The sequence below is a fragment of the Balaenoptera ricei genome, chromosome 20, assembly GCF_028023285.1.
Source record: "Balaenoptera ricei isolate mBalRic1 chromosome 20, mBalRic1.hap2, whole genome shotgun sequence".
NCBI classification, from domain to species: Eukaryota; Metazoa; Chordata; class Mammalia; order Artiodactyla; family Balaenopteridae; genus Balaenoptera; species Balaenoptera ricei.
In genome coordinates this window covers 2,327,981-2,472,159 of record NC_082658.1, presented here as the reverse complement: position 1 = coordinate 2,472,159, position 144,179 = coordinate 2,327,981, and the positions used below count along the sequence as shown (strand labels likewise).

The window sequence follows — 144,179 nt, the reverse complement described above, 5'->3', positions numbered from 1 at the left end:
CTAAAGGCTTCAGCTGGCACCTACAAAAATTAAGGGCATATTCTCCTTCGTGACGGCTAGGACGTGTTATAAAGTTAGCAATAATTGCATAACATCATCGGATTCCGTGTCCAAATTCAATGTCCTAGAATTGCCCCCAAATGCCTCTTAAAGTTGGTTTGTTCAAGCCAGGCACCAACCAGACCAAAACTGTTCTCTTGTTGAATACCCACGTTCTGTATTTACCTGATTGCTTCTGCATTCTGTGATTTAACTCATTCCTTTCCCATCTACGTTTCTTTTTTATTTTTTTAATTTATTTTTTATTAAAACAATTTTTTTTTTATTGAGGTATAGTTGATTTACAACCACCTACGTTTCTTGCAAACAGAATTTAGATCAAAAAATTGGATTTTGACTTCAGGTTAAACCCTTTGGATAAGAATATCTCCTATGGGATGCTATGTAATTATATTACATCAATATGAGGGCATATAATCAACAGTGGTTCTACTATTAGGGGTGCTGTATTTCTAGGTTAAGATCAATAGACATTTTTGGTATTATCTCAAAGTTGTATGTTTTTTAAAATGGTGTTGTTTTTAAAGGATAGATAGTAACTGGGAAAGGAAGACAGTTGGAGGGTGAAATGACACCGTGCTCAGTGACAACACTTTCTGTCTTAAAGTGTGTTTGACTGTTTCCCACTGTTCTGGACCACATGAGAACTTGGCTCACTTTTCTTCTTTTGTGTGCTGGAGGAGTGGACCACAGCGTCGCTTCTGGGGCTCTCTTGGTGCTTCTTTTCGGCGCTCTTCAGAGCTACTCGTTTTCATGAACAGCTGCCTCAAGTCCTGGGCCGTGTGGATAAGTTTAATGACTTTGATCTGGTGGTGGTGGCCTACACCGAGGATAATGGATAAGATGGCTTTGGCTTCCTTTATGAAAGGCGTGTTGTTCAGTGACCCGCGCTTCACTCTCATGCAACGTATTCATGTTTAAATTGAAGTTTGTTTTGCAAATTGAGTTTATTTACCCAGCCTGTGGGTTAGTGGTTTTCAGCTGGGGCAGGATCCTCATTTCATATGTGGTGGAGGGGTTGATGTGGACCTCCAAGTAAGGGCGCCTCTCGAAGGGAAATAGATTTAACGGGGGGCCTTTTAAAGAGCATCCACACCTTGCACCCTCTCGTCCTGGAAATCTGTGGTGTTGTGAGTCATTATTATTGTGCGTATGTTGCATGCTCCAAAAAGTAAGGTTGGAGCAGGAAAACAAGGTTGGACCCCATGCTAGATGACTGCACACTTTACCCCTGGCCACTTTGCACCGTTCTTTTTTTCTTCATTGCAGCTTCTGGAACTCTGACTTCTGCACGCCTCGCTTACCCACGCTGGGCACGGGCTCTCCTGCCCAGACCTGGCGCTCGGTGCATTCTCCGTGTGGTCCCTGACCTCATCTCTTTGTAACTCCGGAAGCAGTTACACGAGCCTCGGGAACTGGTCTCTGCTGCACGCAGCAAGCCGTCTGCTGCTTCCAGCCCTGCGTCTCAGGGCTCATCGGATTCTCTCCTTTTCTTATAGAAACACCCAATGCCAGCTACCAGCCCGGCCCCGCCTGGTCACAGCGCCTCTTTCACCGTCTCGTTCTGTATTCTTCTAACTCTTGCTGTTCTGACCTTGACATCATTTGTATAACCTCTAGAGAAAAATCAGTGAAATTTGCATTGTCCTCCTAAAAGTTTCACGGCCTTACTCTATGTTGGGAAGGATGAGTAGTTTTGAAAGATGTAGCCACCCTGTGAAAATGAGTATCTTTTTCTTCTTCATGTAGACATCACCCTGCATGAGATTTAAACACTGTGCTAAAAGGAATAAAAATGTTAGGACATAAAACATGCAAATATAAAAAAGTATTAAAAAGGAGGCCATAAATTGGACTTCGTAAGTTATTAGCGGACTTGTTAACCACCTGTTGGGCGGATTGCTTCTGCAGATTGTAAACCCGTTCATTATAAACGTTGTGTGAGCTTAATTCTTAAGTTAGTGTCCTTGACTCCAAAAAAATCTCTGTGGGTTCTAACTTTACTTCTGATGTTTGTACTCTGGTTCTTTGCATGCAATTTATTTCTACTGGCATACTATTTTCACATGATAGAAATCAGTTTCTAATCTTGGCAGGGAAAAACCCCACCAAATTCTCAAGTATTTTTACTGGTTATTTAACATACTTTTTCTTTCTAATTTTAAAATTATTTTAGTTACCAAAGTAATAGCCAGCCTAAAAAAGTTAAGCAATATAAACTTGTATGAAGCAAAAAATGAGAGCTTTTACCTTCACCCTAGCCGCCATTTCCTTCCCTATGAACTTGTGTGTATCTTTTTTGGATAGTATGTGCACAAACGTACACATGGTCACATATATAGACATATATTACTCTATGCACATAGGCACACAAACTCAGTTTTTATCTACTTAAGTGGGGATTACGATTACGCTAAAGAATATGCTGCCAGTTGGTTCTTTAAAAACAATACAGTTGACCCTTGAACAACAGGGGGTTTAGGGGAGCCCACCCTCCAGGAAGTCGAAAATCCAAGCAGTTTATAGTCGGCCCCCGGTATCTGTGTTTCCTCAGCATCTGAGGTTTCTCCACCCACCGTTCTGCCTCCTCAGATGCAACCGATTCCTGGGTAGTGTAGTAATGCAGTTACTTTTGAAAAAAATGCACGTATAAGGGGACCCGCGCAGTTGAAACCTCCACTGTTGCGGGTCAGTGGTGTATCATTCACATCTTCTCACGTATTCACACTGAACTTAAAACAATAGTCATTCACATCTTCTCACGTATTCACACTGAACTTAAAACAATAGGAAGGACTTTCAGCCCTTCACTTAGAGGCACCTCTTTGGGATAGTATATAACACCAATAATTTTATGGGAAACCTAAACAATTGCAACTTGGTTTTGTGTCCTCTAGTAATAAGTTTATATGATTAATTATATTTTTTTACACATGGCGGGAAGAACAATCGTTGGGGCTCCTGATGAAGAAACCATGGACATAGTACTTGCAAGAAACTACTCTGAAATGGTGGGAATTGTGTTCAATGATACTTACTCATATTGGCCGAAGTTTAGTTGGGGACATAGGATCCCAGTTATGAGAGAACACTTTGAATACTCAGGTAACTACATGAGAATTGATTCCAGTCTTTTTTGCTACTTCATCGAATTCCCTATTGGGAATGACTGATAGAAACATTAATAAAATCAAGAAAAGAAGTAATATACTTTTTGTTCCTGAACTTCATGGTAAGTTTTTATTACAGAATGAGTCTCACTACTGTGGCAGCCATTTACTAATATTCTTCTTTCTTCCAGTTTTGCGGCGCGCTTTAGGAATGCTCTAGGTTGTGTAACCGTGGACTTTGAGCAGACGTTCAGATGTTTCACTTTGCAGCCGAAGTTAATGTTTTAATTCCATTAATTGATTCCACTGCATAATGCTGGGAATGTTTTTCTTCCTCTTGAAAGAACATTGTTGGGCTGTGCATGATGAAATTGTTTGTTCATTGACAACATACTGGCAAAGAGGGTTTGTGGCTTTTCAAACCGCAATTAATGCTGCAATTATAGAAGTAACTGCCTATTTTAAATCTTCTGTATCCTTTGCCTCACTTGTAGTCTCTCCCTCCTCTTGCACCCTACCCCTACACTCTTAGGAGATGACGCTTTGCCTCTCATTCTCAGAGGAAATAGAACCTGCAGTGTGGGAACACTCCCGAACTTCCCAACACAAACCCTGACAAGCTATGGACGTACTCTCTACACCCACCCTTTTCCTCAGTTCAGAGGCTGGAAACATTATCCCTTCAACATTATCAGGAAAGTTGCACAACGGATTTTCCCTTCTTTGTCATCTTTCTTCAATTTCCCCCTTTCAACTAAATACTGCTCTTCAGTATTTAAAATTATCAGTTTCTTGCCTTATTATCAAAACCTTCTCTCATCCATGTTTCCTCCTCAAGCAAATGCTCTCCTTCCCTGTAACATCTCCACTTCTTGAAAGGGTTGCTTTCACTTAAGGCTCGACTCAGCTCATTATAATTTCTATTCCCACCATACCACCAAAGTGAATTTTTCTGAGGTCAGTAACAACTCTCATGTCAATCAACAAGTGACATTTTCCTTCCTTGTCTTACTTGATCTTTTAACTAAATATCAGCATTCACCTGGCTTTCTTTCACTTTTCTAGCCATTCCTTCTCAGTCTTCTTGCAATCTTATCCATCGTTACACTCCCACCTCTATCAATCTGCAGTTCCACAAGGTTCTATCCAAGGCAGATTTCTCCACCCTATATACTTTCTCTACACAATGTCATCCATTTACATAAATTTAATTACAGTTTACATGCTGGTAACTCCAAGAACCCTGCTTCAACTTGTTTACCAACAAACTTTTCCTGTAAAGGACCAGATAGCAAATATTCTAGGCTCTGGGCGCCAGACGGTCTCTGTTGCAAATACTCAGCTCTGCTGTTGTAATGTGAAAGCAGCCATAAACCAATGTGTGTGACTGGTTCCAATAAAACTTTATCTGCAAACACGGGTGGTGGACGAGGTTTGTTCTACTGTAGTCCTAAGTAGCTGACTGTTTACTTTGATGCCCCATAAGCAATTCAAACTAGTCTGTTCCAAACTGAATGTGGGTGTTTTTCTCTAAATGTGACTGAGTCTTTAAAATTTTTTTCTCTATCTCAGTGAATGCCAAAGCCATGCACTTAACTGGGGAATTATCAGAGATCACTTCCTCTGCTTCACCCATCACATCCCATCTCTCATCCAGCCCTGTTAATTCTAAGCTCAAATCTACATACTTCTCTTCAACTCTGCCACCAGCACTTGTCCAAGACATTAGCATCTCTTGCCTGAACTGTGAGAGTAGTTTATTCCTCCGGCCTCATCTATCTATCTATCTATCTATCTATCTATCTATCATCTATCTATCATCTGTCTATCATCTATCTATCTATCTATCTAACACACCATATTTAAATATTTTTTTAAACATTTTAAATTAATTTTTTATTGGAGTCTAGTTACTTTACAATGTTGTGTTACTTTCTGCTATACAGCAAAGTGAATCAGCTATACGTATACATATATCCCCTCTTTTTTGGATTTCCTTCCCATTTAGGTCACCACAGAGCACTGAGTAGAGCTCCCTGTGCTATACAGTAGGTTCTCGTTAGTTATCTATTTTATATATAGTAGTGGATATATTTCAATCCCAACCTCCCAATTTGTCCCGCCTCTCCTTCCCCCCTTGGTAACCATAAGTTTGTTCTCTACATCTGTGACTCTATTTCTGCTTTGCAAATAAGTTCATCTGTACCATTTTTCTAGACTCCACATGTAAGCAATATTATATGATATTTGTTTTTCTCTTTCTGACTTACTTCACTGTGTATGACTATCTCTAGGTCCATCCACATCTCTGCAAATGTCACCATTTCATTCCTTTTTATGAATCTCACCATATTTTTTAAAAGCTGATAGAAATATGTAAATGCTTCTATATGAAAATGGAAAGAAACAAAATATGGTTTTCTTGTGTATTTCTTCTATAGTTAACATAATGCATTTGTTTGTTAACATCCCAATTTAGGTCACAACAAATCATTCTGTGATGGAAGAGTTGACATCAGTCATTGGAATAAATATGAGGACACCCCCTTTCATTTCTAAGGAAGAAACTGTAAATGAATGGTTTATTTTTATGTGTGTAGTTTATTTCTCCCCTTTTGTATACATCATTAAACATTACAAAGGAATGAAAAAAATTTAAGACGACAGTGATGGGTCTCCCAGAGTCGGCCTTCTGGTAAGTTACCTGTGTATTATACATTAATACATTGGGAAACTCATTGGGTTATAAAGAAATGAGATGCATTCACGAGTTGTTTTTGCATGCGTTCAATTTAATGACCTCACTTGTTTAAGATTTTATTTCATTTTTTAAAAATTTATTTATTTGTTTATCTTGGCTGCACCACGTGGCACGTGGGATCTTAGCTCCCTGACCAGGGATCGAACCTGTGCCCCCTGCAGTGGAGGCGTGGAGTCTTAACCACTGGACCACCATGGAAGTCCCTGTATTAGATTTTAATAGCAGTAGAAAGTAAGTAAGGATTGCGCTTATGCTTCCCTGAGTTGAAGAGAAAGAAAATGTGATGCGTGTATCAGTTAGCAGCAGAAAGTCTTCCTGATGCAGAACTGTCCAAGGTAGCAGGGTTTGCACTGGCTAGAGATTTTAAAAATTCAGTGAATATTGCATTAGTTACTGGGGAGGCTGTTTGCATAAACATGCTCTTTACCCCTCTTTCTCTTCAAAGACAAGAAATAGAGATTTTAAAAATAAGCAATATGCATAAAAAGTGTGGCTTTGACAATTTAACTTCCAAGAGAACCCCATTACCAGATGCAGGCATCCTAGGTATTAAGGTAAAACTGATATATTTCTTTCTTTTGTGTGTGTGTGTGTGTATATATATATATATATATATATATATATATATATATATATATTTACTTATTTACTTATTTTTGGTTGCGTTGGGTCTTTGTTGCTGTGCACAGGCTTTCTCTAGTTGCGGCGAGCGGGGGCTACTCTTCGTTGTGGTGCGTGGGCTTCTCATTACGGTGGCTTCTCTTGTTGTAGAGCACAGGCTCTAGGTGCGTGGGCTCAGTAGTTGTGGCTCACGGGCTCAGTAGTTGTGGCTCACGGGCTCTAGAGCGCAGGCTCAGTAGTTGTGGTGCACAGGCTTAGTTGCTCCGCAGCATGTGGGATCTTCCCGGACCAGGGCTCGAACCCGTGTCCGCTGCGTTGGCAGGCGGATTCTTATCCACTGCACCACCAGGGAAGTCCCGTGATATATTTCTTATAAAATTCTTATACGTTTTACCTTCTTCCACATTCTTCCTGATCAGGCATAAATTTTGCTATAATATATTTAACCCAAAGAATGCAGTACTCCCAAAGAAACTTGAGAGTAATTTCTTGTATAAAACATTGTGAATAGATCATGAAAATTATTTATAATAATCCCTTTCCAGCTGTACATTTCTCTTATATGAAATTCTAGTACTTTCAGTTCTATGAACCTTAACAATTGAGAGAATTTGGTTTGAATATACATGAATTAAGATTAGCTCCTATTGGGGCTAGTATTTTTTAAAAGAGGGTGGAATAGGGAAAAAAATGATAAAGCAAGGGTTAAAAACAAATTTTTTGCTCCATTTTTCCCTGTATTAGTTTTTAAGATAATTAACTGTTTCCCTAAAATCCTTGGAAGATGAACAAGTTTTAAACATTAGGTTTCAATCCACTGTAATTATTCTTATTGAAACTCCAGTTGTTCCATCTTTGGCCAAAGGGAGCTACTTCAGGTTGGTTTCTGAGTTTTTTTGTTTGTTTGGTTGGTTGGTTTATTTGTTTTATTTTGATAGGTTCCTTGCTATTTTGTGTGACAAGATGCCCCAGCTTCTTATAGTTGCAAAATATTTCAAGACCATTGTGTGAATGAAATATTCTTTGCTGTGAGACTGGTCATTGTTTCTAGGCTTCTCAGCAGACAGACAGAGACTAACTGTGTATTCTAAATTTTATATATAGAATAACACACACACATTAAAGATGTCTTATGAATTCATACTGACACAGTTCAAACATAGTACTATAGGGCTGTTACTTCACCTCCTCCATATTAGAAATGTGCATTAATTTTGTATCCTGCTACTTTACCAAATTCATTGATTAGTAGTTTTCTGGTGGCATCTTTAGGATTTTCTATGTATAGTATCATGTCATCTGCAAACAGTTAACCTTGGCTTTAAAGGCAATTATACGAGATGAAAATGTGCTGCTTTTTGACTGTGCGTAGTTATTCCACAATTCCAAAGGGAATTTGTATTTTTTAGTATGAAGTATAAGATATATCACATTTCCAAACTTTTAACTATGCTTTTGTAAATTGGGTTTTAAAAACTTATGATATAGTCATTTTAATCTATCTACACCAAAGGGTAAATCAGCTTTTACAAACAGGTCAGACTTTTCCTATTAAGCCAATGGCCATACCTTCCCATATTGGACATTAGATTCTTTGCAGGATGGTATTTTCTGGTCACAGAGACACTATTTTCTTTGGGATAGAATTAGTGTCTTAGTTTCCTGTGGCCTGCTTCCTAAACCCAGGCTAGAAAATTACTGAAGGTCGGATTCACTATATAAAATAACATAGACTAAAAAAAAGTAGCTGCTGCTACAGCTACTGTTTCTAAAATTTACTAAAAATTAATATTTTCATGGAAACAAAATACCTTTTCTGCCCAAGATTTCAACCTCTTCTGTATCCCTTCTGTTTCTTTATCAGCAAAAAGCTCAGTCTCAGTTGTGGATTTCAGGCCTCTCTCCTTCAGCCTACCGGTGTGGACAGGCTCTGGGAGACATTCCATTTTATTTCGGGATTCTTCTTTTGATACATTTAATTTACTGCTTCATGTTTTCTGAATTCACAGTTTCATTAGGACTCATGTTTGCTCTGGTAAGTGATAACTTTCCCTCCAGGCCAAATATAATAATAAAAGTTCATTTTCATAAACATTTTGTCCTTAACACAAGGCATATGCAAGAAAATTGCCTTTGACAGCTTTATGACCTGACTCTCTCCTTGCCCCGCCCCATACATGACCCACCGTCTCTAATCTTGCTGTTAATCCTATTGTTTTCAGGTGGTTTGCATAGCTGGCTGTGCAGCTTGTCTTATGCTCCTCACATATGTGATTTCATTTCTCTTTCCCACGGGGAGAAAAAATAATGGCTTTTGGTCTCTTGGCTTTCTTATTTTAAGTATCTGGATGTGTACACAAATGCATACTTATATTAAATTTTCTTAAAGTTCCTTCCTAAAAATGCAAAGTTAAGTGTAAATACTTTACCTAGAAGAGAATGGAACTACTTCTTTTGCACTTCTGTTATTGTTGGACTATGTTCATGGTTTCAGGTTTTTGTTCATTTTCTTTTTCCTATTTTCCATCTGTTCTTTGAGGTTTCTGTTTTACACTTCTGTTTCTTTGGAAAGAGGCAAAATATCTGTAGGAATCCTGACATGTCCTAGCTGAAAGACTAGATCGTTTGGATCAATTCCCTCATTTTTACAGAATGGAAAAAATTTAAAAGGATTAGACCTGAGCCCAAGCTTCTCAACTCAGTGAGGTTTCCTCCCGAATAATTCTCTTTATTTAAAAAAAATCGTGATAGGTGGCCACATTGACTAATAACATAAGCAAACAAATAAACATGGAAACGTTTTATTAAGAAATAAATTATTTATTACTTTAGGCACAGTCCGCTGTATCCCCTTCTCCAAGCTTTGTTGACATCTTGAGCAGATTACCACAGCTTTCTGACCATTTCGGATGTTAAACTAGTCTCGTTTTGTTACTTAAGATTTGCTTTAAGTACTAAGAAAAGTCCAGTCAAGTCCAAACCGTAACTTTAATCTCATAAACAATGAAACTCTCTCTCTCCAGCTCCATTTCAGGCAGGCCCTTAGTTTGAGCACGAACGGTGAGAAGGGGAGCAAGTTCTACCCTTTTACTCTTTCTTCTGGACTTTTCTTTCTCCTGTATGTTATGGGGACAGGTTGGAGGGATTAGGGTCAAGAGACCAAGGTCTTACTTCTTTAAGGCTATTAGAGTTACACTGGCTGGTCATTGTGGGTACTATTCGAAGGTTGGATTTAGTGTGGATAGGAATGTCACAAATACAACCCGTTGGAGAATTCAGTATGGCAGTAGACATCCTAAAGGCTATTAAGCTGCTTCTTACCTTCTAAGCCTCATCCCTGTATTCCCAATCGTATCATTTTGAGCCAATGTTGTTGGCGGTTGTGATACAATGGTTAAATGTCACAACAAGGTAATGTCTCCTTCACCATTGGAATTAGTCCTTGATCTAATTGGGGTTTTTTTCCTCATACATCCCAATATAAAGGTAGAATTGTCAGTTTCACCCTTTAATTAATTTTGCTTTATATATTTTGAGACTGTGTTATTGGGTGTGTTTAAGTCTGGAAACTTTACGTAGTGATCCTATTTATTCTAATAATGGCTTTATGACCAAAAGCCATTCAGCTGTGTCTAAATTATCTTTAATCTTTGGCTGATTTTAAAAACCTCGATTTTGTTTTCCAAAGCTCTATTTGGTTCTGTTTCAAATATGCCGACCTGTTCCTCACAGCCTTTTGTTACTAGCTTGTGTTCTTTAATTCCACATTTAATTTACTTATACATTTAATTGAAAATAATATTTGTTATTTGACAATTCTAATACCTAAAGTCTTCAAATAGTTTTAATCTGTTGTTTTTCCCCTTCCTGATTCACAGTTACTGTGGATTGTTACCTTATATGTTTGATAATATATTTTTTTAACATCTTTATTGGAGTATAATTGCTTTACAATGGTGTTAGTTTCTGCTTTATAACAAAGTGAATCAGTTATACATATACATATGTTCCCATATCTCTTCCCTTTTGCGTCTCCCTCCCTCCCACCCTCCCTATCCCACCCCTCTAGGTGGTCACAAAGCACCGAGCTGATCTCCCTGTGCTATGCGGCTGCTTCCCACTAGCTATCTATTTTACATTTGGTAGTGTATATATGTTCATGCCACTCTCTCACTTTGTCACAGGTTACCCTTCCCCTCCCCTTGTCCTCAAGTCCATTCTCTAGTAGGTCTGTGTCTTTATTCCCGTCTTGCCCCTAGGTTCTTCATGACCTTTTTTTTTTTTTCTTAGATTCCATATATATGTGTTAGCATACGGTATTTGTTTTTCTCTTTCTGACTTACTTCACTCTGTAGGACAGACTCTAGGTCCATCCACCTCACTACAAATAACTCAATTTCGTTTCTTTTTATGGCTGAGTAATATTCCATTGTATATATGTGCCACATCTTTATCCATTCATCTGTTGATGGACACTTAGGTTGCTTCCATGTCCTGGCTATTTCAGAGCTGCAATGAACATTTTGGTACATGACTCTTTTTGAATTATGGTTTTCTCAGGGTATATGCCCAGTAGTGGGATTGCTGGGTCGTATGGTAGTTCTATTTTTAGTTTTTTAAGGAACCTCCATACTGTTCTCCATAGTGGCTGTATCAATTTACATTCCCACCAACAGTGCAAGAGGGTTCCCTTTTCTCCACACCCTCTCCAGCATTTATTGTTTCTAGATTTTTTGATGATGGCCATTCTGACTGGTGTGAGATGATATCTCATTGTAGTTTTGATTTGCATTTCTCTAATGATTAATGATGTTGAGCATTCTTTCACGTGTTTGTGGTGTTTGTATATTGAATGTGTGTTCTTCCTATTTTGTCAATATATGCAAAGACGTTCCATATGTCGTCATTTTTTACTGACCATTAATAAATGCTAAAGTTATACAGTTGTTTGATTGGGACAGATATTCGTTAAAATGTAAAACTCTGGCTAACACAACAGACAAACTCCTTGCTGTTCATGATTGTGTGATTTCCATTATTCTATCTTCCAGATCATTTATTCTTTCTCTGTGTCATTTAGTTGGCTATTCGTTGCTTCTAGATTGCTTTTTGTCTCAGAAATTGAATTATCTGTTTTTTGATTGCGTCACCCTTATAGTTTCTAGTTCCTGGTTACAGAGGTTTCTGTTTCTATAGAGAATCGTTCTTAATGCAGTTAGCACTTTTATTACCACCTTCTCGAACCCAGGGTCTGGCAGACTGGGGAGCTGCGTTTCATCATGTGTTCTTTCAGGCGACTTCTCTTGCTCTTTTCATTGGGAGTAGCTCCTCTGCCTTCCTGTGTCTCTATGAATTTAGGGGAGCCCCTGGCCTGTTGGGGTCCTGAAGGGCTGCTTCGCCGTGGGAGCGTCCCCGTGTAGGCCGCGTGCCCGGCGCCTCTGGTGCGAGGGCTGTTTTCGCCCCGGACACGAGCCGCGTCTTCCTGGGGTGTCCGGGCCTCTGCCCCCTTCGCGGGGGCTGTGCTTGGAGTCAGGGGCTCTGCCGGCGCAGGACGTGAGGCGGGACCTCCTCTCTGCTCGGCGGCTCTTGCCCCGCTGCCCGGGGAGGGGTCTGCCCGCGGCCGCGGCGGCTGCAGGCCTGAGGGTGGGCTCAGGCGGGCCCCGCTCCCCTTCGGCGCGCCCGCTGCCCCGGAGCCGGGCCCGCCGCGGCAGGGGAGGCTCCCGCGCTCGCGGAGGGCAGGTGGGCCGCGGCGCTGCTCGGAGGCGGCCCGGGGCTGCGTCCTGCCCCCGCACCCCGCACCCCGCACCCCGCACCCCGGTCCGGGGCCAGGCTGGGCCGTGGAGCGGCTGGGCCCGGGGCGTCCCTGGGCTGCGGCTGCCGGGTCCGCGCCTGCCCGCCGGAGTGCGCGCTGCTGCGCCGCCCGGGCGCCCGGCTGGCTGTGCGCCGGCAGCCGCGGGGCGGTCCGAGGGCCCGGCTGGCCGAGCTGGGGTGTGGAGCGCCGGGGGCCGCGGGAGTGAGGGCGGCGGGGAGGCGGCGGCTGCCGGCGCGAAGCCCCCTCGGCCCCGCTGTGCGCAGGCCCGCGCGGCGCTGCTCGGGAGCGGAGTCAGGCGTCCCCGCGCCTCCGTCCGTGCCTGCGGTTCCCCCAGCAGCCGAGGGGCCTGTCTCCTCTGCGGAGGACCCCCGCCTGGGGCTTGCCCCGCTCGCCCCCCCGGGCCCCGGGCCCCGGTGCGAAGCTTCTCCGCCTACCTCGCCCTCCGGGGCGGAGGTGCCGACCCTGCGCCTGTCCTCGGTCCCGCTCCGCTGCGTGGACGTCCTCCCCGCAGCTCTGGTTGTACGCGAGTTCCTCTTCCGGTTTCCAGGTGGTTTTGCGTGAGAGTCGCTCCCCAGGTAGATGCGTCTGTGATGCGTTTGTGCGGCAGGGGAGCTCCGCATGCTCATGCTCTGCCGCTGTGAACTCACGTTTTCTTCACGAGTCTGGCTAGAGAGTTCTCAAGTTCATCTGTCTGTTCTAAGAACCAGCTCTTACTCTCACTGATCTTTTTCTATTTTTAGCAGTCTCTATTTCATTTATGTCTACTCTGATCTTTATCATTTGTCTCCTTCTACTAATTTTGGGTTTTGTTTGTGCTTTCTGTAGCTCCTTTTGGTGTACGACTAAGTTTTTTATTTGAGAGTTTTCTTGTTCCCTTAGGTAAGCTTGTATCCCTATCACCTTACCTCCTAGAACTGGTTTTGCTGTGTCCCATAGATTTTGGATCGTTGTGTTTTTGTTTTCGTTGTTTTGATTTTCTCCAGGTATTTTTTCATCTTGTCTTCGATTTCTTCAGTGACCCATTGGTTGTTTACTAGCATTTTGTTTAGCCTCCACGTGTTTGTGCTTTTTGCAGTTTTTTTCTTATAGCTGATTTCTAGTCTCATAGAGTTGTGGCTGGAAAAGATGCTTGATACGATTTTCTTAAATTTACCAAGGCTTAGTTTTTTGGCCTGACATGAGCTCTATTCTGAGAATGTTCCATGTGCACTTGAAAAGAATGTATTCTGCTGCTTTAGGATGGAATTGTTTTACACATACCTATTACGTCCATCTGGTCTAATATGTCATTTAAGACCGGTGTTTCCTTATTGATTTTCTGCCTGGATGATCTGTCCATTGATATAAGTGTGACATTAAATTCCACTACTATTATTTTTATTTATTTTTTAATTAATTAATTTATTTATTTTTGGCTGTGTTGGGTCTTCATTGCTGCGCGCAGGCTCTCCCTAGTTGCAGCGAGCGGGCTTTCCCTAGTTGCAGCGAGCGTGGTCTACTCTTTGTTGCGGTGCATGGGCTTCTCATTGCAGTGGCTTCTCTTGTTGCGGAGCACGGGCTGGGCACATGGGCTTCAGTAGTTGTAGCACTCGGGCTCAATAGTTGTGGCTCGCGGGCTCTAGAACTCAAGCTCAGTAGTTGTGGTGCACGGGCTTAGTTGCTCCGCGGCATGTGGGATCTTCCCGGACCAGGGCTCGAACCCGTGTCCCCTGCATTGGCAGACGGAGTCTTAACCACTGTGCCACCAGGGAAGTCTCCCCCCGCCCCAACTATTATTGTATCACTGTCAATTTCTCCTTTTACGTCTGTTAATATTTACTTTATGTATTGAGGTGCTCCTATGTTGGGTGCATATATATTTACAATTGTTATATCTTCTTATTGGATCAGTCCGTTTATCATGATGTAATGTCCTTCTTTGTCTCCTATTACAGTCTTTGTTTTAAAGTCTATTTTGTCTGATATAAGTAGTGCTACCCCAGCTTCCTTTTCATTTCCATTTGCATGGAATACCTTTTTCCATCCTCTTACTTACGGTCTGTGTGTGTCTTTAGATCTGAAGTGAGTCTCTTGTAGGCAGCACATATATGGGTTGGTTTGAATAAATGTCTCCATGTGAGAAGTATTTTATAAGATTTGTATCAAATTTATAAGAAAATGATAAAATCTTCTATGGCAGAAGGCATATATTACCCATGGAGTTTGAGTCCCATAACGACGCTAATTCTATTTTTTTCTTTGCCTTTAGCCATACCTTCAGAGTTTCAGTTTCCTTTTTGTTATAAGGTGTCTGGAAATGAAGTATGGAAAAGAAACAATGAGGAAAGATCCAGTTTTCAGGTTGGGAGAACATTAACATCTGAATATAATTTAAATATTTAATGTTTACAGCAGTACATTTAACATCATTTTATTAGGATGGATTTACTATCCACCTCTTGGCTAAGCCCACTGGACAGTGTTATTCTGAAAAAACAAAACAAAAATAAAAACAAAAAAGTGAGGATTACACTGAATGCAGTGATGCATAGTTTCTAAGTCTTGGATCTTAACTGGTTTTAGGCAAGTTGCGTATTTATCTTGTGAGCTGTATATGCAGTGGTTAAGCATCAAAGCTTGTTTTTCTCCTGCTTATGGCAAGTATGGGTCTCTGAGTAGAAGACACAGTAATGAAAAATGAGTTTGTTGTGAAATGTTTTGAAAAGGCAAGAGAAGCCAGTTATGGTGATCATTTATGATGTAGTGTGATGATGCTCTGGATGGAAACAGACTAAAAAGACTGATAAGTCTGTATTTGAGAGAATTTAGAGAGCTGGTTGACCGATGGGATAAAAGGTTTTTAAAGAGAATAAATGGTCAAAGAGTATTTCATGGGACTTGGCTACTTGAGTGGGTTATTACTGTCAAGGGGAATCTTGTAGGCAATAAATTAATCATTTGTATTCTCTTAAAACAAAGAATAATGATGTAATAATTGAAGCAACATTCTCTTGGTAGTTGCTGTACAGACAAAATTTCATTTTAATGTTATTTGATTTTCTCTGTAGAATCTCTCCAAGAAGAAGCGAAAATTATCCAAATCCAGAAGAGCCAGAAGAAGGTGAAGATGTGCAAACTGAACGAGTGAAAACTGCAAGTGGACTCACTACTTCCAGCTTGCATGAGGTGAAAACAAGTGACTCAACCCCTGATGAAGTAATGGGATAGTTAGCTTGTCCTGTAGAGTGGATAAACTGTTGGTTTTTAGTGTGAAAACTTGCTTTTGTTTCTGTAATACTTCCATGTGTAGGTCATATTCAAATCATTATCTTTTGGAGTACTTATCCTGTCATCACTCTTTTAATTTTCTCTTGTTCCATTACTTTGTGGGTTTTAATCCTCATTCATCAGTACAATTCAAGAATTCTGATTTTTTTAAATCAACTTTTAACAAAATCCCACATCTTTTTCAAGAGTTTCAATTTCATTTTGCAATATATTGAAATTGTAATGTCAACAACTCTAAATAGTATATGAAAAAGAACAAGTGAATTTACACTGTATGAAAATCAATAAGAAATGGGCTAGACATGGAATGAATGCAAAAGGAAAGGTTAGCATAACAAAAAGGGAATATATTTGATTAGGAATTACTTTTAGAAGGAGTTGACAAAGAAGTTCTCGTTCGTAAACATACACTTGGGTTTTTATTTGAAAAAAGAGGCTGAATTACTATTAGCACACAATCTGGTTAAATTCATAGCCTAGGAAATGAAAGGTAAAACATGAGTGCACAAAATATGTGACATTTAACAGGAAAATCATGCTTTCTCATGTTTTTCAGAAACCAGTAATAATGGCAAGCTGTTTACACAAGGAATATAAAGAGCAAAAGAAAAGTTGCTTTTCAACAAGAAAGAAGAAAAGAGCCGTTTGGAATGTTTCCTTCTGTGTTGACAAAGGTTTAGATAACGTTTCCTCTATTAGAATGTTCTTTATTCTCTTTATTTAGGACTATAAAGGAAATAATTTTCCATTCTTTGAGTCTGTTCATATATCTTGGTTAACATGTGATTAGAAAACCACTTGACATGTCAGCAGAGAAACGTTTTTACTTCCAAATCCTGTCTCAAATCAAATGGCAAGAAAACCAACCGATTTTGGATCCAGAAGACCAAATTCTTCTGGTGTAAATCCAAAGTCTTTCCATTAATGTTGTAATATAGAAAATGACGAAGGTGCAGTTTGAAATGTTATTTTGTTTCAAAACGTTCCTGAGCTAAGTGATTTTAGGTTAGTTGACCTCTACAGTACAAATAGTGATGGGGAACCTTTCCCCACGTGAAGCGTTGGGCTTGCTGGCACACAGTGGAGCTGGGAAAAGTACATCTATTGAAATGATAACTGGAGACACAAAGCCAACTGCGGGAGTGGTAGTGGTACGTGGCATGGGAGGGGGCCAAGCTCATGGCCAGGGGAGATGTCCTCTTAGATATCAGTGTTCCCATCAGTCAATCAAATGATTTTCTTTTACTGAAGTATAGTTGATGTACAATGTTGTGCCGGTCTCTGCTGTACAGCAGTGACTCAGTTTTACACCTACAGACGTTCTTTTTTAAATATTCTTCTCCATTATGGTTTATCCCAGGAGGCTGGATATAGTTCCCTGTGCTCTACAGTAGGACCTTGTTGTTTATCCATCCTAAATGTAATAGTTTGCATCTACCAACCCCAAACTCCCAGCCCACCCCGCTCCATGCCCCGGTACCCCTTGGCAGCTACATGTCTGTTCTCTATGTCTATGAGTCTGTTTCTATTTTGTAGATAAGTTCATTTGTAGCCTTTTTGTAGATTCCACATATAAGCAGTATCATACGATATTTATCTTTCTCTGTCTGACTGCACTCAGTATGAGAATCTCTAGGTCCATCCATGTTGCTGCAGATAGCATTAGTTCATTCTTTTTATGGCTGAGTAATATTCCTTTGTATAAATATGCCACACCTTCTTTATCCATTCAGCTGTCAATGGACATTTAGGCTGCTTCCATGACCTGGCTATTGTAAATAGTGCTGCAGTGAACACTGGGATACATGTATCTTTTTGAATTAGAGTTTTCTCCAGATATACGCCCAGGAGTGGGATTGCTGGATCATATGGTCGTTCTATTTTTAGTTTTCTGAGGAACCTCCAAACTGTTTTCCACAGTGGCTGCACCAACTTGCATCCCCACAAACAGTGCGGGAGGGTTCCCTTTTCTCCACACCCTCTCCAGCATCAAATGATTTTTTTAAAAATAAGAATAAACAGATGAAAGAATTTATAAAATATCTCTTGCATGCTCAAAAAAGATTGCAGCCGAGTGGCCATTTTTATCTCCTTTAGAAGGAGGAGGAGGATTGGAGTGAAAGCCAGATGTGAATCTGGCATTCAGTGTTCGATGTAGGTGGTTTTCAATGGCAGCAGAACACCTCGGAAGCAACAGGAAGATGATGTCGTCAGGTGTTTGGGGTGCTGTCCCCAGGAGAACTCCTTGTGGCCCCACCTTACGGTCAAAGAACACCGGGAGTTGTATTCGGCAGTGAAAGGACTGGGCGAGAGGATGCTGCTCTTAGTATTTCAAGGTGCAGAGCGGAGCCTCCTTCACGCTATTTGTAGCTGGAGGAAGGGAGGATATAGCACTCGCTCATTAAATGTGGAAAGGAGCTGATGAACAATGTCTTTACTTTTCATGCAAATAAAGTGGTTGAAAATCTGAATAAGAACCAAATCATGAGATTTATTATTTGGGACAATGTGAATGGGGCTTAGTGTACTCTTTTCAGATTGAAAATGCTAGGGTTACGTACAGTGTTTTAGGTAGGGACGTATCAGTGTTTCCTGCAGGTTGGTGGACGCACTGAAGCCGCAGGGCTAGCTGAAGCTCCCCGCGAGGCCTTTCCGAGGGAGTGAAGAGACAGGTAGGGCGGGGCTCGGGGTCCTCTCCGCACCCCCAGGGCGCTGCCAGACGCGGTTCCTCTCGTTGCAGCTGTGCTTGGCGCTGAGCGTCCTGGAGAGCCCAGCGGTGGTGCTTCAGGACGAGCCATCCACAGGGAAGGACCCCGAGGGGCCGCTGCACGTGTGGTGAAGTGCCCGAGTCAATAGCGTAAGTCTACAGTGATGGCTCCTTTAGTGTTTACTCTTGCCCCGTTAACCTCTGAGGCCCACGCCCTCTCTTACTCGATTCAGTGAAAGTTGATACCGTATTCAGAATTCCTCAGGGGAGGAAAAGTAGACATTTCAAGAATCACACAGACTCTTGAATGTATTCGATTGAATTTTCTTTCTCTTGCTGCGCTTCCCCCGCCTCTTTTCGTCTTCTGCTTTACTTTTCAGTTATTGAAAATCCTACAATGTGGTGTTTCTCTGTACTTCGACTTTATTTTTTAAACAAACACTATTTTACTCAATTTTCAGGCGTCTACTTTTCATTCCGTGAAGCCTATTGATGTGGTGGTATAATTACGTAATGTGGTACAATTTTTCTTCTTTCCCTCTAGAGCAAAGGTTTCTTTTTTCCTGTAACCAAATCGAACATTTTCTGTTTAGGCTTCATTTTCATTCCCATTCATCTATTCTTCCCAAACTACTTTCAAACAATCCCTTACTTCATCTTCAGGCTGGCGATTCAGGCCATTGTTAAAAACACCGAGAGGGGGACGCCCTCCTGACCACCCACTACGCAGCCGAGGCCGCGGCCGTGTGGGACTGCGTGGCCGTCATGGTATCCGGAAGGCTGAGGCGGGTGCCCGTCCAGAGCCGGCGCTCGACCCCCAAGTTCCCGCAGAGAGAGAGTCTGTTCGCTGTGAACAGCTGGTGCTCCTTAGCTCCTTCATCTGTGATCAGACACCTTCCTCTGCACCTGCGATTGAGGGAGAAATGAAGAGACACATATTTTTTTCTTTCAGCTCTTCTTTCTCTTCCCTGGACTAGTTGTATTGGTTCCATTCAACATCTGAAAAGCGAGTTTGGTAAAGATTATTTACTGGAAGTAAAAGTAAAGGAACTCACCCAGGTGGGGCCTCTCCACACAGAGATTCTGAAGCTTTTTCCACAGGCTGCTCGGCAGGAAAGGAGAGGGATGCTTTTGGCTTGGGTGGCAGGTATAAGGACCTTCCGGCACGCACAGCTTAGTCTTACACTGGTCCAGACAGGAAGAAAGCCTCAGCTGCTTGTTTATTACAAAACAAGTTGTTTGGGGGTCACTAGGAAGTACAGAAGAAAGACAGCAATTGAAAAGTTATTTTCAGTGAGTGTTTCATACTGAGAATAGGTGGATGGAGTATGTGTGTGTGTGTGTGTGTGTGTGTGTGTGTGTAAATGGTGGAATGACAGAGTTAGGAAGTACAAACAAATATAACCATCAATTTAATGGTGTTTTAAATAGACAATGAAAATTCTGTATCAGCCTATAGCATTTTATCAAATATAAAATTGCACCAAGAGTTCAAACAAGCATGCTCGCATGCTTCAGAAAGATTGACTCTATCCTAAATTAATTGATTATAAATCATTTGATCCTCCCAATGGTTCCTTTAAAGTTGTATGAGGTCAGCTATGAGTTACAAGTAAGGATAACCAAATCCACGTGAATAGCAGAATAAGGTTGAATTTAATTGAAAGAGGTACAGTTTTCCTATATACTACTTCTACTCATTTTTGAAAACAATATTTATCGAGCACCTACCATGTGCTGGAGACTGTGTATAGAGTAGTCAGTAAATAGACAAGGTTCTTCTGGTGCTTGCTTTCTTTTTGAGGCAAGGGTGTTAAGCAAATGAAGATGCAAATGAGGAAATGACATTAAGGTAGGACTTTAAGACTGAGCAGGGTTTGGCCAGTCGAAGAATGGGGATAAGAGTCACTCCTTTGAGAAAACGTCACGTGTAAAGAATCTAAGTCAAGAATGAGCTCTGTGTGCTTAGGATGGAAAGAAAGCTTATATCCATGATGTATAAAGAGATATCCAAATGGAGATGCCAATATACAAAGATGTAGACCTATGGCTCAGAAGAGAAGGGAAAGGTCATTGAGAGATCAGGTCTGTCAATAAACAAAGTGGGGCATTTTTAACATACAGATATAAGCCCATTCAGCTAGGAGAATGGATGAGGTCAAGAAGAGATGGAAAGGGGAGAGGGTCTCGCATGGACCCCAGGAACTCTCAGTATTGAGAGTGGATTGAGGGGGAAACTGCCACCACCTCAGCAGCAGCCATAAGGAGAAATACCAAAGTGTGCAAAGCATGCCTGGAACAGCCCTGAACAAGAGAATTTCTGCGATGATGGAAATGTCCTGTATCTGTGCTGTCCAGTGTGGCAGCCAATACCCTCATGTGGCTACTGAGCACTTCAGATTTTAAATTTTATTTATTTTAGCTAGTTTAGATGTAAATCACCATGTGTAGCTAGTAGCTAACATATTAAACAGAGCTGGTCTAGAGAGTTAGAAGGAAAATTATGAAAGAAGCTCTGAGAGAGAGAGAGAGACGAAGAGAGAGAGTTTTAAGGAGGGTGTGTACAATTTTATTTAATTCTTTTGAGAAGTCTAAAAAATAAGGACCAAAGAATGTTCATTGAATTGTGCAACATGGAGGTCCTGGATGAGCTTATTTGGAGTGGGGAGGGCTAGAGGTCAAGAAAGAATTTTTTTAATGGGAGAGAGTTCGACAGGTTTTAATTCTTGTATAAGAAATTGAAAATTAAATGCAGAGAAAATAATTTGATAAAACTGTCCCAGGGAGCTCGGAAAGACTGGCTTTTGAGAGTAAGAACTATAACACAAAAGAAAGATACCACAGGCTGAGTAAGAAAGATTATCAGAGCTATTTTTAAGAATTTATCTTGAACATTAAATTTGGGACAACCAGATTTTTGTTGTAATCAAATTTTTATGGCTAAAGACAAATATTTTGGCTCAGATTCATGCTTTATCAGATTTAAACTATTTACCTTTTTATTTAAAGGAAACTTTTTTATTTATTTGGCTGTGCTGGGTCTTAGTTGCAGCATGTAGGATCTTCGTATTGACGTTCGGGATCTTCAGTTGCAGCATGCGAACTCTCAGTTGAAGCATGTGGGATCTAGTTCCCTGACCGGGGATCGAACTCGGGCCCCCTGCATCGGGACCGTGGAGTCTTAGCCACTGGACCTCCAGGGAAGTCCCTAAAGGAAACTTTTTGAAAAATTCTTTGGTTATTTTCGCTGTCAAGTTCTTTCCAATGTTGTAACATTAAAGCACAGTAACCCTCACTCTCTCCTCCTCCCAGGTATTCCTCCGTGATGGCATATAAATTACCTGTGGAGAATGTTCACCCTCTATCTCAGGCCTTTTCCAAATTAGATGCAGGTAAGTTTAGACATATTAAGACTTCACGTATGGTGCCTATTTTCACATGGAATACATATTAGATAACTTCAAGTAGAAAAATTATATCATCAATCAAACCTTGGAAAATTTCCACTGGAATAGTCTTAAAAATTTTGAAGGGAATGTATTGGTGCCCCTTGACTTGGCTTTCCTCTAACTGATTTTCCCTCTGCTAATGAGGAAACCCAGCAGCAAATAAGTCAGAATATTCTGTCCTGCTTCCACTGCATACTGTTGGAGCATAATTATCAGCGTGATAGCCCAAAGAACACCAAGGTGAGCTTCTGGCATCTCCATGTTTGTCAAAGCCAGAGGCTCAAGGAGCAAGACTGTGGACCATGGCCTCAATCTGTCAGTACTCTCTTTTACCCCATTGATCCATGTGTTTATATGAGTGCTGGAACTGCATGGAAAATACAGAGGGACGAGAAGTCAGGATTGACGAGGGGCTTCTGAACTAGTTCCAGAGGCATTGACTAGAGCGCACACTAGATACTTATGAGGTCTTGACATGTAAGAAGCATGGGATTCATTAAAAGGGGACCAGCGTGGAGTATATACTCCGTGGTTTTATAAATGTAGACTAAAGCAATACCCAACAATTGATCTGGAGTCCAGAACATACACGTGCAGAGAATCAAAAGGCTAAATAGGACACAAGGTACTCCTTAACGAGAAAGTTTACAGGTCATTTATACATGAATGCATTGCTATCTTTTGATTATCCGTATCAGCACTCTAATTTATCCTTCAAGAAAATTTAATTACTTGGCCTATATCTTAAAGTACCTCATGGATTTGAAGTTGCTGTTTATGTTGCCTACTTTGAGAATACTTTTGGTGAAAAATTTGTGAGCCACTAATGTCAGTCCCATTAAATGCAGTGAAACGGACCTTTGACCTGGAAGAATACAGCCTCTCTCAGGCTACTTTGGAACAGGTGAGTTTTTAAACCAGAGAGCATCAATCCAGGTAAACTTTGTGTGAACCTCTGGGTGCATCCATCTTTCGGAGACACCTTGACATTTTCGTTTCCTTATTTATTTTCTCCTGCTTAGGTGTTCTTAGAACTCTCCAAAGAGCAATAGCTGGGAAGTTTTGATGATGAAGTTGACACAAGAGTTAGATGGAAACTCCTCCTGCAGGAAGAGCCTTAAGACCCTGAATCTCCTAATACTAGATTTTAGGTCTTACTACATTCTTAGTTCCCATAATTCTAGAAAAATCTTTCGTTATTACTGCAATGAACAAAACATTCAGTAGTTTAAACATCCCATAGTGATTAAGGTTTTAAGTGGTTTTTTAAATTTTAGAATGGAGGGAAGAGGCAAAGATAGGAAAAGGTAGCAGACAAAATTAACGTAACCAGACATTATATTAATCACTAATATAGGCCTATTTTGTGCTTAACATTCATTCAAAAATCGCATAATGTTAGACAAGTTTTTTTGTTATCATCAGTAAGACTGACCGCCGAGCACATTTTACAAATAAAACACTGTAGGCTTTTTTAAACCTCAACTTTAAGTATGTCATCTTTTTAAAGCATGATTTGCTTAAAGACCAACTTAATGTGACATGGACTGTCACAGAAGATCGAATGAGCTGATAGATGAAATTACACAGTGTAACCTTTAGATACAATTATTCTGTATTCTGATGGTAAAACAGATCTTTGCTAATTTCAGGATATATAGAAATTATACGGATGAAGATAGCAGTAATCTGTAGTAAAACACCACAGTAAATATTTTGGCTGACCTATATTCAACGTGCTTTTTGTGAGTACTTTTTCAAAGTTGACATCAGTGAGCACAGTAGTTTTTTTACACTTTTTCACTTAATAGTTCATGAACATTTCCCTTGTCATTACAGCCCTTTGGTGTTCTGTAACAGCTCCATGGCGTTCCTCTGATGTACTACTGTGGTTTTTGCTTCACCTTTTTACTGTTGCCTGACACTTGGTTACATGCACATTTATCCCTTATAAACAAAGCGGTGATGAGCCTCTCCTATGTCTTCTTTGTTATAGTCTTAGGGTAAGTAGCTCGGATATCAACTATTGGCTCGCTGCTCTATGAAGTTTTGCTAACTTTGTTCTCTGACCCATAGAAAAATTCAGTGTCCATCCTAAGCTTCTCAATCCCCCCAGGAACTTTTCATCTCAGGCTCGTTCTTGGCTCTGACTTTGCTCATCAGCTGAACTCTGTTATCTGCTCTGTGGTCAGTTCCTTTACCTCCACCTTGGCATTGATTTAAAGGTAAGACTTGGCCCCTTAACCTTGATTCTTACAAATGACTCTTTCCACAGGTATCAGGGAGAGGGTTTGTTTCATAGTTGTGATGGATTATCACCGTCAGTCAAAAAGAGGAGCTCAGTGAAAAGTAACACCTTCCACTTGTCTTTTTTAATACTTTATTATTTATTTATTTGTTTGTTTGTTTTTGGCTGTGTTGGGTCTTTGCTGCTGTGCGTGGGCTTTCTCTGGTTGTGGCGAGCAGGGGCTACTCGTCGTTGAGGTGCTGGCTTTTCATTGCGGTGGCTTCTCTTGTTGCAGAGCACGGGCTCTAGGCACACAGGCTTCAGTAGTTGTGGCACATGGGCTCAGTCGTTGTGGCTCACGGGCTCAGTAGTTGTGGCTCGCGGGCTCTAGAGCGCAGGCTCAGTAGTTGCGGCGCACGGGCTTAGTTGCTCCGCGGCATGTGGGATCTTCCCGGACCAGGGCTCAAACCCGTGTCCCCTGCATTGGCAGGCGGATTCTTAACCACTCCTCTACCAGGGAAGTCCCAACACCTTCCATGTTAAAAACGCAAGTCCTCCTAATTTGTAAGAATGCTTAAAATGTGCATAAAAATTTGACTTATATTTCAAACCACATATTATTTCATATACATTGTATGTTTTCTCATGGATAGAATATGTCCTTGAAGATACAAAGAGCGAAGACATTGTCCTTAGTAGCCCTTGAAATACGGGACAAAGTCATATACCGAGAACATCAATGAACAGAAATGAAAATAAAACGTTTAGCATTTACAATTAACTCCACATTAACACAGATTAATGTGGATGGGGGCAGAGGTGGGTGGGAGGACACCAGGGGGAGGATTTGCTTCATACTTGTGATGGATTCTTGTAAGTGGTTAAAATGAGGAGCTCAGTGAAAAGTAACACCTTCCACTCTCCGCAAATGTTCTCATTCCATTTCAAACAGGAAATGGCCAAGAAAGGTGCAGCAGGTTTCGTGATTTCTTCTGATGGCAGCTATTTGCCAGTGAACACCGTCGGCTGCCGGATAAAAGCACTTCCTTTAACAGATTCCTTTAGCTGCTTTGAGTGGGGCACCCTGGACTTTAACTTTGTAAATTTCCCACTGCTGTAGATGAAAAGCACGTAACTCTGCTCGGCTTCTTTCCTTACACCCTTAAAATTGTCGCTTTGCAGCTTTTGCCCATGGCCACAAAGAAGTCATGGTATGACTACCAAGAAGACACAGTTTTGGAATAGGTAGAACATTCTCAGTGCTTTCAGCCATTATGTCTTAACTAATGACAAAATCTCCACATTCTTGGTGATTTCATATTTCACAAATCTCTATTCCTGGTAGTATTTTCTGGGCTCCCAGGGTGTCTCCGGTTGCAAGGAATAGACTCACACATGTTAACTCAGGGAAGGAGGGGCTTGTTGTAATCCCAGGCGTATCTAAGAATAAGAACAGGACTGAAAGAGCCAGCTTGAAGGTCCTTGTAGATTCAAGATGCACCAGGAATGTCCATGACCCGGACTTTGTGAAACCTCACTGGTGGCCTCAGCCCAGGCTGTGCTTTGTGACAGGCTTACTTCTTCTCCCAGTTCACTGGCTACGGCATGCATTGCTCAGTACGTCTTTTCTCAGCCTCCTCCTCCGGCTTACTTAAAGTTTTTGTTTACTTCGAGTATTAACTTACCCCATGGCCTCCTTTGTCCCTCCCACCTCCTTGCCTCTCTCCGGGCATCTTTAATCTTCCTCTGCATTTCCCAGTTCAAATCCCAGAGAGCCAAAGTTTGTGACTGCCTTTGCCTCTATTTGAACTGAGATTTTTACAACGAACAACATAGAGGCTAAACGCGCTGTGGTCTTGGGCCCATGATACAAATGACGGTCAGCCTTCCATTAAGAACAACCCTGGCCTCATCCGTCAGGAGGGCAGGTCCCCATGAAGCAGCTGTGCAGCTGGGAAGCACCATGCTTGTCATATTCAATAAAACCCATGTGGAGTTTAAATCCTACATAGAATTTTAGCCTTTCTCACAGACCTTCCTCCCATTGCAAATGCATGAAATTCCGGGTAAGATAAGACAAAGCCACTTTAATACCATGAGAGCAAAAAGCTTCAGCTTGCGTTGCGGTGGCCCAGTATTGTGTTGTACCTGGATATCAACCACTAAGCGTGAGGCTGGGATTTGTGTGCCCACGTGAGGAGCCGTGGTTTAGCGTTGAGGACTTAGAACAATGAGTGCTGCATGAAACCAGCTTCTACGAAAGGCTGCCCAGGCTGGGACAGGGGATATGAGAGGCAGTGCCTACCGCCTGGAGAAGCTGTTCCAGACACCGGCTGTAAAAAAGAAAAGTCTGAGCTATGCTTAAGCAGCAGGGCAAGGATTTATACTATCCATGTGGTCCAGGAATCCCAACTGAAAAAGTCAGCCTATATCATCAGAAAGACAAGAGGTAACAAGTTTTGGCTAGGATGTGGAGAGAAGGGAACACTTGTGCACTGCTGGTGGGAGTGTAAATTGGTGCAGCCACTGTGGAAAACAGTATGGAGGTTGCTTAAAAAGTTAAAAACAGAATAATCATATGATCCGGCAACCCTACTAGGGGATATATATCCAAAGAAACTGAAAACAGGATATTGAAGAGATATCTGCCCTTCCACGTTCACTGCAGCATTATTCACAATAGCCAAGATGTGGAAACCACCTAAGCGTCCTTTGGCAAGTGAATGGATAAAGAAGGTCATGCACACACACACACACACATGCACACATACTCACTTACACAGGAATATTTTTCAACCACGAAAAAGCAGGAAATCCTGCCATTTGTGACAACATAGATGGACCTTGAGGGCATTATCCTAAGTGAAATAAGTCAGAGAGAGACAGACAAAAACTGCATGATCTCACTTAAATGTAGAGTCGAAAAAAGCTGAACTCATAGAAACAGAGTAGAGTGGTGGTTTCCAGGGGGTGGGAGAAATGTGGAGATATTGGCCAAGAGGTATACACTTCAAGTTATAGGATGAATAGTTCTGGGGATGTAATATACAGCACAATGATCATAGTTAACAGTACTGTATTATATACTTGAAAGTTGCTAGGAGAGTAGATCCTAAATCTTCTCACCACAGAGAAGAAATGGTTACGTGACGTGGTGGAGGTGTCAGCTAACACACAGTAATCATTTTGCCATATAGGAGTGTATCAGATCAACACTTTGTATACCTTAAAACTTACAATGAAGCTGGGAAAAAAGTCAGCCTGAACGCGATCCGTGGAGCACCTAGGAGGAACAGGAGCTCAGGCAAACAACAAGATCTTTGCAAAATGTGGTTTGTTCCCGACGTGGCAGGAGAACCAACTGATGCAGAAGCCACCCTGAAAGGAGTGAGAAGCAGCAGTGAGAATGCGGGGCTGGAAGCAGAGCCCGAAGGCAGTTCCTGATGCCCGAATGCCTGCAACATGCGGGTGTTTGAAGCACAGCAGTGCAGGATGCAGATGGGACGAATACAGAAGCCAGTGCCTCGGAAGACCTAGCGGGATGGCTCTGGATGGGATTAAAAATACTCACGGTGACAAATAAAACCAATGGGCATTTATTGCCCAGAAATTCTCAATGTCTCAATCTATTCGATTTTTAAAAATTGTTGTAAATATACATATAACATGATTTTCTTGAAATAAACTACACACAGGTGTTGTCTGAATAGGGACACTTCTATGAAATATCTAGAATAGGCAAATTCATGGAAGTGGAAAGAACAATAGAGGCTATAATGGGCTGGGGGAGGGGAGAATGGGGAGTTATTGCTTAATAGTCAACAGATTTCCTGTTTTGGATAATGAAAAAGTTTTGGAACCCGACAGCGATGATGGTTGCACAATATTGGGAATGTAATTAATGTCACTGAATTGTACACTTAAAAATAGTTACAATGGCAAATTTAATCCTTTTGAGTTTTAAAAATATAATTTAAAATAATTCTGACATAATGCATGATTGCTGTAAAACATCATACAAAGTAAACCGGTCTAAAGTATGAAAATTCTCTTGCTTAGCTAATACATTTTTCTATCCTGTACACGCAGGATAATAGCATATCTACTGTTTCGTAACTGTCTTATTTAACAGCATACTGTGAACATCACACCTTACCAGCTGATTATATATCTATGTCATTTTTTGTGATGCTTGTGTATTATTTCAGTGTTTGGATGTACCCAAAATTTTTTAGTTGAAAATTGATTGAAAGATAATGTAGGTTCTTTCTAAACATCCCTTCTGTAAACAATGCTGCAACTAAGAATGTTGTACGTAGGTCTTTGGCAATCATCTACCTACTCACTTGGAGTACACTCCTGGAATGCCCGGGTCAGAGGTTGTGTACGTGCCTAGGCTTTCAACACTGGAATCTCCGAGGAGTTTCCCGGTACACTGCAACCAGGTTCCTGACTCCACGTGAAAGTCAGCTCCTCTAAAGCAGGAATCTCCCAAGAAAGGAAGGAGTTAGAGACTGTTGGACATCAGTACCAGTCAAGTGCCCATTTCCAGAGTACCCTTACTCTATTTACTAAAATGAAAAAAGCAAAAAAACCCAAAAAAGATGGCAGAAATATACATCTATAATGGGACTACAAAAGGTCCCAGACTCTCATTATAACCCCCAGATAATTTTGTTAGCAACCCAAACATCGTTTACTGAACTAAAAGGAAGATACCAGGAGTCAACACACACACACTTCTCCAATGGATGAGCAAGGTGATCAATAAAAAGTGAAGCAGAATTTGAAAGCCCCTATTCTGTTCCCCCTCCTCGGTGGGGGGAGTCCTGGAAGCACGATCAAGCTAAAGGAAAGTCTCATCTAGCACTGAAGAGATGGCAGAGGTTAGTCTGAGGAAGAAAATGCTCGTTCTACCAGGGACCACCGTATTGTTGTATTCTTCCCTCCTCAGAGCCAGCTTGGGGATCACATGGAGTGAAAAAAAAATACTAGGAAGGACTTTGGATACTCAGCTAAAGCCATCCCCAGGCTGTGGTTGCAATTTAAGTGAAGTGCAATTTAATTCTATTTTGAGGAATCTTGCATCTACTCATTTTACAGAGAGAAAGGGAGGGGAAGGCAAAGAGAGGGGTTAGCTTACCAACCTCCGAAAAAAGGAAGAAAGGAAAAACAAAAAGGAAAAATGTTTTTAAAAAAAATAACATTGGCCTTTGCTACTAGACTTTATGAGAGGCGTAAAGGATGACCTCAGATCTGAAACAATTATGCTCCCATATTAATGATAAGATTGGCAATATTTTTAAAAAAAACTATCATTAAGAAACTGTAGCCAAGAACCTACCTTAAAGACTATATGAAATAATATGGAGATGAGATCATTGTAGCAAATGAACTTCTAAATAAATTAGAATTGGAAATTCAGTATGAAAAACTAACAGTTCACTCAAGGACCACTATGAATCTCTTGCAGAAGATTATAAAGATGTGGAACATCTCAAAGAAAAGAGTCCTCCCTGTTTGCCTCAAGTAAGAGTAACCTAAAGCTTTATTAGGGACATGATCTTGACACAGAAGAACCAAAATGGAAGAATCTACACTCACAAAGAAGTTCCCCAAAGAACAAAGGAGTACTGTGAATACCATGTTAAAGAATGCCATTGATATCTTCTGCAGTGGTATTCCTTCATATATGAAATCTCGCTTATCCTGTTATCAAATTAATGCTGTTAGTAAAGAAATCAACAAGGCAGTAGTTAGTAAATATAAGAGCCTACATCAACCAACAAAGTCTATGAGTTCTGTGGCCAGAAATCTCTATCACAGATTTACTGATAAAGAAAGGATACCAAAGGTCATTATTTTATAGTGGAAGCTGACATACAGGACTTCACCGCTTTGAAAATTGACAAGAGGTTTCATCTGATAGTGAACATTTTATGACACTGAAAGAGGCTATCAGAGATCTGAGGGGGGTAGGGGGGACTTACCTATTATGTTATAACCTAAAGCCCTTGTGAGCTTTTGAACTGATCAGCAATAGAGTTTAGAGGCTGTTCCTATAATTTCCTTTTTTATACAATTTTTAAGATTTTTTTCCTGTTTCTTATAAAAATAAAATACTTTCTGATGAAGCAGATATATTTTAAAATTTACTTCATTTCACCATATATTTAACCACCTACCCTATGAGCCTCTGTGCTAGGCACATGATGCAGCTAGAAATGTTCATGTGTAGTTTTTGTGCTTAGTGGGCAATGCCGCAGACTTCAGTAAGATGAGTACGGCGGTAGTACTGGAAGAAAAAGATCAAAAAGTTAAGGTCAGGGCTTCCCTGGTGGCACAGTGGTTGAGGGTCTGCCTGCTAATGCAGGGGACACGGGTTCGAGCCCTGGTCTGGGAGGATCCCACATGCCGCGGAGCAACTGGGCCCGTGAGCCACAACTGCTGAGCCTGCGCGTCTGGGGCCTGTGCTCCGCAACAAGAGAGGCCGCGGTAGTGAGAGGCCCGCGCACCGCGATGAAGAGTGGCCCCCACTTGCCGCAGCTAGAGGAAGCCCTCGCACAGAAACGAAGACCCAACACAGCCATAAATAAATAAATAAATAAATAAATAATAATTTAAAACGTGCTAATAATTAAAAAAAAAAGTTATGTTAAAAAAAAAAAAAAAAAAGTTAAGGTCAAGGATACCCAGGCACTTTGGAATTAAAGGTCATTAGTGTCTAACTTCCATCAATGACATTTCAGTCCGCAGGCCAGCCCTAGAAGTTGGATCTGGAAGCAGCTTATCCATCTGATTATTCTGCTTTTCCATACGTCATTAGGGAAGAACTTACCTGAAATGCATTCAGTATAAACCAGACTGTAAACTTCAACCTATAAAGAATTGTAATGGAAGTACTAGGTTTCTCTTCTGTGCCTCGGGAGACTGGTCTGTCTGCGGTCTATCTGTGCTACATCATTGGCTTGGCAGGGCTTATCCCTGTAGCAGAGAAAAAAAGTATCTCACCAGATAACACCACCACGGTGATGACCACGTAGTACATTACGAACGCTGCAAAAAAAAGAGAAAGAAAAAAGAAAAGTAACATTGACCTAATCAGTTGCCAAGAGTGTCCACAACAACTGACCATCGTGCTGGGCAATCTAGACCTCTGTGATATGGGCCATTAATGGAAAAAATTATTGCCCAGGTGAGGAGAATTCAACTATAGAAAGATTGAACCTTAGTAGAATAATCAGCAAGGTGCTCTAAAAAAGTAACACAGTTAACTCCAGAAACAGGGAAATTCTTAAAAAGTACTACTATTTAGAATTCGGTATGAGTCACATTTGGAAGTGCTTGCCAAGCTCACAACAATTTCCCCTTTTCTGGGGACAGCTTTATCTCTTTTTGGCAGACTCACGGGGTGGGCCTCTAACAGCTGCACCTACATCATGTGCCTCCAAACTAAGGATAACAACAGATTGGAGCCAGAGCAGTGCCAAACCCAATCGAGCTCGTTCGCGCTCTGTCCCAGAGGTCTGAGTGAGCACTGACGTGCTGGCAGCTGGGGCAGCTCTATAGAGACATCTACAAACCCCTGGTGCTGACATTTTGTCCTAGGGCAATGCTGGTATAATCCTGATATCTAAGCCTGGTCATTCTGGACACAGATGGATGTCTGTATATGTTCTTCATAAAGCAGATAAGCAAAATATAGAAGCTTGTAAGAGAAAAACATGCAAAAGGAGAAGAAATAGACGGCTAAAATTCCTGCTGCAGCTAAAATTCCGGGAAACTTGTGGCTAGCTCTGATATGCTGCTAAACTGCTAAGTTCTAGTTTACTTGGAAGTTTCATTATTTAGAAGGTGAATCATGACCACATATTTTGTTTCACCTCATTAAAGCTTGCATATAACCTTGGACAGCTAAGCCACCCAAAGTTCACCATCTTTCCAGACACAGTGATAACGTACTCTAACATGGACTTGAAAGCGTAATCTACGAGCCAGTGGACCAAATCAAGTTGGCAAGAAAGAAGAGGTATCTACCATCTCCACTTAGGGGTCCTCAGCCAGGAGCCCCTCCATCATGTGTACGTTCAATGCTTGACCCTCTCACCCTTCATCGTAATTGCCTGGGAAGACCCCAACTTTCATTATACCTGTATTAGGGAGATCAACACTGGTAGAAGACACACATGAACAAAATGAATGGAAAGTCTCACTTTACATGAATGAACACTGGCTTCAAGTGGAGCCATGGTTTTCTGTCTGCCAACTCCACTATGTCCCCCTAATGTATTCACTCTTTCACTGGATTGGATAACTAATTAAATGACAGTCAAGTATATTGCTTCTCACACTTGAACACCTCATTCTTTTCTTTCACTCTCAGGAGAAGACATTGCTTTCCACTTGACTGTGAAATTGAAGGAATTAAAAGAGAATGTCTTCATAAGCTTTCACAACCTCAGCAACCAGCCAGGTTTCATTGGACCCATTTCATTGGACTCTGACTTTCTTCCCATTAATGTGAATTTCATTCCCGTTAGTGTGAATGAATAACATTCTTCTCTATAAGGCCAAAATCCACACCTGTGCTCCTGATTCTACCACCATCCCCCCACCCCATTCAAGAATATTCTCTGTCAAACGCCTGCTCTCCCACAAGAGCTCACAAGGGCTGCTTTTTAGGTGAAATTGGAGATTTCTACTGACAAATAGATGAAGACAGTAATCCAGATAACTTTGAGCTCCTTACAACAAACTCTGAGGAAAACAGTGGCATAATACACATGTGAAAACCCTAATATTATCCATTCCCATGCCAAGTCCATCTGTGTTCTCAACTAGCAATTAAAGCTCTACAAGATCATAGAAATCTCTAAGATTCCATCAGCAGAGACAGAAGAAATGTGTAGGATGACGGGAAGTTCTGCTTCCTCTTCCACAAAATTGTTTACAGTAAATGAATACCTAGTTTTGGCAACTTATCTGTCAAAGCCTCTGACACTCAGCTTTTTCTGTCTGAGTTTAATTTACTTTTAAAAAACTATGATTTTATTTTAAACTACAGTATCTCCTTTAGTATTCTTTCAGCCTGCTGCACAGGATAAATGAGCTATAAAGATATCTTTATTTCATGCACATTTAGCTGGGTATAGAATTTGAGGTTAATGGTTCATTTTCTCTCAGCTCTTTGAGGGTATTAGTCCATTGTTTTATGACATCTTTTGGCTGTTGATCCTGGGTTGATAATCTGTCTTTTTATATTTTATTATTTTTTAATATTTCCCCTTCTCGTTCTTTCTATCCCATGTTTTGAAAGCTTACTGCAACACAGTTGTTGGATTTTTGTTTGTTTTTAACTCTGCACAGGATACATTGATTTTCTAATCTGAGGACTCATGTCTTCAATTCCTCAAAAATCTCATACATTTTATCTTTGAACAATTCCTCTTATTTATTCCCTTTATTTTCCTTATTATAAAATGCCTATTAGATGTGCTGGACACCCTCATTCTGTCTTTCATGTCTTTTAATCTCTCTTCAATATTTTTCCATCTCGTCCTGTCTTTGCACTAAATTTCATATGATTTCTTCAGAGGTATTTCTGGTTTATTAATTTTCTGTTTAGATGTTTCTAATCTGCTATAAAACTTATCCATAAGTTTTTCATCTTAACTGTTATTAATCACTGTGTCTTTAAATTATAATGGGTTATTTTCCTATTAGTCTTCCTTTTTATTGTCTCCTATTTTAACTAACCTATATTACTTCTTTGACCTTTTAGTTATATATTTTATAATCTCTATCATAATTTTTATTATCTTCAGTACTTGAGATTGCTAATAGTCCCTTTTTTTTTTTTTTTTTTTTTTTTGGTCTGCTGATTCTCTTTCATGGTGGACTTTTGATGGTGAGTTTAGCTTCCAGGAGGAATATTTACTTTTACCTCTCTTGCTTTGTGCCCTGAATTCTGGACATATTTCTATAGAATTATTCGTGTCTTCTCTGTGGGGCTCCAGGATAATAGGAGGAGGAGGAAGAGAAAGAATATCAGCAACAACAAGTAACATTTTTGAGATTTTATGATTTTCCAGGCATTCTTCTTTTTTTTAAATTTGTTTTACTTTTTAGATTCTACATACAAGTGATAACATACAGTATTTGTCTTTCTCTGTTTGACTTATTTCACAAAGCATAATATCCTTCAGGTCCATCCATGTTGTTGCAGATGGCAAAATTTCGTTCATTTTTATGGCTGAGTAATATTCCATTGAATATATATACCACATCTTCTATAACCATTTATCTGTTGATGGACACTTCGATTGCTTCTATGTCTTGGCTATTGTAAATAATGCTGCTACAAACACTGGGGTGCATGTATCTTTTTGAATTAGTGTTTTTGTTTTCTTCAGACGTATACCCAGGAGTTGAATTGTTGGATCAGGCCTTGTTCTATAAACTTTACTTATACTAATGAGTTTAATCCCCCCAAAACTATATATATGTATGTAATATGAATTATATGTAATATTAACTATATATATTATTAACTATATTACTAACTATATACATTATTAACTATATATATAATTAACTATATAATTAACTGTATATATACACACACACGTACATACTGTACACACACACACACACACGCACGCACACACACACAGTGTTATCTCCATTTTTATGGATGAGAAAACCTGAGGGGGCATTGTTAAATAGATTATGCAAGGTCACACAGCTATGGCAGAGCCAGAATTCAACTGCTATGATATTGTTCTCAGACACATTGCTGTGCAGGGACAGTAAATTCAGATTTCTTTTCCATACCTGACATGTGCGACGTATACTCAGGATTCTCATTTTCTATGGAGGAAACTTGTTTTTTTTAACCCAGAGATTGGGCAAAGAATACATATCCTTACTTTTCCTTTGGGTAGTGGGTGAGGTTTTTCTAGTTTCTCTTTCTAGCACTGAACGGTCCTGTGAAGCTTCTGGATTCATGCAGAGATATGAAGCCCAGCTTTACAACCTGTCAAGGACCGAGTCCTGGTCACGGGGTATTGAAATACCTCTTTGGACTATTGTATTTCTGACGTAGCACTCATAGTTCTGGCTTTAATTTCTCTTTTCAGTTTTAGCCTCTGGCAATGTGCCTTCATTTCTCTCTGTTTCTTCCATTGATTCTTCCTTTTTTTCCTTTCTTTTTTCTTCTTCCTTTTTAAAGTTGGTTATACATCTGAACATCTGTGTTAGATGTATTTTACTCAGTATTCCAATGTGCTTCTAGCTGGAGGGCGGGCATTTCCTCATCATATTCGGTCATATTTGTGGGGAAATCCCTGGGTTTAAGTAAGGAAAATAGTCCCCAAAATAAAAATAAATCAGAGTAAAGGAGTCAAGAAAGAGGAATAGAAAGAATACACAAGAAACAATGACAAGAAGTGAAACTAGTAAAATATATTTAACTAATTATTGATTTTGTAGTTGTGAATCTTAATGCAATTATAAGAAAGGCAAAGTGAAAATGATTCCTAAAATAGAGTCTATAGGGTCTAAAACAAGTGTAACAACAAAATGAATAAAAACCTGAACTATATTTCAGGTGATTTAAAAGAAACTTAGAATCTTTGTTTGGGCCATTGACCTTTTATTGATATAAAATTTTATCAGTGTTTATGACTGTCCACCCCACCCCCCTTCCAAGAGGCATTTAGAACATCTTTTTACTTTGTTTTTGCCAATTTTTAATGTAAAAGACATGTACTATTTCACTGTTAACTATTTTTAAAAACAGAACTAATTACCAAGGAGAGAAATGTCTCTACAAAATACCATGACTTTAAACGTTTGTTTTAAAATTATACCTCTTTTCTCCAGAACATCTCTCAGCTTTATGATTATTAACATCTGTGGACTGGGAGCCATGTCAAATATTTGAGATTTCCCAATTCATGGACTTTGGTTTCTTGTTTTGCGATTTACTTTGGCAGGTCAAGAAGTTTGTAACTCTTTACAGAGATAGACGGTGCAATGGGAATTGAAATACATTTCATTTTTTTCCTAGTCTTCACGTATAAAAATTGACCTGAATCTTTTCTTATTTTTTTTTTAAGTCCTTAGCGATCTGCTTACTTTTATTTTGTTCAGATGCCTTATGAAATCTTACATCCACGATGAACGGAGCCGGAGAAGGGCACTTGTTCGTAATTCTTCACTTGTCCGATGTAGGTGTTTCTCCAAGGCAAGCTATGGATTCCTTAACTTTTTTAGGCAAAAACAAAAACAAAAACACAAAACAAAACAAAAAACTCAGCTCCAGTGCATTCTAGGGTGTGCCTAAGTTAGTCAGAGATGTCAGTGGCAGTTGTGTTTAGGCATTAGTAGTGAAAAAAAAAAAAAACAGCTTAAGATTTCTCATACAAATTTAACTACTTTGTTTGGTTAGTTACTCATTTATTGCCCTTTACCCCCTCTTAGTCTCATCATGTCTGAAGAGCTAATTCCATTTTCCTTGTTTACTATTTCCCCCCCTTATCCCTGGGGTTGAAAGGCCAAGGGAACAAACACAGGGTTTGTTTTATTCCTAACCAACCCCGGAACAGTCATTTCCCTGCAGAATAATTGGCTTAGGGAAGAAAAGACAGAAAACAAAACAAGTTCATCATGTGCAGATTGCTCTGGCTACACCCCTTCTCAGAAACCAGCCTGGGTAAGAACTGCTGGGAGTAAGCATTCATTTAAAGAATATATGAAGAAGTGGCAATAAAGAAATTTTAATTGTTGCCTTAGACAAAAAGACGTGTGCTTTGACAGTGTTTCCAGCGTGCTTTTTTTCTCATTATCCTGACAGTAAGTAAAGCTCTGTTTTGTTGTGCTATATGCCAAACATAGGGGTGAACACTGCTAAAATCAATCTATTTTTCAGATGTTTCCAAATACTTATGTGTTTTGTATTGAAGACCTGAAGACAAAATGTTTCTGATTTTTCCTAACCAACTTTTATTGTGTAGATACAACAGTAGAATATAGGAAGATAGTAAAATTTGCTTCTGTACTAGCTGAGGGAGAATTGTCTGAATATTTTGATATGCAAATCTAAAAGAATTTAATTTTGAGATTATAAAAACTGAAAAAAATTTTCTCTGTTCATTTGCAAACATTTGGGCAAAATTACTTTCCTGTATGATCTTCCTTTGTTTCCTTCTTTCTTTCTCTCTTTCTCTCTCTTTCTTTCTTTCTCTCTCTCTCTTTCTTTCTCTCTCTCTCTCTCTCTCTCTCTCTCTCTTTCTTTCTTTCCTTACTTTGTAGTTTGTTTCCTCAGTTATTCAGGGACTTCTGAGTTCAGAAAATTGACATAAATTGTTTTATTCTTCCTGCGTATCAGAATCAAGTTTCAAGTCCTTTGAGTCTGGATCGTTATCTGATGGCCTAACTCTTTTGATGAAAGTTGTTCAATTCAATCTGGAAGGTAAATACCAAAAGAAAGTACTTCCTTGGGATTGTTTCTAATGGACATAATTAATTATTTAGATGAGTTTAAATAATCAGAATTTTTATGTTAATTTGATTAGCTCTGGGATATCTATTCAAATGTAAAGAATGCAAGATTATTATTATTCAGATGAGATACAATTCAACTGCTCTGTTTATATAGTTGAATTTCTGGTATAAAATGTCAAAAATGGGAAGTATCTTACAGTTTCTGAATCAAAGTATCTTTTCCATTCTAATTGTAATTGTTGTAAAATTGTGATAATAGTTCACTCTACTTCCCTATCATTACTCTTCTCCCAAATAGTTTACAGTGAGCATATTTGATGTCAAATTTTACAGTCATGATTATTGAAATAATATTTTAAATCCTTTTTTTTTTTGCAGCTCTTAAAGGTAGGAAATATTTTCCCCCAAAATATGATCAAGGTTTTTCTTATTACACTTATTTTTCTAGTTGATACTCCACCATGTTTACTTTCTCTTTGTTTAATGAACAGGCTAAATGCATATGAAACAGAAGAGTGTGTACCAGCAAACTCAAGCACTTCTGTGCAAGAATCTTCTTAAGAAATGGAGGATGAAAAGACAGAGCTTATTGGTATGTTTGACCATTTACCTCTTTCCACAGTTAGCATTATGCTTTTATTTCATTGCCTCATGATTCTCTTATTCTATATTTTAAGTAACAGACTGCATCTATTTTATTTTATGTTTTTTAAGGAGCTGTAAGGATGTACATTTTTTTTATTGAATGAAAGACTCTTTAAATTCTGTAATGCTTTACAATTTTCAAAAGTTTCCCACACATGATTTCGTATAATCCTATAATAACCCTTTTTTTCTCCTACCGCTATATTGTCCCTCCTGCTTTCCCTCTCCCCACTGGAAACCACCAGTTTATTCTCTGTATCTGTGCAGACTGCATCTATTGACTTTGAATTTGTCTCTAGTTATACTTGTCAACCTGAGAGACTCACAGCAGTCTCTGAAAAATAATGTAGAATTAGAAAGACCAACTATTACTCATATTGTTTTCAAAAGGAGAATAACTGAAAATCTAATTGTATGGTAAGTTATAGCAACTATTAAAGCTGCTGTCATGGATAATAAATTTAGAGTCAAGAAATATTAAAAAATAGTGTCTAGCAGAAATAGAGGAATTAATTGTAAATTGAGTGGACCTATTTTCAAGGCCATGAATTTTCTACACAGGGATTATTTCCAAGAATTATGACCAAGTAACACCACTGATTGCCAGTGTGCCTTAAAGCCCCAAATTTCAATGCTAAACACAGCAAAGGTTTATTTTTCACTCTTTTCACAGTCTAAATAAGGGTGGCAGTGAAAGTGACGTGGGTTGGGTAGGTTGAGGAATCTTCTCCCACAGTCACTCAGAGACCCAGGCTCCTTCGTCACGCGAGTCTGCCATCGCCCTAGACCTTGGAGACATTCACTGGATCCTGTGCGGCCAGTCAGATCCGGAAGCAGAAGGACTGAGACAGAGAGAATAGGGAAGGTTGTGCAGGGTTCCATTAGCCGGGCCTGGCAACAGTGCAGGTCATCTCTGCCCACATTCCACTGGCGAGGACTCAAGCATTTGGTCCCACTTCATCGCCGGAGGCTGGGGATGTGGCTCAGCGTTGCGCCAAGCAGGGGGAGGTGACTAATACTGATGGACCACTAGACAGTCTCTTCCACTCTGTCCCTTCTCATTCTCTTCGACTTCCAATACAAGGATATGACGGTTGACAAAAATGTTTCTCGTTGCCATCATGAGCTCTATGTGGGATACTCTGTGTCTTACAGACCCTAGAATCACCTGCCCATGCATGTAAGGATTGCAGTCCTGTTAGTCATCCTGTTAGGCTCTAGGCTGGCTTCTGCAGTAGTTCATGACTTAATGCAAAAGTTTTGTTCTAGTATTGGAGAATGATACATGTGACAACTCTCTCGGTATAGATCTTTCATTGGGTTCCCTTCGCTCTGAAGAGTGAGAGCAAAGAGAAGCCAACTATATGGTGAAACTGGAATTTGTCTTCCATTGTCCTCTGGTGTTGACTGAGCTCCTTCAGAGAATACAATCTAAATGTGTTCTCTTTTTTTTTTTATATAGGAATGGGGGTTCCCAATACTTTTAGGATTTTATATGGGCATATTTTCATATTTAAAAGAAAATGTGCATTTTCCTGAAATGCCCCCTCAGGATCTGGGAAGGGTAGATAAATTTAATAGCTCTTCTATGGATGTTGTGTACACACCGATCTCCAACATAACCCAGCAGATAATGAATAAGACGGCATGTGCTCCCTTTTTGAAAGGTAGGTGTGCTGACGGCAAAAAAGTAGTACTGATTTTGTTTTAGATCTTTTTGAAAAAATGTGTACCTTTTTAATTTGAAGTCACAGTTATCCATTATGCTAATGATCTAGGTATCAGTATAGCACACAAATTTGGTCAGTTTTTTCTTTCTCTCATAACAATTAGCCTTTTAAACCCTTTCAGCTTGATGAGGGTCCACTTTAGGTAGACCTACATTTCTACTGGAATCTAAATAAAACAATAGATTTGTAATTTCAGATTTTCAGAATAATACCTAAGAGGAATAGGCTATTGGGGAGTGTGGGTGTTTTAACATGGAAATATAATGATTAAGATTTATAATTGAGGAAAAAACAAATAAATAAAAGAAATTAGGTCATGGTTATTATATACTAATTTCAGAACTATGAAGATTAAGGATGGATAATCTAAAGATACTCTGTCTGCATATGGTATAATTTGTAAGCATCTTTAAAGGTCTTCATTCTAAATGAGGTTTCTGTGTAACTGATATAAGCAGAATGTGCGTTTCACTCATGGGCAGGTTGGGTGCAGTCTGGTGAGCTACTCTTTAGTCCTCGATTTCCAGCAGGTACAATTGCTGGCTGTTACAAATAGAGTCACTTTGTGGCCTTGGTTCCTGCATAAGGCAAAGACCATATGAAGTGCCTTTGCTTTAGTAAATCTAAAACCTGGAGTCCTCTGACCACATAATAACTGCTACGGTTACCTCTGTTTCTGTATCCCAATTCCCTTATGCATACTACCTTGGCAAAATAGTTTTATATACCTAAAACTTGCTCTAATACCTGTCATTATTAAAAGAAAACACTTAATTCTCATGCATGTCTCCTGATTCTAGAATCTAAAACAACAAAAAATTTCCCTTTTTGCCTTTTGGGATAAGTTTAATTTAAAGGGAAAATGATTTTAGTTAATTCCAATGGAAATATGTGATGACAAAGTTGGATATCACAGTCTATTTTGGTGAAACTCTAACAGTCCTCTGTGTCTATTTTTCACCGTGCAATTCACAGGAAGAAGAGTCATCGGGGCACCAGATCAAAACTATATGGATAAAATACTTCTAGACAATTTCCCATACACCGTGGGAGTCATCTTTAATGACACTTTTTCTTATAAGTTAAAATTTTATCAGGGATATTATATACCGATTTTGAAGGAAGATCTTTTCACAGGTGACTTTCCATATAAAATATCACTGTGGCATTTTTCATGTTTTTAACACATGGAGTAGGATGGGATGGGCAACAAAGATTCTTTTGATGGCACAAGAGAAAATACACAAAACACATTTTATTGCTGAGCTTATTCCAAAGTCAATCATATCTTCCCCCTCGAGGAAGGCTTTCAAAAAACCATTGAGTCATCCAGCAGATACATAGTGAATTCCCAAGTGCATGTTGGAAAGGGTGCACAGGTGCCCAAAACTGATAGGCCCCCGACTCAGTTGAGCGTCCAGGTTAGCAGGAAAGGCAGCCAGTGAACAATTAATGACCAGTGCAAGAAAAGGTGCTTGGGGGACTTAGACCAGGGCTTCCTAAGAAGCTGTGCGACTAGAGAAGTTCTGCCTGGAGAAGTGACGGTTACAGGAACACCAGAGGAAATGGCATGTGTGGGGTGTGGAGGACATTGCGTTCCAGATAGAAGAGGAAGCTGCGGGGGCCCAGGGGTGGGAGAGAGCCTCTGTTAGTTGGTATGGGAGAGCAGCAGTCCTGTACAGCTGGACAGAGCATGCAAAAAGGAATGGGATGGGAGAAGGAGGCCGAAGTTACTCGAGGGCTAGACCCTGTGCCGTCTTGAAAACCTAAGGCAATGGAGAGCCATCGAGGTACTTTAATCAGGGCAGAGACATGATTAGGTTTCCAAGCCTAAGGGAGTGCTCTGGATTTAGCCCAGAGAATGGATTGCAGAGAATGCGGTGAAACATACTAGTGGGCTGATGATGGCTTAGACCAGAATGGAGATTTTTTAAATTGTGGCGGCCAGGAAAGACCTCTGTGAGGAGTTAACTTTTGAAAAGAGATCAGGATGGAGGGAAGGAGTGAGCCATGGATCTGTCTGGAGGGAGAGCCTTTGAACACAAAAGAAGTTCTAGTACTGCTGTGCGTTTGGCGTTCTGAGGCACAGCAAGGAGTCCAGGATGGTTCAAGCAGAGTGTTTGCTTTCATCTTCTTTTTATTTTCTAAGACTTTCTGTGCATACCATGTTTTCCATGAATCAAATTGCCACATTAGACACTTCATTTGCTCCTTTTATCTATGTGGTGAAGTCTCCTCTAGATCGTTCTCTCTTGGATTCTTGTTTCTTATTTTCCAATTGCCTTCATCCCATAATGTTGGTTCTGCTTTTTTCTTTGTGCTTATAGCTCATTGTTGGGGTGCAGATAATGAGTTTTCCTGTTCACTGGCTAAATACTGGAGTAGAGGATTCGTGACTTTACAAACTGCCATTAATGCTGCTATTATACAAGTAAGAAGAGTTCTAATAACTAATGTGAACTTATTCCAGAGGCATCAAGGTTTTGATCAAAGATGGTGTCTACTCACGTTTTCATGTATTTATATAATGAAGCAGGCATCCATCCAAATGGTGAAATTGAATTTTAGGCAAAGGAGCACATTACTTTTTTTCTTAACCTTAAATTTTCAACTAGTTATAGAATGGCAGGAAATTTCAACAACAATGTACAAGGAGGCCCATGTGCCGTTCATCTAGTGTCTCCTGAAAGTAACATCTTGCATAACCACAAAACAGTATTAAAACCAGGAAATGCACATTGGTACAATCCCCATAGCTTATTCAGATTTCACCAGTTTCTATACTTTAAGTAACAATTTTGTTCATTTGAACCCTTCTTTAGATCACGACGAATCACTATGTGATGGAGGAGTTGATGTCAGTTACTGCTATAAATATGAAGACATTACCCTTTATTTTTAAAGAGAACCTTCAAAATGAGATGTTCATTTTTTACTGCTTGCTTTACTTCTCCCCATTTATATATTTTTTATCACTCAATGTTACAAAAGAGAGAAAAAAGTATAAGGATTTGATGAAAATGATGGGTCTACAAGATTCAGCGTTCTGGTGAGTGACTGACTCAAGTAGTGCAAATGAGTAAACAGAGAAATTCGGAAGCAGTGAAAATGTGTTACTGTTCCAGAACACAATGATTTCAACTTGACACATTGCCTACTTTGCTGTTGGCGTTGTTCCGAATTTTCAGTTTAGTCTTTGTTAAGTTTTGCTCTGCAAGATCGTGATTATAATTTGCCCGGCACTTTTTCTGTGCCATAAGCATGTTAAGCCAATGCTATGATAGAGGTACCAGTAAGATCACAGAGAATGAAAAAGAGCTGCCCATTGTCAAATGGATGTTGTGTGCAGGGACTCAAACCCAGGAGCCCTAATTTTTTTAAAAATTTTTATTGGAGTGTAGTTGATTTACAGTGCTGTGTTAGTTTCAGGTGTGCAACAAAGTGAATCAGTTATACAGATACGGGTATCCACTCTTTTTTAGATTCTTTTCCCATATAGGTCATTACAGAGTACTGAGTAGAGTTCCCTGCACTCTACAGTAGGTCCTTATGAGTTACCTATTTTATATATAGTAGTGTGTGTATGTCAATCCCAGTCTCACAGGTTATACCCCCCCGCCCCCGCTTTTCCCCCTGGTAACCATAAGTTTGTTTTCTACGTCTGTGACTTTATTTCTGTTTTGTAAATAAGTTCATTTGTACCATTTTTCTAGATTCCACATATAAGCAATATCATATGATATTTGTCTTTCTCTTTCTGACTTACTTCACTCAGTATGACAATCTCTAGGTCCATCCATGTTGCTGCAAATGGCATTATTTCATTCTTTTTTATGGCTGAGTAATATTCCATTGTACCTACGTACCACATCTTCTTTATCCATTCCTCTGTCGATGGACATTTAGGTTGCTTCCATGACCTGGCTATTGTAACTAGTGCTACTGTGAACATTGGGGTGCATGTGTCTTTTTGAATTATGATTTTCTCTGGATATATGCCCAGGAGTGGGATTGCGGGATCATATGGCAACTCTATTTTTAGTTTTTTAAGGAACCTCCATACTGTTCTCCATAGTGGCTGTATCAATTTACATTCCCACCAACAGTGCAAGAGGGTTCCCTTGTCTCCACACCCTCTCCAGCATTTATTGTTTGTAGATTGTTTGGTGATGGCCATTCTGACTGGTGTCAGGTGATACCTCATTGTAGTTTTCATTTGCATTTCTCTAATAATTAGTGATGTGGAACATATTTTCATGTGCCCAGTGCCCTAATGTCAACTCTCCTGCTTGGTCTACCCATAGTTATCACTTGATTTCTCTACACTTCCTCTTGTTGAAGAAAGTATGATCCTATAATGGCAATCCTCTGTTCCGAGATTGGGTAACTTGGGGTATATTTTTTGGAGCAACTAAATACCATATGTTGGAGTTGAGATAACCTATAAAGGTGCCCAGCACATAGGCTGGCATATAAGAAGCACTTAATAAGAGCATTTGCTTCATATATTGATATATTTATATCATATCTTGCTCCATTTTACAAATGATTTAAAGTGATTTTAAAACATGTATTTCAACATAGTTATCATGTATGTATGTATCTATGCATGTATTTGTATTATAATAAAAATAAATGATGAGTAGAAACAAAGATTTAGCAAAATAATAAATAGGTAATATTAACAGATAAATATGCAAATCATACAAGTTCTAAGCTTCTAAGAGGCCAAGGCAGAGAATTCTGCAATACCATCAGTCACAAAATTCATACTGTCTAGGAAAAGAAAAAAAGAAAAACAATCTGTTTGCTTTACCCTAAAAGAAACCTAGCATTTTCCAATGTTGAATCCTGGGAGATATTTCTTGTATACTCCCCATATCAAGAAAATACTCTTTATGGATGTGGTACTATCTGGAATGGATGAGGGACTATTTATTGAACAATCCTTTGCAAGATACATGTTCCCTGAAATAAAATTAAGGTCTAGGAAATTTAAAAATTTCTATGAAGTATATTTTATTAACAGAGAGAGTTTTAATTCTAATATAACTGAACTGTGAAATAGGAAAAGAGGAAACTGGGTCTTGAAATAAAACAAGAGAGGAGAGGAGTGATTTTGCGGTGGAAGCTTGGGGAATACAAAGGAATGGTTGGCGTTTGTTAGGAGGGAAGAGAGAGCGGAACGATGGAAAAATGACCCTCTTTCAGCCCAGGGCTTGTCCTGTGGGACAGCATCCCTGCAGCCACCTTAGAACAGGTAGGCACAAGCCAACTCTAGATTAAAATCAGAAAGTACTGGTTATTTAGATGTGGATTCCTTCTCAGGATAAATGCTTCTTAGTATGCATGTAACCTAAAATTTAGCAAAATGAATATATGTCCTTAAAACTAAGAAGGAAAAAAATTCTGAAACGTTTTTATTAAGTACAGAGTGTCTACTGGAAATAAGTTTTGCAGCACACCACCCCCAGTTTTGTTTCGTTTTGTTTTTTACTAATGCCATAAATGTGAAATGTAGTCAATATTTATTCTATAAATGTGATATCTGAAATTGTTTTATCCTGAAGATTTTCATAGATTTATTAACATCCCCTCAACTCTCTGCAATAAGTTCCTTTTTCTAGGTAATGTTTTAACTTCCTTCATTTGTAGTTCCCTTACCCTATGGTTTTTCAGTTCCTACCTATGGCAGTTCCCTTCTTTACTCAGAAAGTGAATTCTGCAGACTGCGGCGTGCTTTTCCAAGAACGCCGATGTTCTAACACAGTCTGAATCATTGTAATGACGTGAAATTTTAAAAAGAAGTCAAATAAGGAATAATTAAACATGTTCTATTGGAACATATTAATGCAAGTTCCTGGTTTAATACTTTTGTGGTTTTTTCCAGCAGTTGAATTATTATTAGGCAATTTTATGTAGAAGAAAGAGCTCTGGGCTGAACGAAAACCTACAGCTGCTATCTTAGCTTTGTTATTGATTTACGTTGTTGACCTTGAGTATGCCCATTAACTAGGAATACAAACTGCAGTTTACTCATCTGTAAAATGAGAAGCTTGGACTAAAACACCCTGTAGGCCTCTTAGATTGACTGCTATTTCTAATAACCACTTCATAAAAATGTGAACACTAGCACATTTAAAGCAAAACAGTGTGAACACTTAAGGGTGTGCCATAAGCTATATTGGTTTAAATAAAGCAGTCATGAATAGGAATAGCAAGACTGGAATGGGCTTAGTACAGTTATGAAATTTCAATTTTCTGCAGCTAGGGAGGGTGGAGGTGCTGCTGGCTGAGGTCGTCAAGAATGGTCAAGTGATCATCTGCCCCCAGTACATCCATGGTTACTTGATTGATCAGAAGTTGTTAAGTTTCCTTCCAATTTTATAATTAGAACGCTTTGGTAATATATAATAAAGCTGAAGGTACAAAAATGCTAATCTCCTTTATTTCAGCAATTTCACCTTACAGAAATTATTTTGTGTACTTTCCCCAAAAAGGCAAATACAAGAATATTTTTAGCAACATTGCATTAGAAATAAAAATTGGAAACAACCTAAATGTCCATGGGCAGGAGAACACTGAGATATATTTATACAATGAAATGTTACACTGCAGTGTGTAATATTGTACATGTTGTGGATAAAGGCAAGTTGCAGGAGAATACAGACAAGATGATACTGTTTATGTATGTTCACATTATTTATATAATACTTGAATAGAGAGCTGATACCTAGCCATGGCACCAGCACAGTCATTGTAATATTAGTAATATTCTAGTTATTAATCTAGGTGGCAGGTACCATGGTAATCATTGTATTATTCTTTAGATATTTTTGTATGTTTTAAATATTTCATAATAAAGTTAAAACAACTGAAATAATATTTGTCTTTATTTAGGCTCTCCTGGGGTTTAATCTATGCTGGTTTCATCTTCATTACTTCTATAATCATTACAGTTATCATAATATCTACCCAAATTATCGTCATGACGGGCTTCGTGGTTATATTTACCCTCTTTTTCTTATATGGCTTATCTTTGGTAAGTTCATACATTTATTACCATTTTCTCTGCTTTAGGTCTTAGTTATATATAGCAAAAATTAATGTCTCAGCAGGCAACTATAGCAGCTTCTTTCATGTGTGTGCATGTGTGTGCATGTGTGTGTGTGTGTGTTTGCTTGAGAAAGTCTTTATGAGTATGAGAAAATGATGTAACCTAAATAAAATTGGACCTATTTTTTGCATCAAGGTCTGAATTAATGAAATTATGCATCTAAAAATTATTTTGACTGTAAAACTATCTAGGACTTTTCTAGATGGTTAATAAGGATGCTTTTAACGGCTGGACCCATCTTTTTTCCCAGTGGTTCCCCATCATGTGGTAGTTTTTCACACCTCTTTGCCCTGTTCACCCTGCTCTGACTTCCCATGTAACCCCCTCTTCCTTCTCTGAACAAGAGCCTCTAATTTCTCCCACCCTCCAGGGTGTTTTCTGCAGAGCGTATGTAGACGCTCTTTGTTAACATATTAATTTAGTTTCTGTCTGTCTTTCCAAGTCTGCATTTCTAACCTTTCCTCAGCTCTTCCTGCAGCTTTCCCCGCTCTTTCCTTGGCAACAAAAACCCAGCGTTTGAGTAGGGCAAATAAGGATTCTCTTTACAAAGAGGTTGAGAGAAGGACTGAGCATAATTATACCTTAATATTGTTCATCGCTGTCTCCGTGATAAATACTTATGTTACGATATGAAGATCCTTTTTTTAAGGTGCTACCAATGACTGTCAGTCTATGTAATGCCTTCTCTCTCTTTCAGATAGCTTTGGCATTCCTGATGACTGTGCTGTTAAAGAAAACTATCCTCACCAGTTTGCTTGTGTTTGTCCTCACTCTCTTTTGGGGGGGTGTGGGATTCACTGCATTTTATAGACAACTGCCGTCACCTTTGGAATGGATTTTCAGTATTTGTAGCCCCTTTGCCTTCACTGCTGGAATTAACCAGGTGAGATCATAGTTAATTGGTTTATTATTGAATTTTCAAAAGAACTGGACACTTCATGATCTTCATAATCAGTACTTTCAGATTAAGAGCTTTTATTCTAAACAATTCTACTCTAAAGCTAAATTTGAAAATGTTATTATTACATTGCAGAAAAATTGTCATCTCACAAGGAAACTTGAAGAAAAAATTCTTTCAGATAATTCTTCCAGATTTTCCTTTCTCAGATGTATTTTCACTTTGAAGTACTTTCTTCTAGCGTTTTTTCCTATATGTAAATATTGACCTTTCTTCTCTTATCACATAATGAAAGCATTCTGCTAGTTTGTTAATAATTGTTGTTTAAGCCTCTTTTTGAAACCTCAAATATGAAAAACTTTCAAGACATAAATTTACAGTTTAATAAATAATTTAAGTGAATCAAAGTACTCATGAACTCGATCAAGAAATAGAATGTGGACAAAACCCCAGAAGCATTTCTAAACACTCCTTCCTCCTAAATGGTAGAAGGTTTATGATAATCACCACCTTGTTTTTCATTATCATCTAAGTATGTGTTCCTAAATACAATTTTTTAGTTTTGCCTATTTTTAACTTTATATAGGTGATATTGTACAAAGTGATTTTTGAAGATCTGGCTTTTTTCACTCAACATTATGTTTTTACATATACAATTTATGTGTAGCTGTAGTATGGTTTTTATAGTATTCTATTGTGTGAATATACTATTTTCTTTTGATGGACAAAAATATTTTCCAGCTTCTGACTGTTATTAATAACTTGCCAATAAATTCTCACACATATTTCCTAGTAAATATGTGTATTCAATTCTGTTTGGTATATGTTTGGGAGTTGAACAGTGTATGTATATCTAGCGCTAGAGTATGAATCTCTTAATCTTCATAGTTACTATCAAATATTTTTCCAAAGTGATTGCAGTTCTTTACTTTTGCACCAACAGTGTTTCAGAGTTTCATTTGCTCCAAATCTTCACCAACATTTGGTATTGTTAGTCTTTGAAATTTTAGCCATTCTGGCGGATAAGTAATGATATATCATTGTGGTGTTAATTTGCATTTTCCTGATTGTTGATGAAGTTGCGTGAACTGCAGTATTTCCTTTGTCACAACTGAACCAATCATGTCCTGACCCATCTGTCTATCCTTGCACTGATACCACATTGTCTCAATTGTTTTGCTTTATAATATGTCTTGATATCTGGTGGTAACAATTTTACTTTCTTTTCTTTTTAAAAGAAAATCTTATTTTCTTTTTCAAGAGAGTGTCTTCTAGGTTCTTAGAAATGATGAAAATTTTAGAATTAACTTAACAAGTTATATATATATATATATATATATATATATATATATATATATATATACACACACACACACACACATACACACAGTAGATGTGCTCAAAGCTGTTGGGATTTTGGTGCAGTTGAATTTTTCAATCGCTTTGGGGAAACTGACACTTGTTTTTGGTCATGAACACATTTTATCTTCACATTCATTTCTCCTTAGCAACTGTTTCAGTTTTCTGTATAGATCCTTGCCCTTTTTTGCTTGATTTATTCCAAAGGTTGTTTTTTGATACTTCTAATGCCATTATAGATAGCTTTTATGTTTAAATTCTTACTTTTAAATGTTTGTTGCTAATGTAGAGAGATGCAATTGATTTCTGTACATTGGTATTGTGTCCACTATCATTGCTATATTCTTTTTTTTTTTAACATCTTTATTGGAGTATAATTGCTTTACAATGGTGTGTTAGTTTCTGCTGTATAACGTAGTTCTTTTGTTAAATCTAGTATTTTTCTGGGTTTTATCTTGGGATTTCCTTATTTTTAGTCATGATGTCTACAAATAATGATGGTTTATTTTGTCCTTATGCCATTTATTTATTTTTCTTGCCTTACTGCACAGGTTGGGACCTTTAGTATATACAACATTGAATAGAAATGCAGGGGGGAAAAAAGATTTCAACATTTCACAGTTAAGCATGGTTTTTGGTGTTGGTCTTCCTACATTGAATTCACCAGATTAAAGAAGACCTCCTATCTTCTTAGTTTGTAAAGAGACTTTATTATAAGTGGACACTGAATTTTGTCAGTTGCTTTTTCTGCCGTTATTAGATTAATTACATTATTTCTGCTTCAGTCTGTTTTATTTTGAATTACATTGATTGATCTTCAAATGTTGATCCACCCTTGCATTCCTAGAATAAACTCAATTTTGTCATGAAATGTTAACAATCTTAACATAAACTGAGAAGTTGTAGAGTATCTAGGGTGAGGAACTAGGCTTGGGAGCTGGACTTCCTGTATTCTGAGTCCAGCTTTATCAGTCTTCACTATGTGATTTTGACCTCATCTGGCTAATCTACCCAACTTCTCTGTGCCTCAGTTTCATCATATGTAAAATGCAGATGAGAAATAATAAGTCCTATCTTATATGATTATAATGAAGATTAAATGGGATAATATAAAAAGCACTTAGAACAGTGCCTAGAACATGGTACTATTATTACATGGCAAAATTATAAATACAAATCTTTATTTATAGTAATAACTAGAAAAAGAGATAGATCTCTTATCATCCTAATAAGAAACTTCAAAGAATTCTTCATATTCTTTCTAAAATTTATATTTCTTTGTTGCATGGAGTAGATAGTTTGCAATACTGTGATGACTTTATGAAAAAAACAAAGGTATTATAAATTAAATTCCTGTTACTAAAACACTGTACTTTTAAAAATCGGTATTTCCTTCTAATATTCCTTTGATTACTGTAAAATAGAAATAGTTTCACTAATAGCTTCATTATGAGGGCTTCTTGAAAAAGCTACTTAATAAAATGATAATTCTTGCTGCTACACTGAATTATTTTTATTTAATTTAAATATTTATTATTATTCTGTTTGAATCTTAGATTATCCACCTGGATTATAATATGAATGGTGTAATTTTTCCTGACACTTCAGGGGACTCATATATAATGATAGCAACTTTTTCCATATTGGCTTTTGATGCTCTTTTGTACTTGGTGTTGGCGTTATACTTTGACAAAATCTTACCCTGTAAGTAATAATGGGTTTTACTCTGACATCCTCAGATATTGAGCACATTGAAGATTTTTTTGTTAAGGTTATATAAATATATTTTAAGAAATGAAGAATGACAAATATTTCCCATCACAGGCTGAATGAGTTCTTTCTACTTCTTAGTTTTAATGGTCTGAAGGAACTGTTATATAAAAATAATTATTCTTCTGAATGTAATATAGTGGTATACAGTAGTGATAATTTTAATGCATATTATAATTATATAGTGTTAAATAATGTTAATCTTTTCAAGGATCCCTGAAAGTGTTTTCAAAGAATGATATTTAGGATTTGTATCAGAACGAGTGGAAATAAATTAGTTCTTAAGATGATTTTGATTAGCGTAGGGCCATTGTATGGTGAAATTGCTTCCTAATAAGAATTTGTTCCTCTTACAAGAAGAAGGGTAGATTGTAAACTAAGTGCAGCTGGACAGGACCTAAGGTGGAAAATAATCAGTGTTTTCCTCACTCGCCTCTGTTTATGGGAGGGCCATTTGTGCATCATTTAAGGAGATAACAAATGAAAATTACAGAGGATGATTTCATCATTATTCTTTAAACTTTCCATATATTGCTCATATTTACAGAAGTATATTACCCAGTTAGATTTTCTTTATCTTGTAAACAACTAAAAATTTCACATAAGCCTAGAATTCCTGCACATATACTAGAATCAGAATGCTTTTTCCTTGCAAAATCTTACTTATATATCTTATTTTTTATGTTCCTTCCACTTTGACTGTATTTAAGTTTGTCGTATACGTTCCTATGTATTTATTTGTATGTATTTCTGTCTTTTTATCACTTCTGGTTAATATCTGAAAACCCTTAATAATAAATACTATTTCATTTTTTAAAATCTAGAGCATGACCATATATTCATCCTGAACAAATTAATTTCCCCACGTACTTTTTATTCATATACCATATAGATTTCCGTATTATGTTCAATCATATTGTTGGGTCAAGTGATTTCTTAAGTTCACAAACATATTTAAAATTATTTTTATGTGCCATATTAAGGCTTTTCCCGGCCAATGTTTGATTTAATCATAATTCTAAACACCTTTTAGAACACATTTTATTCAAACCTTTGATTTATACTTCATCAAAAGTTCTATTATATTGTTTAACTTTTGTAATAATTTTAATTTTCATTGTTTTCTTCACTCTCAAGCTTTCTTCTCAATAATAGGAAGTTAGAAAGCAAAGAATTTCTTTATGATGCTTAAACATCCAAGACATTCTATACTGTTCTGAATAAGGCTTCCTTGCTCATTGTTTTCATGTTACTGAACAAACATTTTATTGCCTCTTGATTAATTAGATGGAAATGAGCACCGTTACTCTCCATTATTTTTCCTGAACTCATCATCTTGTTTCCAACACCAAAGGACTGATAGTAAGGTCATTCAGAAAGAAGTAGATCCTGAGTTCCCCTCTGATGATTATTTTGAACCAGTAGCTCCAGAATTCCAAGGAAAAGAAGCCATCAGGTAATCACACATACACTAATATACGGGCACAAGGTGAATGAATTTTTCAAAAATTTTATTGAAATCTAGTTAATTTACAATGTTGTGTTAATTTCTGCTGTACAGCAAAGTGATTCACTTCTACGTATATATACCCTCTTTTTCACGTTCCCTTCCGTTTTGGTTTATCCCAGGATATTGAACATAGTTCCCTATTACCACTTCACCCTCCGTCTTGTCTCCTCCCTGCTTCTGTCTCTTGTCCCCCACCTCTGTTTTATTGCTGCTCTTTTCTTTCTCTGAATCCCTTCCTTCATAGTTTTGTCTGGCTTATATGGTCTACTGCAAGAAGTAAGAAATTTGGAGTCAACATTTCTTAGATCTTAATACCACGCTCCCCTCTCATTTGATGTGGAATCTTGTAGAAATGAGTTAGTTTCTCTGAGTCTCTGTGTCCTTTATGAAACAAGAGTAACATCTACTTTATAGGGTTGTTTGTAACAGACTTATATGAGGAGCTTTTCACGTATCTCTGCTGTCAGACCCTACCTCCAGGGATTCTAATTCAGGGACAGTGGGCTTGAACCCAAGTATCTGTGGATTTTAAAGAGCCCTGTATATCTTCCTAATGTGCACTGAAGTTAAAGAATGAGAACGTTTTAAACATTAAGCATTTATTTAGCAGATATTCACATAGTGCTTACTATGTACTGGACATGCATTTAATTCTCACAAAAAGCTTATAAGGCAGGCACTTCTATTTTGCCCATTTTACAAATGAGAGAAGTGAAGTACTGAGAGGTTGACTCTTGCCCAATGTCACACACTCTGTCAACCTAACAGAGGAGCTGAGGTTGGAATCCAGTCAGGCTCCAGAGTCTATACTCGCAAGCTCTAGCTACTGAGGAGATGTCCGGAGGCAAAGGAAGATGAAGAAAAGGGACTATAGCTGGGAAGTGAAGTGTTTCTAGGAGCGTGGTTGAACCTATGTATCTAAGCTTCATCCTTCTAATTCTGAGCCTATTGTTTGTTAAGTGTTCTGCGGGGCTACAGCCCCTTCCAATCCGGGCTTGATGGAAAGCATCCATCCAAGAGAAGAGCCAAGTGAGGGACATTCTCCCCAGACGCAGTGTCATCAGTCCCTCTCTACCAGTAGAGAACACTAAATATAAAATTATATTACTATTCAAATGACAATAACTTTCAGATTCAGTCTCCTAAGAGAGCCTTAAGGTTAGTTTACATAGATCAAAAAATGCTTGTTCTTTGACTTCTTTGAAGGAGAGCAAAGCAAAATGTCCTCACCCTTACCCCGCAACCCTGACCAATCTGTGTGGTGTTGATTCTGGACATCCTGTCTGTTTGCTGGATTCTTCGCTAACATGGAGGTCTGGGGCAGGAAGGGAAAGTCATCTGATCCAAAGCCTGTTCACTCAAGCTTTTGGCTCCGTTGTGCAGCTGCTCACCCCAGATCCACACCAAAGCAGCAAAGTCGGCTTCGGTGCCCCACAGGATAGCTCTTCCGTGACCAATGCTGCATCTTCAGTCACTGCTGAAGCAGGTTCTGGGACTGCAAGACGGCCTGCAATTGACCTTCCCAATCCACAAGTCTTACCACGTCTTTCTTCACAGAGACCTTTTCTTAGGAAAATCATTGCCCTTCCCCTCTGCTAGACAAGTGTCAAGTCTACTGCAATCTATCCCAACACGTGAATTTGATTTTGCACGGATATAGAAGGTACTAAGATACTGATTCCCTTTTTCCCAGGCGTCCCTGCTTTATATACTAAGGACCTCTTCCTCTTTCCTGAGTAGCCCTTCAGCTCTGTGTATCTGTAAGTGTGGAGGAAAGCTTGCAGAGTTCTAACCAGAATCAAGATCTTCATTCTGTAAAAAAAAATCTATTTTTCATTCACAACTTGCTCCCTCTCACCCACAACCCCCACCCAGTCCTTCTTCTCTGGGGGCATTTGTTTGCACATCTGTCCATTTCTGTAACTATACCATTCATGCAACATGCCCAGAACACAGGCAGGATGTCTGCTCCAAACATGAATGGCTACCGTCATCTCTGAAATCCAAAAAGAGCCAGCCGCTCCCAGGTAGAAGTTTATTATTTAAAATAAAATATGAAAGCCTCACTTCAATGGCGTCCCACTACACAAAGAAAGGCAGAAATAAAATACCCTGTCGGATTTAGCAGTTTTGAAGCCTTTTTCTTTTAAATCTCCAGACTCTTGGCTGTAACCCTGCCCATCACCTGCATCCTGATTGAATAAATGTCCTTACCTTTATTCTGATTCAGGCTCAGAAAAGAGGGTGACTAAACTCTGTTTCCCTTTGACCTCGAAGATTCATCGTATATGATCTTATATGGTTGTGACATCGCTAATCTGTCTGAGCCTGGTTCCTGCTTCATCCTGTATCAGTTTCTTTTGAAATTCCAATGTGCATTCAACTTTGGTAGTCATTGATTTAGAGGGGTGTGTATGTGTGTGTGTGTGTGTGTGTGTGTGTGTATTTGGATGAAGCAATCCAGCAAACCTTTAGATGTGTGAGCCTAAAGCCCAGGGAAAAGGATGGTGTCAGTTTTAGGTTGGTGTTGAAACCGTGAGAACCAATGAAATAGACCATCGACAGAGTCTAGAAGGAGAAGACCTATAATATACACAGAGAACCCCGTGGAACAGCAAGGTGCTGTCTGGTGAAAGAAGAGTACTCTACAAGGAAACAGAGAAGGAACTTTTGGAAAAATAGGAAGAAAAAAATTAAAGTTGAACGTTACCTTGAAAGTAGACACTTTCAACAAGGAAAATTAGGAGTCCTCAATAGCGACCCCTACTCCAATAAGTAAGGATGGAAAAGTATTTGTTGCATTTGGCCATCAGGAGGACATGAATGTTTTCAGTAGGAAGAGGTTGCTTCCCACTGAAGCAACCAGGGGAGTGGGGTCAGAAGCCAGCGTGACCGAGGAGGAAGTGACACGTGAGGGAGAGGAGATGGCAAGTTTATATTTTAGCTTGAAAAATTGTCTTAAGGGGAGGCGGGAGATTTGACTGTATCTAAAGCAGAGTTTGAAGCCAAAGAGAAGCTCTCAGGGAGGAAACTATGGAAAATGCAGGTGACAGAGGGTCTGATTAATGACCAAGATTGAAGGGAATGGGAGATGATGCTTAAAGAGTGCAGATAAATGAGTGCCTCTTGCACAGGGGAACAAACACCAAATGTTCTAAGACTCGGGGAAGAAAGTGAGGGTAATTACAGAGCATTCTACTTTTCCAAGTGAAACACTAGTAATTTAATTGTAACTTTCTAGAGGGACTCTTAATTTTCTCCCCCAGGGGAAACGTTTAATTAGAAATGAGTCTTGGTCTTTCTAAGTGGGCTGTTATATGTCATCCCTTATTTCACGTAAAGTTGGCTGCATCTCTCTCACTCGGGGTGTTCACGAGCTGTACTATTCTTACTTTCCTGTTGTCTAAGTAAGTGCCCATTTTGTTATTTCAGAATCAGAAATGTTAAAAAAGAATATAAAGAAAAAACTGGAAAAGTGGAAGTATTGAAAGGTAAAGAAAAACATTTCATTGACTTCTTTATTACAAAAAATGGAGAAAATTCAATGTGAATAATTAGAGAATATGGATAAGCAAAACAGAAAAAAACACAAACAGCCTAACTCCACCACCTGGAAATTAACCATGATTAAGAACTGGATGTAAAATCCTTCCAGATGTTTCATGGATCTATTAATCTACAAAAATGGAATCATACAGTGAAAAATGCCTCTTCATTTTTAAAGAAGAATTTGCTATAAGCAATATTTTGTTGTATTTGCACTATGAGGAACTAATGTCTAGACTTAAAATGGATACATGTTTTTTATACTAGCCAGGGAATTTACATAGTTTACGTGTACTGGTGAGATTAACACAAAGATGTGTAACACCTTTGACCATAAATTAAATTTCACAAGTCAATACCCTACGACAAACATGGTTTATAATTTCTAGTGAACCAACATATTTGAAACTGAGTGTTCTCACAAATGTAGTTTTTTTACTTAAAAACATTTTAAGCAAGCATCAGAGTTAGTGGTTATATTTCATAGAGGACAGCTTGCTCTTATGAATAATGATTTTTAGAAGGAATGTAATGTATTTTTAGAAGAGACAGAAACCTTAAAATTTAGAAAAGGAGGAGCCATAGACCCTCTCAAAGGTTGAGAGTTCTTTGGTCCATTTTGCTTACATTGCAATTATTTTCTAACAAGTGCAGATCCCTTAACTCAATTTTACTTATTCCTTTGAGATTACGTCTTTCCTTTGGGAATTTAATGTCCTTGTGTAAGCAAGTTGGTTTTTGGGGTTTTTTCCTAGTTGATAAAATTTTATTATTATTCACATTCCCTTCTGCATCTTTTAAAAATGTCACCTTATATTATGTATTTAACATGGATAAGTGGAAAGACTCCCATATGTATTTCTTTCTGACAGTTTAAATTTAAGTTTATTCTTATCAAATACTATCTAGGTCTGTGGTTTCATTTTTTAAATTTTAGCCAAAGATACGTTAAATATTTTAAAATATATCATTTCAGTTTCCAGAGCGCGTTATGAACTACTTTTGCCCTCATCAATATGTCTAAATAGTTTCAACTTCTGCAGGATTTCTTATATTTTTAAAAGTAACAGAACCTTAAAAACTTTAAAAACATTGAGCATCGGTAGATGTGAAAACATGTGAAACAACCAGCTGGAGTTACTCTTTGGAAAGTAAGGATGGGAGCTGCCCCCTCACCCCGTGAAGCTGGTGCCTGTGGCCACTTGGAACATTCTTGAAAATGTGCCTTTGAGTCCCTTGTCTGCAGCCTGTTAGCTAAACAGGGCTAAATAGCACTACATTGTATGGACCCCGTGATTTAGTTAACTAACACGCTGGTATAGGAAATTCCGTTTGTTTCCAATTTTTTCACTCTCATAAAATGAGCTATAATGCACCTTCTTGCTCAATCTTTGTAAAGATCATTAATTATTTGCTGAATAAAAATTTCTAGAAGCAGAATTATTCAAATGGGGCTATATTCTTAAGATTCTTGGTTCATATATCAAATTATTTCCTTCCAAGGTTATAAAAATTCATACTCCCATAAGCAGTAATTAACAACAGCAGTAAGAATAGCAACAAACGTTTAACGTTTATTGAGTACTTAGTGTATGCTGGGAACTATGCTAAATGACATACATGGACTTTTTTTCCTTTTTTCCCTTTAATCCTATGAGATCCATAATGTCTCTCCCACTTTGCATATGAGGAAACTGAGGCTTATATTTCTTTTTTCAGTTAATACATGTCATTTCCAAGATAGCTAGTGTCACTTTTCTCTCATCCTTGAAAACATTTTTGTTTCCAATTTAAAAACAAACATAAAAGTCGTTAATGTAACTTGTTTAGTTGTCCCAATATTGTTTATTAATTAACTCATCTTTTTGATGAATTTGAAAGGTTGTTTCATTAATCTTTATTTCTTATCTTTACTTTGGTTCCTTTTAGGTTTCTATTCTTGTTCTATTGGTCAGTGTATCCTGGACCAGTAATATATTATTTTAATTATTATATTTGCTCCACTGCTATGACTGTTACTAATATTTTAATTATCATGGTTTTCCAATATATTTTAATATCTTGTAGCCAAGACTGATTTCATACTGTTCTTTAAATTTTCTTAATTATTTGAGTTTATTCTTCCAATGATCTTTAGAATCTTTTAGTCCAATTGTAAACGAGGGTTTTAATGGATTGGATTACAACAGGAAGAATTTTCCCTTTACTTATAATTATTTTTACTAGCACATTTAATAGCTGAGTAAACCAAACCTTATAGAATTTCATTTATCCAAGATCATTCAGATAGAAAATAGATGAACTGAAATTTCAGCCCAGTCATTAATTTCAATAACATTAGAAAGTAGGTTACTTAATTTAATTGAAAGGATTTGATCGTTTAGATATAATGTATTATAAGATTCTTAAGAATTTCATCTTACTCTGTTCAACAACTTTCCATAACAAAGTTTGATTTTTCACTTGGTGGTAAGACAAACGAACAAAAAATAATACCTCAAAGGATTCTTAGCTAAATGATTTTTCTATTGACATGTAAATGCAAAACATTTATAACAAAAGCATAGAAAAATGGGCTCAGGGAGAAATATAAATTTTTGGTGAATATATTTTAGAAGGTAATTAATGCCATGGAAAATGTTTATGATTTAATATTTGAAAAGGCAGGCTAGGAAAAAATAGAGTATGATCAAAGTTTATGAATATATATTTACATATCCATATATGCAAATGCAAGGATGTAAGTTTATTACAATGTTAATATTTGGAATTATCCTTGATTTTATCTTCCAAAGTGATTGTATTTATTTCTCAAATATTCTACAGTAAGCATGTTTTTTTAGCAACCAGGAGAATACCGAATATTATATATTTTAAACTATTGAAGTGCTTCAGAATACACAATTAAAATAAATTGTCTTATTCTGTTTTTAGAAACAGCCCTGTCTATTGCCCTCTTGTTTATAATGTTAATATTTTATTCTAAAAACAGGCTTGTTCTTTGACATATACGAAGGTCAAATCACAGCAATTCTGGGTCACAGTGGAGCTGGCAAATCTTCCTTGCTAAACATCCTTAATGGATTGTCTGTTCCAACAGAAGGTGGGCAAAAAGATATTTCCCAAAGGCAAGATGTCTGATAATAGAATGAGGGCATATGTATGCCTTTCTCATTTTAAGGTTTAAATTTAACTGCTTAAGAGGAAATAATGTTTGTTTATCTAAAGCTGTTTATCAGATCTGTAAGGTTTTATATATATTTTGTATTTCCCAAATTTTTGTGGAAATCGTTATCTTTATTCCATTGCTGTGTGATACTCCAGGGAAATATACACTATTCTGAGCATCTATTTATGTTAAGACTAATTAGTAGTTGTTAATAAATTACAAAGTCATTATTTTAGATATTTCTGAATATATGCCAATATATTCCTGAATAAGATCTCCAAACATTAATAAATCGTGTTATCTTGCCAATGTTAAATTATTTTTAACTTCCATTCTTAGGATCAGTTACCATCTATAATAAAAATCTCTCTGAAATGCAAGACTTGGAGGAAATCCAAAAGATAACTGGTGTTTGTCCTCAATTCAATGTTCAGTTTGACATGCTCACTGTGAAGGAAAACCTCAGGCTGTTTGCTAAAATAAAAGGGATTCCGCCACAGGAAGTGGAACAAGAGGTAGACGGGTGTGCTCGGGGTTCACTGAACTGCCAACCATTTGCCATGTTAAATCAGTGATTTACTGCCCTGTTATGAATAAAATTTAGGCAATGAGGTCCTTTAAAATGTACATACTACTTTAACAGATGGTTAAAATTGCGTAATATGCATCATCTTGGATTACAAGGTTTGTATCTTTCTGGTCTAGGTACAAAGAATTTTATTGGAGTTGGACATACAGAACATTCAGAATAATATTGCTACACATTTAAGTGAAGGTCAGAAAAGAAAGCTGACCATTGGGATTGCCATTTTAGGAGACCCTCAAGTAAGTGCGATTATACATATGGAGGAATGCAGACTGAGTATCAGGAAAAAGTCCAGCTCTGTGTGTGTGTGTGTTGTGTGTGTGTGTGTGTGTGTGTGTGTGTGTGTGGTGTGATAAAAACATTTTATTGTATACACAGGTGATGAAATTACGTGCCCATTTATTATTATTATTATTATTATTGAAATCCAATTGACCTACAACACTGTGTGAGTTCTAGGTGCACAACATACTAATTCAATATTTTTGTGCATTACAAAAGATCACCATGGTAAATCTAGTTACTGTCTTTGTACAAAGTAATTACACTATCATTGACTATATTCCCCAAGCTGTACATTTCATCCCCGTGACTCATTTATTTTGTAACTGGAGGTTTGTCCCTCTTAATCTCCCTCACCTATTTCTCTTGTCCTCCCACCCCCTCCCTTCTGGCAACCACTGGTTTGTTCTCTGTATCTGAGTCTGTTTCCATTTTGTTCTGTTTGTTCGTTTGTTTTCTTTTTTAGATTCCACGCGTAAATGAGATCATATAGTATTTGTCTTTCTCTGTCTTATTTCACTTAGCATAATACCCTCTAGGTCTATCCCTGTTGTCACAAATGGCAAGAGTTCATTCTTTTTTATGGCTGAGTGGTAGTCCATTGTATATATACACCACATCTTCTTTATCCATTCATCTATCGATGGACACTTAGGTGGCTTCCATGTCCTGGCTCTTGTAAATAGTGCTGCTCCGATCATAGGGGTGCATGCATCTTTTTGAATTAGTGTTTTGGGGGTTTTTTGGAAAAATATCCAGAAGTAAAATTGCTGGATTGTGTGGTAGTTCTATTTTTAATTTAAGTTTTTGAGGAACCTCCACACTGTTCTCCACAGCGGCTGCACCAATTTACATTCCCACCAACAGTGCACGAGGGCTCCCTTTTCTCCACATCCTCACTGACACTTGCTATTTGTTGTCTTTTGGATAAGAGCCATTCTGACAAGTGTGAGGTAATATCTCATTGTGGTTTTGATGTGCATTTCCCTGATGATTAGTGATGTTGAGTATCTGTTCATGTGTCTGTTGGCCATAAGTATGTCTTCTTTTAAAAATGTCTGGGGTTTCCCTGGTGGCGCAGTGGTTGAGAGTCTGCCTGCCAATGCAGGGGACACGGGTTCAAGCCCTGGTCTGGGAAGATCCCACATGCTGCAGAGCAGCTGGGCCCGTGAGCCACAATTACTGAGCCTGCGCGTCTGGAGCCTGTGCTCCGCAACAAGAGAGGCCGCGATAGTGAGAGGCCCGCGCACCACGATGAAGAGTGGCCCCCGCTTGCCACAACTGAAGAAAGCCCTCACACAGAAACAAAGACCCAACACAGCCATAAATTTAAAAAAAAAAAAAAAAAAAAGTCTATTCAGATTCCTTGACCATTTTGTAATCAGGTTTTTTTTTTGATGTTGAGTCGTGTGAGTTCTTTGTTTATTTTGGATATTAACTCATCGGTCATATCATTTGCAAATATCTTCTCCCATTCAGTAGGCAGCCTTTGGTTTTGTTGATAGTCTCCTTCCCTCTGCAAAAGCTTTTTAGTTTGATGTAGTCCCATTTGTTTATTTTTGCTTTTGTTTCCCTTGCGTGAGGAGACATATCCAAAAAATATTGCTAAGACTAATGTCAAAGAAGTGAAGCTCTTCTTTTACCACTAAAAGTAGTAGAGTTTTCATTATAATATATCAAGAGAGAACCTCCTATGTTTAACCATGAGTGTAAGTATATTGGATATACATGCTTGGATAGTTACTGTTTTGCTTGGTTTTGATTGTTTCCCATGCTCTAGTGTGGAAACAATTAACATGGAAGAGAGGCACAGCTTATGTATCTTCATCGTCTGTAGGTTTTGCTATTAGATGAGCCAACTGTGGGATTGGATCCCTTCTCAAGGCATCGAGTGTGGAGCTTCCTCAAGGAGCACAAAGCAGACCGCGTGATCCTCTTGAGTACCAACTTCATGGATGAAGCCGACATCCTGGCTGGTAATTGTTGGTTTTATCTCAGTAGGACAATGAAGAATGTGCGAAGTATTTACTCCCAGAGCAAGACCCCTGCTCTCGTTACCTTGGTGTGTCTGTACTGCGTAGGAATCTGGGGGTGACCTTGGTGTGTCTGTACTGCGTAGGAATCTGGGGGTGACCTTGGTGTGTCTGTACTGCGTAGGAATCTGGGGGTGACCTTGGTGTATCTGTACTGCGTAGGAATCTGGGGGTGACCTTGGTGTGTCTGTACTGCGTAGGAATCTGGGGGTGACCTTGGTGTGTCTGTACTGCGTAGGAATCTGGGGGTGGCAGGCCTCTAGTCTCACTGTAGAATTCCTCACCAGCGGGACATATGTTGGACTCTGAGTGCTAATAAAAAACTGATGTTTTTTCACATCAGCTTTTGATTAATGTCAACATCCCAATCTTCCTTCATGTACACTTGGTTGAAAAATATCCACTCGTCCTTTAGCATCCAGAGTAGAAAATATGCCCGTGGAATTTATGGTGTGTTTGTTTGTTTTTTCGAGTGTCGGAGGGCACGGAAGTGACTGGGATGCAGAAGCTCATTAAAAAAAAATTTTTGGCCACACCACATGGCTTGTGGGATCTTAGTTCCCCAGCTAAGGGTTGAACCCCTGCAGTGGAAGCGTGGGGTCTTAACCACTGGACCGCCAGGGAAGTCTCGCCTAAGCTCATTTTAAATGCATCCATTTTAATGCATGTTTCAAATGTGTGAATGCCCATTAGATGGAGTTATGTCCCCATAGGACACGTCTCGTCTGGAAATCTGAGCTCTGGCGCCTCCTCCGTATTTTCTAGAGAGGGAAGAAGTGACTCCTCTCATCTTTCCTCTCTCGCTTCTTTCTCCTCAGATAGAAAAGTGATCCTGTCCAGCGGGAGGGTGAAGTGTGCGGGCTCCTCTGTCTTTCTGAAGAGAAGATGGGGTCTTGGGTATCACTTAAGGTAAAGCCTTCAGGCACAGATGGGGTACCTTGCTGTATCTTCAGTACTGGTGTATCATAACGGTAGAGCATTCTGAGAGAGGACTGGCCTTCTGCTTCATCTCCGCTCAGCTGGATTGGTCTGTTTCCCAGTGCTGTCCCTGCACCTTCACTAACTCTAGGGATCGGCCAGACTCCAAAAAGAGAAGCCCGGGCTGACTAATGACAGCAGGGCTGCTTCGTGGGCCACTTTCCAGGCAGCTGCCCGTGCCACCTACGCCTCGACCTTCTTCCCACCGTCCATCGCCTCAGGTGGTCCATGCAATCCTGCAGTAGACTTTCATCCTTTCAGAGGGCACAAAGTCAAATACCCTCAGAAGCTACTATCCACAGGAAGTAAATCTGGTGGCAAAGAGTGAAGAGGACCATGTCTAACAAGAAAGTGTGTCCAGGGGCTTCCATGGCGGCGCAGTCGTTAAGAATCCGCCTGCCAATGCAGGGGACACGGGTTCGAGCCCTGGTCCGGGAAGATCCCACATGCCGCGGAGCAACTAAGCCCGTGCTGCGCCACAATGACTGAGCCTGTGCTCTAGAGCCCGCGAGCCACAACTACTGAGCCCACGTGCCACAACTACTGAAGCCTGTGCGCCTAGAGCCCATGCTCTGCAACAAGAGAAGCGACCACAATGAGAAGCCCATGCACCGCGACGAAGAGTAGACTCCAGTCGCTGCAACTAGAGAAAGCCCGTGCACAGCAATGAAGATCCAACACAGCCAAAAATAAAAATAAATAAAATTTAAAAAAGGAAAGTGTCCAGGCTAAAAGAATTTTATGAAAAAACCTTGATGGCCACACAAAACATGCATGAAGGGCAGATTTCCCGATTAGACACATTTTCTGGTATCTACACAGTCTGGTGTAATAATTATTTTCCCTGAGAAATCTCTTCTGCCTAATATTCTCAACTCCCTCTGTTTATCTTCATACTTGATATATAGTTTTAATTACGTTATATATTTATTTGTGTATTTGTAGTTGTTTTGAGCTGATATACCTTCTCTATATAGATCCTAAGATTGTTCAAACTGATGACATTATTATTCTTATTCTTATTATTTACTCATTTTGTTTGTTCCCTAAAGCCGGGTAAAGTAATACACAAAGGCTAGAAATCCAATAAAAACTCTATTTTTGTGGTAGCAGTAGAGAAAATACAAATGAATTGTCTTTCCTTTTATGTATTAGTTTGTACAGAAATGAAACATGTGATCCAGAAAAAATAACATCCCTCATTAATCATCACATCCCTGATGCCAAACTGAAAACAGAAAGCAAAGAAAAGCTTGTGTATACTTTGCCTGTGGAAAGGACGAATAAATTTCCAGGTAATTTAAATATGAATACGATGGAATGAAATTTGGGAAAGTGTTCACGTTCTTATTACAGTTTTCATTGTTTAATGGATTTGGATCTTGCTCTGGGGTTGGGTTTTTTAAAAAGCTGAACTTGAGATGAGGCGTTCAGTGCAGCTAATCTGTTTGGTAATTCATGCCTAGAAGCGTCAGTGGGGAAAGGGGACATGAGACGGGGGAGGGGAGGAAGCCAGGAAAGGCTGTGTGACCATCATCAGGCAGGTTATTGCAATAGGCAGTTGCGGTGTGAAACCACTGAGAGAAATAAATCAATAAGTAAGAAGGGTTTAGAGTTGTCACCGGAGGGTGAGAAAGCTGGGGTATTTATCCACCACTCCTTATCCGTCATTGGTTGAGAGATGCTTCCAGGAGCATTAATGTTCTGACCCTTCTGGCTTGTGCTCCTTGTGGACTTAGCAGAGCCCAGAAAAAATGCCTTCAGGCAGGTGTTCTCTTTTTTTCTCTCTCTCTCTCTTTTTTTACTGAAGTATAGTTGATTTACAGTGTTGTGTTAATTTCTGCTGTACAGCAAGGTGATTCAGTTGTACATATATAAACATTCTTTTTAATATATTCTTTTCCATTATGGTTTATCACATGATATTGAATATAGTTCCCTGTGCTCTACAGTAGGACCTTGTTGTTTATCCATTCTCTATATGATAGCTTACGTCTGCCAACACCAACCTCCCACTCCATCCCTCCCCCATCCCCCTCCCCCTTGGCAACCACAAGTCTGTTCTCTATGTCTGTGAGTCTGTTTCTGTTTCGTAAGTAGGTTCATTTGTGTCATAGTTTAGATTCCACAGTTAAGTGATATCATATGGTGTTTGTCTTTCTCTTTCTGACTTACTTCACTTAGTATGATCATCTCTAGGTCCTCTATGTTGCTGTAAATGGCATTACGTCGTTCTTTTTTTATGGCTGAGTACTATTCCATTGCATATATGTACCACCTCTTCTTTATCCAGTCATCTGCCGATGGACATCTAGGTGGCTTCCATGTCCTGGCTGTTGTGCATAGTGCTGCTGTGAACATAGGGGTGCATGTATCGTTTTGAATTAGAGTTTTGTCTGGATATATCAGGCAGGTGTTCTTCATAAGCAGATTTGCTGTGTACAGGTGAGCGCAGACAAGACGGGCGTGGGGCATCGAGGCATCTGCTACACATTCCCTTTTTTATTTTAGTTTAATTGTGTCTGTAATTATTTTGCAGAGAAAACCATGATTTCTTTCTTCTGCAGAAGTACTAGCCATGTGTTCGCAGTCTGCTGGGTAGCACTGCCCGCCTCGGATGTGTTTGATAATCATTCTAACCATCACCACTCTTCATACGGTGCTTACCACGAGTCAGGTGCTGTTCTGGTGGTTTCCGATGTGTATAACTCATTTATCCCTCGCAGCCGTTCTGTGAGGTTGATGCTGTAATTTTCCCTGTCTTACAAATGAGGAAATGAATCTCAGTCTTTTCTGATTTAAACAGCTTTCTTTTTGTTAAAACATTTAGGTTATTAAAGGTTTAACTCCCTACAGGCCTGATTAAACAGGCTCATTTGGATGATTCCGTCTCTTTAGGCGAATACTCAGGAATTCAGATTTAGTCCCACTGTGCAAATGCGACAGCTCTCTACGTCCTTGTGGTAGCAGGGAAGATGGTGCCCTCAGGTCCATGGGCTGTATGGTGCTCTTCTGTTCCTGGACTAATGTCCAATGAGGTGCAACTAGCTTACCTTCTTTTTCGGTTGGGTAAGGGGAGTAGTGAGGTATATGCTGATACCGCCGCTAGAATGTGTCCCTTAGCCAGATTCCCTGGTGTAGGTGTGTCAGCCCATGGCAGCCTTGAATGCACACGCCAGGCCTCTGCCAGCCCAATGATGTACTTATGTCCTGTAGGACCTAAGGGGACTCCCAGGTCCCCCGCATGCCGCCTGCAGGCCATGGGGAAATGCAGTGCCTCTCCAACCTCAGGGCTCCTCTAGCTCGTCTCAGTAATGCTGCTGGCCTGTCACCCACCCACTGTAGAACGTGGCAGGTGAGAGGCTTCTCAGCAAAGCTTGCTTCCTCATCCAAGTGCCCACCGTGAAAGAGATGCACCATCAGTGTTTATCAGGGACTTGTTATATAAAAGGCACTGCTCTACGTGCAAGGGATTAAATAAGACATATGTATCCCTACCCTCAAGGGATTAAATAAGACATATGTATCCCTACCCTACAGGCCGTTGGGTGAGGAGAGGTGGACATACACAATAAACCAGACTGTATTACAGTTGTATCATAAAGTAATAAACATATGGGTTTGACTGGTGTCGGGCTGGGGTTTATGTAGAGTGGACACCGACAGGCACAAGAAGGAAATGGTCAAAGCATTCCAAGCAGAGGGGAAAAGGGGTGTCTGGGCTGTGGTGGGCGGGGGCAGGGAGTGGCTGGCGGACATGGGTGCTGTCATAAGGGTAGAGACGTGCTCACATGGAGCTTCGGGGGCTGCCGCCGCGTGGTGTGTGAATTTTATTTTAAATGCATTGAGAAACCACTGACTGTCATGAAACGGGGCATTGATGTGATGTGACTTATAATTTCATTCTCTGGATATAAAAGAGCACACAGGGTAGAGAGGAACAAGAGTGGACCCTAGGAGACCAGTCATGGCGCTGTATCAGAGGTAAAGGTGATTGGTTGCCATGGTGCCAGCTGAAAGGTGAATGGAAGTGGTTGGACTTGAAATATATTTGGAGATAAAGCCAAAGAATCTGGCTGATGGCCAGTCTGAGGAGCACAAGAAGTGAAAAATCAAGCGGGACTTCTGGCTTAAATCACTGGGTGGAAAGGGTGGCATTTAGTGTAAAATGATGACCGGTACAGTTGGGTAGGATGGAGCAAAGGGAATTAAAGTTCTATTTTGGAAATGTTTACCTTGAGATGCTTTTAGACTCCCAAGTGGAGATGTCAAACGGCCAAGTATGTAGTTGGATTATAAGATACTGGCAATCAGAGAACAAAGTGACAATTGAGTTTGGGAATCATTGGCATATAGATGGATTTAATGCAAAGGGATTGGGTTAATGAGAAGGACCAATGAGAAAGAGTCAGAGGGGGGTGGAAATCAGGAGTCCCCGAGGAACCTGAAGGAAAAACAGGAGGATGTGTTCTTATCAACTCAAGGGAGAAAACGTTTCTACAATAAGGGGCTAGTCCGCAGCTTTGAATGTCACTGAGTTGAAAAAAAAAAAAAAAAGAAGAGACAGACAGACATACCGAGTTAAAAGAATAAAAAACAAACAAAAACCCCCCAACCTATTCATTGAATTAAGAAATCTGGAATCGCTGATTACCTTGAAGAGAGTACCTTCTGTGGAGGCATAAGGGTAGCATTTGGATTTGTGTAGGTTAAGTGTGAATAGGATGCGACTAATGAAAGAGAACGAAAGAGACAAATCTTTGGAGCAATGTGTGTATGTGTGTGGGAAAGGAGTAGATTTGTTTTGTTTTGTTTTTGCTTTTGCTGTTGCTTGTCTTTTTTAAAAATTCATTTGTATTTTATTTATTTATTTTTGGCTGCATTGGGTCTTCGTTGCTGCGTGCAGGCTTTCTCTAGTTGCAGCGAGCAGAGGCTCAGTAGTTGTGGCACATGGGCTTAGTTGCTCCGCGGCATGTGGGATCTTCCCAGATCAGGGATCAAACCCGTGTCCCCTGCACTGGCAGGCGGATTCTTAACCACTGCGCCACCAGGGAAGTCCCTGCTGTTGCTTGTCTTTGTTCAGTGGGTGATCTTACAGCATTTTTGCCTCTGGTTTGGGATGACCCAGTACATGTAGGAGAAGTTGATGATGCAGGAGAGAAAAAGAAGAGACTATTTTGGGAAGTCCTTAAGATGCCCAAAGGGATGGAATTCAGGACACAAGTCAAAGAGGTGGGCTTTGGTGGGAGCAGCTACAAATCACACAGAAGGGAAACCAGGAATAGGGGTAGGCATATACATTGATTTGTGGTGTGAGAAAAGGATGCTCTTTCTGACTGCTCATCTTTCCTCAAAGAAGTTTGCAGGCAGTTCATGAGCTGTGGACAGAAGATGGAGTGCAGAGGGTTTGAGGACAGAGGGAGAAGCCTGATATGTTCAGTTCAGAGAGGGAGAACATTCTAGTGAAATTTTGCTTTTGCTTACTGTGATATTCCAAAGACATAAACTTTTTGCACAATACTCTGCATCATCTTTTAGATAAGTATTTACTTACTAGGTTTAGTTGTCGATGTGGTATTTCAAATGTATCTATTCCCCTCTGTTGCCCTAGACCTTTTCAGTGATCTCGATAAGGGTTCTGGCCTGGGCGTGATGGGCTATGACGTTTCCACGTCAACTCTGAATGAAGTCTTCATGAAACTGGAAGGAACATCAACTGCTGAGCAAGGTAAATCCATCTGTATACTTCATGGAAGATCAATTTCCAAATGGTCATGTATCAACTTAGTATTTATAATGTCTTGTGCATGATTCACACTAAGGAATGTGACAACTTCCAAATCTGACTCTGCCGTTTGGGAAAGGCTGTCACTGTTTCTTAGCATTGTTATGAGGACCGAACACAGATCCCTTCTTGGAGTATCCCAGATTTCCCTTTGGAAATGATTTGCTTCCTATTTCAGCAGCTTTCTCCTACCCCCAGATGCTCACTGCTTCTTGGATACTTTGAGGATGTCACAGCCTCTCAAACAGGGTCATAAAGTCTGAGCAGATGTTTCTTATAAAAATCGCCCTTAGCTTGTTCATATAAGATTTCCATTAAGGTCTTAATGAGGAAAATGATTAAATAATCTCCTAAGGCGTATTTTATTTTATTTCATTTCATTTTACTGTATTTTTACTGATTCTTTTTTTTTTTTTGACCGCACCATGCGGCATGCGAGATCTTACTTCTCTGACCAAGGATTGAACCTGCACCCCCTGCAGTGGAAGTGCAGAGTCTTAACCACTGGACCGCCAGGGAAGTCCCTCCTAAGGTGTACTTTAATGGGTGATAATAATAAGAACTGTCATTTTGCAGCCTCTGTGCCAGACACTTTGATCGATGTGTGGCTATATTGCAATTACCTTCTTATAATAACCTTTATAACAAATGCCATTGGCACGCTTTTACGTATAAGAAAATCGGACAAACCACAGTTAAGTGATTTGCCCCAAGTCATGCTGCTTATAAGGCATATATTTGGGAATCAGGTACAGATCTGATGGTTTCAGAGCTGATAATCTTTCACATATACTTCTAAATTATTGATAGCTCAACAGTAGATATTTAGGCATCCATGATTGGCTGTTCCTATGGAGAAGATTTCTTGAAATCCCTCAGAATATTTTCACTTATGGGACCTTCTCTGCCTTCTCAAAGACTGGGCATAGTGAGACCATCCTTTCCTGAATTCCACTTTTGGTATGAATTCAGCATATTTTCCCCACTGAGTTTATTGAATGTGGACATCATACACATAATTCTTTTCTTATGTTCTTTGCTTTGTAACCACGAACATTCTAAGACAATTTATAATATTGCTAAAAAGAGAAAACTGTGATGCCCATGGTGGCATTAATAATGTGTGTGTATTTGTGTGTGTGTGTGTGTGTGTGCAAATTTTGAACAAGCAGAGATGATGGGGGACACAGGACGCCTACCCGAAATGGATCCACCTTGCTCTTCTCTCCCTGAGATGCAGACGGCTGTGAGTGCCATGGGCCTCTGGAGACTGCAGTTCTGTGCAATGGCACGGCTCCGTTTCTTAAAGTTAAAACATGGGAAGAAAGCATTTTTGACCCTGTGAGTATCAGAGCACGTGGTTTGTTAGATAGCGAGTGACAAGAGAGGGTTAAACCAGGAGAAAAGTAAAAACTAGAATACAGTGGAATATTACTCAGCCATAAAAAAGAACGAAATAATGACGTTTGCAGCAACATGGATGGACCTAAAGATTGTCATACTGAGTGAAGTAAGTCAGACACAGAAAGACAAATATATGATATCGCTATATATATATGGAACCTTAAAAAATGGTACAAATGAACTTATTTATAAAACAGAAGTAGAATCACAGATGTAGGAAACTATCTTATGGTTACCAAGGGGGGAAAGAGGCAGGAGGGATAAATTGGGAGATTGGGATTGACATATACACACTACTATATATAAAATAGATAACTAATAAGGACCTATTGTATAGCACAGAGAGCTCTACTCAACACTCTGCAATGACCTGTATGGGAAGATAATTTAAAAAAGAAAAAAAGAAAAGAAAATTGTTATCTTGGATCTAAAAAAAAAAGCAAAAAAAAACAACAACAAAAAACTAGAACACGATACCCAACCAACATTCCTGCCAGAGTTGGATAAATGTAGCATTTGATCTTTACCAAGGGTGGGAACACCTGTACGTTAGGTCTGTTTAATTCTCATAGTTTGATAGCCGTGTGTTTTATTGCAATGCCTTTTAGTACTGTGTGGCGGGCAAAGGTGTGACTTTCAAAATTTTAGCGTCTATTATAGATGCCACTCAGCAAATATTTGTGAAACGTCTGGCTGAATAAATAACATTGTTATAGATTCATATGGTAATTTTTCTTTATTGGTAGATTATTTGTATTTGGAATTGCAATGTTCCCTCTGATTGTGGAAAGCATACTCTATGCTGTATTAAATCAAAAGACTGATTGGGACTTTAAACCCGAACTGTATTTCCTCTCTCCTGGACAACTTCCCCAAGACCCTCGTACCAGCTTACTGATCATCAACAACACAGGTAAACTTTTAAACAAAATTTGAATCCAGAAATAAGTTAGTTTTATTGTTAAATAGCACACGTAGAGTGGGGGAAAGCAAATTATAAGGGAATAAAATGTGTATTTAAACCTCACTTATAGAAAACAACTATGAGGAATGATGCCCGTTTGCTGTGACTTTGGAGATGGTGGGACAAGGCAGATGAGGCTGAGTCACTATATAACCTACCTCCCTGTCAGCCTGTCTGCCTGACTATCCTAAGCTCTTACGTGAGAGGGAAATAGAGTCCTATATTTATGGAACCACTCTATTTTTACATCTCTTTGTTACAGCTGCCTAACCTATGCTATAAATGTTATACATACTGATTGATATGTAAAGATGTCATTTTTATACCCTGTGCCCCTCCAACAAGATCTAGGAAGATTCCTTAAGACCATTTGGAACCCGTGACCTTGTTCTCCTAAATGATGGGCAGTTGGTTTTGCCTAATTGCTTATTTCACTGTAAAGAAGAAGCTTTTATGTTTCTCTCTAAGATGTTAAAAAATAGATTCAGAGTACGAGTCCTCTCTTGATGACGTCCCCCATGCGTTCCAATTTTTGTATCAATTCATGGCTCAGAGGTCTAGATGCCTCCTCTTTAAACCAAGGTGGTCTTTTCGTTCCTGTTTCTCATTCTTCTTCTTGTTTTCCATTTGGGTTTTAGAAAGCAATTTTATTCACTCTGCTACCTTAAAACTGAAAGTCTTGCTAATTGCATATTGGATTTCCAAGATCTAGAATTGTTCTTTACCTTTCAGTTTGTTGTTGTCTCATGTATGTGTTTTCCTCTCCAGTTACTCTGAGATCCATGTACTTGTGTTGACCTCCTCATTTTTTTCTTCTCTGTGCTCAGCTGTTAGCTATTTTGTGATCTAAGTGTGGAGCTTCTGTGCCATCTTCTTCCCCTTTTCTCGGAGTCTGACGGTTATTGGTTAGATGTTCCTCTTGCACTGAAGCATCCCTGTTTGCCGAGGTGAATGTGGGTCACCACGAAGGTGTGCTACTCCAGCGACTGTGGAGATGGAGTGGGATGTGTGGCTGCCCCAGGATGCACGGAAAGGTTACGTTGTGTGTGTGCGTCCCTTTCCCACCCGGTGAGAATCCTGTCATCCAGGGCTTGGCCCTATTTTTCCAATCCTAGTATGAATTCCCATTTCAAAGTTCAAATGAGCAAAGAAACACGAGTCCTCCTTTTTCCTTTTTCACTCCATCCTGTCCTGTCCTCCATCCTCCAGACATCCCTAACTGTCTGGAGTTATTTTAGGTCTTGCCCTCAAGTAACTTCCCCAGATAATGTCTCTTAGAAAGTAATTCGCGGCAGCCGCTGCCTACTCCGTATGAAACGCGAGGCGGGGTCGCCTTGTTCAGGTGTGGTTAACCGGTCAGTGAGCCTGACCATGGCTTTAGAGCCCAATTTGCCCCTTGAATTTGTCCACTCTGGGTTTAGATATCCTGGAAATTGGTTTTACCTCTGTAGCTGTTGGCTCCCGGGTGCTCTAGACTGCACAGTTTTCTCAGCTCTTATTTCTGTCAAACAATCCTGTCTGCTTTCTTCTTTAGGGGTGTATCGAACGCTTTGATTGGATAGTGGCACTCATTTCCCACCTCCAAAGTGTATTTATGGCATATATATGTAAATATGTGAAATATGTGTACTTAGTATACATATACATATATTTGCTTTTCTGTTATTGTGGAGAATAAGGGAGAGAGGGGAGTTTATTACTGGCCGTTTTAGGATAGCTAATCTAAAGTACTTCTCATACAATTATTATATTTTCACAAATTAATGAGTTCAAATGTATTTTTTAACCAAAAGTCAGAAAATAGAGTTATCGTGTTTTAATGGTAACATGTTAGCGTGCATTAAGTAGAATTATAAAGCTAACTCATCACAGCATAAGATTTGATAAACAGAAGATAGTATAATGGGTTCTCTTTCATGGGCGAATATTATTATTTTGATGCCCAAAGGCACATGCCTTTACATGATATTCTATAAATATTGATTTTCAATTGTGTATGTGGTTTATTTTTTTAAATTGTCATATATGTTCTTGCTTTATATGATGACCTTCTGTTGTTGATTTCATACTAGAATCAAATATTGAAGATTTTATACAGTCACTGAAGCATCAAAATATACTTTTGGAAGTAGATGACTTTGAAAATAGAAATGGTACTGATGACCCAGCTTACAACGGAGCTATCATAGTTTCTGGTAAAAAAAGGGTATGCTTGCTACTTACCTCTTGTTTTTGCTTTTATGAAAAATGTTAACGTGCTACATTTTAACTGTTTTAAAAACTGCAGAAAGTCAATCCAGCTAGTATACAGTGACTTGACTTAAAAACGTTTGGGGTTATTGAATAAACTGTGAAGTTTAAATAAGTTGTTGTAAAACATTTTTATCTTAAATTCTGAGTTAGATGATTTTTTTACATTTGAAACTACCTAAATGTCATTGCATTATTCATACTCAAAAAAATATTAGACCTTAAAAGTACCAACCCATATAATTATGAATTTAAGAAATCCTATTTAACGACTACCCAAGTGATATTTTTATATATTGAGAAAATACATTAAATACCATAATAGCCGGATGAAATCTCTGAGAGAAAAGTGTTCTCAGTTTATTATTTAATATGTTTCAATTTGGGTAAAAGAGTATAAGCAGTAGAGATCCTTTCACAGGAATAAAACTATTGAAAATACATCCCAATCTTGAGTAAAACTCCGAGTCTTACTTAAATTCCAGTGCAAAGCTGGGGGCCAAATTAAATGAAGCTACCTGTTTGTTTCTTGCTACAAGGGAAATAAAAACAGAAACAAAAGGCTTTGAAGATGTATCACTGAATTCAGTTCTACCTAAAGTAGGCACATCATAAAAGACATAATCTCTTTGTGCCAACTCTAGGAAACTACGTTGCTTGACATTTGCTTTACTTGTTACTTATCTGTGGTATTTCTTGCATGAACTCTTGGTAATATTGAACAATATTGAGCCTCTTGATCAATGCATGAACATTTTTATAAACATGAAGATCATAAATATTTTCTTATAAAGTGTGAAAACGCTTCACTGGCAGTGTAACCGTGAATATTTTATTAACCCCATGCATATCTCCCACCCAGAAAATCCGGATTCCTTTGCTTGCTCACTGTAAGCTTAGTGTGTACTTTTCAGGGCCACTTTTAAATCTTGTTAGATGAAATTTCCTCATAAGCAAAATGAGGAATTAGTAATACTAATAAAATTAGTAATACTAATAACTCCTAATATCAAATTATAAATAAATAATAAATTACTTATAAAATTATAAAATTAGTAATTTTATAATAATTTTAAACTATAATAACTTTATACTATAATATAATTTTATACTATAATATATTGTTAGTATAATTAGTATAATAATTAATAATTTGAAAATTACTAATAAATTAGTAATCCTAATAAAAATTCATATTGCCAGCTGTGCGATCCACTGTGCTAGGGCCTAATATACATTATCTCATTTAAACTGTTTAACAACCCATTTATTCTCGCCTTTCACAGAAGAGGAAGCTGAAGCTCAGAAAGGCCAGTTAACTTAAAGATGGCCACACAGCTAGAATGTGGCGTTGTTAAGCTCTTAAACACAAAACCTTTTTCTTTGTTCTTTAATGATTTAGGATTAACATTATTTTATCTGTCTTTGTTTATTTGAAGGATTATAGATTTTCAGTTGTATGCAATACCAAGAGACTGCACTGTTTTCCTACTCTTATGAATATTGTCAGCAATGGGTTACTTCGAATGCTTAATCATACACAGTATATTCGAACCGAGAGAAGCTCATTTCCTTTTGTAAGTATTGGATTTACTCATTTTCCCTCTTTAGCTGTTAAATATTCATAATGGATTGTTAATCCTAAAAATTATTGTGTCCTAACCTTTCAGACAGACTATACCTAACAAAATATGATTTTTTTCTTAAGTTATTATTAGAGAATTTGCATGGGGGAATATTGTTCAATATTCTGTCATAGTCTCCTAGGGAATCGTCTGAAAAAATACATACTCGATTGTGGAAGTGTATTGGAGAGAGTGAGAGAGAGAGAGAGAGTGTGTGTGTGTGTGTGTGTGTGTGTGTGTGTGTACAGTGAATTGGAAATCAGGAGCACTTGTAACCCGGCTTTAGAATCTTATAAATCCAGTGTAATTTGTTGGTGGACCCTTCACTGACTGAAATGAAGGAGAATTTGCCAGTTCTTGGGCTATCTGCCATCTGATTAATTCCTTTACTTACCCATCATTGCTCTGCATTGCGAGGGTGCCTGGTACCCACAGGCTAGCTTTCGGGATTCTTTGTCAGCTGGCTGTAGGCTGGACTTAGGCCACAGGGAGCAGTGATAGGCGCTGGGACAGCAGAAGCATCCCACACCCTGGGCTCCAATCACATCACCTCCTTCCTTCCTCTTTCTAACCCAGAAGGGACAGTGGCTTCTGGCTTCATCATCCTTGTTGCTTCCTCCACTCTTCCCACCCATGTAACCATTGCGTGGTTAACTTCTCTGTATTTTAAGTACAGAAGGTAGTTAAGATTCTCTGGTTAGACCCTGATTGATGCCCAAGAGGGATCTCTCCAAGCTGACTCCAAACTGTTCCACACCAGGAAGTTGGAAGAGCAGGAAACCCAATTAGAAATGGCGCCATCAGAAAGGGAAGCCCACATTGTGACAAAGAGGTTGAATTCACTTTGGGGCCTCCCTGCCTTAGTGGTGCTGGGAGTACATGCGAGAGCAGGTGGATGGGATATACTTGAGCTGCAGCCAGCACTGACCATGAGAGCGGGGATGGTGCCTGAAAGGAACGCTCCAGAAAGTGGGACCAGCTGGTAGTAGAAAGAGGTAGATGTTACCCCCTCTTGGTCCTTTAGTTTCCTCATTTTATTGCCTGTTTGTTCAGGATCAAAATGGACCGAGGCCCCATGGTTATTCTCTTAGGCACCCCCAAAGGCACACACCTTTCTTCTTTCAGCCATTCTTATAAAGACAGTGATGCATTTTCCCATCTGGTGAAAAATTAGAATTTGTAGATGCAGCCTCCAAAGCCTTAAGTAAAGTTTGAGAATTATTTTGAGACAGGCTACTGCACTGATCTCCTGTACTTAAATCCAAGAGGCAGCTCTGTACCCCACCTGAGCATAAACCCAGCCGCAGACAGACATTGATTTGGGGGTAGTGACTTGAAGTTCATCTCGTTGAGGATGTGCTTGGTGCAATGAGTTTTCCTTTTAAGCCTGTGCTTCAGAAGCATCCTCTCAGCTGCCAGTATCTTCACACCTTCATCACTAGGTTTGCTGAGAAAGACGTGTTGCTCAGGCCTGAATAATCTATTTCTCTTGGATCATAATTCCTGAATTATCATTTTTATAATTGTGATTAAAAAAAAACCCACATAACATAAAACTTACCATCTAGTCATTTTTACGGGTGCACTTCAGAAGTGTTAAGTGTATTCACATTGTTGTGAATCAGATCTCCAGAACTTTTCTATCTTGCAGAATTAACACTCTATACCCATTAAACAAGAAATCCCCATTACCCCCTCCTCATGGCCCCTGGCAACCACCACTCTACTTGCTGTTTCTGTGGATTTGACTCATACAAGTAGGATCACATACTAGCATTTGTCTTTTTGTGACTGGCTTATTTCCCATTTCCCTTATGTCCCCACAGTTCATCCGTGTTGCAGTGTGTGACAAGATTTCCTTCCTTTTAAGGGTTAATAATATGCATATCACATTTTGTTTATCCATTTTTCTGTCCATGGACATGTGGTTGCTCCCATCTCTTGGCTTTTGTGAATAGTACTGCTGTGAACACGTGTGTGCGGGTATCTCTCTGAGACCCTGCTTTCATTTCTTTTGGATATACACCCTGAAATGGGTCCTGAGTTATTTTTCACTTCTCTTTTTTCCTAGGCGTTGAAGCCTCACGTTAAATGATCAGAAACTATTTTCCCTCCCACCTCCATGTGCAGAGGTTGATAAACTCGATGTACACTTTTTTTTTCTACTTTGTACTTTAATGTTATTTTTTTTGTAGTTGATTTACAGTGTTGTGCCAATCTCTGTTGTTAGATGTTCGCTTTTGATTTTTCAGTATTTCAAAAAGCACGTACTTTTATGATGATCAGTATTTCATTTTTTTTATATTTGTTTATTTTTTTAATTTATTTATTTTTGGCTGTGTTGGGTCTTTGTTGCTGCACGCGGGCTTTCTCTAGTTGCGGCGAGTGGGGGCTACTCTTCGTTGCGGCGCGCGGGCTTCTCATTGTGGTGGCTTCTCCTTGCAGAGCACGGGTTCTAGGCACACGGGCTCAGTAGTTGTGGCTCGCGGGCTCTAGAGCACAGGCTCGGTAGTTGTGGCACATGGGCTTAGTTGCTCCGCGGCATGTGGGATCTTCCCGGACCAGGGATCGAACCCGTGTCCCCTGCATTGGCAGGCGGATTCTTAACCACTGCGCCACCAGGGAAGTCCCTTTCTTCATTTTTAAAAATATTCACTGGTTTAAAGTGCTGTAATGTATTGGATATCTTTAATTAATTAATTACTTTTGTGGTTTATTGATTTATAACATTATATAAGTCTTATGAGTATGACATTATATTTTCACCTCTGTGTACCCTACAAAGTAAAGAGTACCTTTTATACTTGCAGAATTATGCACTGTTCTGGACTGGGTTGCCAGAAGGGTCCTTTTTCTTATTTTTCGTCGTGTGCAGCATTTCTCCTTACATCGCCATGAACAGTGTCAGCGATTACAAAGTAAGAAACGAGGGAAAAAAGAAAAGAAACTCGGGGACTTCAGTAGTTGTATTTTAAATGCTATGTGTTGTCTCACAGGAAAACCTTTTAACATATGTTTAAATTAGATAATGTACTTAAACATTATTTCTATCAAGTCAGAAATTTTTCTTCTAAAAACACAAAGTACTTTTTTACTTCAAAATGACAGGAAAAGTGCAATAATCTGGTAGGGACTCAAATTAATCTAAACCTTTAAAGGGGAATATTACAAAACTTTCAACTACATTATTTCCTAACTACAAGGAAGAAATCATCTATGTCGTAATTGAGGACCAAAGTTAAGACTTGAAGCCACTTTCTACCGTGGAGAATACAGTTTTTTGGTTGTATTTGTATTTGGTCATGCTCATTAACCAGGCAAAACAGTTACATCGAATTCAGATAAGTCATCTCTTACAATTCTGAGTCATTAACTCTCCCCGAGCATGTCTGGATAATGAAGAACTTGCTGTTCTTCAGATTACAAAATACCATTTCTTTTGAAGGAGACTTATGCCTTGATCATTAGGAGGTCTACTGCTCTATTTGTTCTTCATGAGCTGAAGTGGTTTTGTGACTCAAATCTATCAAATAAAATAATACTCAGTTTCAAAATGCCCACCTTGATGGAATTGGCTCTTTAGACCTCAGCTTCCTAAACAACGTGCACAGAATTAAAATTATTAAAACTTAAAAATATTAGATTTTTAAAAATAGGTTTTAAAATATTATATTAACAATTTTTAAGTATTCGAATATTAGATTATATTTATCTTTGCAAATCTTCCGATGTGTTTGCTTTGGATTTGGATTTCAACTGAATCTATGTATACGCTGTGTTTTTCCATTAGAAGAGAACTAAGTCCCAGCTGTGGATTTCAGGACTCTTCCCTTCTGCTTACTGGTGTGGTCAGGCCCTGGTGGACGTTAACCTCTACAATTTCATTCTCCTTTCAATGTATTCAGTTTTCTACGCAGCAAACATGGTGCACATTCATCTCACAAGTCGAGCTGTGCTTGCTTTGGTGAGTAGTACATGACATAGACGGTGTCTTATACGGGAACTCATAATAAATTTTAATATTGGTGCAATTTCATATAAGCATGAGGTTTTCAGTTTTATTTTGTCATACACCCAAACAAAAACCATGCAAAGTGCATGTGTAATGAGAAAAATAAAAATTTCTGTAACCTTGCCCTCAGTTTAGATTTCATTTTTTGACTTTGATATTTATTTGTATTATCTTCAGGCTGTCATTACGCTTGGTTACGCAGTTTCTCTTGTCTTCCTGACATACGTGGTATCATTTATTTTTCGGAAGAGGAGAAAAAATAGTGGCCTTTGGTCATTTTGCTTCTATATGGTAAGTATTTGCACAGAGTTCTTTTTTAAACTTTTAATGTTACGTTAACTATAGTCACGTTTACCTTGAGCGATGGGGAAAATTAATACCTTAAAATTACACCCTAGAAAGGGGAGGGGATGTAACATGTTACGGAGTCAAAGATGTTCCCGGAGAATTCATGTACAGCCTTGACTAGAATTGATGGAGAACCTTGCAGAGGACCTGATGCCCCAGATGCTATCACTGAGTTACTGGATCCTTCAGAGCACAGGGCTTCCTGGCAACACTAGAACCAAAACTGGCTTTATAGCGTTTGACAGTACAATCCATTTCTGCAGTCTTCACGAAGGTCTCTCTTAAACTCAGACTCTAATAATTTCGGAGATCAAAGAGGTTTTTATACCTCTGCCAGAGGAAGTATTTGTAAATATAAATGAAAGATTACTGAAAGTCCAAGATTACTCAAAACTTGGATGGAAATGTTTACCAAGACTCGGGAGATGCCTAATCTCAGCATTTCTGGTGCTTTTTAGCTGAAATCCCCAGCTGGTGGTTAAATGTCTGTCTTGTAAACACAGCTCCCAACTCTTGGGAGTGGGAGTCCTGAAATCATGAGAGGAACCCAACCAAAGCCCATCTGCTAAGAAAATAGGTATGACATCATCCATCGATTTCTATAAGAAATTAGCCTTGGACTGTTCTGGTCAGCAGTTAGCTGTTGACTTATCCCTTCTCAGTGGACAGTATTCTGATTTGGTGTCTCTAGATTGTATTTCTTGGTATTCAGCAGGTAGTGCCTATAGAGATACCTTACTTGGAAGACTGGCTTTGAGGCAATCATGAAGATTTGGTGCACCCAAAGTCTTTGTATTCATGCTTTGCATTGGGAATTTTTTTTGTTCAGTCAACAGACTTAATGCTTTTGCCTAATGTAAACCCAGATACTGGGTAAGCAGAACAGATATCAGTCTGACTAATAGTTGATTTCTTTTCAGTCCGTACTCTTGAATATGTCCAGAAAAGGTGGACGAAGAATTCGTGTCCACACTTTGTGTATTCTAGTAGTTTCAACTCTGAACAAAGTCTCTTTTGGAGCCGATGTTCAAGCAGTGTCAGTGTTATTGGCCAGTACAGCTGTTGACAGGTCTGTTACTGTCAGGATGAGTGAGGGATGAAATATCCTAGTGAGTGACCTCAGAGACACTCTTTGAGCGTATTGGTCTTCAGTCCTAAGTCATCAGTAGCCTGGAGTCATGGTTCCTTTTTCTCTACTCTTTGTTTGGGCTCTCCTTAAACAGAAACCACTCCGGGCTGAGATAAATGGGTGTCTAGATTAATGCCTTTTTGCTATGTGTCAAGCGAGAAGTCAGCCCTTGGTTTACCATACACTCACCATTCATCCTGGTTTGTACAGATGTGACAGTTTCTCAGATGAGGGCACACTCAACATCACCAGTAGAACCACACCTTCCTTACCCCTTTATCCTTCAGCTTTCAATGGAGAAGCAGAGTAGGGGTGGAGCTTTTCTTATGAATGCAGGCTCCGGAGGGATGTTTGGGTTGGAAAAAATGGGAAAGAATTTTCTCAGCCAGGTTTCAAAGTGCATCACCTCCAACAGGATATGACAGACCTTCCAGAACTTGATACACCAGAGTCTGCCAGAGCAGTAGCTTTCATCTCTTGGCTTAGAGAGCAGAGACCATTTTTTCCCTAATTCTTTACATAATAAGGGATGAAAGACTAATGAGGGCAAAGTTCCTTCAATTCATGGTAGAAGGCAGAATCAAATCTGCGTTATCTTATCGTGAATTCCTCCTGTGTAATTCCTCAGCTTCCAGTGAATAAATGAACAAACGAAGAAATTTGACTTTGTTATTTCTAAGGAAAGTCATGATAATACAGACATCTTTTCTATTAGGTTTGTGGATTAATGTGATGATTAAGATCTTCTTACTGTGACATGAGCAAGCTTTAGCAGATAAAGGACCACGGCAGAGGAGTGAACATTTGACTCTCAAAAACCCTCTCTTTCAAATCGAAATATATCTACAGATGATTGGATACCTTTTTTCCTTTGCTGCTAATTATTTTTGAATTATTATGGATTAAAATAAGACAAAGCAGTATTGCAAAACCAAAGTAAATTTTGTAAAATAAAAATTTCTTTGTTCAAAATGTAAAAAACACACCATAGTATTACAGTATAATACTTATTTATGTTTTCTGATTATTTTCCCTTTTCCTGTCTCATCTTTGTCTACTCCAGCATACTTGCCCATTTCATTTTTATAGCATTGAAGAGAAGCTACATAGTCATGGAATATTGAAGTGTCAGATTTGAAGAAAAGTCAAGATTTTCTAGTATAATTCACCTCATTTGATGGAGGGGAAAAAGTTAAGAAACCTGTTTAAAGTCACACAAAAATTAGTGACAGACTCAGGAATAAAATTGAGGTCCAGGAAGTCTATTTGGTCATTTTAGCTTTCACCTTAATCTCCAGATGTTTCATCTAAAGATTTTCTGTTGGAAGCTGAAGGTCATATATATTCTCATTAACAAAAGCTCCTCCCTTCCCTTCTCCCTTTGAAAGGGGTGTATCTGCATATGGAAAAATTCTCGTGCATTTGATGAGAACACCTACATCTTAAGTATTTTCTCAAATATCAATGGACTGAGTATGTATGACGTGTAATATATTTCAACTTGCCTTGTAGACTGCAGTCATCACATTTGGCATCATTATAATAAATCAATTCGACTTCCGTGTCTTGATGGTTTGCATGGTATTAGTTCCCTCAATGACCTTGGGTGGATTTATAGGTTTTTTGGAAGAGGTAAGAAATGTTACCGTGTCATTAATTTTGAATGTGCAGCCTATTGAAGTGCTTTGCCTAAATCTGTAAAGACAGAAAAGAGGCTAGTGTTTTCCTGGGGCTGAGGTGGGAATGGGGGGCGATATCTCTTTGGGGTGATAGAAATGTTCTTAAGTTGAATTGTGGTGACGCTCTCACAACTCTGTAAATTTACTAAAAATCCTTGAATCGTACACTTAAAATGAGTGAATTTTATGGCATGAAAATTTAACCTCAACAGCGCTATTTAAAAAGCCTTTTATTTTTTGTCTTTGCAGAGAGTCCACAAATACCAAATAAAATATCAAGACCCAAACTATGACCTGAATGCAACTGATCTTCTAGTATGCCTAATAGTAAGAAGGTTTTTCTATCTCATCGCCTACTTTTTGGATAGTTATCATTTACTGTAATAACTCCTTGTTCTTGTCTGAAGTGTGCCAACTTTGAAAGTGTTTTTAAGAAAGTCAGATAAAGCAATTACATTCAGACACGATTCTAAATCCTAGTTATTTTTATATGCCTGAATGGACTGCGTAAGTCCAGAATTCAGTATAAAATTAGTTTTTCATGGTTATTTATCCTGTCTACTGCCCCCTCCAAATTTGAGAGAGCTTGTAAAAGAACACATACACTATAACTTAAATCCTTTGCATTAGAGATAAAAAAGCAAGTCAAAAAAAGAATGAAAGGGAAAAATGATTATACTAGTATGTTTAGGCTGAAGAAAACTACTGTCTTTGCATATGTGTGAGTACTTTTCTAGGCATAGAGCAAAAATAAAAGTCCTTGCCCTCATGGGGCTTAAATTCTGGTGGAAGGAGACAGGTAATAAACTAAATAAATAACACATGCTGGGTAAGATGGGTGCTCAGGAAAGGATGAACTTTGAAAATAAAGACCTGAAAGAGGCAAGGAAGCAAGCTGCAGAGATATCACGGGAGGAGCGTTCCCATAGGAGGGGAGAGGGTGACCCTGGCTTGTTTCAGGGTCAGCCAGGAGGCCAGTGTGGTTGGGGCAGAGTAACCACGGGGGAGAGTGGTACAAGAGAAGGTCACAGACGTAGCAGAGACAAGTGCGGGGCGGACAGAGGAGTTACACAGAGATTCTGGGTCACGTTAAGAACCTTGAGTTTACTTTTCATAATCAAGGAGTCATCGGAGGGTTTCAAGTGAAGCGATGTGCTGTGACATGGTTTAAAAGAACAGCTGTAGTTACTGTGTTGAGAATAGATGTTTGGGGCAAGGGAAGAAGAGGGAGACCCAGTAGCAAGGGGCTGTAATATCAATATTGAGCCATCACAGCGACCTGGGCCGGGGCAGGAGCAGCGCCAGGAGGGGTGAGGGGCCCTTGGGTTCCGGATAATTTTGAAATTAGGAGCAGATTACCTTTGCTAACGGACTGGATGTAGGCTGTATAAGAAGAAAGAAGGCCGGTTCCACCAAGCTGGATTGTTACTGTATAACTGGAATCCTCCCCTGATTTTTAAGAATGATTCACATCTATTTTATCCAAAGACTGAAAGACCACAGATTTGATTCGAATGTTTCAATAATGTTTGTGAACTTATGCCTCAATGTAACAGTGTTTCTCTGCTCCTAGCCTTACTTTCAGGCTTTGCTTTTCGTTTTTGTTCTACGATGCTTGGAAATAAAGTGTGGAAAGAAAATAATGCAAAAGGATCCTGTTTTCAGGTTGGCATAAAACTTACTTTCATACTTAATACCGTATTTTCATATTCCTAGATAGTGGCTGCACCACTGCCCTCAAATTACTGATCTATATTGACAATTTATATTGACTGTAAACAGCATGATGATTTTCATGATGGTCAGTGGATTTCTGGCTGAACTGCCAGGAAATAGGAAACCCAGGCAGAGTTCTGCCACTAATGAGCTGAAGGGAGCTTTCAGCCTCTCAAAAATCTAATGAGTACTCAAATATGCCATCCTCGCATTCAAGAGGATAGCACATGCTTGACCAGAAGAGATGGGATGGAGTTGGTTTAGCAGCATAGCTCAGAGTGCTTCACCACTGGAGGGAATCCAGGTAAAAGGTACTAGGCAGATACTGGGTGTGAGTAACGTGGGCTCACATTCTACAGAGAAAATGCAGGTGCCCTGACTTTTAAGGAAGCAGCAGGACTTGCTGACAAATTTGAAAGGGTCAAAGATGCTTATTAGGAGAATGGCAGCAACACTGAGAAAGGGATTTGGCTGCGGGGACGGACCTTCTTGGCAAAAGCAGAAGCCATATTCACAGAGCCATCATCATGACCAGTGTATTGAAAGAAAGGTCCATGGTGAAATCACCGAGAAGCTGATTTTTGATGCATCTTTGACACCTAGAAAAATCACATGTTGTGTATTTCATTTTCTCTGCAGAATTTCCCCTAAAAGTAGAGATGGTCGTCCAAATCCAGAAGAACCTGTAGAGGAAGATGAAGATGTTCAGGCAGAAAGAATAAGAACGGCAACTGCCCTAACCATTTCCACAGAGGAGGTAGAAAAGCAAGCGACAGAATGGGTGTTAGCGGAGCTCTTCGAGGGCGGTCAAGAATGGGGGTTGATAATGCTGGGTTTCGTTTAGAAAGTTTGCAGTTTGGTGCATTCAAGTAATTCTTAAACATGCAGGCGCCTCTTTTGAGGGTCCTGGATGCTCAGAGAACACAAATCACAGTGGTTTTATTTTTCTGAGAAAAATGGGCTTGGATATGTAGAGCTATAATTTCAAAACCAAAATTTTCATGAGTTGAAGAATTTATGTGACATTTGTTATAAAATGCCAGGTAGAGACTAAGATTTTAAGGGTTACTCTTCGGTTCGATTTTGATGTGGTGGTGTTTCTGTGAGCTCGGATACTTCTGCTCCGGGAAGGCAAAGAGGCGGCATGAAGCTATGCTGTTATTTAGAAGCTAAGCTATGAAGCTATGCTGTTGACTCCGTCCATTGAGAAGCGAGAAGTATTGTCGGTGTCCATGAATGCAAGTTACGTTCGAAACAAGCAATATGGATGACAGGCAACTCAAAATGTGGTTTGGTTCATGACGTAGGGCAGGAGAGGTTCCAGCAGGGGGAACACAGAAACGTAAAGTCTCTGGAGTTTAAGAGGAAAATCACGCTGTCGTCTATTCCAGAAACCAGTCATAATTGCTAGCTGTCTACACAAAGAATATGCAGGCCAGAAGAAAAGGTGCTTTTCAAGGAGGAAGAAGAAAATAGCAGCAAGAAATGTCTCCTTCTGTGTTAAAAAAGGTTTGGAAGAGTCACTTTTTAAATTCGCCATTATTTTGAGAAAGGCCCACTGAGCATCTAGGTTACAGGCACCGTTGTACTTGCTGAAGCATTCATTCATTCATTCATTCAACATATATGGTTTGAGTGTGCCAGGGGCTCTTTTAGGATCTGGAAATATAATTATGAAACAAACAGGCAAGTTCCTGACCTCATGGATTTTACATCCTCAGGGGGGTCGATAAACAAAAATGACTTATCAAGAGAAGTTTCAGATGTCATGCTGGCAAGTTCTGTGTGGAGCATTCAAGTATGCGAAATGACGGGAGTGACTTGGGCTGCATCCACTTAGGGTTAGGGGAGACGTTTCTTGAGCAGAGACATTTAAGCCAAGATCTAGGTGATAACGAGGTGCCAGCTACGTGAGCATGAAGAGATAAGAGAACCTCAGGCGGAGGAGACAGCAAGGGCAGGGACTCAGACACAGGCCCGCCTTTGGAGTGGTTAAGGCACAAACGGAGGTCAGCGGATGCCCCCGTGAACAGAAGGGGTGCAGTCAAAGAGGTGAGCAGGGCCCGATGAGGTGCAGCTTTGTGAAAAACAGCAGAGTTTAGACTTTATACCAAGTTAGTGGAATGCCACCAGAGGGTTTTTAGAGGCTTTTTGCCACCATTTAATTGGTACTTTGAAAAATATTACACCCTGGTTCTTGTTTGTTCATGAATTTGGGTGGTGGACAAGTCAAGAGGCTTTCATACCAGTTCAGATGAAAGATGATAGTGACACAGACACAAGTGGTGGAATTTGGGATGGAGAAAATGTCCCCGACTTCCCAAGTTTAGGAATGCATTTAGGTACTCAGCACATCAGCCATCTGCTATAAAAAAATATCTGGGCACGTTTTTTTCGCTGAAAACGTAATCTGAAAAAAAAAAAAAAAAAAGACCTATGTATTGATAGCAAATATCAATCACTAAGCTTTTTCAAAAATGTTTTATATAATTATAGGGGTTAAAGAACATGTTTTGGTGACATGGATTACATATACATTATAAATTTCAAAGTGGTACTGAGGGATGCACATATATCTCAGAAACTTATTGAAGAAACATGTTTATGTTATTCTTTTACTTCCAATATTGATAATGGGTAATTCTCTTTCAGGTGAAATTTTGGGATTGCTAGGACCTAATGGCGCTGGTAAAAGCTCATCTATTAGAATGATATCTGGGGTCATGAAGCCAACAGCTGGAGAGGTAGTGAAAATGAAGAAATGGTTTCCATTCCCAAAATAGACATGTTATAATATATATGGGTTATATCCTTGTAAGAGTGTACTTTTAGTAGTTTAAATAGTTTTTTATAATAAACATATGAAGTAATTTCTGTAATATTTCTCAAAAAATTTGGGTGATTTTTAGCTACAAGTCAGTTTCTTGAGTAATCATGTGATTGGAGAAAAGCTTGCACGTTTCTAAAACCAGTTCACTTTCTTAGGTGGAACTGACCGGATACGGTTCGGTTTTGGGTCATCAGGGGGATGGCAGCGTCCGGTTCCTGGGCTACTGTCCCCAGGAGAACGTGCTGTGGCCCATCCTGACAGCGCGCGAACATCTGGAGGTGTTCGCCGCGGTGAAAGGGCTGCGTAAAGCGGACGCCAGCGTTGCCATTTCACGGTACTGTGCGGTCATGAGGTTCCTCTGTGCCGAGATGCAGGGAGGCTGTACCATCACGAATAAAGAGTGGAGAGTAGGAGTGACGTCTGCACCTTTCAGGGAGCGTCAGGGGTAGAGCAGGGATGGAGGACAGGGTCTTGTTTCCTGCATCCCTGACCGAGGGATCTTTAAAAAAAAATAATTCCATAGAATAATTGTCAATGTCAAATGATACCATATGATATCACTTATATGTGGAATCTATCAATAAAATACGACATAAATGAACTTATCCATGAAACAGAAACAGACTCACAGACGTAGAAAACAGACTGGTGGTTGCCAAGGGGGAGGGGCGAGGGGGGAGGGATGGAGTGGGAGTTTGGGGTTAGCAGATGCAAACTATTATATACAGGATGGATGAACAACAAGGACCTACCGTACAGCACAGGGAACTGTATTCAATGTCCTGTGATAAACCATAATGGAAAAGAATCTGAAAAAGAATGGATATATGTATATGAACGGAATCACTTTGCTGTACAGCAGAAATTAATACATTGCAAATCAACTATACTTCAATAAAATACATTTTTAAAATGTTAAATGAGTGAATAATCATGAATAATCATCTATTTCAGTTAGAATTCTAGTTAGTTTCAAAATTTTTTTATGAGATGAAAATCTCTCATGCTCAAAATAAACTTTTTTCTTTGATCATCAGTTTTGAGAATAATAGTGCCAAGGAGGGAACTCCAGTGCTGTAACCCTTGCATGTGATTTGCCTTTCCCCAGATGCTCTTGATCTCATAGTCTCATCCTGTTTCCCATCAGATTGGCGGACGCCTTCAAACTGCACGAACAGCTGAATGTTCCAGTGCAGAAATTAACAGCAGGAGCTACTAGAAAGGTCTGTGCGGTGCGGGATGCTATTCTGAGAGCTGATGGGCTGGTGGCAGCAAATAGCGGCGTTTCTCTGCATTTCAGTTGTGTTTTGTGCTGAGTATCCTGGGAGATCCGCCTGTCCTGCTTCTGGATGAACCGTCTACAGGCTTGGATCCAACAGAGCAGCAGCACATGTGGTGAGAAGTTATGACCCTCAGAGCCAGGAGGACAAACCTTATGTACAAGTAGCATTTTAAACTGATCTTGGAAAAGCGAATCCACTGGTTCCTAATTGAGTGGAAACAATCCATGTTATTAGGAAAACAAATATTTAACAGGTAGACTCTCTAATAGTGCTTTATACGCATGTGGTATTCACATGGGAAAAAAAAAAAAACACCTCTCGGTATTTTGTTGAAGTTTTAGGTCTTGCAATTTGGAATGTATTTTAATTTTGCCAATTATTGAGACGTCTATAACAGTTGCCTTAGAAACTATTAACTTGCTGATATCTTTTCCTCATTTCCTTTTTTCCCGGCTTTCACTAAATCTGTCAAATTTGTTGACCCAGGTTTTCTTAGTTTTTAAATTCTTTTTACTTTCCTATGTAGGACTTTCTATTTGGAATTATAAAATTCTCCAGTCCACTTTCATATTTGTGACCATCCAATATTTTCCCAACTTTTTTTTAAATCAAATTTTATTTCTTTATTTATTTAATCTTTTTGGCCGCGCTACACGGCATGCGGGATCTTAGTTCCCCGGCCAGGGATTGAACCCGTGCCCCCTGCGGTGGAGGCACGGAGCCATAACCACTGGACCACCAGGGAAGTCCCTCCCAACTTTTTAAAAGAACTTTGTTATGGAAATTTTATACAAATGGATAGAGAATTATTTATGAATCTATTAAACCAAGAGTTATTTGTATAAGGCCAATCTTCCTTCATCTTTACCCTCTGCCCCTTCTTTTCCCTACTCTCCCGTTATTTTGAAGCAAATACTAGGCAGTGTATCCTTCATGTATAAGCAGTTCAGTTAGCTTCTCCAAAAGAAATGGAGTTTTTTTTTATTAACTTAACCAGAATACCATTAGCACACCTAAAAATATTTTAAAACTTTTATCAAAACCTTCTTAGTATTCACATGTCCCTGTTTCTTTTTTAATTAGGATTTAAATATGATCCATAAATTGTATTTCATCTATAAAACTTCCCTTCTATCTCTTTTTTCCTACACTTTTTTAAAAAAATGGTGTTAATATTGGGGCTCCTTCAGGCAGACGATCCAGGCAGCCATTAAGAACACGGAGAGGGGCGCCCTCCTGACCACCCACTACCTGGCCGAGGCCGAGGCCGTGTGTGACCGTGTGGCCGTGATGGTGTCCGGAAGGCTGAGGTGGGTGTCTTTCCAGAGCCTGCACTTGACTTTCAGAACGAGATTTGCTATGAAAACGGCAAAAATCCCTGTGATCCGCTGGAGCCCTTCCTTTCCTCCACCTCAGGGACCCCCTTTCCCTACATTTGAAATTTAAGAATAACATGAAAAAATTTCAGGGGCAAGATTTTTTCCAGCATGTTTTCCTTTTTGCTCACAGATGCATCGGTTCCATCCAACACCTGAAAAACAACCTTGGCAAGGAGTACATCCTCGAACTAACAGTGAAGGAAACTTCTCAAGTGCCATTGGTCCACACCGAGGTTCTGAAGCTTTTCCCGCACGCTGCACAGCAGGAGAGGTGAAAGGAGCTTTTGATTGTGGACGAACGTGTTGGCTTTTCCCATCAGTGGTTTTTTTTCCTGCTCTGTGAGAAGTTCAGGGCTACTTGACTTCACAATCAAGTGAGGGACCTCAAAAATGGATTTAAGTCTTCCAGATTATGATATTTGGGAGCTACGCAGAAAGCTGTGCCCCCTAGGGAGACTTGGGGACACCCAGCCTGGGCCTCCTCGGCCATCCAAGGCTGGTCCCCAGCTCTGCAGGGGAACTTGCGAAAAACGGGGGAAGGGATTTCTGATGACTTGGAGCTACACAAGACTGCAGCGGGGCCCATGACACCTTCCTTAGGCTTCTCTAAAAGATGTAAATAGTTACAATTTTAAAGACGCAACTGTTTAGGATGAACCATCCTCATAGGAAAGAAACAGCAATTGAGACCATCAAAGAATGTCCCTTTCATGGAGTTTTCATGCCTCAAAATGTAGAATAGAAAGGCATATGTGTGTGAGCACATAGGAATATGGGTGTTGTTTTTTCAAGGGGAGGGCAGGGGCGTGGAGCAGGAACTGAGTCTGAAACTCCTTGGAGGGATAAGCACAGCAAAAAAGCAGGGCGTAACAGTGGCTGTTTGCCTTTTGGCACAGTTCAAATGTAATGGAATTATCTAAGGGATACGCCAGGGCACGTAATTCAGTCCTATTCCCAGACCCTCAGGGTCACAAATCCAAGAAGCGGTTTTGATGAATAGATGGAAAGGTCATGAGAGGGGGTGCTGGGCTGAAGAGGGCCCGACCGGGAGGTCTGGCAGCTTTAGGGCTGCCTGGGAGCATGGGGCCTGAGGTCATACAGCCAGGAGTAGCACAAGGAAACGATGGCAAAAATCAGTTCCGGCTCGTCCTCTCCTTTGAGGCGTCAACTACAAATTGGCACTTGCCATCTGCCTCTACAAGGGTTAAATCATGAACTGCTGCAGCTGCTGACTTTCAGCACCCCCTGAAAGGAATTCAGGGTGGAGATCAGGAATGAGGTGCTCTGTGCTCTGGGAAAAACTGGCAGAACAGGTCTTGAGATAGAAATTTTCAGAAGGTTTTATGAGCCCAATTCTTGTATCTCCTCCTATCTAGAAAAGCACTAAAATCCTTCATGGTGACGTCTGCTCCTCGTGACTAGCAGAAACCTGCAAAAAGTATGTGCTTGATTGCATGTACTCCCCTTCACCAAAATCACATACATACTGACCTTACCCCCTGCCTCTTTGGAGCAGTTTCTCAGAGCTCTCTGAAATACTGTCTCCCAGGCTAGAGTCCTCATGTTGCCCCAAATAAAACTTAACTCACAGCTTTCACGTTGTGCATTTTTAAGTCAGCAGATGTCAGGAAAGTTTTGTTTAGAGGGATTTGAATCCCTACACTATTATGACTCTCAGTCTCAACTTTGTATCTTTCCTTCACTTTCTGGTGACAAGGATGAAATATTAAGTTGGGATTCGTTCCAACCTAATTTGAACTAACCAAAGGGATTCGTTCAGAATATCTGTGTTCCACAAGAAAAAGGTTTGCATAGACTAAGCATAAAAGTAATTATACTGGATCATTTCCAACCACCAGCCACCAAAGCCACTGTAAGAAATGTCCATTGATAAATTATCTGTTTCAGATTGAAGCCATACATTAATTTGCATTAATTTTATTTTTAAAAGGAAATTGCTGTTAATGTCAACATTTATTTTGATGGTCATTTTTTTCCCTTGAAACTCAAGGTCAAGTATGACATTTTTCTATTTCTAGGTATTCCTCCTTCTTGGCCTATAAACTGCCCACGGAGGATGTTCGCCCTCTGTCTCAGGCCTTTCACAAATTAGAAGCAGGTAAGAATGACCGTTTTTAAATAAAACTTCTGAAGAATTAATCAAAACTTAGATAATATTTTTGGATTTAACTTTATTTTTTTCATTTTTTAATTGAGGTACAGTTGATTTACAATATTATGTTAGTTTTAGGTGTACAACATAGTGATTCAAAATTTTTATAGATTATACTCCATTTAAAGTTATTATAAACTGTTGGCTATATTCCCTGTTCTGTACGATAGATCCTTGCAGCTTATTTATTTTATACATAGTAGTTTGTACCTCTAATCCCCTACCTTTATCATGCCTCCACCCCCCTTCCCTCTCCTGACCGGTAACCACTAGATTGTTCTCTAGATCTGTGAGTCTATTTGTGAAATGTTTCGTTATGTTCATTTGTTGTATTTTTCAGATTCCACACATAAGTGATAACATACAGTATTTGTCTTTGACTTACTTTACTAAGAATAATGCCCTCCAGGTCCATCCATGTTGTTGCAAATGGCAAAATTTCTTTTCTTTTTTTTTTTCCTGTGGCCGAGTAGTATTCCATTCTGTATAGATATGTACCACATCTTCTTTATCCATTCGTCTACAGATGGACACTTAGTTGCTTCCATATCTTGGCTACTGTAAGTAATGCTGTTATGAACATTGGGGTGCATGGATCTTTTCGAATCACTGTTTTTGTTTTCTTTGGATATATGCCCAGGAGTGGGATTGCTGGATCATATGGTAGCTCTAGTTTTAGTTTTTTGAGGAACCTCCATACTGTTCTCCATAGTGGCTGCACCAATTTGTATTCCCACCAACAGTGCAAGAGGGTTCCCTTTTCTCCACACCCTCTCCAGCATTTGTTATTTGTGGTCTTTTTGATGATACCCATTCTGACAAGTGTGAGGTGATATCTCATTGTGGTTCTGATTTGCATTTCTCTGATGATTAGTGATGTTGAGTATCTTTTCATGTTCCTTTGACCATCTGTATGTCTACTTTGGAAGAATATCTATTCAGGTCTTCTGCCTATTTTTTAATCAAGCTGTTTGTTTGGGTTTTTTTGGTTTTATATGAGCTGTTTATATATTTTAGATTTTAACCCCTTTTCAGTCATATCAAAAAGACCCCAAATAGCCAAAGCAATCTTGAGAAAGAAAAATGGAGCTAGAGGAATCAGGCTCCCTGACTTCAGACTATACTACAAAGCTACAGTAATCAAGACAGTATGGTACTGGCACAAAAACAGAAATATAGATCAATGGAACAGGATAGAAAACCCAGAGATAAACCCACGCACCTATGGTCACCTAATTTATGACAAAGGAGGCAAGGATATACAACAGAGAAAAGACAGTCTCTTCAATAAGTGGTGCTGGGAAAACTGGACAGCTACATGTAAAAGAATGAAATTAGAACACTCCTTAACACCATATAAAAATAAACTCAAAATGGATTAAAGACCTAAATGTAAGACCAGACACTATAAAACTCTTGGAGGAAAATATAGGAAGAACGCTCTTTGACATAAATCACAGCAAGATCTTTTTTTGAGCCACCTCCTAGAGTAATGAAAATAAAAACAAAAATAAACAAATGGGACCTAATGAAACTTAAAAGCTTTTGCACAGCAAAAAAAAACCATAACTGAAATGAAAACACAGCCCTCAGAATGGGAGAAAATATTTGCAAATGAAGCAACTGACAAGGGATTAATCTCCAAAATACATGAACAGCTCATGCAGCTCAATATCAAAAAAAAAACAACGCAATCAAAAAAAAAAAAGGATGGAAGACCTAAATAGACGTTTCTCCAAAGAAGACATACAGATGGCCAAGAGGCACATGAAAAGATGCTCAATATCCCTAATTATTAGAGAAATGCTGATCAGAATTACAATGAGGGGCTTCCCTGGTGGTGCAGTGGTTAATAATCCGCCTGCCAATGCAGGGGACACAGGTTTGAGCCCTGGTCTGGGAAGATCCCACATGCCACGGAGCAACTAAGCCCATGTGCCACAACTACTGAGCCTGCGCTCTAGAGCTCGTGAGCCACAGCTACTGAGCCCGCGTGCCACAACTACTGAAGCCCGCGTGCCTAGAGCCCATGCTCCAGAACAAGAGAAGCCACCGCAGTGAGAAGCCTGCGCACCGCAACAAAGAATAGCCCCCGCTCGCTGCAACTAGAGAAAGCCCGCATGCAGCAATGAAGACCCAATGCAGCCAAAATAATAATAATAATAATAATAATAAATAAATAATTTTTTTTAAGTTTAAAAAAAAAACTACAAGGAAGTATCACTTCACACCAGTCAGAATTGCCATCATCAAAAAATCTACAAACAATAAATGCTGGAGAGGGTGTGGAGAAAAGGGAACCCTCTTGCACTGTTGGTGGGAATGTAAATTGATACAGCCACTATGGAGAACAGTATGGAGGTTCCTTAAAAGACTAAAAATAGAACTACCATATGACCCAGCAATCCCACTACTGGGCATATAGCCTGAGAAAACCATAATTCAAAAAGACACATACACCCCAATGTTCATTGCAGCACTATTTACAATAGCCAGGACACAGAAGCAACCTAAATTTCCATAGACAGATGAATGGATAAAGAAGATGTGGTACATATGTACAATGGAATATTACTCAGCCATAAAAAGGAACGAAATAGGGTCATTTGTAGAGACGTGGATGGACTTAGAGACTGTCATACAGAGTGAAGTTAAGTCAGAAAGAGAAAAACAAATATCGTATATTAATGCATATATGTGGAATCTAGAAAAATGGTACAGATAAACCTATTTGCAGGGCAGGAATAGAGATGCAGACGTGTGGACACGGGGCTGGGGGGAGGGGGGATGAATTGGGAGATTGGGAATGACATATATACACTGCCATGTGTAAGATAGTTAGCTAGTGGGAACCTGCTGTATAGCACAGGGAGGTCAGCTCAGTGCTCTTTGGTGACCTAGGTGGGAAGGATGGTGTCAGGGGGAGGGAGGTCCGAGAGGGAGGGGATATATGTATATGTACAGCTGATTCACTTCATTGTACAGCAGAAACTAATACAACATTATAAACCAACTATACCCCAATAAAAAAAACAATAAATAATTATAATATCAACAAAAAAATACGTATTTATATTGATGCTATGACTTTTCACTACTACATTCTTTCACCAAGCATTTGTTCATTCAGCTCTATAGTCCATTTATATCAATTATTGGCAGTTTTGTTTCAGATGACTTTGAAAAGATGGTTGGTAATAGATAAATTGTAAGCATCTACTAATAGTCTTTTTTTTTTCAGTGAAACATAACTTTAACCTGGAAGAATACAACCTCTCTCAGTGCACCTTGGAAAAGGTGAGTCAACCTGTATGGTTTGGTATCATTCCTGTAAATTTCACATGAAAGTAGCGTGCATGCTTTCTGTTTATTTAGAAGACAATCAACAGCTTGCTAATTCTTTGTGCTTCTTCTTTGGCACATGTTTAGGTGTCCTTAGAGCTTTCTAAGGAGCAGGAGCTGGGAAATTTTGATGAAGAGGTTGATACAACCATGAGATGGAAACTCCTTCCTCATTCAGAAGACCCTTGAAACCTCAGACCTAATCATTCTTTGTTGATGTCTTATAAGCTTATGTCATATGTAATAATTAGCAGTGTATATAATTAAAAAATTATTAACATCAATATTAGGTATATTTTGTATATTTAGTCAATAAATGAATAAATTTAAAAAATTATTCTTCCCTTTAACTTTTGGAGTGGTAGAAGATCTATAATAAAGGCAATACAAAGTATTAGTAGAGATACCTGAAGAGCCATGCATAGGGTGTTGTGAAAATAAAGCCACACATTTGGAATTTTTTGAAATATGACTTTTTTAGAAGTATGACGACTTTCTAAAATTCCCTTGCTGACAAAGGTGAGGGACGTATTCAACAGCTAGAAACTGCATGATTGTTGCAGACCAGTTTGTGATACATTGGGTGTATGAGTTTGCTTTAATACACAGGTACAACCCAGGGTCTTCCTCTGAAACCTCTTCAGAAATTGTTTTAAAAGTCACAGGATTAGGAGTTCCTTGTATTCACAAATGAACAAGCATGTGCTTTGGAAAAGTAGTTCAAATATACCTTTTGAAAACAATGAGAATCACAGCAGTATTTGTTCAGATTTTCAAAAATTTGGGTATGTTCTTATGATTGTGGGGAGCACTGATTTCCTGTATCACCTGATCAGTAGTTTTCTGTGTATTTACTGCTATTTTAAGAAGATATATGCACACATGTGCGCATATCTTTTGTATTACTCAAAGTCTGTGCTAGCTTTACATATTATTTTATTTTTTCCCTTAAACAATAGCTATTTCATTTTGAATATCATCAGAAAATTTTTTGAAGACAAAGCAGTATTCTTGCTGCTTTCTGAGGGTGATACGTTGCATAACTTTTAAAAAAGTTGTTATGCTCATAGAAGAAAATGTGTATAATAGAGGAAAATATAGAAATTGAATGTACTGAATAAAAGAGTCACTACCATTTCTCCATACCCCCCAATCAACTATTTCCTTTTTTCTTTAGTGCATTTTTTACATGGTTAGAATCATGATAGTACATATAATTTCCTGATTAAATACATATGCATATTTGCTGATATAACATTGAAATTGTTTTAATTTACTTTTAAACTTATGGTGAGGTTGCAGCTTTATATGTTTGCATTTTATTTTGTGTTATTTGTATTCTTTGTTCATTTATGATTGTACTTTAATCTTTTTCTTATCCATTTTATAAACTTTTTACATGGTTAAATATTTTATCTGTGTATTTTACATATATCATAATTATATCTGGAACATTATATTTCCAAATCTATGATAAATGACTTATAGTTTACTGTTTATTCAGGAGCCCTTAGTACCCTACAAAAGTAAATCCATATCACAATGAGAGCTGATTTTAAAGTATTTCTAAACTCAAGCAATAAATAATCCTGTCTTGCTCAACTGTGTAACATGACAACATATACAATCATTTTACATAACAGTATGATGAAATCTTTACTTACACTCTTTATAAATGATATATTTTCTTAACTGTTATAGAAATATGTTTACAAAGTACTAAATAACCAATATCAGATGTAGTACTATGAATATTTTAAAAGATTAATCTGGATGTAGTTTGCTAAAACCATCATAATACAGTTGTTTTTGAAGATATTAACTTTTGTTTTTATTAGGATTGTGTTGAAGAGCAGGTGATTGGGTTCCAAAAGAGAAGGTCATTAGAACAAAACAAAGGAAGGGATTTTTTTTAAAAAAGGATAGAGAGTTTGTACCATCTCTAATTTTATTGTGGACAGGTCTTGTACTGGGTTTGTTCTCTGTTTTCCTAACATCCCCTTGCAGGGGAAGCTGACTTCCCCTTCTTTGCCTCACAGTTCCCTTCTTTGCCTCACAGTTCCCTTCTTTGATGGGTGGCTTCCAGTTGGGTTTGACCAACCCAACAGAAAGTAGCAGCAAGAGACGGGAAGAGAAAGGTCAGAGGGTCTCTCTCCTCCTCCCGCTGCTGTAGTTTCAGATCTCAAGCAGTAGATGCATCTTTCCAGGCCTATAATCTTTGTCCCCCTCCGGTTACACCCACTTGCTTCTGCCTCCCCCCTCCCCGTACTGTTGACCCCAGGACCCCTCTCTCACCTAGTCCACACTCAGCCACCAGCAATTCATCAAAATCCCCATTTAAGTGTTTGCTTCTACCAGCTTATGGCTCTAGTGGCTTCTGCTCTGCGTAAGCTGATCTTGGCTGTGATTCTCTGTATTCACTTGTGTAAAAAAATAAGAAATATATACCTTGATCTCTGCCCCTAGTTTCTGCTAATATTTGGTCTTTGACTCTGGGCTTCTAAACCCTCATAATTTCCTGAGCAATAGGAGTGTCTGACACAGAGCTCCTAAGTTCCTTGGAATTTCCTGGGCGATAAGTGCATCTTTTATTCTAACGTGGCAATTCTTGGTGGGCTCCTGGATGGGGCTAGTCACCAGAAAGACTAAGCTATGATGAAAAACTTGGTACTTTCAGCCTCATCTCCCATTCTCGGGAGAGGGGAGTGGGGTTGTACATTGAGTTAATAATTGATCATGCCTACCTGATGAGGGCTCCATAAAAATCCCAAAAGTACTGGGTCCAGAGAACTTCTGGGTTGGTGAGCACATCCACATGCCAGGAGGATGGTACACCCCAGCTCCTGTGCTCAGGGCCCTTCCAGACCCTATGAATCCCTTCATTTGGCTATTTATCTGAATCCTTTATCACATTCTTTTTATATAATAAACCTGTAAACCTAAGTAAGTTTCCTTGAGCTCTGTGAGCTGTCCTGGCAAATTGTTGAACCCAAGGCGGGAAGTCACAGGAAGCCCAGTTTATAACCAATTGGTCAGCAGCACAGATGACCAGCTGAGGACTCGTAATTAGCATCTGTAGCGGGAGTAGTTTTGTGGGACTGAGGCTTAACCTGTGGGATCTGACAATAACCAGAGAGCTAGTGCTAGAACTACACTGAATTGAATAGAATTCTCCAACACCCAGGTGGTGGTGGAGAGTTGCTCACTATGGCTCAAAACCCACACATACGGTGGCCAGACGTGACGTGTGCGGGCAAAAGAAAACAGGGTATTTTTCCTAGACATTTGGTGTCAGTGAAGTGGAATTTGCTAGAACGGCTCTGGCTCATGCAAATATGCAGGTTGGGAAAAGAAAGAATGCAAGGGCAGGGGATGGAGAACTTTTGGTCCCTGATAGCTACCCCCATCACCCGCGGTATAAACATCAGCTACCAAAGGTAACACTTACCAGTGGAATTAGAGATGAGAGTAGACGCAATGGTTCATTGGACATGCAAGGAAGTGCAGAACAATAAGCATGCTAAACATACAATCCCTATGTCATTATTATCTATAGCAGCGAAAGTGAGAGAAAGTGCTGAGCTGGACCTTGATGCTGGACAAAGCTCAGTTTTGGGTCAGTCTTAGCTTTGACCGCTAACCTCAAAGCTGCCTGCAAAGGGAAAAATCATGCCAGGAAAGTACCTCTGTGGCCTCCAGTCTCCAAAAAGGAAGTCAGTGTGGTGGAGGGAAAAAAAAACAAGAAACTACCGAGGCAGGGGGTATAGTGTGAAGTTGTCTCATTTTTTGGATTAGTATCATCAACTTCCTGAAGAACCTTGACTCAAATGGATTGTGAGAGTGACTAATTTGGGGGCTGTGTCTGGTTTTGAGGGCTGCAGAGGGGAAGGGCATGGTGGGGTCTTACAGGACCTGCAGCTCACAACTGAACAGTCACAGATGGCTATATGTGATCCAGACACACAGAGGGTTATTCTTGAGGGAATGGCCAGCCTGGTGGATGGGATAAAAGCCACCGTAAAATGCATTTATCCTGAAAAGGATGACTGCCCACCTGCCCCAGGAAATGCCTGGTGGAATCTCAGATGAGACAGTTGATATGCTTCAAAGGCTAGTGAGATTGGGTTTATGAGGACTGGGGCATTCACCCACTGAATATGCCTTTTACCAGGTTACGGTAAATGCGGTGATTAAGGGGGTGTCTTTTACATGGGCACCCCACGTGACATTGCTCTTGTGAAATCCAACAGTTTGAGAAGCTTTATCAGATTTGCTGTCTCATTTTCCCCGTAGGGATCTATCTTACTGATACCAAGGCCACTAAAGAGAAAATGAGGAGAGACAGAAAGAAGAGTCAAGGTACTTGACCTAGGAGGGGGCAAGTTTTCAAGAAGGTTAATGAGAAATGGGATGAATGTGGTGGACCTGGGTGGTGTCAATGCAGCACTGCGGAAGGTTGGGTGGACCAGTGGCACTCCAACGTCAGAAGGCCCCAAAGAAGTTCATTCCATTTACCCCAGTTTGGAAGAATTAAGAAAAACAGAAGGCAAACATTATGATCAGATACCCCACCCAGAATGGCCTGGGGTAGTGGCTAAGCAGATTAATTATCATAAAGATTGAAGGAGAGGCCAGAATCTTCTGGTCCTACATGGTGGGGATCCAAGGCCACATGCACATGTGTGGGTTACTGGCCAGGAAGAGGGAGAGGCTTTTCTGGGACTCCTTAACCCAAGAGCCCAGTGTACTGCGATTGGAAACCTGTTGGTGAAGTCTTAATGGCAGCTAAATTTAGATAGGATAAGAAGATGCAAAGGCTGATGGGATTAAGGTGAAAATGTAGGCAAAAAGTAAATTTTTAAGCAAAGTTCATGTGAAGTGATCAAGTCTCCGTTACCTGAATATATCAATATTATTGGGATGGATATTATGTCTGACTGGAGATTGCTTTGTCTACCTAATATTGTAGACAGAAAGCACGCAAGTCCACCCTCAGGCCTGTCTTAACTGGATGCACTGAATGGGAACCAGTAGAACTGCCCAAACCCACACAGGTAGGTAATTTAAAACAATATAGAGTAGTTGGTGGCCAAAAAGAGATGACCACTTTAACTAATGACATGCTAGAAGCTGGAGTTCTGGGACCAATGAATTCTCTGTCCCGTGACAAAGGCTGGTAGCTCATGGAGACTAACAGCAGAGGTCATTCTAAATAAAGTTGCACGGCGATAGCCTCAGCAGTTCTGGACATGGTTTCAACCACACACACACACACACACACACAAAATACAACAAGCTAGAGGAGACTTGTACTTAGTAATTGTTTTTGCAAACACTTTCTTCTCCATTTCAGTCTTGCAAAAGAGCCCGTTGTAGTTCAGGTTCACAGGAGAAGGATCCCAACTTGTTTGCTGTGCTCTCGTGGGTTATCTAAACTCACCAGCTTCCTGTCATAATTTGGTCAGAAGGGATTTGGACTTGATGGGGGTCTCCAGTGCAATAAGACACCATATTGATGACGTTATGATAATACTGGAAATGGAAGACACCATATTAATGATGTCATGAGTTCAATGTAATGGTGACTCATATAGCCAACCAAGGCTGGATTAATAAATCCAGCAAAAGTCCAAGGACCTGCCCTGACAGTAAAATCCTTAAGAGTAAGTTGGGCAGGAGCCACCAGGATAATCCACGAGCAACTAAAAATAAACTGCTGCCGTTCCCCACCCCTAGGACCAAACAAGAAGCGTGGCGTTTGGTTTACTGGATTTGGGGAATGCATATTCCATGTCTGGGAATATTGCTAGTCCTATGCGAAAGACCACCCTAAAGAAAGCCATATTTGAGTGTAGACCCAAACAAAAGCAGGCCATGTCTGAATTTTAAAAAGCAATTCGTCTCTTAACACCTTTGGGCCCCTATGAGTCCAGATTTCAGGGCTGTGCTTTGCCCTGAGACCTCACTCTTGACGAGTCCAAGGAACATCATTGATTTTCAGTTTGCTTAACTTTTTCTTGTCGTTAGGATGGGAATGCTGACTTCCAAGCTCTCCACATGTCAGAGGTGAAGGAACTGAATCTTAAATTTTATTGATTTCTAATGAAATAACATTTAAATTTAAATACCCACTGGGGGCTAGTGGCTGCCATATTGGACAATGCACTTTTAATCAGTATTTCTGTCCTTATCCTGAACTGTAAGATCTCCAGAGAATTTAACCCTGATCATGGCTCTCTCTTCTACCATATAATTGCTGGTTGATATTTTAGTCCCATATCATGTTTAACACCCTCCCTCCCCCAACTCTAATTAGTCATTGTCATCATTACTTTGCACAGTCAATATTTATTTAGTTTACCAATGTGTTTATTAGTTTCCAACATCCAACTACTTCCTTTTGGGTTCAATTTCTTTCTTCTTGAAGGAGATCCAATATAAGAGATATTATCCATTATCAGAGAGATCTATAAAAGAGAAATCTCAGATTTTGTTTGACAAATGTGACTATTTTATCCTTACACACAAATCATATTTTAGCTGGTTTATCAATCAGCCTTTGCCAAACCACCTCAGAACTTGCTTGCTTAAGTTTGCACTCTTTTTTTAGCTTTGTTTTCTTGTCTTATTTCCGGTGTCTGGCAGAAATAAGACAAGAAATAATTTTATTCATCCATTTTAAAATGGGACAGAGGAAAACACATCAGCAGTGGTTTGACCGTTGATAGAAATCTTGCTATTGTCTTTAAAATTACACTGTGTGATATTTTAGTGCAAATGATCAATTCAAAGGTAACTGGCCCAACATTTTCTTCAGCTTTTTAAAGTTTTACACTAAGTAAACCAGAAAACTTGCAAAAAGGACTCCTGGGGTTGGCTTTAGAAAAGTAATGATTGTACATTGTAAACAATACTTTTAAATGACTGAATACATTTTTGCTTGAAGTTCTCATTGAATATACAAAAAGGTAATGGGCAGTAATAATTTCTATGAAGAACAAAAAGCTCATGCAAAATTTAAGATAAATGGATTCAATCAAATATCTGAAAAACAAAGACAGGAAAGATTAACAGCCAGAAATGTTATGGGATGAGTCTGGGATTTCCTAGTCTCTGATGGAGAAGGAGCTGAAATTTCCCAGGCTCTGTTCAGGCATCCCACACTGGGTTGGCATCTACCATCACTTTCTGCATTCTGCCCTGAGATGTTAGATGTTAGCCCACTGTCAGCCAAAGTTAAGGAGAATTCAGTGGCAGTATCCTTGATTCTTTCAAACCCAGTGAGCTGTGTGCAACTTTTGTTAAATCTACCTAGAGCTTGTAATGATGTACTTATAGCTGATGGTGAGGTCCAAGGAGCCCAAGCTTACCAGTTAGGCATATATAAAGTAAACAAAGAGGGAGAAACCTGTGTAGATCCAATGACTTTATTCTATAAATTCAAAGTTGGTGAATATAAGTAACACTATTAAATGACATTTAGTTGTGCATTTGGCAAGTTACCCTTTGTAAAAAGAATGAAAGAGCAAAAAAACATTGCAAAATGTAACAATAATATGTCAATTCATGCACTTTTTGCATGGCTGCTTTAGTCACTGGGCTACTAATGCTGAAGCTAGCGTCCTGAGTCTGAGTCCCTCAGTTTGTTTGATAAATATGTGTTTTTCTTTCTTGTTCATTTTAAGCATTTTCTTGTCAAGTAATTCATGATTTATCAGTTTCTATAGCCATTGGTGCCTTTCTTGATCCACCAATGATTTCAGTCAGCAATAGAGGATTTTTTTTTCTTACCCATTCTTTTTTTTTTTAATTAATTTTTATTGGAGTATAGTTGCTTTACAATGTTGTGTTACTTTCTGCTGTGCAGGAAAGTTAATCCGTTATATGTATACACATATCCCCTCTTTTTTAGATTTCCTTCCCATTTAGGTCATGACAGAGCATTGAGTAGAGTTTCCTGTGCTATCCAGTAGGTTCTCATTAATTATCTATTTTATACATAGTATCAATAAGCAATAGAAGACTTTTTTTTTTCACACACACACACTGTATTTTATTTTTACAAGAGATAAATAGACTGACACCAAGCATTGTACATGGATGACCACAACAAAAGCAACAATGATTGCAATTACCAAGCATGAAACACACTCATACTATGTCATAATATTGACATTCAGTCCAGGAATCCTCCACTGTAACAGCTCCTTTACTTTGCAGTGAAAATTGATTTGTATATTCTTTGCCTCTGAGTCCTTGTGGGATTTTTTTTTTTTTTACTTCAGACAGAAAGTCACAAAAATTATACTCATCCTCATCAGTTCACTCAGTCCCATGTAATTAATTATTTTTTTCATCTTGATCTTTTGTTAGCACTTTTATGAGTTCATCAGTTTTTCATTAGAGTTCTGAAAATGCTTATTCATTCAGTTCAGCAGTACAGTCAGTTACCAGAAACCTGTACTTGTCAGAGTCTTTTCCATGAATTTCTTGAAGATGAAAGCCTTTTGTAGGAACATATTTGCAAAAGCATCAGAGTACACCCAGAACTGTCTGTAAATGACAAAAGACTTAAAAATGACCACTGTTAAAGATTTGATGAAAGTTCATAATAATGCAGTTGACAAGAAAATTAGTTATTTCTGAGATATACATTTTAAAGTAATAACTAAGATTATTACTTATAACATTATACCAGAACATATAAGATTTTTAGAAATTTCATGTAATGTCTGAAACATTTATATTAACATATTTCCATACATATTTCCGTACAAATACAAATATAAGATTTTTAGAAATTTCATATAATGTCTGAAACATTTATATTAACATATTTCCATACATATTTCCATACAAATACAAATATAAGATTTTTAGAAATTTCATGTAATGTCTGAAACATTTATATTAACATATTTCCATACAAATAACCCAATGAAAGTTTAGTATTAGTTGTTCAGTTTGTTTGTTGTTTTATACTGCAGGTTCTTATTAGGCATCAATTTTATACACATCAGTGTATACATGTCAATCCCAATCGCCCAATTCAGCACACCACCATCCCCACCCCACCGCAGTTTTCCCCCCTTGGTGTCCATATGTCCATTCTCTACATCTGTGTCTCAACTTCTGCCCTGCAAACCGGCTCATCTGTACCATTTTTCTAGGTTCCACATACATGCATTAATATACGATATTTGTTTTTCTCTTTCTGACTTACTTCACTCTGTATGACAGTCTCTAGATCCATCCACTTCTCAACAAATGACTCAATTTCGTTCCTTTTTAAGGCTGAGTAATATTCCATTGTATATATGTACCACATCTTCTTTATCCATTCGTCTGTTGATGGGCATTTAGGTTGCTTCCATGACCTGGCTATTGTAAATAGTGCTGCAATGAACATTCGGGTGCATGTGTCTTTTTGAATTACGGTTTCCTCTGGGTATATGCCCAGTAGTGGGATTGCTGGGTCATATGGTAATTCTATTTTTAGTTTTTTAAGGAACCTCCATATTGTTCTCCATAGTGGCTGTATCAATTTACATTCCCACCAACAGTGCAAGAGGGTTCCCTTTTCTCCACACCCTCTCCAGCATTTGTTGTTTGTTGATTTTCTGATGATGCCCATTCTAACAGGAGTGAGGTGATACCTCATTGTAGTTTTGATTTGCATTTCTCTAATAATTAGTGATGTTGAGCATCTTTACATGTGCTTCGTGGCCGTCTGTATGTCTTCTTTGGAGAAATGTCTATTTAGGTCTTCTGCCCATTTTTGGATTGGGGTGTTTGTTTCTTTAATATTGAGCTGAATGAGCTGTTTATATATTTTGGAGATTAATCCTTTGTCCGTTGATTCGTTTGCAAATATTTTCTCCCATTCTGAGGGTTGTCTTTTCGTCTTGTTTATGGTTTCCTTTGCTGTGCAAAAGCTTTGAAGTTTCATTAGGTCCCATTTGTTTATTTTTGTTTTTATTTCCATTACTCTAGGAGGTGGATCAAAAAAGATCTTGCTGTGATTTATGTCAAAGAGTGTTCTTCCTATGTTTTCCTCTAAGAGTTTTATAGTGTCCAGTCTTATATTTAGGTCTCTAATCCATTTTGAGTTTATTTTTGTGTATGGTGTTAGGGAGTATTCTAATTTCATTCTTTTACATGTAGCTGTCCAGTTTTCCCAGCACCACTTATTGAAGAGACTGTCTTTTCTCCATTGTATATCTTTGCCTCCTTTGTCATAGATTAGTTGACCATAGGTGCGTGGGTTAATCTCTGGGCTTTCTATCTTGTTCCATTGATCTATGTTTCTGTTTTTGTGCCAGTACCATATTGTCTTGATTACTGTGGCTTTGTAGTATAGTCTGAAGTCAGGGAGTCTGATTCCTCCAGCTCCATTTTTTTGCCTCAAGACTGCTTTGGCTATTCGGGGTCTTTTGTGTCTCCATACAAATTTTAAGATGATTTGTTCTAGCTCCGTAAAAAATGCCATTGGTAATTTGATAGGGATTGTATTGAATCTGTAGATTGCTTTGGGTAGTATACTCATTTTCACAGTGTTGATTCTTCCAATCCAAGAACATGGTATATCTCTCCATCTGTTGGTATCATCTTTAATTTCTTTCATCAGTGTCTTATAGTTTTCTGCATACAGGTCTTTTGTCTTCCTAGGTAGGTTTATTCCTAGGTATTTTATTCTTTTTGTTGCAATGGTAAATGGGAGTGTTTCCATAATTTCTCTTTCAGATTTTTCATCATTAGTGTATAGGAATGCAAGAGATTTCTGTGCATTAATTTTGTATCTTGCAACTTTACCATATTCATTAATTAGCTCTAGCAGTTTTCTGGTGGCAGTTTTAGGATTCTCTATGTATAGTATCATGTCATCCGCAAACAGTGACAGTTTTACTTCTTCTTTTCCAATTTGTATTCCTTTTATTTCTTTTTCTTCTCTAATTGCCGTGGCTAGGACTTCCAGAACTATGTTGAATAATAGTGGTGAGAGTGGACATCCTTGTCTCGTTCCTGATCTTAGAGGAAATGCTTTCAGTTTTTCACCATTGAGAATGATGTTTGCTGTGGGTTTGTCATATATGGCCTTTATTATGTTGAGGTAGGTTCCCTCTATGCCCACTTTCTGGAGAGTTTTTATCATAAATGGGTGTTGAATTTTGTCGAAAGCTTTTTCTGCATCTATTGAGATGATCGTATGGTTTTTATTCTTCAATTTGTTAATATGGTGTATCACATTGATTGATTTGCGTATATTGAAGAATCCTTGCATCCTGGGATAAATCCCACTTGATCGTGGTGTATGATCCTTTTAATGTGTTGTTGGATTCTGTTTGCTAGTATTTTGTTGAGGATTTTTGCATCTATATTCATCAGTGATATTGGTCTGTAATTTTCTTTTTTTGTAGTGTCTTTGTCTGGTTTTGGTATCAGGGTGATGGTGCCTCATAGAATGAGTTTGGGAGTGTTCCTTCCTCTGCAATTTTTTGGAAGAGTTTGAGAAGGATAGGTGTTAGCTCTTCTCTAAATGTTTGATAGAATTCACCTGTGAAGCCATCTGGTCCTGGACTTTTCTTTGTTGGAAGATTTTTAATCACAGTTTCAATTTCATTACTTGTGATTGGTCTGTTCATATTTTCTGTTTCTTCCTGGTTCAGTCTTGGAAGGTTATACCTTTCTAAAAATTTGTCCATTTCTTCCAGGTTGTCCATTTTATTGGCATAAAGTTGCTTGTAGTAGTCTCTTAGGATGCTTTGTATTTCTGTGGTGTCTGTTGTAACTTCTCCTTTTTCATTTCTGATTTTATTGATTTGAGTCCTCTCCCTCTTTTTCTTGATGAGTCTGGCTAATGGCTTATCAATTTTGTTTATCTTCTCAAAGAACCAACTTTTAGTTTTATTGATCTTTGTTATTGTTTTCTTTGTTTCTATTTCATTTATTTCTGCTCTGATCTTTATGATTTCTTTCCTTCTGCTAACTTTGGGTTTTGTTTGTTCTTCTTTCTCTAGTTTCTTTAAGTGTAAGGTTAGATTGTTTACTTGAGATTTTTCTTGTTTCTTTAGGTAGGCTTGTATAGCTATAAACTTCCCTCTTAGAACTGCTTTCGCTGCATCCCATAGGTTTTGGGTCGTCGTGTTTTCATTGTCATTTGTCTCTAGGTATTTTTTTATTTCCTCTTTGATTTCTTCAGTGATCTCTTGGTTATTTAGTAACGTATTGTTTAGCCTCCATGTGTTTGTCTTTTTTACGTTTTTTTCCCTGTAATTGATTTCTAATCTCATAGCGTTGTGGTCAGAAAAGATGCTTGATATGATTTCAATATTCTTAAATTTACTGAGGCTTGATTTGTGACCCAAGATGTGATCTATCCTGGAGAATGTTCCGTGCGCACTTGAGAAGAACGTGTAATCTGCTGTTTTGGGATGGAATGTCCTATATATATCAATTAAATCTATCTGGTCTATTGTGTCATTTAAAGCTTCTGTTTCCTTATTTATTTTCATTTTGGATGATCTGTCCATTGGTGTAAGTGAGGTGTTAAAGTCCCCCACTATGATTGTGTTACTGTCAATTTCCTCTTTTATAGCTGTTAGCAGTTGCCTTATGTATTGAGGTGCTCCTATGTTGGGTGCATATATATTTATAATTGTTATATCTTCTTCTTGGATCGATCCCTTGATCATTATGTAGTGTCCTTCCTTGTCTCTTGTAACATTCTTTATTTTAAAGTCTATTTTATCTGATATGAGTATAGCTACTCCAGCTTTCTTTTGATTCCCATTTGCATGGAATATCTTTTTCCATCCCCTCACTTTCAGTCTGTATGTGTCCCTAGGTCTAAAGTGGGTCTCTTGCAGACAGCATATACATGGGTCTTGTTTTTGTATACATTCAGCCAGTCTATGTCTTTTGGTTGGGGCATTTAATCCATTCACGTTTAAGGTAATTATCGATATGTATGTTCCTATGACCATTTTCTTAATTGTTTTGGGTTTGTTTTTGTAGGTCCTTTTCTTCTCTTGTGTTTCCCACTTAGAGAAGTTCCTTTAGCATTTGTTGTAGAGCTGGTTTGGTGGTGCTGAATTCTCTTAGCTTTTGCTTGTCTGTAAAGCTTTTGATTTCTCCATCAAATCTAAATGAGATCCTTGCCGGGTAGAGTAATCTTGGTTGTAGGTTCTTCCCTTTCATCTCTTTAAGTATATCATGCCACTCCCTTCTGGCTTGTAGAGTTTCTGCTGAGAAATCAGCTGTTAACCTTATGGGAGTTCCCTTGTATGTTATTTGTCGTTTTTCCCTTGCTGCTTTCAATAATTTTTCTTTGTCTTTAATTTTTGTCAATTTGATTACTATGTGTCTCGGCGTGTTTCTCCTTGGGTTTATCCTGTATGGGACTCTCTGCGCTTCCTGGACTTAGGTGGCTATTTCCTTTCCCATGTTAGGGAAGTTTTCGACTATAATCTCTTCAAATATTTTCTCTGGTCCTTTCTCTCTCTCTTCACCTTCTGGGACCCCTATAATGCGAATGTTGTTGCGTTTAATGTTGTCCCAGAGGTCTCTTAGGCTGTCTTCATTTCTTTTCATTCTTTTTTCTTTAGTCTGTTCCACAGCAGTGAATTCCACCATTCTGTCTTCCAGGTCACTTATCCGTTCTTCTGCCTCAGTTATTCTGCTATTGATTCCTTCTAGTGTAGTTTTCATTTCAGTTATTGTATTGGTCATCTCTGTTTGTTTGTTCTTTAATTCTTCTAGGTCTTTGTTAATCATTTCTTGCATCTTCTCAATCTTTGCCTCCATTCTTATTCCGAGGTCCTGGATCATCTTCACTATCATTATTCTGAATTCTTTTTCTGGAAGGTTGCCTATCTCCACTTCATTTAGTTGTTTTTCTGGGGTTTTTTCTTGTTCCTTCATCTGGTACATAGCCCTCTGCCTTTTCATCTTGTCTATCTTTCTGTAACTGTGGTTTTTGGTCCACAGGCTGCAGGATTGTAGTTTTTCTTGCTTCTGCTGTCTGCCCTCTGGTGGTTGAGGCTATCTAAGAGGCTTGATGGGAGGCTCTGGTGGTGGGTAGAGCTGACTGTTGCTGTGGTGGTCAGAGCTCAGTAAAACTTTAATCCACTTGACTGTTGATGGGTAGGGCTGGGTTCCCTCCCTGTTGGTTGTTTTGCCTGAGGCAACCCAACACTGGAGCCTACCTGGGCTCTTTGGTGGGGTTAATGGCAGACTCTGGGAGGGCTCACGCCAAGGAGCACTTCCCAGAACCTCCGCTGCCAGAGTCCTTGTCCCCACAGTGAAACAGAGCCACCCCCCGCCTCTGCAGGAGACCCCCCAACACCAGCAGGTAGGTCTGGTTCAGTCTCCCCCAGGGTCACTGCTCCTTCCCCTGGGTCCCAATGCGCACACTACTTTGTGTGTGCCCTCCAAGAGTGGGGTCTCTGTTTCCCCCAGTCCTGTCGAAGTCCTGTAATCAATTCCCACTAGGTTTCAAAGTCTGATTCTCTAGGAATTCCTCCACCCGTTGCCGGACCCCCAGGTTGGGAAGCCTGACGTGGGGCTCAGAACCTTCACTCCAGTGGGTGGACTTCTGTGGTATAAGTGTTCGCCAGTCTGTGAGTCACCCACCCAGCAGTTATGGGATTAGATTTTACTCTGATTGCGCCCCTCCTACTGTCTCACTGTGGCTTCTCCTCTGTCTTTGGACGTGGGGTATCCTCCTTGGTGAAGTCCAGGGTCTTCCTGTCAATGATTGTCCAGCAGACAGTTGTGATTCTGGTGCTCTCGCAAGAGGGAGTGACAGCAATAGTAGACTTTTGAAAATGTGTTATTTTGAGTCATCGGTTCAAAGGCAAACTTCATATTTTTTCCTTTTGTTTTGAGGCGTTCTACCTACCTGGGCAGGGCTCTCGGCGTGACTGGAGAATCCCCATCAAGTGTAAGGTAAATGTCTTCCGTTCTCCTGAGAGCTTTTTCAAGACTCCTCACCCTCTCTTCAGTTGCCAAGCACATCTGTTGGTCTGTGCTTAGAATCTACAGAAAAATATCTTAACCCTTAGTGGGGAAATCTTTACTGGATGTTGTCATATTTAGACATTCTCTCAGTTCTCACTTTCCCCTCCTTTTTTTCTTGTGACAAAGAAACTCTCTCTTTTCCTTTTCAAGGCTGTCTTCTCATCTTGGTTCTGATGCAGTCCCTTCTTACCCACCCCCAAAGGAAATGTTCTCTCTGTTACTTGATTACTTCTATATTTTCAGTATTTCCCTTTTCCCTTCCCCTTCTAAATACCATCTTTTAAGAAACCTACCCTTGATCAAAACAACTCTTTTTGGCTACCACCCAAGAAAAACTTTTCTTTCATAACCAGGTTTCTGGAAAAAATAAATGCTAGTTTTTGTGTGTTTGTTTGTTTTTGCTTCCCTACCTCACATTCAACATGACACATTTAAAACCCAAAGTTAAAGTATTAAACAACTTTCATGTCCCAGGCTCTGTGGTGTGTACAGCAGTGAGGGTTCTGTGGTTCCTTTCAGAAGTTTACAATCTATGATGGGAGAGAGATGAGCATGATTAGTTTAAAATATTGTGAAGTACACAGTAACCATGATAATGCTCCAGGAGCACCTCTGAGGGGCATCTAAGCCACACGGGAGGAGGGTCAGGAAGCCTCCTCGGGGAGCAGAGGCCAGACCTGAGACCCGAAGACAAGTAAGAATTAGGCAGATCGATGTACTGTATCTCCGCAGTGCATTCACTTAAAAAAAGTAAGCATGTCTAGGTATGACCGGAGTTGAAGGAAAGGTTAGGGCAAGGGAAGGCTGCAAAGAGAAGGGACCAGATGATGAAAAGTCTCGTGTATCCCTGCAGAGAAACCAAGACACTGTGAATGGAACAATGGGAGTGACGTTATACAAACTGTGCGGTGGTTATTTATGTGTGGTGTGAAATGAATTGCTCTCCAGTTTCAAGATGGTAGACAGGCAGAAGGTAAAACAAGGAAAATAGATCTCAAATACCTAGTGAACTTTCAGGAAACAAAATAGAAAGACTAGAAGGGAGGCAATATTTGACCAATGTGTTAGCTGAAAATTTCCTAGAGCTTAAAAACAGACGCAAGTTCTTTGACTTTTTTTAATGGAAGTATAGTTGATTTACAATATTTATTAGTTTCAGGTATACAGCATAATGATTCAAAGTTTTAGTAGATTATACTCCATTTAAAGTTATTGTAAAATATTGGCTATTTCCCGGTGCTGGTCGATATATCTTTGCAGCTTATTTATTTTATACATAGTAGTTTGTACCTCTTAATCCACTACCTTTATCTTGCCCCTCCCCCCTTCCCTCTCCCACTGGTAACCACTAGCTTGTTCTCTAGATCTGTGAGTCTATTTGTTTTGTTATATTCATTTGTTTCTTTTATTTTTTAGATTCCACATGTAAGTGATAACATATGGTATTTGTCTTTCGCTACCGTGCCCCCCAAATCCTAAATTTTTAAATTCTATATGACCCCATTGGATACTATTGTATTCTTTGTCTCTTACAGGTGAGGAAGGTGAGGGTTCCAGAGTAAATCACTTGCCCAGCATTGGAGTAAAGCTAAGGTTTCAAGGTCAAATGTGCTGAAGGACTTATCCTGTCAGGGGTGGGAAGGAAGCACGTTGGTCCATAGCAGGCCATGGAGGGAGGACAGGTAGAGATACGGCTGATTTTTTACATCGCCAGAGTGACGTAGGTTCAAATACATTTACCAGCATTTACAGGTGAGCACCAGTAGAACGAAATACCAGAAAGTTCTCACTCAGAACTTTCCAGATGAGAGGAGGAAAAAAGGCAAGGGGAACCTAAAAAAGCAACAGAGAAAAAAACATGATCGGTGTAGGAATGGGGAAATGGAAAACCACAGGAAAGCTTAATTTAGAGACTATACAATCAGATGACTGGATCAAATGGTCGGTCATCCTAGGGACTTACATCCCGTGTGGAAAGTAAGAGATTTGCAGAGGAGGTGCAAGAAAAATAAAATTATACCGTTCCAAGAGACATCCCATAGGCAGTGCAGCTGGGCCCGATTTAGGATGAAGGGCAAGAACAGAGAAGACCCTGGGGAACGAGCAGACATTCCCCATCTCTCTTTATCAGGCTGCTGGGCTGCTACGTTCTCTCTTTGCAGATCAGCTTCTTACGCTTTTGTATGGTGCTGCACACAAGTCCCACGGGGTCAGGTACTCTGTACAAGTGGCCAGGAGAGAACCCAAGAGGAATGTTTTAGCTCCATGCAGAGTATCAATATGTCATTTGACATCTATAAGGCTTCTGGCACTGGAGAATATTGCTGCAAAATATATGAGGCAAAAGTCAAGGAGAATTGCGCAATGTGTGCACCTCAAGTGAGAATCACTGAGGGAACAGAAACATACACAAATCAGACAGCACAGCATTTGTTATTTGAGCTCATGTACTGAAGGTGGGGTTTAACCCAGATTCTGTTATTCACCAGCTGTGCGAATTTGGGCAGGTTATTTAAACTCAGGGACTCACTTTTCTCATCTGTAAAATGGGAGTGGTTATAGTAATGCCTATCTCATGAGATTATTATATGGATTAAATGTGTTAATATTTCAGTGTGCCGTGCATGTAATAAGTACCATGTGTGGTTGCTTAGTAAGGACATTATGCTATAAAATCAGTGCTATTCCACTTTTGAAATCCCAATAGGACTATTTTTTTTTAATTGGCAAGCTGATACTAAAGCTTATTTAGAAGAGTAGAGACATATGACTAGATCAAGAAAATGTTGAAAAAGAAGATTAATGAGGGCGGGCTTGCTCTGTTACAATGTTACAGAGATTACTGTGTGGTCAAGAAAGAGGCCAACAGCATATTGAAAGAAAAGAATACTGTCCAGAAGCTGACTAGGGCCAGAAGGCATAAGCTCTCTCCTAGATATGAAGCTCTTCTGAAAAAAATTTCCTACATTATATTCTCTGGCAGTGTTATTAAATATGATAATTTTGTATCTTCTACAGAAGGCAGCAGACATACAGAGACAATCAGAGGTCTTTTTCTTTAAGTTTGACAGTCTCATGCATTAATGAGTTCAATCTGCCTCTGTTTTGCTAGTTAAGCAATTTTTGGACTCACAATTAGCAAAAGGATAAATATTGAGAAAATGGGAAGTAGATGAGGAAGATTTCATGCAGTTTTCATGGCCAATAGGACACGGATGAGTCTCTTTGATTTGAGAATGACACACCAGCACATCATTTCCCCTTCAGTCAAGTATGTATGTATGTATTTATCTATTTATTTATTTATTTATTATTTTTGGCTACGTTGAGTCTTTCCTGCAGTGCGTGGGCTTCTCATTGCGGTGGCTTCTCTTGTTGCAGGGCATGGGCTCTAGGTGTGTGGGCTTCAGTAGTTGCAGCACACGGGCTCAGTAGTTGTGGCTTACGGGCTCTAGAGTGCAGACTCAGTAGTTGTGGTGCATGGGCTTAGTTGCTCCGCGGCATGTGGGATCTTCCTGGACCAGGGCTCGAACCCGTGTTCCCTGCATTGGCAGGCAGATTCTTAACTACTGCGTCACAGGGGAAGTCTCCTTCAGTCATGTATTTAGGAAGTAATTAATAGTGCAGAGGAATTTAACAGACTGATTGACAGCAAGCAAAAAGACGCTGGTACCTTTTCTCCTTTCTTCTCCATGAATTACAAGAAGTTTTGGAACTGCCTTGTCTTCGACTTACCTGAAATGCTCAAGAAAGATAGAATGGCAGCTCTTACCTGTTAAAAATGTTTCTTGAACAATATGGAAAACAGGACATACTAAAAACCAGTGGTTGCTTACAGAGAAAGTAGTTTGTTTTCTGGGACTTGTTGCAAAAATAACAAGTCTGTAGGTCTTGGGATTGCAGGTATTTTTAGGTGACATTGCTCTAAGGATTCTCCTATTTTCCACTCCAAGAAAGATGCTGCAGGTAGCTTGCATGCAATGCAACTGAGAGGCAGATGAAAATCAGAGTTCATTTTGTTACCCTGAAGCAAATTACATTACTGCGTTTCTGTATTTTTGTATCCAGGTTTTAAGAAGTAAATTTCAGTGGAAGCTTTTGAGTTACTTTCTGGCCTGTTTGTTCATTTGCAACTGTAATTAAAAAAATTTTTTTTTCTTTTCTACTTCTCTCTGCTCTGCTCAGAACAGTTTCTTTACTTATGTCTCTTTAAAAGACTGTGCTGGGGGGCCTTGTATGAAAAAGCTAATTGACAAAGACTAGGTTCTCCTTGATTTGATAGTTCCTAATGTTTTGCTGTGTCCAGCCAGCCATCTGCAACTACAAACTCCCTGCTGAGGAACTGGCAGGGAGACAAAGAAATGGAAAACTGTAAAGAGTCGCCATGTGATGTGAGCAAAGAGTTTTTGGCAGCCTGGCTGAATTAAGACCGTAATCCTTTTCGGAAGTCATTCTAAACGGAACTATTCACAATAAACATGAAATTAAAAGCATGATGTAGTAGTGACCCAAAAGGCATGTGAATTCTTCTCCAGGACATGCAGAGACCCGTGGATGGACTGTTTCTAGATTCTTCTCCAGCTTTCCTGAGAGTAAGTTAACCTCTAAACTTGTGGTTGTTTTGCATATGAGAATATAATATGCGACTTCATACAGGGAATGCCAAACATTTGGATCGAAACTATTAAATGCAGCTACGCTGTTAGCAAGTCATTTTGATTTTTCAAACCATCTGAGTATTTTATATTGTCTGGCTAAATAACCAGTTGGAGAACTAAGTTTTTTTTTCATTTTTACCCCATGACTAAAGCATGTTTGGACAAATAGCATATCTTATCTAATAAACTATTGGATAAACTGAAAGGAATGTGACTTTATGTTGCCTCTTTACAAGTATGAGCTATTTCCCAAGTTATAGGAATTACTTATTCTTTTTTTGTTTGTTTTCAGCTTTGCTGCCAGAGGATTTATAAGCATTGGAGCATACATGATTTTCTGAGTTTTTAATTGATTTAACTGGCTTGGGAATAGTTTCATCAAGAAATCTTCAGGCAATATTTGTATTGATTTTATCATCCTAAATTTTGAAGAATTCTGATCTAATTTGTTGTTGATGCACCTATTCTCTGAATACTGGGGATTCTGTCTGACTAGGAAGTGACTGGCTTTTTACAGCCAAGTTATTATTTCTAGATCCCATGACTTCCTATTCAGAGCAATTTCAGCGAATTAGAAGTTTTGTGTGACTACAGTGAATAGTATTTTTTTTTTCTGATCTTTTTTCCTGTTCAGGACGTGCCGTGGGAAAAGAATCAGTCTTAACAGCCAGAAACAAATAGCCACAAACATGGCAATTAGATCACGTTAATTATTGTTTATTCGTAAATATTTTCCAGTACACACATTCATCCACAGAAGAAAGAAGAGCAGACCCTGGGCAGTATGTTTAACCCTTTCAGATACCATGGTTTATAGCGGCATTGATTTCCTAACTGGCAATGTTTCAGTTTGGTTTTATTCGGGGTCTGCAGCTGTCACAGTCTGCTCTGATGACATCCTTATCAGGAACTCACCCACATTGCTTCTGAATCCCTTCATTCCTGGACACTTTTTAAACCTGAATCCATGCCCTCTTGTGTTCCATGAAATGAGGCACATCATAAAAGGAGCCTCCAGCAACTCTTGTTGTCCGGAAGCCCTCATCCTAGACCGACTTCAGGATTTCTTCTGTCTTGTTCTCCGACCTCAGGCGGTCGGACCCCTCTTCTGCTCCTTGTGTTAGTTTTTTATTGCTGCTGTTAACAAACGGCCACACACGTAATGGCTTAACACAAAACAGATGTGTGATCGTATAGCTTGGGAGGTAAGAAGTGGGACCTGAGTCTCACTGGACTACAATTAAGGTGTTGGCAGGGGTGAGCTCCTTTCTGGAGGACGTAGGAGAGAATGCTGTCTTCTTGCCTTTCACGGCTTCTAGAGGCATCCGCGTTCCTTGGCTCAAGCCCTTCTCTCTCCATCTTTGAAGCCAGCAACGGGCTGAGTTCTTATAACATGGCTTTCCTCTGACCTCCTCTTTTCTCCCTTTTCCACGTTTAAGGACCGTTGTGATTACACTGGTCTGCCCAGATCATCCAAGCTTATCTCCCTGGTTAAGTCAGTTGCTTGGCAACCTTACGACCAGCTGCTACCTGAATTCTCCTTTGCCCTGTAATGTCATATATTTGCAAGTTTCAGGATCAGAACAGGACCATTTTTCTGCCTACCACATCCTCTTCAATTATTCCTTGCCTCTCAGACTTAAATAGCAGCAGCACAGGGTTCCCTGAAATAAACCACGCTTAGACTCTACCCCGGACGTGCCCCTGCCCGCTGAGCGTGTGGCGTCCCATCTGAGCTGCCTCGTGAATGCCAGCTGGGGCAGCGTGTCCATGGCTGCGCTCCTGCCCCAGGGGGTCAGGTTAGGCTTTCAGGCCATGGACCTAGTAGCCACAAGTAACCTCACTGGTCAAATGATGCAAGAGGCAATAGCAGCGCTATGATTTCCATCCTCTTCCATGTGAGTTCATCTCTGGCTGGACCTCAGAATCCAGGCATCGTAGGGATGCAGAGCTTCCAGGAGTCTCTATTTTTCAGGCCCTTTTTCACTGTGGCTTTTTTGGTGGGGGGCGGGGGGGGTCAGGGGAAAGGGAATCCAATGTGGCTATAGGGTGAAGGAAACATTATTTAGGCTACTATTTTTTTCTTTGCATTTTGTACTCTTCTAGATTCCACTTTTCCCATCCAGCCCATACTGGCATCTATGGGTTGGTTTTTTTCTCCTCATCCTTGCAAATACTCTTCCTAGTAGATGTACCTTCTCTGTCTGCGCACACCCAGATGAGATGCTTGGAACCCACTAAAGGTGGCTCTCTTTCCACCTGTCATGGGCTTGTTTTTCTTGGGAATTCAGTTCATCAAGGGTTCCTCGCATACACTGTTTTTAGCCAGTGCCATGGGAAATAGGATTTTAATTTTGTGTGGGTTATTGTTGCTTTTACCATTGGTGTAAAACTGTTTCACATTCTTCTGTATCCCAGCCTTGGAACTGAAGAAAACAGAGGTATTGTCTCCATGCAGATTTTGTTTCCCCAAAAACTCCTTGACTTTCCGTGATGTAGAATCAGACCCCATGGGTCTGTCTTCACCTTTGACATTACAGGTCATTTCAAGTGAAGGAACATTGTGTGGGTTTCAGTGCTTCCTCAATAGTTGTAGATTAAATTAATGTTCTCAATTAATTTTAGATTAATATGCACATTTTGGTCAGGAGAGTTGAAAATCTCCTTGGTCTATTTTCCTTAATTAGAGGCAAATTTTACTAATTTGGCTGATTTTTGGTGGGGGGGGAGGGCAGAGGAAAGTTTATGTGGTTTGAGATTAAATCATAGTCTAGTTTTATCACACATGGATATTTCTTCAGAGTTCTTTATTTTTGTCCATTTTGGTAAAATTTTCAAAGGAAATTGAGAAAATCAACTTTTTTATTTCCACTTTTAAGATATCGGGCTAGTTTTTCCCGTTATAAACTGTTTACCCCTTCTGAACTATCCCGCCTTGCCATCAACTTGATTCTTATAGACTTTCCCTTTATCTTTTCATTTCAAACATAGAATTTTTATCATTATATTTGGCCCTTGAAGAGCCTTTCTGGTAAATATACATGTCTTCCCATTACCCTGAAAAATTAATTTCCATTGTACTTTTTACCATGAATTTTCTTCAGTGTATTTTCTATAATGTATTTTCTTGCAACTGTATTTTCTTCTTTTCCAATATCTCTTTACCAAATACTTTTGATCATATATTTTCTCCCCTTCATGTATTTTTATCTATCTCATTGTTTGCAAATGCCTTCTAATTTTCTTTCGATATTTGGAGGATGACAAAATTTTCCTCTGTACCATGGAAGGTTTTATGTTCTTTACTGACTTCAGTAGGAATTTTAAGCATGTTATTTGCTTTTCATTTCTTTTTTTCTTCTTGAATATTATTGTGGTCATTAAGTGGAAGATTTTAAAACTTTTCTTCAGTTTACCATGATAAAGTTTTCTCTTAAAAATTATGTATTTTCTCTACCTATGGAGGGTAATCTAGCTCCCCTTATGTTCTAGCATTTGGAGGCTCCTGGTAACAACTGCACAAAATGAAGCCTGTGAATAAATAGCTGAGTGGATCCCTCCTAGGTCTCCTCCCTGCCTGGCTGGATGCCGGTAGGATCTCTGATCTTGCACTGAGGAGAGAATTGATCCCTGGGCGCACTGGTTAATCGTGAGGTCTCCAGAACATGGCTATCTGGGTTAAACCCCTGGTTGTGCCACCATTAGCTGTGTTTGATGAGTTTGCCTCTTTCTGCCTCAATTTCCTCATCTGTAAAATGGGGAGAATAATATCCCAAAGGTTTATTGGGAGGATTAAACTAATTTTTATAAAACACTTAGAACTACCTGGAACATAGAAAAGCATCATTAAATATAGTTAGTATTATTTTCTTTCCAATATCCTATATTCAAAGGACTTCCAATCTCTCTTTGTTTCAGCCATAATGAACAATATGAAATTCTCTAAAATTTCATGAGATTTTCTATCTACTTGCCTTTGGGTTTTGTTGCTGTTGGGCTTATTGTTTGTTTTCTTTTTAATGGTTGACTTGGGACTTTTTTGGACTTTAAGTATAAAAGGTTGATAAAGATTGAGTTACTCATACTTTCGATTTCTTGGCAAATGGAATGATTGGTTCCAACAAAGCTCCTGTCTTGTTCTGGTTATTTATCTTCTGGAGTTTCATACTCCACCTCCACTCCCATTCCCACTACCACTGGTCACCTTTTATTTTTTTTTAATTGAATGAAAGATTCTTTAAATTCCATGGTGCTTTACAATTTTTAAAAGTTTCACACACATGATTTCATATAATCCCACGACAACCCTTTTTTCCCCTACCTACCCCTATATTGCCCCTGCCCCCTTCCCTCTCCCCACTGGTAACCACTAATTTGTTCTTTGTGAGTCTTCTTCTTTTTTGTTTTATTCACTAGTTTGTTGTATTTTTTAGATTCCACATATAAGTGATATCATTCAGTATTTGTCTTTCTCTGTCTGACTCATTTCACTTAGCATAATGCCCTCCAAGTCCATCCATGTTGCTGCAAACGGCAAAATTTCATTTGTTTTATAGCTGAGTGGTATTCCATCGTATATGTACCACTCTTCTTTATCCATTCATCTGTTGATGGACATGTAGGTTGCTTCCATACCCTGGCAATTGTAAATGACGCTGCCATGAACATTGGGGTGCATGTATCTTTCCGAATTAGTGTTTTTGTGGGGTTTTTTGGATATATACCCAGGAGTGGAATTGCTGGGTCCTATGGTAGTTCTGTTTTTAGTTTTGTGAGAAACCTTCATATGGCTTTCCACAGCGGCTGCACCAATTTACATTCCCACCAACAGTGCACGAGGGCTCCCTTTTCTCCACACCCTCTCCAGCATTTGCTCTTTGTGTTCTTTTTGACAATAGCCATTCTGACAGGTGTGAGGTGGTTTTGATTTGCATTTCCCTGATGATTAGCGATGTTGAGCATCCTTTCATGTGCCTGTTGGCCATCTACATTTCCTTTTTGGAAAAACGTCTGTTCAGTTCTTCTGCCTATGTTTTCATCTGGTTGTTTACTTTTTTGGTGTTGGGTTGTAGGAGCTGTTTATGTATGTTGGATAGACATGGGTCACCGTTTCATTTTACCTGGTGGAAATCCTTTAGTTCCTGGATGTCCTTGAAAACTGTGTATTGCATGCAGTATTAATTAATATAAATGATATTGTGGTATCACCCTCAACCTACTTTTATTTTTTTTTTAAATTGGCGCCGTTTTAAGATCTCTTCATGTTGATGGGTGGGTACCAATCTGTTGCTTCTGAATCCTACCCAGTACTCTATGGACTGTATCCATTAAAATTTGTTTGACGACACAGCGCCACAGTACTCTACGTTATGAAGAACATCCTGGTACAGGGCCCCTCATGGACACGTGTGGGAGTTTCCTTGGCATACATACCCTGGAGCAGAACTGATTGACGGCAAGATATTGCCAAGTAGTAATGAGCTGGTGATGAATCACCAAAAGGGCTGTGTCGTCACCCCCACTGGCAGTACATGAAGTTCCTTTATCCCCGTTAGAAAATTGGATACCCAGCTCTGTTAAACTCTCTGATTTTCTCAGTCTGATGAGGAACCAATATAAAGTACATGTATCTCATAATTATTTTAATTTTTATTTCTTTTGGTACCGAGCTCGAACATGCCTTCATGTGTTTTTCAGCTCTTTGGCTCCCTTCTTTGCTACCCACGCAATTGGAAACAGCTGTTGTGATGCTTCTTTTTGGTTGGATTGCACAGTGTTTTCTATTTCGGACCTTCCCATTTACTTCCTTTACTTTCTCCTTTTAAAATAAACAGGTCGGAATGAGAAAGAGGAACGTCAGTGTAGGTCAGCAAATGCGGGCGCTTCTCTGCAAGAATTTTCTTAAAAAATGGAGGATGAGACGAGAGACCTTGTTGGTATGGTTTGGAGTCTATGTCTCATATTTAGAAGAGGAAAGAGTAATTTCTTGGGAAGCACAAACACTTTATCTTCATCCTTTAATGTTTCATAGATTTTCTATTTCTAACTAGCAGGTTGGATTTTTTTTTTTTCAAATTTTGGGCTTGGCTATTACTACAAGTAAGATTACTTTAAAATATATCATTATGACATGTCTTACTGGAGGCAAAGATGCTGGGAGATCCCTAGGAAGCCAGCCGTAGCCTACACGCCTGCTTTCCCCTGACCCGTGACCCACTGCTCCCTCTGCCCTAGCACAATTCTGGTTTTCAGGTAGCTTTGGGGCACTTGGGTACAAGGAACAGAATCATTTATTATAAACCATGGCAATGTAGCCTAAGCAGCAGGAGCTGTGGTTACAAGTGGTGGGCATGCATGATAAAAAATATATTTGACAGAGACACACAGGACAAGGCAAAACATGGTTCTCAGCCTACAGAGAAGAATTTGTAACCCTGTCTGATGTGGAAATGAACTTACTGGGGAGAAAAAGGCACGGAAGTGTTTAAACCTGAAGCGTTCCTGGTTCGAGCCAGATACCAGCAAGAGTCTGCCTTCCTGAATGCCCTTGAACCACAACAGTGCCGTTCATAGAAAAAGGACCCAGATTAAGACAATGAATTACACGGACACATTTGATCTCCTTTTCTCTAGCATCTTCCAATAATATCTATATAACGACCCACGGATGAGCACATACACAGCTCGGTGCCACCACCAGGAACTCAAGAAGGGTCCCACTCACAAGCCAAAGCCTCAAGGGATCGTTTCGAAGACAATGCCCCAGTCTTAGCTGAAACAAGAGCAGTCAAATCTGGCAACTGTAAAAGGCTTTATCGTAAAGATATTGGGGAACTCACAGAAATGCTGGAAAAGCTAAAGTCCTGGTCTCAGAAAGTGGTCAGGAACCAGGAAGAGCTCGGCAATAGCAAAATGCAGCTGTCACGCCTCAGAAACAACCTGGGTCGGGCTCACTGGACCAGCACCACTGCTGCAAGATTGTTGATGCCAACAGCCATGGTCCCAGGTCACTGCCCCATTAAGACTAGCTCTGTCATCTCTTCATCTTTACCCCACTTATCCTGGGTTCAAAGACTCAAGCCGGGGCACCTTGCTGGTGGGCCGACAGGGATGATGGGTCCATCTGGCTTCCATAGTGAGCAGCCAAGCTCTGCCTCCGCTCAATCTTTATCAGTTGCTCAATTCGGTGTTCGAAAGAGTTGTACTCAGTTTAAGGAAGGTTGCATGAGGATCAGAAAAACGGCTTGACTGATGCAAGTAGTGCTTCAGGGAATGGAAGAGACTGATTCATCCTGGAAAGAACACGTACGCTTAAAAGACAAAGCTTCACAGCAGAGAACATCTGGAAAATCAGCAGCTGTGAAAGTATGAAAGGAGAAAGATCACTCAATGACACACAGAAAAAAAATTAGATTTATCACAGGAGTTTCTTGCTCTAGTCTTTTTTGTGGTTTTGTTGTTGTTTGATTTTTTTTCCTTGCCACTGCTCCAGGACGTCTACACTCTTCTTGATGCTCACCAATCGATATCTATCTTAAATTTAAATCTTTTACATATTTAGACTCCATGTGAGGTTGCTTCCATATCCAAATAAAATACCCTGGATCAAAATTAATTTACTAAACATAGACTCTTGATCTCAGAAACCTGTCTACTTTAATGATGGAGAGAAGGGTTACAAAATCATGGCAGTGGTTGACTCCTTAGGTTAACTGATAGTTCCCAGCACGTGGACCCAGGGACCTCAGTCAGTAGTTGGTTGTATCTACTTTGTTGTAACTGTAAACCACTTTGCTGCTTGCTTTCGAAGCATCCCAGAGATTTCAAGTAACTTCCTGTATGTCGACAAGATTGATGACCAGTTCTTTCTGGTCCTGAGCCAACATTCATGATACAGTGATAAGAGCTGAGACCCTCCAGAATCACCAAAAATTTTATTGGATTCCAACGTCCTATTTAAGCTGTACCCTGGGGCTTTTCCCTCTTCTTTTGTCAAGTCCAAACTTGCAGTGTCTGTACGTTTTTGAGTCAACTATGGCGCATTTTCTTCAACAAGGGAGCTTCTACAATTTGGGTAGTTTCCCAAGTGCAGCTATTCAAGGTCAAGAGGGGAATTCAAACTTTCACAAACTTTGGATAAATATTAGAGACCGATGAAAGAAAATCTTCACAGTACTGTTTGCTTTAAACTTACTGGGAAGCTCAGTAGTCATGTCATTAAGGACTGAGTATGACTTATTCTGTGCCTTTTCCAAGTCAGAAGAGTAGGCTCAGAGCTGAACCTATTTATCTTTGATAAATGCTGGAAGGAAAACAAACCCTTTGGGCCCTTACATAAATTATCTTTTTAAAAATCAATGAAAATCAAGTGCACTTTATCTTTTTGCTTGTTCTTGAGACTTTGGTGAGAGTAAGTCCAGTTTTCACCACCCCATCCCATGATGGCTTGAAGAACTTCTTCCACACACTCAAGGTTTTGCTTCAACAGGATAATGGAGCCTCTCACTACTGTCACTGGTTACCCCAATGTCCAGTGAAGACTTTATGGAGAATGACATGCCCATTCTTTCTCAAATATACGAGAAAGTGCTGAGTCTTGCGTGAATGAGAAGCAGAGAACGGAAGGAGGCTGCTGCTTGGTTTCTTTGCTACTTGTTATCTCAATCTTAAATGCAAGATTTCTGTTTCAAAATAAATATATCCTTCCCTCCCACTCCAAATCCTTAGAGATTGTGAAAAAGATGAGAAAAACAAATGTATAATGAGTATAAAAAAACGAGAGAAATAGACCCTTGGTGGACCAGAAACTGTAAAGAATTTGTAAAAAAAAAAAACAAAAAAATGAAAAAAACTGAAAGCTACCAAGAGTACATTGAAAAAGCAAAATTACCCCAGAATGAAGATCATAGCAGACTGTAAGGAAAAGTGGGAGCTCCACACGTAACAGGGGTGGATACCAGGAATAACGGGGGCCCAAGGCCAAATGACAGATGAATTTTTACAAAGGTTGACCCTACATAACACCTTCCATGGGCCAGTAGCGTTCATCCAACAAGGCTGGGAAAGGTTAGAGAAAAGAGGGCAATGGGGGATAAAACAAGAAAGAGGTGAAAAGTTGTATTGGCACCAAAACTGCGTTTCTGATAAACTAGTCCTGAATCCATCATCCTGAGAGCTTTGCACTTCATTTGATATTTACTTAAATGAAGCCACATCTGTTCTCCACAGTCATGGGTTGTTTATGCTACATTAGTGATAAATTCTTCCTCACTGAAGTCATTAAACTTTGTCATTAATTTTTCTCTCCCCAGCCTGATTCTCTTTCCTTTTAGCTAAATCAGGTCTGATTTATCAAGGGTTGTTTGATTCATCAGGGATGTTCCAGCTTTGATTTCCCTGAAGAAGCTCACAATACATCACTTCCTGACCTGGGCATGTTGACCTGGCATGGTACCATTTTGCCTGCTAACATCTCTGGCCCTGGCATCCCCAGGGGCTCACATTCTTGGCCATGTGTCTGCCACTGCCTTCTACTCCAAAAGTGTGAATTTCCACGGAATTAATTCCCTGTTATTGGAATTTTTTATGCCTAACAGGCTCAAGTAATACAAGGACACAGATAGAAACATGGTGTCTATTGGGATAAACAGATAGGAGAGAAATGAGCTAGGAAGACCCAGTGGTGTGATATTTCCTGTCAACTGTGGCAATGGGTATGATTTGAAAGATGTTTGTACTAAAACAAAATCTCTTATTCAGACATAGTATTTTTGTTTTGTTTTGTTTTACTTTTTGTGTTTGTTTGTTTTAAATTTAATTTATTTTTTAAGTTTTTAAATTTTTATTTTTTTATTGAATGAAAGAGTCTTTAAATTCTATAGTGCTTTACAGTTTTCAAGAGAAAATATTTTTAAGCACATGATATTGGCAAAATATATAAAAATATAATATTCAGTGTGTTAATATTATAAAAATACAGCTGTACAGCAGAAACTAACATAACTTTGTAAAGCAACTATACTCCAATAAAAATTAATTTTAAAATGTTCCCTTCACTATTGATGCATAAAATAGGAAAAAAAAAAGAAGTGCCTGTATTTCTATAATATTAACAGACATAGTATTTTGATCAAATGCAGTCATTTTCGTTAGTATGTCAATTGTGACACTGAACAAATAGGTTAGAATTAAAGCAGTCTAGAGCTCCTAAGAAATATACTCTCTACTACTATGTAATTAGACAAAGAATAATTTAAAAGCTGGTTTTCTTTAGGACATGAGCAACGATCCTGATCAAAGGGGAATTGATTTGTGATTAAGCATTGTATTAGCTTCATCAAGAATTTGGGCCCTTCACTTATTTTGAAATAATCTGGGTTCTGGAATATTAAATGACCATATTACATAATCAAATGTTAAACCAGTTCTTTAGGTTTTAATGATTTGTCTTAGGCCGTGTTAGTGTGTGGTTTATAGAAGAACTTTGTTTTTAGTAAAATGTAAATTATATATTAAAATATCCAGTGCCATTATTTAGTTAAGTATTTAAAACCCATCAAAGATTTCTGGGTCTCTCCTTAAGAGTGTTACCATCATTTTATCTTTCAGATGATGAAGAGTAAAAGATCTTTTTCTTTACAATGGCAAAGAGTTTAATTTTTCATAACTTTATCAAATAGTTATAGTTATTTGAAAATATTTACCAATTTTAACAGTCCAATTGTATTTTCAGTAATTTTATTTCAGAATCCAAAGAAAGAATGGAGGCCAGGAAGATGGAGAATTAGCAATCATTGGAATAAATGCCGAGGTCCCACACAAAGCCTTGACTTTCAGGAGGTTCATCATAAATCTGGGGGTGAGAAACCACATCACACAAGCAGTACCAGTCTTTATACAACATATAAGTATCAACTATGCCTATTTTTGCAAAATCACAGCACAATTTTAAAAGACTCTCTCTAACACATCAGGGCATTTCTACAAGTTTCTTATTCCACGAAATCTTCTATTCTCTATGCTTACATGTACATCTACCATTATTTCTGCTTCTGCCATGTTTCAACCACTTCTTTCATTAATTCAATTAATCTTTATTGGGTCACTAACATCTGCTAAATTCTGGGGATGTAAAGATGAATAAAATATACTCTCTACCCTCAAGAAACTCAGCTGAGTGGGAGAGAGAGACAAATTAGATGACTCCAATAAAATGTAATAGACGTGGTAATTAATGTGTGTCTAGTGTGTTGTGAAAGCAAAGAAGAAAGGGCTAATAGTTCTTCCTGGGAACCTTTCCTCTCCCCCTCCCCCATCTCTCTCCTAACTGGCTGTACAATCGAAAGAGAGTGTGAATCTTATTACACACTATCTTATTGAATACAGTCTCATAATACTCAACCCAAATTAAAAGAAAAAGTGAATTTAGAGGTTATTCTTTACTTATACAAATATCTTTGAGAACTAATAGCCTAGGATTTTTTAAAAAATCACCAAAGCATTTGGGGCAAATAAGTTAAATAATTTTACTACCAGATGTGATTATACTTAAGTTTTATCTGTAGTTTTTGCCTAAAAAAAATTACCTACCAGCTCCCATAAAGTATAGTTACTTCAATTATTATAAAATAGTAAATTCCAATTTTGTTAACTCATTCTTTCTTATTAACTTATTCTTTCTCCTGTGTATCTCTAAGCTAACACCACCTGATATTTTTTGCACAGAACATACCTACCACTCACAATTAATATTCTCTGTTAAAATGTGAATCCAGTTACATTTGAGCTTTGGGGTATGATGAAGTACTTGCTTAGAGAAGATCACAAGAGTCTGTGGTTGTCTTATTGGATTCAGAAATCTAACTAGGGTTAAATATTGCCTCCATCTTGCAAGAAATAAACGAACAACTTGGCCTCTGACACTCGACTAAATTGCTATGCAACCAAGAGGAGCCTCGTTTTGGCTTGGAGTCCTAAATCTCTGAACTGCTTGGGAAGGCAGAGGCTAGCAGCTGCTTTGATTCACAATGCTTGAATCGAAAAACGTTTTGTTGGTCTGTCTTTTGGTGTGGGAATTTAGTGCCGTGGTCACCCTGGGCAGATTAAACACTTGTGATGTTTCCCATTAAGCTGTTGACTTCCTGCAACTGTTGAAAAAATCTCACATTAACACTGGCTCGAATCATCAGAGGTCGGGCCCCCCTCTTAGTAGTTTGTGTCTCAGTGCTACGTGGAAGTGATAAGTAAATCCACACCTCCAGCCAGTTTGGCCACTTGAAAATTTGCAAATCCAAATTCATGTCATTCCAATTAAACAAGGCAGTTGAACAAAATGATCATCCCATTTTGCTTCAAAATTTACTTTAAGAAAGTTTTGCTTGGAGAACAGGAAAATATGGCCTCTGTGTTCTACCATCGGGAATGTGAGAATAAAATGTAAAGGTACTGAAGGGAGTAATGCAGTTACATCCGTAGTGATGCCTAAAGGTCATGTGACCAAGGCTTGTTGGAGCATCTGTAAAAATAAAACAAAATCCCCTAAGGAAAAGTAAAATAAGAGGAATTCCCTGCGGAAAGAACGTAGAAAACGGAGCCAGTGCGGCTCCAAAATAAAATGGAGCTGGGCAGTCATAACAGATCTGGGGTTTCGTCACATACTCTGTGTTCTTAGCAAAGCCACGAACAGACAACTATAAGGACTTCTAATTCTGCTAAGAATCCTACCTGGAAACGCCCCTAAAGAGAAGCTCCGATGACAGCCAATCATCGAAAACTTGAGGTCAAGCTGCCGGGACTTGTGGTCAGGCTGAGAGGGTCATTCTGTTCCCTTTTCAAGTCTCCCAACTGTGACTTCTGTGGTTTTGCTTTTAAAAATCCCTTCCCTCCTTCCCCTCCCCAACCCCAGTTTGCAAACCTTGCAAACAATAAAGCTCTCCTCTTGCTTTAAGACAACATTGACTCTTTTCTGGGATTTAGTTTTAATTTAGGACGACACAGCCCTTAAGGAAAAGCATTTATCATTTGCTGTTAGTCTTTGTTCTAAAATGCATGTGACCAACATTCCTGGGATCAGTATCCTCTGAATTTACCAGCAAATACCTACCTTTGCCAGCTAAATGTTCTTCCAAACGTGGCAATTATGAATTTTTGTCAGTAATAAACCTCATTCATTGACACCTTAAGCTTGTGCCACTTAACTATAACCCCACTGAGGTCCTGGATGGGGCTTGTTCATCTGTGTGTCTCAAGCGATTGTTGATGAAGATTAAACACTGTTGAAGACACTTGATGGAGCAGACAACACAGTCAAAATCGTGTTGAAGGATGGACACTGAAAACGTGGAGGTAAAAGAAGGAACGCAGAAAGCTGATCCAAAAGAGTCCTGACCATGATCTTATACAAGATCGATTCTCATCCAACCACACTGTCGCCCCAGCCAGGGCAGATCTCTGGTCTCCATCCTCATCCCTCAGGTCCTCACCCCAGATCAGACTCCAGCTCTGACTGCCCTTCTCTTATGCACAACAAGCCTCTTTGGACTTCTTAGCTCAGTAAGCCAAAGAGGTATTTTCAAAGTCCTTCTTTATGTAAAGCTCAAAGTGTGTCTTCCAAATGGTTGTCGTCAAAGAATGGAGGAAAGAGGGCATCTATCTTAGGGGAAATTTTGAGACCATATCATTGCCATAGTTATTATATTAGTTATCTTTAGAAGGTTGTTCTAGGACCAGAATTGCTTTTTTTTTTTCAGAATGGTACAACTAAGAACTGGGCTTCATTCATCCAAGAAATAGATTCAGTGATGTAATGGGATCCTGAATTGTTTCTTTTCTTTTTTTTAAATAAATTTATTTATTATTATTATTATTATTATTTGGCTGCATTGGGTCTTTGTTGCTGCACGCGGGCTTTCTCTAGTTGCGGCAAGCAGGGGCTACACTTCATTGTGGTGCGCGGGCTTCTCATTGCGGTGGCTTCTCTCATTGCGGAGCATGGGCTCTAGGCGCACGGGCTTCAGTAGTTGTGGCACGTGGGCTCAGTAGTTGTGGCACGTGGGCTCAGTAGTTGTGGCTTGTGGGCTCTAGAGCGCAGGCTCAGTAGTTGTGGCACACGGGCTTAGCTGCTCCACGGCATGTGGGATCTTCCCAGACCAGGGCTCGAACCCGTGTCCCCTGCATTGGCAGGAGGATTCTTAACCACTGCGCCTCCAGGGAAGCCCTGAATTGTTTCTTAAAAACCATTTTTTCCTCTCCCTACCTGGATTAAAACCTCATTAGCATAAGAATCATGTTTTGGGCTTTGTTATAGACTCAGAGAAAATCGTCCTTAATATTCCTGCAGAATGGCAACCAGCTCTTGTGCTCTTTGGCTTCTCCTTCACTAGTTTATCTTTGTCTTTTTCCCGCCCGATTGTACATTTTCCTCAAAGTCGAGCTCTAATGTCTAACTACCTAGCAAAAATCTTTGTCAGTTCTGCCTGCCTCATGATGGAATTCTCTTCCTAATATTCTCACCGATGGCACACTTGATGGTGTGTTGTTCTGCCCTCTTCCTTGATTTACACTAAGTATCTACAATTTGTCTTCTTGATAAAATTGTGAGGAAATTAAGGGAAAGAACTGGGTTTTCTAGGTCCACTGTGTTCTTATTCAGTGCTTGGCAAGGGCTCAGGAAGCTTGGGGTGGTGGGGAGACCATGGTCTTGATGTGAGGTCAACCTGGCTTTTAATCCTGGCTGGGCTAATTAGTAGTTGTATGATCTTGGTTACATTACTAGTCTTCTCTGAATGTTGATTTACTCTTCTGGAAAAATCTATCAATCAGTCAATCCATGTCTGAAATCTGCACAGTGGGAATTTGAACACTTCGTGAGCTGTGACCTGTTTGACAGTGAAGTTTAGGTTCTATTAGACTGTGTTTAGCCCATTTCAAACACTGCACACAGCGACACATGGCTTTCTGCTTCTACAGGTGCTGTGTGTAAAGAATGCCAGGATTCCCAAGGGCTCCTACTGCAGATTTGAGCCCCATAGCAACTCTTCAGGGGAGGAGGATGTAGAAGGTAACTAAGGCTTGGCAAGATGGGGGGATTTGCTCAGGATCACAAAGCTAAAAAAAAAGCCAGTCTCAGGTTGTCTGGGATCCAAATTCCCCGGATTTCAAGATGCAAGAGGAGGGATGGGGAATTAGCATTTAATGGGTGCAGAATTTCAGTTTTGCAAGATGAAAAGAGTCGTGGGAATGGATGGTGGTGATGGTTGCACAATAGGAATGAGCTTAATGTCACTGAACTGTGCACTTAAAAATGGTTGCAATGGCAAATTTTATGTTACATGTATTTTACCATGATTTTAAAAAATGTTTTAACAGGTATGTAAAACGTCTGGAACACGTGTAGTCTGTGCTCAGTCTGTGACAGCTATTTGCCACCTCTTTCCCCTCATTTTGATACTCATTCTCCTGAACTTCCCGTAGAGCTGAGATTCTGTGAGACCCAACTTTAGTGAAGGAACATTTCATTTTATAAAATTATTGAATTTAAATTCTCTACCTAAAAAGATATTTTTCTTCACTTCTAAAACCTTGAGGGAGTACTAAGAAAGCTGAAATGATGCAACAGGCTGTACCAGGCTAGTAGCCTTGTTCCCAGGATCTAGCTCATTAAACCACCTTTCACAAGGACTCAGGCAGCCTCTGCGTTTGAATTCGGAATTCAACACAGCTAGAACACTTTCTTTAGTTTCTCTTACTACAGGAAATAGGATCCTTACTCCTACCAATTGATGTGTAAAATATCTTATATTTTATTAAGAGCGTCTTTGTATTACTTGATTACCCACATCACCTAGTAAGCAATTCTCCTTTAGCAATGAGTAAACTGAGGCTTGGCTTAACAAGTTTTCATTAAAGTTTTCCCTACAGTCAAAAGCTAAGTGACAGAGCCACACTTGTATATAGCTGAATTTCAAATCCCTATATGTTTCCTGGGATTCACAGATGTTGCACAGATGTTGCAATCTGTAAACCATGAACTCTGCCCTAGCAAATATGAAGATAAACAGTATTCTCTCTGCCAACGACATAGTTTTACTGTTACAAATCCTAAGGAACATCAAGAACAACTGAAGTTGTGATTTTTAAGGAAAAAAAACCCCAGCTCAATACAAAATGTCAAATTTCAAAATAATGCCACTTGGCACATCTATACCACCGTTTAAGAGCAGTTAACAGAATTAATATAGTGTGATTTTTAAAAGATATTTACTGTCTATGTTACCTCCAATTGCATGTGTTATAAAAGGTAGTGCTATGGTCTGAATTGTGCCCCCCCCCCCAAATTCTTATGTGAAAACTCTAACCCCCAATGTGATATGTTCGGGGACAAGGCTTTTAGGAGGTAATTAAGGTTAAATGAGGTCATAAGGGTGGGGTCCTAGTCAGATAGGACAGGTGGCCTATAATAGGGAAGAGCAAATCTGACTCCATGTTGGATCTGTTTCTTTTACTTCCGCCTTTGTGCTCTGTGCCTGTGCTTAGTCATGCTGACTGCACCTTTTGTAAAAGAATGTTGCCTAGAGCCTGAAATATACAGAAGAGCCCATTCTCAAGGCTCTGACCTTTAAAAGGTATAACACTCTTCCATTCATATAAAGAGTTGCAGAACAGGGAATAACATTTGTCTTTTTGGAGTGACCTGACCTACGGGGACAGCTGCAAGAACAAAGGATTCTGACACCAAGAAGTCTGCAACAACCAACCACGCCCCCGCCCCTTTTAGTACAAAAGCAGCCTGAATTCTAACTCGGGGAAGAGGGTTCTTTGGGACACTAGCCCACCAGCTTCTCGGTCTGCTGGCTTTCCGAATAAAGTTGCTGTTCCTTGCCCCAACAACTCATCTCCAGATTTGTTGGCCTGTCGTGCGGTGAGCAGAACGTGTTTGGACTCGGTAACAGCTAGAGCCCAACCAGGCTGGTACCCTGAACTCAGACCTCAGGCTCTAGAACTCCAGAATGAATTCAGCTGAAGAATGGTGAGTCAAGTGAAGGAACGCTCTCACAAAGCCCCAAAAAAGAATAAACAGATAAAAGTAAATAAAATGAAACTTGGGAGATTTGTAAGATGAAAAATGTCAAAATAATATAATTGGGTCCTCAAAAGAAGGAAAAAAATAAATGGGATGAAATATTTGAAGAAATACTAGCTGAAATTTTCTAGAATTAAGGAAAGGTGAAAGATTCAAATTAAAGTGCATAAAGCATTAAACAGCAGAGAGATGAAAAATGAACTCACATTTAAACACATTGTCATGAAATTTCAGAACATCAAACACAAAAAGAAAATTTTAAAGCTTCATGAGAAGAAAAGCAGATCCAACACAAGAGTATAAAGACCCTATTGTCAAGGATCTTTTCAATAGGAATATTGGACATGAAATAAGAATGGGGTGATATTTTCATTGTGTTGAACATAAAGAACTCAGAAGCTAGAATTTTATACCAGCTAAACTATAACTTAAATGTGACACTGAAATAAAGATACTCTTAGTCATCCAAGAAAGTCTACCAGCAAACGGTTTCTTGAATCATTCTTGGACAAAGGATTAGACCAGAAGAGAAAAATAATACAGGATGAAGCAAAAGATATCATAAGTAAGAAAAAAACAGTAAATTCATGTGATTTTTTTAAATTTAAATAAGCAGTAACACCCTCACCCCAACAAGTTTATTCATAACATTGCAGAACTAAAGTCAGGGTGCCAATGAGGCAGGAGCGGGAGGAGGAGGAGACCAGACGCAAGAAGGGGTAGGTGAAGATGCTTATCATCTTTAGCAGAGAACATAGAAATGACAAGCTTAATTGGTAGTAAAAAATAAATATACGTTTGAGTCATATTGAGTTACTGCTAATTTGTTAGCAAACAAAAGAGAATGAAACCCTGGATTAAGTAAACAAAACCTTGGAAAAATCATCTAAAATACCAAAATTGACACACATAAGAATCAATAAAACAAATTGGATAGAACAATAATAATTAATGATATTGAAATAATAATTGAATCTTTCACACCCCCAAATCCCCAGATCCAGATAGTTTTAGAGATAAATCATATTATATTTATAAGATGCAAATAAAGTTTATCCTTATTTTATGCATATCATGTTAAGATTCTTTATATACATATTTATATATAGTATGTATAAATTATATTTTATTCTTTGGACTTAGATACCCATCTTTTTTCCTAGTGACAATTTAGAATTGTATCTCTGTTACAAGATATATAATAATACTTGTGTAATTATTTATAATATATTTGGTATAACTTATATGTAATTATATATTTATATTTGTATGTAAGTATATATTTATAGTATACAATTATAATTTATATATTATATAATAGCATATAAATATAAAGATGGAGTATATGTTTATACTTAATATAATTAATAATAAAATTATATATATTATATATCATTATATATATATAATTCTAAGTTAGAGGAAAAGAGAGATGGGACCTAAATTCAAAGAATAAAATAGAAGAAAGATCATGAAGGTCAGAACCTGGGCGATTGAAGATGAGATGAGGAGGGTAAACAGTTTGAAGGATGGAACAGGGCCTGTGGCTTGATGTAAAGGGGGCCTTTGTTATGTGATATGAGCTGTTATCTGGGTCATGTGCTTGCATGGGGGGGGGGTGTCCATTTCAGGTCCCCGCCAGCCACTCGGCCAAAAACATGGATGCTGAGGTAGCAATGCCACGGGGTGGCTTAGCTCAAATTTCGACAGAGGAGGGAAAGAGGGCAGAAAAGGGGAGAGAACTAAGCAAGGATTGTTCTCAGCTGGAGAACGGATGCAGCCTGCTTCCAGGAGGAGTTCTGGAGAATGAATTGCACCACCAGAGCTGGTGCCGTTTGAGCCAAGCGTGCCGGTCTTTTGTACCCCGTGTCAGTTAGCCAGTGGTTGCTGGCCGTCCCAAGGGGTAGTGGAATGGCTCGCATTTGGCCAAAAATAGTTCTTGGGAGAAGAGAGTAGCTGTGAGCCAGAGGCAGACAAAACTCACCATCGCTGGGAGATGAGAGCACGAGCTCACAGAAGGAGATCCGGGCAGGTACCAAGACCGTCTATTACACAGTTTGTGAAAGCGGAGCCAGGATTCCAACCCAGGAGATTGGTCCCAGGGCCTCTGCTCTTTGAACAAAACACACATCCAACTTCATGTGACTGCAGAGGATGCAGCATGGTGACTTCTTGACTTTTAAAATGAAGAGATAACAGTGTTATCGCTAAGCTCATTGTCAGTTCAAAACTAATTGATGATTTTCTATTTTGGACTAAAATACACTCACTTGCTTGAGCTTGAGAACCACTGTTCCCTCCAGATCCCACAGGAAGGTTCTGTTTTTCACTATAAGCAGATTCTGGCCATTCAGAAACTGTCTTTCATGTTTATCTGTTGTGCAAAACAATTTGGATCCCTGTACCCTCTTGTAAATATTCAAAAAGATATAAACTTCAAGATAAGTTATCCCATCACCTAAAAATATTCCTTCTAATGGAACAATAATTATTGCCACCATTTTCTAAATTTTTTTTATTGAAGTATAGTTGATTTACAATGTTGTGCTAATTTCTGCTGTACAGCAAAGTGACTCAGTTACACACATATGTACATTTTTTTAAATATTCTTTTCCATTATGGTTTATCCCAGGAGATTGGATGTAGTTCCCTGTGCTATACAGTAGGACCTTGGTGCTTCTTCATTCTAAATGTAGTAGTTTGCATCTACCGACCCCAAACTCCCAGTCCAACCCTCTCCCTCCCCCCCTCCCTTGGCAACTACAAGTCTGTTCTCTATGTCTGTGGGTCTGTTTCTGTTTCATAGGTAAGTTCATTTGTGTCATATTTTAAAGCATATTTTATTTTATTTATTTTTTATTATTTTTAAATTTTATTTATTTATTTTTATTTTTAGCCACGTCAGGTCTTAGTTGTGACACGTGGGCTCTTCATTGCAGCGCGCGGGCTTCTCTCTAGTTGTGGCGTGCAGGCTCAGTAGGTGCGGCGTGCTGGCTTAGTTGCCCCACAGCATGTGGGATCTTAGTTCCCCGACCAGGGATCGGAGCTGTGTCCCCTGCATTGGAAGGCAGATTCTCTATCACTGGACCACCAGGGAAGTCCCTGTGTCATATTTTAGATTCCACATATAAGTGATATCATATGGTATTTGTCTTTCTCTGAGTTACTTCACTTAGTATGATAATCTCTAGGTCCATTCATGTTGCTGCAAATGGCATTATTTCATTCTTGTTATGGCTGAGTAATATTCCATTGTATATACGTACCACACCTTCTTTATCCATTCCTCTGTTGATGGACATTTAGGTTGCTTCCATGTCTTGATTGCCATCATTTTTTAATTATTTCAGGCAATCAATTAAATAAGCATAATAAGTAAAGTATACCTTAGATGGTGATAAGTATGAAGAGAAAACAGGAGGCAGAGAAAGTGGGATTGAGAATGAAGAGCCAAGAGAGAGTGAATCGCCCTTTTAAATAGAGTGGTTAGAGCACCAAGTGCGATCTGGGCCAAGACTGGAAGATGGTGAGGAAATTAATCGCAAGCAGGACTCTTCCAGGCAGGAGAAACAAGAGTGGGGGAAGGATGTCATCATGGGACCATGCCGGGCATACGCAAGGAACAAAAGACACAGCTGGGGGGCTGAAATGGACGGAGCAATGGAGAGAAGCAGGAGCCAAGGTCAGGGAAGATGCGGGAGGAGGGGCAGCTGTAAGGGCTTAGACTTGGACTTGGAGAGGGGAGGGGTGGAGAGTCACAGGAGAGTTTGAGCCCTTACTCAAGCTGGCACATGTTTTGAAAGGGACCCTCTCACTGTGGTGTGAGCAGTAAACTGTAAGTCTCAAGGGTGGAAAACTGAACTCCTTTGATATCCAAGCAAAAATCGTTTGAAACAGACAGTAACCAGAGACTCGGAAAATTGCCTGATATCGATGGGAGAGAAGAAAAGTATTCCCCGGCAAATTCTATCTTTATAGTCAACCTGTGGCAACATATGGACATGAACTGACCTCATCATCCTACTCTGACCTTCCCACCTTGAGCCAGATAAGCGCCCTTGAGAACTTCTTGCCTGTATGCCAGGGTCCAGGCAACTTATAAAATCTATAAAGTGTTCCTACATCCAGACAATCTCTCCAACCTCTAGCCTTCCACTCTTGACTTCGGACTCTGTCTTTTATTTCTTAGCTGCATTTCCCTCTCATCCTTGTCCTTTGCGATCAATGACCGAGTTGGACTACGTGCCCCGCTTTCTATTCTGGTTTCTTCATAAGATATCCTGTTCCCTTCGCTTTCAACACACATACTGTGAGCCGTCAGCAAATAACGCTTTGCTCCCTGGCAACAAACAAAGGTAGGTATTTGGGTGAAAGGGACGTGGATTTATTTGGAGAAGGAATAATAATGAGACTAAGATTCTCTTTTCCATGTGCTGATGTCCAAGCAAAGCCAGAGGGATTCCTGGAGCACAGAAGGATATCTGAAGACTATAAACTGAGAGGGTGGGTTCCCAAAATTTGGGAACAACATATTACTTTTTAAAATTTTCTCCTGGGTCCCGGAAAAATGGTCGATGAGGCGGAGTGCCCTAAGAGATGAAACTCCATCATCAGAAATAACGTCAACGAAGAGCACCGTTAAGGCTAGGAATATGGAAATGTGGAAGAACGAAAACATTTTCCAATTTTCTATAGCAGCAACCCAAGTAAATGTGAAATTCTGTGTTCCTGTGTTTGGGACTTATCGTATTTTCAAGATATGGGTGCAAAATATGAATCCCATCTGAGTCAGAGCAAAAGAAATTTCACTGTGTTACAGCTTCTAAACATGGCAGGATTTTAACTGAGTTCTTATACTGGCCAGTCTTGGTTCCTGATGGTAAGAAGTAATTAACCTTAATGTTAGGTATTGTTGCTAGAAAGTCAATTACCCCTACATGTAACATTAGTACAAGAAATCTCAGGGCTGACAGCTTTATTTCACTTCCTGCCTCTTTAGCTAGTAGCTATTCTTCCGTAGTAAAGAGAGCATGAAAAAGAAGGTGCCTCTGACTCCATCCTGTTATTTACATCAACAAAAAACATACCTTTGAAACTTTCTTTAGAGCACGGTGAAATGTCTGCAACTTTCCCAGAAAGCACATGAGACTCTGTTGCCAATTTTTTCAAAACCGAAAACAATTTAACAAGAAAAATCCCTCAAACCATCATTAAGATGTCATTTAAGGTCATTAATAAAATGCTGTTCTTTTCCCAGCTTGCATTACATTTTGGAATTGATGGAATACCTTTCTGTATTTTTTCCTTTTATTTGCCAAGCTAAGTTTTCAAAGGGTGCCACCTTCTGGTTTGATTTTTTAAATATCCATGGACTTCCACTTTGGAATGCTTCTAGAAGCTTACTATGCATTGTCCCTGCACTAACAGAGAAATATTTGCTTTCTACTTCCCGCCACCTGGGTGGCATCAAATGTCTCAAATCTTCTGAGAATCTGACCCAAGCTTCTTGACAAGCACGGGCTGGAAATGCATTCCTACAGGATGAGCATTGCAAAAGTGTAATGCTTGCAGATTTGAAGGCGCTTTTAAGTGTCAACATTATGTCCTACAAATACATTTAGTCTCCACACCAGGGACAGTTTGCTGCCCCGTAGTGCTGTTCCCTGCCAAAAGGAACGAAAAGTCCACACACCATGTATTTTCCAGCTCTCATACATATTCAAAATGGCATCAACCCTGGAATCTGAAGCTTATTCCAACACAATATACTGTAATTTCTCTTATTTATTTGAGTCCCTAAATAATTTATCATGTCAAATTTTCTCTTGCAGCTTTTTTTTATTGAAGTACAGTTGATTTACAATGTTGTGTTAATTTCTGCTGTACAGCAAAGTGATTCAGTTATACATATATTTATACATTCTTTTTTTAATATTTTTTTCCATTACGGTATATCATAGGATACTGAATATAGTTCTCTGTGCTCTACAGTAGGACCTTGTTGTTTGTCCATTCCGTGTATAATAGCTTACATCTGCTAACACCAGCCTCCCACTCCATCTCTCCCCCAACCCCTCCTCCATATCACGTCAAGTTTTAAAGTCCTGTCTTACTCTTCTGAGGGCAATGTACACTTAAATCCATACAAGAGTGTGCCAGATCCACCATGACAAAATAGTTTTATGTCAGAGTAACCCTCCTGATGATAACCTTTACAAAACTTGAGGGAAATTATTCAAAAGCAGTGGAGAACAACCAAAGCATACAAAAACTGGATAGAATATAATCCGTAAAAAAAGGGACCCATGCTAGGCAAGCGCCATATGTATCCAGCTTTTCTCCTAAGGGACATTTCCAATACTTACCAATTCTGGGAATACAGCCTAAGTGGAAGGTAGCAGTCATACTGGATTCAGGAGACAGAGCCCAGAGTTCATGGCTTTCATAGTGGCTGGAAATTAATCCTAGAAAGGAGGGAACCACAAAATGTGAGCCCCAAGTTCTACACACAAATTTCCCTGGAATATTAATAGTTGGTGTATACCTGAACAGCTTCTGTGTAGACTGGAACTCCAAGAAATGTAGTGGAAAGGAGCAGAGGGGGGTGAAATTGCTCACAGAGATTTCAGAAGCTGCCTTATACTTGCAAAGTCTGCCAAGTTAGAGGGGTTTTCTGTTGAAAAACAGAAAGGCAAAACTTAAGTAGACAAGCCCTTACACAGCTCATGGTCAAGGGGGGACTGCTGGGTCTCTGCTGCCAAAAGAAAACATAACCCATCTGGAAGGAAAACCAGAGCCCTTATAACTTATCATTCAGTCAATGATAAAAAGGGAGTCAGTTGACTATCAGCTAAGTGAGACAGCCAACAAGAGAACTAGAACCTCAGGAGTTTCAGATACTGAAGTTAGCAGATGAGGACCTTAATGTCCACCCTGAACTGAAAAAGAAAAGAAAGAATAGACAAGCAAGAGGAATGGATAAAGAAGGTGTGGTGTATATATAATGGAATATTACTCAGCCATAAAAAAGAATGCAATAATGCCATTTGCAGCAACATGGATGGACCTAGAGATTGTCATACTGAGTGAGGTAAGTCAGAGAAAGACAAATATCATATGATATCACTTATATGCGGAAACCAAAAAAAATAAACTGTACAAATGAACTTATTTACAAAACAGAAATAGAGTCACAGATGTAGAAAACAAACTTATGGGGATTTCCCTGGTGGCCCAGTGGTTAAGACTCCACACTCCCAATGCAGGAGGCCTGGGTTCTATCCCTGGTCAGGGAACTACATCCCGCATGCTGCAACTAAATAAATAAATAAATATTAAAAGAAAAAAAAGAGAACAATCTTATGGTTACCGGGGGGGGGGGGAAAGGGGGAGGGGTAAATTGGGAGATTGGGATTGACATATACACACTACTATATATAAAATAAATAACTAATAATGACCTACTGTATAGCACAGAGAATTCTACTCAGTACTCTGTAATGACCTATATGGGAAAAGAATCTAAAAAAGAGGGGATATATGTATATGTATAACTGATTCACTGTGCTGTACAGCAGAAACTAACACAACATTGTAAATCAACTATATGCCAATAAAAATTTTAAAAAAAGAACATAAACAAATCGCAATTTATATAGAGAACTAGAATTTTTTGATCAAATGAATATTTTGTAAATAAAAATATAATATCTGAAATTAGTAACTCATTGCATAGGCTTGTGAAAGGAAAATCAAAACAGAGTCTGTATTGCAAAAAGAGCTCTCTGCACGGAGCCTGGAGGCTCTGGAGGTAGTGAGACTCATGCATGTCTCAGCCCAGATGGAATCTGAATTATGACCATTTATTGTCTTAACGTAGGATCCAGAACATCTGCATAATGTTCCAGAAACTCAAGATACTTATTGGACCCTTACCCTAAATAACTCATGGTCGCCTGTCCCTTAAGGATAAATATTTCCTTTCTTGTGTCAGAGTCGATCACAATTCTCACCAGACAGTTTTAAATACCTTGTGACTTTTACCTTTATAAGCCACTTTCTCTTCCCTGAAATCCTCTTTCAGTTTTACCTGAGTCTGTGTCTCTCGAATTGCAATTCCTAAGACCCTAAATAAAGTTCTTTGTTCTTTGCAACCTTGATACTGATTATTATTCAGCAGGCTTAACAACAGATGAGACACAGCAGAAAACAGGATTAGTAAACTCACAGACGAGTCATCAGAAAATATCCAAACTAAAGCACAAAAAGAAAAAAAGGAAAGGAAAGCTGGGACAGAGCACAAGAAATACGTGTGATGTAGTCAAAAGGTTTAACATACATGCAATTGGAATTCCCAGAAGGCAAGGACAGACTGAATGGGGCAGAAGCTGTATCAGAAGAAAGACAAGCAGAGAATTTTCCCAAACTGATGAAAGTATCAAACTACATTTTCAAGACCCTCCGGAAGCGAAAGCAGCATAAATACGATGTAAACACATCTACGTAGTGATAGACATTTAAATTAAGTTCTACTTTTTATTATGACAAAAATAACTTTTATGAACATTCTCTTACACATATTTCTGCACAAACAGGAGTATTTTGTTTGTGGAGGAGAGAATGATTAATAAATGGTACTGGAAAAATGGAAAGAGTTCCATTTCAAAAATTTTGGGGAAAGGAAATACAGATCTATACCTCACATTTTTCAGAAATAAAAGCCCTAAATTGATTACAAACCTATCCACAAAAACCCCACGAATTATAAAAATATTTAGGAGAAAACCTAACATTTTGATCATGTTCCAGACGTAGCTCCACCACTGCCTTCCACCTTAAAGTCACACTGGACACGTCCCAGGCTGACTATTGATCCAGCAAAGGGCACATGAGAAGCCTCCTGACTATCAGTGTTTGATCCAACCTGATTTCATCCAGTAGTTCTTTGGATGGGTCATGTGCTCTTTCTTTCATCCTTTTCAGAAATCATGCACAGAAGTAGATTGAATGTAGGTCAATGCTACCTAAATGCATTAAATGGACCATTAAATTACCAGAGTACCTAATGAGCAGACAACCAACAGTACTCTGGGGGGGAAGGGCTTGCCTACAGTAACTGCTTTGCCTGGCTCTTGATTTTTCATTTGTTGCTTTTTCTTTTATGCAGTCCTTATCAGAACCACCTAAAGCTCCCAAGCTCCTAGGACAAAATAATCACTAATAAATAATTTGGTCAATTGCTGAATTAAACATTAAGCAAGATATGCTGGCACAGCAACTAAAATTCAAATGAATAAAAAGACTTCATTTGCTTAGAAAATTAATTTCTCTCCCTTCCTATGCCCCTACTTTACAAACCACTAGCTTGTAGTTTGTCTGAAACTACATGTCATCGTGTCTGAAATCACACCAGGAGAAGGAAATCGTATTACATTTTCCACTGGCAGTGTCAGGTCCTTGGGTTCAAATCCCTGTTTCAAATCTTCCCAGTTGTGTAAAATGAGGATAATAATAGTACCTATTTGCAGAATTGTGTTAGGATTAAAGAGACTAACATATACGTTTTTAGAACGGTGCCTGACACATGGTTGGTTAGTCCGCAATAGTTACTAGGTTGTGGTTACCATGATAAAAGAAAAATAAAATAGATATAAGACAAAATGAGATAAAGCAGTGTGGGTTCTGGTCCTTCTGGGGAGTTTATTGTTCACAACCTTTTTCTGTAAAGCGTCAGATCATAAATATTCTAGGCTTTGCAGGCTACACATGGTCTCAGTCGCATATTCTTTTTTTTTTTTCTACAACCTTTTAAAAATATAAAAACCACTCTTAACTGGCACACGAAACAGGCCAGATTTGACTTACAGGCCAAGTCACCACCTTCATTATGATATTTCCTAGGAAGAAGTTAATCATTGTAATAACCAAACTGGTTAAAATCAGTTTGTGACATGTGTACACATTCTATACCCAACCTTGTCTCGTTGGCAGGAATATGAGTTTGAACTGTATGAAGTTGCCATTTCTGTAGGTCAAAAACTGTCAAATATTGGCAATTTCATGTGGTTCTAATAGTAAAGACACACAAGCTGTGACATGGATTTCACATAGTCTTCTTTCCCCTTTGTGCTTGCATCTGTAAGATGTAAATAAGTTGTTTGGATGGAAAATTAAAGCCCATCAAGCCTAATGATTTGCATAATGGAAACAAAATACATGAATAGTTAGGGTTTGCAGGCATTGTTTGCTTTTTGTTTGTTTGTTTGTTTTTTACTTTTCAGCCAATTATCTTCACCAGGCGTAAACATTTCCTCCGCCCTGTTTCCAGCTTTTTCTGACATCTCTTCCTTCCCTACTTTTGGATTTACCAGCTCTTTACCTCATTTCCATCCTCTTCTTTCTAGTTGGCGTGTGTTTATTTTTTCTACATTTAAGGGATTGCACAGGTTTCCAGGTTGCATGGTGGTAAGAATACTGGATTGTTCTGGGTAAATAATATGGAAAAACAGAGCGTAGGTGGGGATTCTGGAAACAACGTGTGCTTGGGCCTCAGAAAGCTTTCCGTGCCCAAACCTCACAACGAGAACATCTAGTGCTACGCGCTGCTGTAGAAAGAGCTGTTTTTTAAAAATAGACAAAGCCCTATTATATAAAGGGAAAACCATGGTTTTTGTCATTACAGAGTTACAAGCACTCCCTCTCCTGTCAGCCTGTAGCATGTGCTCTCCTGGCCGCTCTGTACATCCAAGGAAAAGGTCCTTGATTTAAATGAAACAACGCTGCAGAATGAAGTTCGTCACTCGCAGAAGTTTGCGTGATGTGAGCCCTAGGAGAGAATCCAGGACAGCCCAGGGGTAGTGACCCAGTATTAAAATGCAATGTCTCACAGTGCTGGTGACTGCTGTAGTCCTGTGCTATTTGGATGGCCAGGCCAATCTGTCGCAAACGTGGCCAGTTTCCTGGAGTGAGTCTCTAATTGTAAAGGCTTCAAATAATTCACTGTGCACAGAGTCCTAGCTCTGTGACGACTTGTTTGCAAAGCCCTGAGACACAGCACGATGGGCCCACAGGCTCCACGACCCTGATCCAAATTCACCCAAACACAAGTGGCTTAGAATGGGATGATTCACGTTTCCGCTTTTTTGTTGCATTTCCCCCTTCTTTTTTTTTTTTAAAGGCCAAGGAGCATTTTTACTTGCAAGACATCTCGAAGCACATAGCTGGCGTCTTCGCTTTGGAGCTCCACACTGCAGACTTACAACGTTAGGCTCTCACACGGGAATCAGATAACCTGTCAGGTGAAGGTCCAGGCTCCCACCTTCTGGTACATCTGAGAGACTTGGGAACAAGGAACAGGGAACTATTAGGGTGGTTGGCACATGTTTTAACCATATTCTTACTGGGATGCTCTGTACCCTTTTGCAGCCAGAATCCATAATGACCCATGCTGCACTGGAGAAACACTCAGGGGAAAGAATTCCCACGTGAGGGAGAAAGCAGCTCTGGTGCATGGACATCTGTTGTCTTCTAAAAAATAAACCAACATTGCACGTGCTTAAGAGTTATGCTCAAAGGAGGGAAAATTTGTTTTGCTTTTTAAAAAAGCACTCAGTATTTTTTTTTATAGACTTTTTACTTTTTTTTTTTTAAAGTATTTGTTCATTTATTTATTTATGGCTGCGTTGGGTCTTCGTTTCTGTGCGAGGGCTTTCTCTAGTTGTGGCAAGCGGGGACCACTCTTCATCGCAGTGCACGGGCCTCTCACTATCGCGGCCTCTCTTGTTGCGGGGCACAGGCTCCAGACGCGCAGGCTCAGTAGTTGTGGCTCACGGGCCCAGTTGCTCCGCGGCATGTGGGATCTTCCCAGACAGACCAGGGCTCGAACCCGTGTCCCCTGCGTTGGCAGGCGGACTCTCAACCACTGCGCCACCAGGGAAGCCCAAGCACTCAGTATTTTAATGTCTTGCTGTGAAAAGGCAATTGTGGAAGTTACCCATTCGCCTTCCTTTTTTTTAAATTTTAGAAAAAAATAAACTTTTAATCTATCATTTATTCTTAAATTTAGTAATACTAGTTGGATGTCCTTTTTACTCCAATCGTCACTGTGAGAAACCCTGAGATAAGTCAAGATGACTGACGAAAAGCTTGGGGAATCTGAGGGTGTGACCTGATGTTTATGGTTTTGGCGAAGAGTGGCAAAGATGCTGAACGTGGCTTCCACAGCACGCATGATCTGCCCAGCAATGGGACTAGGTCCATGGAATAGCTGCCCTTTGTAACTTTCATTTATTATGCTTTTCTTGGCGTGGCTGGTTTAAGTAAAATCTGATGGAGGAGGAAATATGAAATAGAATGAACAGC

The 144,179-nt window shown here is 39.3% G+C and overlaps 2 protein-coding genes and 1 pseudogene across 4 annotated transcripts; all 3 read left to right on the top strand.

The window, feature by feature from the left end:
* The first annotated feature begins 894 nt into the window (after window positions 1–894).
* On the top strand, window positions 895–22,908 carry LOC132355838 (ATP-binding cassette sub-family A member 10-like). The gene is given in 23 exon segments (XM_059908394.1): window positions 895–932; window positions 3,005–3,165; window positions 3,515–3,618; window positions 5,650–5,792; window positions 5,794–5,865; window positions 6,154–6,162; window positions 6,377–6,485; window positions 11,911–12,939; window positions 14,613–14,704; window positions 15,412–15,529; window positions 16,188–16,305; window positions 16,685–16,776; window positions 17,790–17,937; window positions 17,940–17,967; window positions 18,230–18,277; window positions 18,279–18,303; window positions 18,372–18,466; window positions 19,002–19,044; window positions 19,047–19,123; window positions 19,316–19,465; window positions 21,651–21,730; window positions 22,636–22,691; window positions 22,810–22,908. Coding segments are annotated over 23 exon segments (2,934 nt in total).
* A 6,350-nt stretch (window positions 22,909–29,258) lies between these two features.
* On the top strand, window positions 29,259–30,023 carry LOC132355781 (spindle and kinetochore-associated protein 1-like; annotated as a pseudogene).
* A 6,689-nt stretch (window positions 30,024–36,712) lies between these two features.
* ABCA6 (ATP binding cassette subfamily A member 6) lies at window positions 36,713–96,470 on the top strand. Of its 3 annotated transcripts, none has more exons than XM_059908261.1 (40): window positions 36,713–36,869; window positions 37,405–37,488; window positions 38,012–38,112; window positions 39,628–39,832; window positions 40,871–41,032; window positions 42,223–42,326; window positions 42,718–42,944; window positions 46,796–46,937; window positions 47,710–47,895; window positions 50,826–50,973; window positions 52,327–52,495; window positions 55,982–56,040; window positions 59,088–59,198; window positions 59,604–59,779; window positions 59,970–60,089; window positions 61,970–62,108; window positions 62,984–63,074; window positions 64,299–64,438; window positions 68,755–68,871; window positions 70,101–70,269; window positions 71,079–71,245; window positions 73,369–73,502; window positions 74,986–75,123; window positions 77,982–78,089; window positions 78,962–79,135; window positions 79,361–79,474; window positions 82,173–82,292; window positions 82,589–82,666; window positions 83,913–84,004; window positions 84,695–84,812; window positions 85,447–85,564; window positions 86,708–86,799; window positions 87,041–87,219; window positions 88,033–88,108; window positions 88,186–88,280; window positions 89,359–89,478; window positions 89,678–89,818; window positions 91,587–91,666; window positions 94,962–95,017; window positions 95,150–96,470. In XM_059908261.1, exons 3-40 carry the CDS (start codon window positions 38,017–38,019, stop codon window positions 95,249–95,251), a joined length of 4,863 nt encoding a protein of 1,620 aa, XP_059764244.1. In that variant the 5' UTR covers window positions 36,713–36,869; window positions 37,405–37,488; window positions 38,012–38,016; the 3' UTR covers window positions 95,252–96,470. The 3 variants fall into 3 exon arrangements, with proteins under 3 accessions (XP_059764244.1, XP_059764243.1, XP_059764245.1); XM_059908260.1 differs by having other exon boundaries at window positions 70,098–70,269; XM_059908262.1 differs by lacking the exons at window positions 36,713–36,869; window positions 37,405–37,488; window positions 38,012–38,112; ... (2 more) ...; window positions 42,223–42,326; window positions 42,718–42,944 and having other exon boundaries at window positions 46,905–46,937; window positions 47,714–47,895; window positions 70,098–70,269.
* The last annotated feature ends 47,709 nt before the right edge of the window (window positions 96,471–144,179 follow it).

Excerpts from the sequence above, each read along its gene's own strand:
- ABCA6 (XM_059908260.1), top strand. The coding sequence starts at position 38,017 with ATGCATATGAAACAGAAGAGTGTGTACCAGCAAACTCAAGCACTTCTG. Across the intron at positions 64,439-68,754 it reads AAGGACGAATAAATTTCCAG|ACCTTTTCAGTGATCTCGAT; the intron begins GTAATTTAAATA and ends CTGTTGCCCTAG. Across the intron at positions 89,819-91,586 it reads CACGCTGCACAGCAGGAGAG|GTATTCCTCCTTCTTGGCCT; the intron begins GTGAAAGGAGCT and ends TTCTATTTCTAG.